Consider the following 144,179-nt stretch of genomic DNA (forward strand, 5'->3'; position numbering starts at 1 on the left):
TAACAAAAATTTTATCATTCATTATTTGTAAGTATTATTAAATTATTAAATAACATAAACCTCAGTAGGACTTACCAAAGGTCTCCATTGATCATTTTATGTGCATATATTTCTTTTAAGAACGAAATTTTTGTTCATCGTATCTATGCCTTACCTAAATCTACTATACAGGGTGTATGTTTCTAAAGCTCAACTGTGTGAATCTTTGTAACCATAAAAAATACAATGTCGGTTAAATTGGAGCAAAGTTGAACAATTTGGAGTTTTTCCTGAGCTTATTTGGTAAGGTAATTCAAAATTATTGATACTTCATCGTTGCAACTTTTTCTCTTCTATAACGTGAAGATATCATATTTTAAATCCGATATTTTATTTTTACACGATCATCATCAACTTTGTTGTTTCTTATGGGTGCCATTTTGAATTTTCACATTTTTGAATTAATTTTTTTTCTCATTACGATGATGTATTACATATTAAGGTTCAATAGTGCAACTGGTGCAAATATGAAAAATCCTGTTTTGGCAATAACATCCATACCTTTATTTAATAAGGACATTTTCGACAATTCAATTAAACTGCGCTTACCGTCAACTACAATGATAAAAATTTACCAGAAATCAACTCACACAGACCATTACTTAAACTGTAGTTCCAACCATCCAGTTCCGATAAAAAAGGGGTTTGTAAAACATTTAAGGTGGTACGAGATAAACAACATTTCAATGTCGAAAAACATCCACAGAAAATTTTTTATGTAAAAACAATTAATTTAATTTTGTAGACAAATATTTTCACAATTTTGAATAGCTTTTAATGAAGCAAAATCAAAACAAACCTTTTGGTATCATACACAACAGGTATATCAGACCAAAACAAACAATTAAAAAATAAATCCAATGTTAAAACAGTTTTTAGGACAGAAAACATATTATGATCAAAATTTACAAAGGCAAAAACCACGAAATAAAAATTAACACAAAAAATGTCACATACACTAGTACAATTCCATGCAAATTTTAGAAGTTTTATATTGGCGAAACATCTAGGCCCTTAAAAAGGAGAATTAAAGAAAACCAAAATTACATTAAAAATTGAAAATGTAATAAAATTTCAATTCAAGGTCACATAATTAAATGGAGAAATGCTTGCATCGTTATCAAGAAACCATTATTAAAAAAACAAAAATTCATACATTTCACTTAATAAAAACCAATGGGTGGTTTCTTGTTTGGTAAGCATGAATAAAATCTGGTTACCTATGCATGAACAAGAGGTTAGCCTCAGATACATAAAATGAAACTGAAGACCAACACAAAAAATTACATTTAACAGAAAGGCAAGTTTTCATTAGGTACAATAATCAAATACCAGCCACTTGTCTCAAATCAACCTTTTGAAATGACGATATGACTCATAAGAAAACTGACCTTTCTCAGCGATTGATAACAAAAATTTCGCAGTATTTCACATATTTTAAATGTTCATCTCATACATATTAGTTTATTGTCGATTTTCTACTCTTTTCCCAAAATTCTGAAAGAGGCAACAGGTTTGTCCCTGATAAATTACCACTGCTTAACAATCCCTACTATGATGTGAAGTATTATTCCCAAGAAAATAAAAGAAATAATACAATCCGCTTCTAGCGTATAGAATATATTTATTATAGAGTACCACCCCAAATTCTCACGGGGCTATCGTCGCAACAATGAGGCCGAACTCGCCATCTTAGACGTTAAATTCAGGTGGCAAAGCACTATAATTTTAGTAACCAATCGTCCTTAAATACACAGGATGTACTTTTAACTACCTACTTCACATGTCTAGATGCACGTTTCTAGAAGCAACGATAACGAATAAAAACTCAGTATTTCTCACTGTGATAATTGACACTAATAGAGTGTTTTCTACATAGTAACAACACCTAAAAAAAGTTATACGTATCTAGAGACTACTTTACGATCCGCCTGTGCCAACAAAATCGATTGCGCAATTAATTTTTTAAATTCATAACTAACAGGAACTCGTCGATGAATAAAATACGACAATAATAATTAATGTTTGCCCAAATTGCTTTGAACATTGAGTCACCTTTTTCTCTCATGCATAGCAGTATTTAAGTGAAACGAATGTGTTTTCACTTGCAGTCCGTGAAGGTGCGAACATGAAGAACTCAGTGATATTTTTTTTGTTAGCTTTGGCATCTGTGTACTGCAGTGCTCTTCCCGAAGACACTCGCTACACCACCAAATACGACAATGTGGACATCGAGGAAATTTTGAAAAGTGATAGATTGCTGAAAAATTATATGAACTGTTTGCTGGATAAGGGACGATGCACTCCAGACGCTCAAGAACTGAAAAGTGAGTAACTCATTTAGACTTTAGCCACTTAACTAACTCATTTAGCCACAGCCCATTTGTAGCCGAATAATAATCGATCAAACAGCGTTTCTGGTGTAAATCAATTAAGTACCAACGTAGACATTAGTTGTCTTATACTCAATAACAAGACAATTAATCGTGTTTTACGACTAATTGCTAATTTAAGTACCTACTTACTTAAGGAGGGTATATGTGCGATACTAACGAATTTGCAACAGTTGAATTTGGTCGAAATTCAAAGGAGAAAGATGTGTCCGGTTCTCAAGTTTTTGGTTTTGATTTGTGTGTGTTCTTCTGTTGCGAGGCCTCAATCGGGTTATACAACAAAATTCGATAACATTGATGTGGATGATATTTTGCAGAGTGATCGATTGTTTAAGAACTACATGAATTGTTTACTAGATAAAGGAACTTGCACCCCTCTGGGAAAGGAACTTAAAGGTATGAGCAAATGTCGAATGCACTGGGAAAATTTACTCACGTCCCCGTAGAACTCCCTGGGTGTTGAATCTTTTGCTTTTATCTTAGAATTTCAACATTTTTCTCGTTGATACACGCGATTTTCCTGCTATAGCTCCTGCCAAAGTTACTTGTAATTTATCGGCAAAAGAGTAGAAAAATATTAAAACGATCTCTCCCATATTTGGATTAAGTCAGTCGAACAAGAATCATCTGATAGGTCCAAAGGGCCGCCTTTGACATGTTGTAAAATCTGTGATATAATTGCAGGTAGATGAGTTGGTACCATCTTAGAGGAAGTACTAATTGAAAGATTAAAATGAAAACATCTATTATTCCTCATTTTTATTTTCAGATAATCTTCCCGATGGACTCGAAAATGGATGCAGCAAATGCAGTCCCAAACAAAAAGAAATAGGAAGAAAAGTCCTAAAGTTCCTTATTGAGGAGAAGAGGCCCTATTTCGACCAATTGGAGGCTAAGTACGACCCTAACGGCAAATACAGGGCTCGCTATGATGCTGACCTCAAGAAAGAGGGAATTCAGTTGTAATTTGCTTAAAACTTATTTATCTCCATAGAGACCAAATCGTAACTAGGTCTTATTTTACGAGTAATGTTAAATCCGAATAAGTTCTATTGTATTTAAATTAGGAAAGTTCAAACGGGTGTTATTTTATAACTCAGGACTTCAAGTGAAAATAAAAGATTATCACCGATATTTTGAGTAATAAATTCCTTTGCTGCTTCTTGAATGGTTAATGGCGAAAAATACGTGAGTAGAGTTTCTTAAATTTAATCTTCTAAATTTGTTTTCAAGGCAAATATACTAATATTCAGTAGGTATCTACAAAATCTTGTTATTTTTCAAAAAATACTTCAACGAATATTAATGTAAAACTTACCAATTTTTAAATAATAAAAATCGCTTCATAAAAACCCATTTTTCTGGAAAACAGTCTATCCTAACGGGATAAAATAAGAGAACCTTTTCTTCTTAAAAATATTTGTGATGCAATAATTTGATTTAAAAAATTAAAAAATATCACAAACAAAAAAAGTTTGTAAGACGCATTTTATATGTAACCCCTCGTATTAAAATCTGCAATTATTAACACAAAAATGATTTCCTATTCCAACTTATTAAAGTATACCACATTTCATAATTTTAACGCAACGACAATATATGCCAAAGAAAACACCTTCAGAGTTAAAGGGTCGACCCCTATAAGAAGCAATTTTTGGGGTATATTTATGAGAATTTTTTTTTATTATTTTAATCTCTAGAATCATCTCCCAAAATATTTCAATGTTATTTCTGAACACCCTGTATATAAAGAACATTATTATATATTGAACTTTAAAATTTAGTCAGAGTTTTTGTAATAAATTAATACACTGATTTGCAATTAAATAATGAACTGATTTAAATTGTTTTCGCATCAATCTTGAAATGATTTGGCCATTTGCTTAATTACAGAACTTTCAATTTAAAAGAAATCGCATGCTTTCTCAGTCTTCAGTAATAAAGAACCACTTACTTATTCCAAGGTAAAATAAAATATAATAAATATTTGTATATCTCAGTATTTATACAGGATGTTTAAAAAAGACGCGGCAATATTTAAGGAGGTGATTTCTCAGGTCATTTTATAAAAAAAGCTGCTATAAACATAAGTCTGGAAATGAATTGTTTCCAAGATACAGGGTCTTAAATAATATTTTTTAATAACGGCTTTTGAAAATCTTTTCATTATCAAATATCTTTTGACCAATTTTTTTTAAAATTTGGTAACATTGTTTGTAGTAATAAGGGACTTATTTGGCCATAACTAGATTAAAATTGTTAAGTCCAGTGGCGACAGGGGGGGATACCTTAGCCAAATTTATTGACAAAAGAATGTACGCCACTGACTTTAATTCAATTTCTATATTCTTTTTAAGATAAACCAATTAAAAATACAACTTTTTTGTCTCTTGAATTTTCGTCATATCTTGCTTCGTTTACAAAATATACCATTTTATTGCATGTCCATTTATCATACAAAAACATTTTTTCATTTTGATGGCAAGCAATTTTTTTCAATTTTATGGAAGCAAGATACAATGAAAATTCAAGAGACAAAAAAGATGTATTTTTAGTTGCTTTATCTTAAAAAAATATAGAAATTTAATTTAAGTCAGTGGCGTATATTCTTTTGTCAATAAATTTGGTTAAGATGACCTCCCCTCCTAACGCCACTGGAATTAATACTTTTAATCTAGTTAGGGCCAAATCAGTCCTTTATTACTACAAACAACGTTACCAAACTTCAAAAAAATCGATCAAAAGATATTTGAATTATTTTTCAAAAATCGTTAGTTAATAAAAAATGTTAACACACTGTATCTGGGAAACAATACATTTCCGGACCTATATTTATAGCAACTTTTTTCATAAAATGACCTGAGAAATCAACCCCTTAAATATTGTCTCGTGTTTTTTAAACACCCTGTATATTGAAAACTCATTCAAAGTGATCTATGATGTTTTAAGAATAAAATAGTATATTATGCAATTTTGCACTTACCGCACGCACGTAGGAAAATAATAGTATTAATTTATTCAGGTATCGTCCAAATAAAATGAGGACTTTTTATTCTCATATCGTTTTAAAGAAACTAGAAACTTAACAAATTACGAGCATAAATGGGATTTAAAAATTCCCGTACAAGAGTTAGAAATTTACATATTTTCAACCCCACCTCAATCACTTTGCATATATTTAATCAAACAACTTCGGATTTCTTCAAAGAGTTGTAAAATTACTTAAGAAACAAATTCTGAATTTCAACCTAAACCAACCATTTTGTCTCGAATTTTAATTTTTTTTTCAAGAAGACTATATTTTTTTAATTTAAATGCTAGTTTTCAGAATCGTAACAGTATACTTACGATTTAAAAAGTTCTGAAATTAAAAAATTAATATATGTCGTCCACATAAAAAGCGATAATTAATATAAATGTTACTTTTACCAATCGTTCGATTCCTAGAAGGCAAAGTTGCTGGTCAGTACAACCATGGTTTAACTGTTAAAAAATAAACGATTTTTTATTTGCATTGTGTATCTGATACCTCTTTAATTTAGATGTTTAATTTTTGGAAAAATTGAAAACATTATTGCCAGTAATTTTTAAAAATTTACATTAGTTCGCCATTCAAACTGCGTCAAACAAATGTACAAAAAATGATAAGACATAGTAAAGCATTTTTTATAACTCTGTTTAATGACCATAAATATTTTAACATATACACTATAAAGGTCTTCTAAATTTGTCACAATAGATATGAAAAACAAGATATCAAAAATATCAAATACAAGATGCATATACAATACAGGGAATACAAATACTTTACTTACAATCCTATAAAGAATTACAAGTTCAAGTTCTCCTTTTTAGCTGTCTCTTGATACTTTTTGTAATACTTTCCTTCTGGGTCATATTTCTTTTCCAATTCTTTCCAATAGTCCTTTCTCTTTTCGATAAGGAAAGTCACCACTTTCCTAACACCCTCTTTCTGTTTAGCAGAGCACTTGGAACATTCAGTTTCAAGGGCGTCAGGTAAATTTTCTAAAAAAACGTCTTTCATGGGAAATTCAATTGCAAAATTTTTCTTGAAATTTACTATAACTAATTAATTTTCGCTTACGAATAGCAGGGGCGCAATTCTGTAATTTGAGGAGAAGAATGTTCCCCGGGGAAGAATATCAGAATAGAGGACAGACCTCGTGGACACAACCTCCTGGGTAGTTTAGGTCTCTTAGCTTTGTTTTTTACAACATGAGTTTTCTCTTTGTTAAATGTTAAAAAACTTTGAGCTCCTCGATTAGTTCAGGATTTTATTCTAAGCTTCTGCATTCCAGTGTTCGTTCTTTAGGAGTTTAAAAATCTCAACAATTTTAATAAAAAATATCTTAAATCCTGATTATTTCAATTTTTAGTACGTTTTAATTTTTTTCTACGTTCCAATGCTGTTTGAAAGTTTCAAACAACAAACTGTTTACTCTTTGATATTTTAGGTATTAGCAGTACTACCATGACCATATTCATCAGTTACTTAATTAATAAACCGGCTGAGAAACTCATTTCAGTTAAAATATCGGAAATTTAAATAAACAACCTATTATAAATTGCCAAAAATACTCAAGAACTACTTAATCAATTACTTAATATGTGAATTTCTTGTAAAATTACTTTAACATTCTTATTCATGTTCCATAAAAGGCAATGTATTCTTGAGCAATACTACAACAATTTTCAGAAGTATCTTAAGCGTTCGTAATAGTAAATTTCCCGGTTTAATGGCACAAGAAGAGAAGTGATCGGTAGATAATCAATTCTGAATTTAAAACTTTACTTCAATTTATAGAAATGAATGTTGAAAGTACCTTAAGCTATTGAAAAAGTGGTGAAAATCGCCTAACTTAAACCTGCAATGATACCAGATCGTGGAATAGTTTAAATATGTCCAGGAAAGAAATACTGAGCAGTTACTAACAAAACGTATAATTTGTCTGAATTTTTGAAAGTATCGCATTGTTGGGAATTGATCTCTGGATATTCTGTGAAACCTATCAGATACTTGCAACAAAAACTAATTTTGAACACATCGATTTCGAATACTTCGATTTCGAACATCTCGATTTCGAATATCTTGATTTCGAATATCTTGATTTCGAACACCTCGACTTCGAATACCTCTAGTTCGAACACCACCAATCACTATGATTCTTTTGTTTCCCATTTCTTTGCGTTAACGTAAAAAATGTACTCACTTTTCAGTTCTATAGCATCTGGAGTACACTTCCCCTTATCCAATAAACAATTTATATAATTGGAAAGCAACCTATCACTCTGCAAGATCTGGTCGAAATCCACGTTATCAAATTTCGACGTGTACTGATCTGGTATAGGAGAACCAACCACCAAAAGGACCAAAAGAGACAATAACATTAGCACCTTCATTGCTCTTAACTTTAAAGTAAAGGTATGTACGATATTATTACTCTGTAATGTACTAATTAAAAATCGCAAACAACGCTTGTATTTATATTTTGTGATCGACTTTTTCTATGTGGCATTAGATTCGATGATTGTTTTAGGACGTTCCATAATAATTTAATGGCTTGTGGTGGGAGCTGATGGGCACTAATTATTATATATACAACCTATCGTATGTAGATCATAATGTCGTGTTTTACCTTAGTGGATACTATAGAGTTGACCTACATGATTGGTGTTTTACCGGGTTGTAGCAGAGGTTTTTTGTCAAATTAAGACTAATGAAATTTTCATGTTTTCGAGTAAGCTTTAAGTAATATTACTTAGATTAATTACTAAAAAAACTTGATACTATTTATTGAATGATTCGCTTCAGTAGATTTCCTGCTATATTTCTATTGAAATGAGAAAAAAGTTGATCGGCACATCGCTAATGAACAATGAATTGTGGAATCCAATTCTTAAATAAAACACAAAATGTTCCATTGTAAACGATAAAGTTTATGTCAAAACGAACACTTTTGATCCACCCTGCATATAGACTACTTATAAAAATTACAACACCTAGAAATTATGAATATATTTTAATGAAACTTTATAAATTTTGACAACACTAGATAAAGTAAATTATGTAGCTTGCAAATGAACCCAGAAAATCTTTAAAATTCTAATAAGGTGTATAACCACCTTGTGAGTTTATACCCTCAGAAACTCAACTGGGGATACTTCTAAGCAAATGGTCGATTTCCTCTTGAGCTACTGCCTCCCAGGCAACTTGAATTGCATTTTGCAATTTTGCTAAAGTACGTCATAGGTTCTCCAATGTAGTAATTCTCTTTCCTGCCATGTCCTATATATATTCTGTAGGGGAAAGATCAGGAGTGCGTGGAGGTCAAGAAAGCACATTAATATTGCAATGTTATAGATGAGTCATAGTTATACGAGCAATATGTGGCTGTGCATTGTCTTGTTGGACAACCACGTTTCCAATGCGTTGAACGTATAGTATAGCAATTGGTTCTAATACCCCCGATATATAATGCACGGCGTTATATGTAAAATCCGATCAATTATTATTAAATTAATTAAATATTTATTACTACTATTATAATGCAACTAGATACGTATACCAATTTTTGTTGAATTTGGTGCATTACTTCTAGGTGTTGCAATTTTTCTGATAAATAATATATAAACACATTCTTGATGAAAGCAGCTTTCATAATCATCAACTTTTGGCTCTACGCTATATAGTGAAGGACGTTGCAGTGACTTGATTCGTCGTTCTCGACTTAAAGTATATGTCATAGATTAATACTAACAATTTCCCCGGTTTACGTCTCTATTACCCAGGTTTGGTCGTGCTCCCACGTGCCTGGGTTTAACTTTTAGCACTTCTTCTCCTAAAAGTTAAACCGTTAGACCGGTCAAAACCCACTGTTGACCTAAACAACAGAGTAATAAAGTTGTCAAAAGATTATTGTTTTTTTTAATTATTTTCGAATTGTTAAAGCGCCTCAAATCAAATTTAATACACAGAATACTTTTACGAAGTGTCGCAAGAATAAATAATATGACATGACCAAGTTCACCAGTAGTGAAGATATAGCTGATGAGGATCAATAAATTCATAAAAAAACAATGACGCAATGAAAAAAAGAAAAATTATCATCGTTACGGAATGATGATTTAAATGAGGGTCCATTAAACAGATTGATCCTAAAGTTTTATAGAAATTGAATTATTTTATTATTTTTGTTAAGTTTTGTTGCTTGTTCGCTCAATAAAAATTTGCTAATAGTGGATATCTTTGCCGAACATTTAATCCCTAGTTTAAGTAAAGATGTAAGTATTTAAAAAAAGATAAAAGTAATAAAAACGTTCTAACTTTAAAATTTTGTGGATCTTACTGTATAATCGACCCTTGTTTTAAGCACCAATGAATTACGTATATTTATTACCATTAATCACATAGAAAATATAGGGAAAAAATAGGGAAACTGGAATTTAAATTTTTTATACTTCTGAACCCCTTCTGCAGATACCACAATTTCTAAAAATCAAACTGATTACAGTTATGACACCTTTTTAACTGTAACCTTTAATGAATCAGTTCAAACTTTTTAATAAAAATGAATTTTCGTCTACATTCAAAACACTTCTTTTTCATACTGTTTAATAAGTTTCATAAGAAAGCTCCTTTCTTGCAATTTAGATAGTGTCGCCTGTTATTCTTTAAATAGAATAACAAACCAATTTTAATTTTGAGTATATCTTCGATCCCTTATTGAATTACCTTTCATTTGATGTACTGCAATGGGTACCTTTTCACTTAAAAATAAAAAGTTAGTAAGGGTTGCTGGATAGGGGTGAAAAATTTAAGCATCGAAAATAATGCATTAAATACCTTTTTTCAAATAAAATTATACGTGTTTAACTATTTTTTAAAAATATCAGATTAATGAAAGTTATAAACGTTTTGCAATACTTTTTACAAGCCCTGTATATACATATGTATTATACCATAAATAATTATAAATAGAATAATTCAAGGAATTTCAATATGTTAATCCTTTCTTGGATGTTCTAGGTGTAAAATAAACTTCCTTGTCTCCAGCTTTGTGCTGCAATTGAATACATCTATGTTCACGTTAGCCGGAAAGGTGTTGGTTTCCTGTTGTTCCCGTTCTACCTTTGTTTCTCCAGACGATGATGGCCCATGTTCATTTTGAGATGATGAAGGACCAAAAGTAGTTTCCCGTAGATCGTCATCCAATTATCAAAATCATACAAGCAATTTCATATAGAGTGCCTTAATTTTAAAATGAGCCACCTTAAATAATCATTAACTACAAAAATTTACGGTTTTGAAAAAAAACACGTCAATTTAGATATCAGAGGGGACATTTAAATTAAAATTTTAAATAGCTTACACCCCTTCGCGCCCAGCCACCCCCTCATAAGAATTTTAAATGGTACTACCTGTCAAGTGATATCTTCTATTAAAAGGACATTAAATTATCTATTCAGAGACACCAAAAAAAATAAAATCGAATAAATGTTTTTGATGTAAATAATGAACAAATTGTAAATTGGAATTGAAATACTATCAAAAAAAACTTAAATATTTATTAAGTTTCAAGGTTATTTGCGGGTAACTGAAAGATAAGTACCAAGGCAAGTTCATACGTATTGTATGGTCGTTTAATCAGCGAACAACAACAATATTAAAGTCTGTGATTAATGCACAAAAATGGACTACATGTTAGAAGAACGGATTGAAATAATATTTATTTACGGAGCTGAAAGTCGGTGCGCTCATAGAACTGCAAGAGTTTTCAATGATTCAATGATTCAGTGAGTTCACATTCAGGCAAGAACAATAAACACACATCGCAGAACTAGTTTACAAATTAAAAAAAACAGGCTCAATGTGCAATAAGAAGACTTCAGAGCTAAGAATTTTAAATGAAAATTCTCAAATTAAAGTTCTTGGCCATTTCGCTACAGATCTAAATTTATCTATTGCAAAAGTATTTCAGTTGACCAATATTTCAACTGGATCAATGTACAAGGTTTTAAAAAATAATAATTTTTTCCCTTATAAAATGCAAGTTTTATAAAAACTTAAGGAAGGTGACTACGACAAAAGAATTAAATTCTGCGAATAAATTGTACAAAAGGCAGAGGAAAATTAAAGTTTTATTTTCAACATTTGTTTCAGTGATTAATCTACATTTTTCTTGAATGATTTTGCTAATAAACACAATTGCCGATATTGGGATAATGAAAATTCACACGTGTTTAGCGAAGATCACACCCAATACCCACAAAAACTCAATATTTGGGCAGGCATTCTTGGAAATGAAATGATAAGACCTATTTTTCTAGAAGAAAATTTAACGGGAGAATTATATAATATTTAGATCTTTTAGAAAGTGTAATAGACCCACTTATTGTTGCATCATTGGGACGTCAATTAGATTAAGCCGAAAATCGTCTAAATGGAGAACATTTACATTTTCAACAGGATGATGCACCTCCTCCTTATACTTTATCAGTGAGACAGCGGTTAGATCAGCGGTATCCAGGAAAATGGATTGGGAGGAGGGATGCAATTGAGTAGCCTGCAAGGTCCCCCGATTTAATCCCATTGGACTTTTTTCTCTGAGGTCATGTTAAAACAATAATTTTTAAAACTCAACTGAATGATATTCATGACCTTAAAGATCGAATATCTTTTTTTTTTTTTTTTTTTTTTTTTTTTTTTTTTTTTTTTGTGCGGGATGAAAAAATCTTACAAAAGACACCCAGCCTGATGGTCTGTCGGCTGGATAGTGTGGGATTCATCCTGAAGAGACTAATCTTTGTCTCAAAAGAGAGGCACAGATAAATCTCATCCAAAATGCCTACCCACTAAAAAAACACCCCGTTTACAAATCCTGGAATCCACCTAGAAAGGTATTGCTTCAGGAGGGGAAATTTGTAATTTCCTAATTTGCTCTGTCTTTTTCTCTTTTGATTTCTTCTTTTATCTTTCTTTTCATGATACGTTGGAATACTTCCATTAATCCTTTCATTTCTTCTGTTGATCCTTCTTAGGTATATGTAGGCGTATCAGTGCAGAAACTTTGACAAAAGTGAGAGATAAATTCGAACATCGCCTCTGTTATTGTTTGGCAAATAATGGTGGTCATTTTGAAAACTTAATTTAATGATGTAACACGTAAAGGTTTGATAGTAAATTTATTATTTCGAATGTAATAAACGAAAACGACTCGTTCGATTTGAGTTTTTTTGGTGTCCCTGAATAGAGAATTTAATGCCCTTTAATAGGAGGTATCACTTGACAGGTAGTTCCATTTAAAATTCTTATGGCTGAGCGCGAAGGGATGTAAGCTATTTAAAATTTTAATTTAAAGGTCCTCCCTGATATCTAAATTGACCTGCTTTTTTTCAAAATCGTAAATTTTCGCAATTAATAATTATTTAAGATGGCTCGTTTTGAAATGAAGGCTTTGTATGTATAAAGATTTTAAATACATTTGAAAATTGGTATTGACAGTTTTAAGTGAATTTTCATATGCAAAAGTTTAAATTTCTGGTTCCATAATCAACTATCAAAAAATGTTAAGTTATAAAATATTAGAAAAATATTTAAGATTAATAAATAAATTCATGATTATGAAATTTTTTTTCTACCATGGCTATTGCATTTGATTACCAGGTACTTACTTTATTCACAATTTGGACGAACGGTACTTACTTATATCTCAGTAATAATAATACTCATGCAGAGTACAGAGAACAATAGGAATAATAGGAGCGATTAGATACAGATATCTATATCATGCTGTTCCACATAAGACAAACACGGGTAAAATCTGTGAAACTTACTACTACTCAAATCATGCCCATATCTGTGCCCCCTCACACCCACGCTTGAACAAATACGCAATTAATACCATAAATAAATCAATTCAATATTGATATGTGTGAAGTGTAGACGGCGGCAATTGCGTTTCTAATAAAATACACCAATCCTTAAAAATGATCTTAGAATTACATTTTTCATTCTTTCTTTGAAGCGAAAGGATTTTCTCTGAACAAACCAAAAATTATATTCTAAAAATAATAAAATGAACCTAATTCAAAATTATAAAAATAACAAAACAATTAAAAAAAAGAAATTAAATTAAAAGTTCGAAAACCCCACCACCCTGAGCTAAGCAATAGCCCAACACAAAATGATTTTCTCTAAACAAACCAAAAATTATATTCTAAAAATAATAAAATGAACCTAATTCAAAATTATAAAAATAACAAAATAATTAATAAAAAGAAATTAAATTAAAAGTTCCAAAATCCCACCATCCTGAGCTAAGCAATAGCCCACCGGTCACAAAATGACCTAACATTTCGTAGCATGTTACAGCTAATATTTTGGAATGAGTTTCTCGATATTTAGTCGAAGTTTATTCAAATTATTAGCCATATTAAAACCATAAATACTAGATTTTACGTGTCCCCACAAAAAAAAATTGTTTGAGAGAGATCTGGAGATCTGGCTGGCCACAAAATAGTCCCTTCTTGCTTTGTAATAAGTCGTTGTGGGAATGTTTAGGACAAGTATTCCTTGATTAAACTACTATTATGCGCAGGGCATCCATCCTGTTGAAACCAGATCTCACAAAATCGATTCTCAACGACTCTCTGAATTTCGAGCACAATTTGTTGCTGAAGCAGGTTCAAGTACTTCGGCCTAGTCAAAAGTCTATCAGTGAAAAATGGACCTATCACATTTTCACCCAATATACCTCCCCAGATGTTCAATTTTTAAGGATACTAAGTGCGAAACTCAAAAAACTTATGCAACTTTTCCCGAGACCAATATCGCACATAAGCAGAATTAGGTTGATTTAATAATGAAAAGATTCATTCATCTGTAAAGAGAATGTTTTTAAGAAAATTATCGTCATTATTCGACCTTTCCATTAATATTTCCATTAGTATTTCCATTAGTATTTCGCAAAATTCCATTCTACGAAAATGATCTGCGGGAAATATCTCTCGAGTTTTTTCAGGTTTATATAATCGATAACCATTTTTTGAGGATTTTCCTGACATACGAACCACTAGTTCCAACTTGATTGGGATGTTCATTGGCTACAGCACAGATCTGGATCCATTTGAACTCTACATCTTCGTCGAGTACAACAGGATTCTGATGCGTCTTTGGTGAAACACATCCCATTGTCTCAAAATTATGTACAATTGCGTTCAAAATTAATAAGGTGGGAATTGATCTATTTCCCTCCACAAATGTTCCCGAAAAAATTTGTCTGATTTGACGGTAGGTCTGACCTTGGCAATAGCGTTTTACGATTTGGACTTTTTCGGAAACATTATAAGTGTTCGGAATTTTTACAATAAATTTTTCATGGCGATTCGGAGAAAAATAACTTATCGTCCCACTTTCTTCGATAGCTCGAAATAAAATAACAGCTTGCGGCCTATTATGGATAGATTTGAGCATTGTAGTAGGAGAAAATTTGCCGCTAGTCAATTCGACAGGTTTTACCCGTGTTCGGCTCATGCGGAACAGCACGGTATAATTTAATACTTAAGGTACATTTTTAATGAAATGAAGTTATTATCCTAATATACAGGGTGATATTTAAGTTGATTTTTTCCTTTTAACAGAAAATAAAAGTCAAAAAAATAAGCGTTTTTTTATTTACCACTTTTCCCAAATATCAAAACTAACTTCTTCTGTTAACTCTTCTATTAAAAGGAAAAAATCACCCTATATTTTCTAAATCACTGTTTGGTCCAAAGGCGCGTGCACGTGGTTGGGTCGATTCACCCCTTTCGATACGATAACCGTGAACTACGTAGATCGTGGACTGGATTGATCGATTATGAAGGACCACCCTGAGTTCGCAGTCTCAGAGACACTGTTTTCGCGTATAAAAGAAACTAAACCTTCTTAACTTAACAAAGGTTTATTGGTAACATTAACAACTATACAATATCGAGAGATACGTTATTTAAAGAATGTTGACGAGAAGAATCTAGCGCGTACGAGTCCGTGATGAAGTAACGAGAAAAGAGAGCTTCTTCAGTTTTGCACCCTCCTTAAGTACTGATACGGAGGTGTAACACCCATAGACGTACTCCCCATAAGGCCCCATTAGCGGCTTCTAGGCTACCTTGTCGCGTTAAAGCGTAGCACTTAGAGGCATGGTCGCTGGGCTTTTATTGGAGCCCAGCCATTGCATTCGTTTGGCGGTACCTTTAATTTAGATTCGCAATTTTAGTCCGACAAAGAATAGTGCTGGAAATCCCAATCATAAAATAACTTCCCTCAGCCGAAGATGGGTGTTAAGCGCTGGGAATTCCAACAGTATTACCCAATGGCTGGGGTTGTCTATGGGCGTAACATCAGTTTCTTAAACTTACTTTGAATATTTAAACTAATAAATAACATAACTATAATCAGTGATATAACGATACATCGCAAGTCCTAACAATCACAATTTTTGTACGTACCCGTGATACATAATTGTCCGTCTTCAAGAACTGATCGAGCAAGTCAAAAATCCAGTGCCTCATACCACTAACATTACTCAAAACCTTGTAATAGTTGTCAATCATATTTTCTACTTTTTTTGTCACACGTTGACGATCAATTCCAAGACTTTTAGATATCTCTTTTAACGCTTTTTCTCGCTTTTTGCTATTTCTATAATATTCATGACTTTTATCCCATATGACTGGTTTTGTTTTCAAAAAGAAAATTAAATCTTCGGTCTCCTTCTTTCTCCATCTTGGACTTTTTGACATCTTCTATTCAACCTGTAATAAATGTGCTGTAAAATCGTCAATAAGTCTTAATTTATCGGTGTTTAAACTGTTTCATTACTTACCGAGTTCTAGACCACTGGTCGTGATATTAAAAGTTTAGAAGCATTATTAATTCAGAAATTGATAATTCATATACTATTAATATCTAATCGTTAAATATCTAATCTAGAAGGGGTGCAAATAAGTTTCCGCTGTTTGATATCAAAAATTTGGAATTTATTGTGAAGGAACAGTGCATTATGTTTTATTCAAAGTATTGTCTATCGCTAGCCACTACTTTTTCCCATCTTTCTGGCAGCATTCGAATACCTCGTCGGAAGAACTCTTCATCTTTTGAGGCTATTCATGAATCGACTCAACCTTTGGTATCTTCATATGATGTAAAGCGCTGCTCAGACAGAGCATGTACCATCGACTGGAATAAGTGATAGTCAGATGGGGCAAGATCTGGTGAATATGGCGAGTGGGGTAGGACTTCCCAATTAACTGTTTCCAAATAGGTTTTGACTGGCACCGCAACATGCGAACGAGAATTATCATGGAGGAGAATAATTTTATCGTGTTTGGAGTAGTAATGGGCGTGTTTTTCCTTGAATGCTCGGTTCAATCTCGTTAATTGTGTTCGGTAGAAAGTTCCAGTAATAGTTGAATTCGGTTTGAGCAATTCATAATATATGACACCAAGCTGATCCCACCAAATACACAACATGAATTTTTTCCATTAATATTTGGTTTGGCTGTCGATGTTGAAACATAGCCAGGTAGTCCCCATGATTTTCTCTTCTTTGGGTTATCATAATGGATCTATTTTTCATCGCCAGTGATTACTCGATGCATAAAACCCTTTTTTTATGTCTGGCAAGCAGCATTTCATTCATGCAAAATCGGCGTTCGACGTCTCTCGACTTCAATTCATCAGGAACCCAATTCTCAACACTTTTAAACGATGCGAAATTGCTTGTTGAGTTACTTCTAATTAAGTGCAAGTTCTTTTTGAGTTTGGGATAAATCTTCCTCCAATAATACTTCCAATTCCGTATTTTCGTACACTTTAGGTTAGTTCAGGTTAGCTTCCACTGCGTTGTTTATGTTCCACGTCAAATTCACCGTTTTTAAATTTGTGAAACCACTCGCGACAACTTCTCTCACTTAAAGCAGCCTCACCATATGCTTCTACAAGCAATCGATGCACCTCAGCTACAGATTTCTTCAAATTAAAGAAATAAATTAAAAGTTCCCCCAAATGACGCTTATTCGTCGCAAAACTTGATATTATTGAACGAAAGAAATTATGTGATAGTGATAAGGCGTCACTAATATTTCAAGGTTAGTTCAGGTTAGTTAGTTGTTACTAGATGACCAAACTTGCGATAATATGTTTTACATCTGATAATTTCAAGATAATCTTCTGGTGGGGACATGTTTTGTCAAAGGATGGAAACTTATTTGTACACCTTATATTATTTGCAACTGCTACATTAACTTTTAAATCGCATCTACTATGTCGGTCTTCAGTTCTTTTGGAAATGCAGCTGCATGTCTGAGATGAATTCAATTCTTTGTTTATTTTCATCTACCAAAATGAGAAACTAATGAATTATCATAGTAATAAAAATTATAATTTTTTTTTTAATTGACATGTTTCTGCTTTTTTCAGGGTGATTTATGTAATATGACCAGTAAATGTACTTTCAAGGTAGGTTTTTGTTAACTTAACTGTAACCACTGCAGTTTCTGAGATCGCAATGGAGATAAATGTGGCCACCCTGTAGAGTCAAAACAATTAGTGTTAGATTGCAGGCCACTTGTTCCTTGCAGTTTTCATATACACTTACTCTTTAGATAGTGGAAAATAATAAACACGTATGGTACTTTGTCACGCTATTGAGTAACTCTGTATATTGAATGTATTTTATATTGAGTTTAACTGTGTAGCTGAGCTTTTTCGGCAAATCTCTTACATTATACTTAATAAGTTACACTATACGTGCAAACAATCTAGAGTGGATATTAGAATGTGATAAATGCAAAATTATCAAATATAATGATCATGAAATCAATTGCACGAGTGCATTATTAACAATAAAGTCCAATAATCATGGGAAAGTGCCTCATCATTATAAGCCACATGTATTATTTTGATTAATTTATTTAACTAAAGTTTAAGTAAAATCTATTTTTATAGTGAGCATAGGTTTTTCCATTTAATCTGTTTTTAAACGCTAAAAATTTCAAGTTACAAAACGCACATCCCTCCCACAGCACTTGTAAAAAGTATTGCAACACATTTATAATTTCCATAAATATGATATTTCTTAAAAATGCTTAAACACATATAATTTTATTTAAAGTTTTAATGCATTATTTTCGATATTCAAATTTTTCGCCCCTATTCAGCTACCCCTACTAACTTTTTATTTTTAAATGGAAAGGTACCTATTATATTATATCAAATGAAAGTTAATTCAATAAGGGATGCAACGATATTGTCAGAACTAAAATTAGATCTATAGTTTCCTTGAAAAATAAAATGATTAGATACAAAATAAAATAATTCACTACTACATGAAACAAAATTGAAATTCCTATAATAAATGCTTAAACTGAGCTCTAGAAACAACTTGACAATGACTCAGTCGCTCCTCGAACTCTTTCATGCAATTATTCATGCTGTTATTAATTCTAATTCTGTTTGAATTCTAAGATGTAAATCGTCTAAATTTTGTGGGCTGTTTTTGTAAACGGAAACTTTTAAGTGGCCCCACAAAAAATCAAGGGACGTAAAATCTGGAGATCGTGGCGGTCATTCCAATGAGTTTTTTTGCGGATGTTGTATATGCAGAGTTTGCATCCAATTAGGATTGTCTGTAGACTAGTAGCGACAATTATGTCGATAAATAGATCCATTTAAGCCAAACATTGCTTCATCAGAAAATAAGATTCTAGAAAAGAACCTATTATCCTGAATGCCTTTTTCTTGCATCAATTGAATTTTCAAAATGAAATACGAATGGATTGTCTGTTTAGGAAGCAAAGATTTAAACTTTTAATATTTTTAAGATATAGACTTTGTTCTATTTTTTAAGGAAACTGTAAATCCAATTTTAGTTCTGACTATACTGTTGTACCCCTTATTAAATTATTTTTTATTTGATATACTACAATAGGTATTTTTTCATTTGAAAAGAAAAAGTTAGTAGAGGTAGCTGGATAAGGGTAAAAATTTTGAACACCCAAAATAATGCATTAAATTTTTTTTTTTTAAACAAAATTATGTGTTTAAGCATTTTTTTAAAATATCGGATTTATAAAAGTTAAAAACGTGTTGCAATACTTTTTACAAGCGCTGTATATTGATTTCACGTACCCATTTAGTGACCAAATAAATCTATGCCAATTAAGATCTTTGTATTCCTATCATTAATGGCTACTTAATCGCTGCTGGTTAAACGATCCTAAGAACCATAAAATTACGAAAATTCCACTTGTCCTTTGTAGGAGTGGAACAAACAAGAAGTCCTCTAAAATGCTCCGTCCTTTTTTAGTCACTTGTAAACTCATATAAGATATAAGATCATGTCAGTGTGTATTCATTTATCACAAAGGTGTAAAACGAACCGATTTCATTAATTCGTTTTTAACGTGATAAATTCGAAAATATGAAAAATTTAGTTGCTGTCGTCCTTGTAATTCATATTGCAGTCTGCCTGTGTCAGAAATATACTTCGAGATACGATAGTTTGAATTTAGATCAAATTCTCTCTAATAAACGTGTATTGAATAATTATGTCAAGTGCGTGTTGGATGAAGGTCCATGCACAGCCGAAGGACGAGAGCTAAAAGGTAAGAAATATCCAATTGGAACATGAATTAAAGGGGTCATCTTGTGATTATCAAATTCGCAAGAACTACAGTTGTCCATAATTGAAACGGAAAGAACAAAATTTTAGGTCAAATTCGAATTAAATTTCATTGGTTAGGAAATGGACTTATCTAGAAATCCTGACAGACATAGAATTTTCTTTAGTATTTTTTGTCAATGAATAAGTTGGGAACTTAGGACCTCTAGGCCATTTTGAATTTTTTTCGATAAACTTTCCTATACCTAAATGTACATGTTTTCTTCTAAAATTAAGATTTAAAAAAAAGGAAAAAATCTTATTACTTTTTGTAACAGTTGCTATGGTTATATCCAAAATGCCAATATAAAAAGTCATATCAATGTATTTTTCTTCCCAATAAATTTTCTCAATATTATTTGCGTAACTTACATGACAAAGAATGATATTTATGTTTTCCAAGTGTTTTTGATACACTCGACTGACCTATGTTGTATTTTGAGAAATTTGAAGATTAAAAAATGAATTTGATGTACTTGGTACTGTTATCGAAAATCTTCGTACATTTAGGTATAGGAAAGTATAATAATTTTCAATTGGTAATATCTCTGTTACTCTAAGTAATCAAATATAGGGTGTTCCATTTAATTTAAGGAAGTTAATATTCTTCAAAATAAATATCTTTTTAAACTTATTTTTTGGACACACTGTATAAGATATCTAAATTTCCATGACTATAGCATGAAATATGTCTCATGTCTCAGGTTTGGTGTAAATTTCGGTTTACTCCAGATTAAACTTTTTTTAAAGCAGAGTTTTGAAATTTGCACTACATTTTCGCAAAATCAACAATTATTTCAAAATCCTTAAGCTTTAGAGTAGGTAAACCTTAATCAAACTTACATTTATCTTTCTCCAAGAATCTAAAACAGTACAGATATATTGGGTGTTCCATTAAAAAAAATTTAACTTTGATATTTTTCACTTATTTACAACCCCCCGTATAAAAGGAAAATAATTTTAGAATGCACCTCTATTTGAGTTCTATACAATGCAAAGAAAAAAATTCAAAATATAAAATATTTTAACCGTAATATTCCGCGAAGCATGACGAGAATAACCCTGTACATAGTAAAATTTTAAATAAAATATTTCGTGCATTGCTGATATAATTTCGGTATCCTTTTTGAAAATTTGGAGTGGGCAAATATTTCCCGTCATGGCTGGCCATGATCGGCCTCTGTAGATTTCCATTAATAATACCGAGTGTTGAATCAAACTTTATAATATTTTCAAATTTGCATTCCTGCACCATAGTTAAAAAAAGAACATTTTTTTCATTTTTCGATAATGTGTGGGGAACAGAAAATCCTTAGACTATTTTGAATTTTTTTCGATATCTCTAATAGCAACGGAACTAAGAGCGATTTCCTTAATTTAACTTATTTCGTACTTCGCAATTACTTAGAATCCTATGGGTGGTGAATTTTTTGGTTTTCATCCTTATCCTAACGCAAATAGTATCAGGTTTAACAAAACATGCACGAGGTAAGTTAAAGTTAAGGCAGTAATGGATGGGTCTTACTTCATTTCATAACCGCATATATTACGAGGGCCGTTTGATAAGTCAGTGACTTTTTTCATTTCTCCATTTCACCATTACCGAAATCAAGGGAAGGTTTGATAAATACTATGGGAACTCTGCACCATCAATTTCAATGGTTAAGAAGTGGTTTACTGAGTTTCGTTGTGGTCGTACCAGCACAAGTGACGCAGAACGTTCAGGTCGTCCAAAAGAGGTCCATAAATTGTCGATAAAATCCATGGCACGATATTGAACGATCGGAGAATGAAAGTGCGTGAAATGGCTGAGGCTGTAGGCATCTCAACTGAGCGGGTTGTCACATTTTACATGAATATTTGGATATGAAAAAACTATCCATGCGATGGGTGCCGCAATTGCTCAAACTTGACCATAAGCGCTCTCGTGTGACCATTTCAAAAGAGTGTTTAGCGATGTTCAGCCGCAATTCGAACGAGTTTTTCCGCCGTTTCGTAATCGTTGACGAAATGTGGATCCATCACAACATACCAGAGACCAAAGAACAATCAAAACAGTGGATTTCTCCCAGGTGAACGTGCACCAAAGAAAGCCAAGATGGATCTGTAGGCCAATAAGGTGATGGCCACAGTTTTTTAGGATGCACGCGGTATCATTCATATCTATTACCTTGAAAAAGGTAAAACGATCACTGATGAATATTATTCAGAGCTCTTGGACAAATTCGATATTGAATTTAAGCAAAAACGGTAAAAAAAAGTGCTGCTTCATCAAGACAATGCACGGATGCATACGTGTGTAGTCGCCATGGTAAAAATCCATAAATTAGGCTACAAACTGCTATCCCACCCAGCATATTTTCCTGATTTAGCCCCTTGTGATTATTTCCTGTTTCCAAACCTAAAGAAATGGCTGGGCGGTAAGACATTTGAGTCGAATAAAGAGGTCATTATTGAAACAAACGCCTATTTTGAGGGCCTTGATAGAACCTATTATTTGGAAGGGATAAAAAAATTGGAAAAATGTTGGACTAAATGTATCGAGCTAAAAAGGAAACTATGTTGATAAATAAAACGTTTTTTGGCCAAAAAAATTATCTTTCATTCAAAAAGTCACTGACTTATCAAACGGCTTTCGTATATCTTATCGTGTTTTAGCTATTGCATATACTGGCTGTTATAAATTGGAAAAATTCTAGCTATGTAATAATGTATATACTGGTATTATCTCTAGACATTTTTAGGTTTCTTCATTATCTTTAATATTAAACAAGTTGAACTTAGAACTATTTGAAACATGTAAAACAATTTTTAAAGCCAATTACTAATAACAGATTGAACAGAAATGGTTAAAATATTTTTTGAAGATAATGTAAAAGAACATTAAAAGAGTTTTACGATTCTCAAGTAGGTAAAGTTCTACAGAGTCTTACAATAGTGTGTATTAAAGTTTTGAAGCAAGTTTTTCATAATTTTGATGCAAAACTAGCATATCAACTCAAGTTTAAAGTTTGGTTTTCACAATATGGAAACTCATTTGATATCGGTATTCGATCTGATATAATTGGATCAAAACTTTATAGCATATATTTTTGTAAAACCCTGTAGATAAAAACTTAAAAATTTTATAATACCTACTAGTTTCTTTACTATTAAAGATATCGAAAAAAGGCAAAATGGCATAGAAGTATTAGGCTTCCATCCATAGACAATTTTTCTTCGCCTATTGCATTGTTACCGAGTGGAAAATAACATCGACCCTCGATACTTTTATTTCCTACGAGATGCGCGCGCAACGATGAGTAAATAAGCCCATTTCCCACGGGTTAGCACCGGTATCCACAACAACAAGAGGAAACAGAAAAACACCAGTTGCCCGGCGTCTAGTTTGGTGACAGTCGTATCAAATTTTAGAATTTTCTCAAAAATTGTTGTAGTTATGGAAAGAGTACCTTTTATAACTAGTACAAAATTATATTTCCGACTCATGACGTAATGCACAATACGGGCATCATAACTTCATGTGATTTACATGTTTATTCTGAAGAATATTATATACTACAATTCAACATTTTAGTGTCTTTGAAGGTCAAGACATTTATCCAGTATTAGATCTGAAGATCGAAGCGGAATATTAGCACATTATAGGGATTTCCTGTTCATTCCAAATCACACAAAGAAGTACCAGAATAAGTAATGCCATGCATTTCATGATTGGTAGAAATACTACTAATGGAACTAAACATTTCCTTGTAATGATGTTTAACTGTCTTACAAACCGGCATTTTCGAATGATAAAAATTTATATAAACAAGAAGCTTGATGGCCTTTGCACGGTTGTTAGTTGGTCATGGTTATACGATATAACAGATACATATTTTTTGCCTAATTAAACCAGTTATACGACTTGCTTTTACGTGTTTTAAATTAAGGAGAATACTATTGTTACTGAGAAAATTTTAGCCGAATAAAATGATTTTTAAGGCCAAATTATTAATATGCTGTTAACATCGGTTAGTTTCCATTGAAACCAGAAATCTGAACGATACTTAGTCTCCATTTCAACCTTTCCATGGATACTCACAAAAAAAACTAGAACGAACTATGCAGTTTCCATTTCCGTTTTACAGAAAAAACCATTTTGGTTCAAAATTTTCATTCATTTCTGAGATTTTTCCTTGGTGCATTCACATTGGTTTCAAAGTGTTTCCTGTTTTAAGAACCATTTTCTGAAAGTACAAAGTCGAGGAACATAAAAATGGATTTCACCCTAAAATATCGCTCTTTTGTCCATCACAAACGAAATTGCCGTAAATACTAGAAAAATAGTTTTTTTACATACATTTTTTAATTATCAGTTTGTTGCCTTTTTAGCACATATTCCTGAAGCAATCCAAACGAACTGCGTGAAATGCACAGAAACCCAGAAGAACTTTGTGAGACGAGGTGCCAAACATCTTATCAAGAATAATCCCAAGGAATGGATGAAGATTGCTAGGAAATATGACCCTAAAGGACAATACGCTAACCAATTTAACCAGTTTTTAGGCAACTAATTTTGTCAATATATATTTTTTTTGTTGAAAAGATTTATTAAAATGTGATTTTATTAAAAAGAGTATTTGAATCATTTTAAAGCAAAAAATACATAAACAATCGTCTTTTAACGTTTTCATATACCAGTGATGGAAAGAGGATCAATTTTTGTCTACGCCTGTGAAAGGACTAGTCACCTCTTGAGGTCATAATCCTAGAGATATCATGTGACGAAGAGCTCCTTGCTTTTTCATAAAAAATTATGCAAATTTAAAATCTTGATCATAACTATGTAGATAATGTCATGTTTTCCTTTTCTCTCCTTTTAATCACTTCTCACTTCTTCAAAGGCCTACTTCTTGATCAAAATTCCGCTCATTCAGGACTCATTATTAGTTATTTCGTCTTTTAGAAGCACGAAAAATAAACTTGCAATTTGTAGTTTAAATTCGTTAGCATGCTTTTATTATTTAGTTTAGAAATTTCCTTTAAAGGTCGAATTCTTGTTCTAGTTTCTTAAATCGTGTCTTTTGAGACCACTTCAGAAGTTGCAGTGTTCTTAATCAATTACGCACTTTTTCTGATCTTCAAATTATATTATTATAGATTATTTAGTAAAACTGAATAATTGAGAATTAACCCGAATTACCCTTTTCTTGTTCAGTTTTGTATTATAGGAGACACTCCTATGAAAATCTGTCTGACAACTCGAGAAATCTTTCTCAATTCATTGAAGCTTACAGAATACAGGGTATTATTCAAGTACGTTGCCAACTTCAAGGAGTGAGTCTTTGAGTGATTTTAAGACGAAAAGTTTAGATAAACATAGGTCCGGTAATGCTTCGTTTTCAACATACAGGGTGTCAAACTTTTTTTTAATCGTTTTTTCGTAAAAATCTTAATAATCTTTTAGTTTCACTAATCTTTAGCCGATTTTGTTTGTGTTGATTTACTTATTGTTAAATGTTTTTTTATTAAAAAAATCGTGTACCATTTGTTTAAGCGCAATTTTAATAAAGCGTTTTTTTTGTTTGATTTTTTTAAAATTTCCAGCGTTACCCCTGTACACACCACTAACAAAAAGAGACGAACAATTTCTAACTTAAAAGATTTTTTGTACTACATTAAAAATTATCACCAAATTTCAATGTCATATTCATTTGCGTCTTCTTGTTATTTAGAAGTTTTTTAATATATTAAAAACTTTTAAAAAAAGTTTGACACCTTGTGTCTTGAAAATAAAGCATTACCGGACCTCTGTTTATATAAACTTTTCGTCTTAAAATCACTTAAAGAATCACTCCTTGAAATTTGGCTACGTACTTAAATAACACCTTGTATAGGCCAATCTCCCTCTATTCTTGGCTTTTCAATTTCAAGATGAGGCCTACAAGATGTAGATATACACAGGATGTATCAGAAAAATTCTGCCGATACAGGATGTTAAATTGAAGTTAAAAAAAAAACTTTTATTTAACTTATTCGCAGGGTTAGCTGCATATGCATACCTGATGAAAAGTTCTGATAATTTTTGTATGAAGATGGAATGAAGAACTTACCACTTTCACATTGTGAAAAGACATGAATGTTACATGAAAATAATCCCTGTACTAATGAATAAATGCACAGTGGGATTCATTAAAATCCATTGAAGCATTCTCGAGATAGAGCAAAAGCATGTTTTTTTTCAAAAACTTTGATCGCCAATAGCATCTAAACGAAACACTTTTTTCAAATAAGTTTTGACCTAAATATTAATGTTTTACCTAAATAATCTCATGATACCATTTTTGACATTAATTTTCGGAACACCCTATATTATTGATTCATTTCTTATTATTACTTTCTTGAAAATAAATTTCGGAAACTTTTGTTACAACTAATTATGTTTCTATTACCATCAATTTTCCAAATGATATTAAAAAAATAGTGGGAATTTATAAATTTTAGCAAAAGATTAAACCCGACATTTTGATAGTAATTAAGAATCCCTTTTCCTTTAATTCAAGCTTTGATTTACTACCAATATGCTACAAAATGATGGATTTAAGTACATACATGATGAAGTTGTAACATGAGTGAGAGCATCCTATTATCTACGTACGCACGACATACCTATTAAGTGTTCAAACCGTTTTGTGTAAATCTAAATTAACTACATTAAAGGACATCCACGATCTTTATATTAGTAGTAAATATTGTTTTCATCCACGCGATGAACTCGTAAAATCAGATTGCCTTGTGGTTCTATATCAATAATAATCCGGGTCCCTTGAGTATATAACACACGTACGATTAGGTCTCGAGGTAGATCTATTTGTGGAATTTATTTAATATGAGGCTCAGATAACAATATTATAACTAAATATACAGGGTGTTTCGTAATGGATAGGAAAAAAAATGAAATGGGCGAATCATGAGCTTATTTCAAGATAAAAACTTCATGTAAAGTCATGTCCTAAATTGCTTCCATTTTGTTTTACAGGGTGTTAAAGTTAGATTTTTTTTGGATTTTCATTAATTTTTCTGCGATTTGTAAAGATTATTAACTCAAAATTCGTGCCTGCTAAGGTGATCTTATATTAAAATCCGTCCTAAAATGACCAAATTTTAATTAAGCTACGAGTAACTACGATATTTTTTTATGAAGCACTGCAAATGTCCAAAATTTCTTTTAAAACCTCATAGCTTCGAGTCACTACATCCCGGGTTAAAAAAAAGTTTAGGAGCCTCAAAAAAGGATTTTGTCACGTGAAAAAATGTAGATGGCCCCATTATAAAAAAAATCACGTTATGCGTTTTAGTGACACCCTGTGGGTTGCCACTAATTTTAAAATTCGCCTCCATTAATCCCAAATGCATCTCCATAATTAATTTTTTCAAAGAAATCGCAAATAAAATCGTAAGAGTCTAAGGGGCTGTTAAATGGTCACTCTGTACAATTAATAACACTTGATTCATTCACCTTTATCGCGTCCCTGAATGTCTTACGACCCTATTTTTCACGCGTACATTTGGTGTAATTTAAACATTGATTCTTTTTACAACAAACGATAACATCTAATCTATTCTTTTCATAATCCAACCTTACAAATGCGTCGACAATAGTTTAAACATCATTGTCCTGTTTTCATTCAGCAGTGATTTGTGAAATGCAAAATTTGAGTGAAATTCTTACTAAAAGAAGATTTTGTCAGACTGAGAGAAAGTCCTATAACCACCATGTTTATCGATCAACGAGACGAAATTGGATTTTTCATGCTTATGATGTTGGTGATTATATTGACTGTGTTGATTAGAGCGTTCATCCACAACAAGAGAAAGAAAGTGAAGAGGTTGAGGGAGGAGCAGCGCAGTCGAGGTAAGTGGCTTAACATTCAGATGACCGTTGTTGTATTTTAGAGAAAATATATAAGTATAGTAAATAAATGATGGAAAAATGTTTATAAAAGTTTATCTCTTTGTTAACGGTTATTTACGAGATCATTCAAAATATCTGATAAAATATAGGATGTTCATTACAAGAAAACACAATTTTAAATCATAACTTCAAAGCCGGTATCGAGAGAAAAATTTCAAGCATGCCATTGAATATTTAACTGAAGGAAGTAAAAAAATAAATTTATGAGTTTCATTGAACTCTTTCAGATTCTAAAGTATTATAAAGTTCGCAAAAAAATCCTCACCGAGCATACAAACATCAACGTAAAGAATATCTTTTTTTTTTCTTCACGAGATGAAAAAATAATTCATAAGACATCCAGGCTGGTATTTCGGTGACTGGGTATTGTGGGATTTATACCAGCGAGTCTCCCCCCTGCCGCATATAAGTCTTGGACCCATGTGCGTCTTGGGTGAAACTCATCCATCATGCCTACCCACTAAAAAACACCTCGAGTTTCCCCTGGCCCCGGTAATCGTCCCTCGACATTCCATAGGTGCACTTCGATCTCGCGCCCTACGCTCCCTCCCAGGTTGCCGCCTTATGCCTTTCGTTCTTCTCGCACTTCGCTCTCATAATTCTCTCGATCATGCGCTCAAACACCTTCCACTTCACCTCAGACTCAACCAACTCTCTCCCTATTGCCCTTTATTTCAGGTTGAGGCTCTTTCCCCTGACCTCCAAACGATCATTATCCCCCTCCGAATACTCCCAAAACGTGTGCTCCTGGAAGTCCGCAGTCTAGCCCTCACAGAACCAGCACTTTCCTCCACTCCTATTCTGCGCAGGAATTTACCGAACACTCCGTGCCCTGTAAATACATGCGCCAACTTGTATTTCGACCTCATCAATTCACACTCGACCCACTGCCTTATGCTCGGGACGAGGACCTTGGTCCACACATTATACCTCATCCACTCTCTCTCCCCCCTTCGCTTATCACTCACTTCCCACCTGCCCTGTCTGCTTCTCTCCCAAACCATTATCCGTTCTTCCACCCTCATCCTGACCGGCAGAATCTTGGCAAGTACCAACACCGCTATTCCTGAAGCCATCCCCTATAAGCACACGTCACCCTGATAGTGAGCAATCTATTTGCCCGTTCCAGAGCGGTGTTGTACTTCTTGAACCTGAGCTCAGCCTGCCAAACCAGCACCTCATACAGCAGCGTCGATAACGCTATCATTACCATCACTCGTCTCCTCTTAAACCCCAGCCCATGCACTCAAAGTAGGATCCCCTTAAACTTGCAGAGAATACGAGTACCCCCACTTTGTCCGCAGTCCAACGAACGTGATCGTCGAACTTAGCGTCCCTACCGAACCACATGCCCAAGTACTTCACGCACTCCTTCGTTTCGTACAGCACCTCGTCCACGACCAGTCTCATACTCCTCATTCTTCTGCATCCGACCAGGAGTACTATCTCCGTTTTGTCCGTCGCCATGGCTAACGCGTGAAACTTATCGGTGACCAGTTCCATAACCTCCCTGGTCCTCGTCTCCAAGGTTTCTCTGTCCCCGCCCGTCACCACCAACGCCAGGGCATCCGCGTACGCCACCGGAGGGACGTCCTTTGGATAACCCACCGTCTGCAGCTCGTTGTAGTACAGGTTTCACAATACAGGCCCCTGAGGAACCCCTCAGGACAACTCACAAGCCTCCCCGTTAGGTAATGTCAAAATTCGATTTTGCAGGTACAACTGCACTACGTCAGTCAGGTAACTACTCACAGGCGACAACCTCAGTATCCGGACGATTAAGTCCCGGGTCGTCGAGTTAAACGCGTTCTTGACATTTACGATTGCCATAACGCAGAAACTTGCGTGCGTGTAACTTGTCCTCCTAATTCTCTCTATGACACGCATCACGGCCACCATTGCGTCCATGGTTCTTTTGCCCTTCGCGAACCCATATTGCCTTTCGTTGATCATGCCGTGCTCTCTGACCTGCAGAAGTCTGATCTTAACCACCTTTCCGCTATCTTCCCGAAACCAACGATTAGACTAATGGGCCAATATGTGGCCTCCGCATTCAGATCTCGCTTCGATTTCTCCACTAGAACTAGTCGGGCCCTCTTCCAGATCCTTGGGAACACCCCCGTCGTCGAGATACTGCTTACGCAGTCCGCCATATCCTGGGGACTGGTTTCGAGGTACCTCTTCAAGACTTCGTTAGGTATTCCGTCCAGGCCTCGAGCCTTGCGAGCCTTAAAATTTCCGACCGCCTGCCAAATCTACGTAAAGAATACCTAATATTTGTCAAAAAAAAAACAAAGGATTATTAAATTTGAGTTAATGGTGGTGATTAGATTGTATTGTATTTTGGATACGTAAAGTTTGTGAAAACTCGTGAATAAAAGCCTTCTCATCATGAGACGCCATACTATTTGACGATTGCTAACCAAAACCAATTGTGAATTTCGGAATCGCTGTTCTGGTGCTCAAAGTAGATCTTTTTTCCACGAGGAAAGTCTTTAAAAAGACACCTGGTCGGATGTTTTGGTGACCAGAGAGTGTTGGATTCACCGAAGCGTCTATCCACTAAAAACTTCAGGATTTCTGTTGATCCAACCTGCGAAGGCCCGGGACTATCCTCAAAGAGAACTTAATAAGCTACATTTTGACATATTTTAATTTGACGAAAAGTCTTCCACAACCACCGAAAGTTGTTCTGAAGTTACATGACTTCATGTCTCAATAATTTGCTTATTTTAAATGGGACAGTCTGTCCGGAATCAATCCAGGGAACCTTAATAATCTTTGATACAGAATTATATTCTAGACTCGAAAATGCTTTAAGGTACATGGTGTCCCATTTAAAAGAAGCAAGTCATTGAGATTTGAAGTCATCCGACTTCGCAGGCATGTTTCGGGGGCTGTAGAGTTTTTTCAAATTAAAATACGACAAAACTTAGCTTATTGGGTCCTTTTTGAGCCCCAGAACACCGATTCTAAAATAATTCGTAGTTGTTAGCGTACGATATCGATTTTCGTGGGATCTTGCAACTGGCAAAATATTCAAAATTTCCAGTTTAACTCAGAAATTGCAAATTTTAAACATAAGACTCTTTACATAAGCTGGTTTCAACTTTTAATAAGAAATTCAAAACTGACAAAAAAACTAGGGGATTTCGTTTGAAATAACAAAGTTGGCAGCTACTTCCGGTGTGGCCGGAAGTGCCGCCATTTAGAAAGTATTTCACTTGGATTCAAAATGGTCGCTTCTAGTCTGAAACCAAATTTCATTGGGCTACAATAGTAGGACGTTGAAATTTTTTTAATGAACGGGCTGCGCAGCTAACCCTGTATCATAGTTACTTAAGTTTTATGAGACTTAAGCAGAAATCATTACTGGGAAAACCAAGTTTACGGAAAAATTTCCAATTGGAACCCGTGCCGATTCTAATTATTCACAGTTAAGATGAAAGTCCTAAAATTTAAAAAAGGTCTTTTCATACAATTAAGAGTTTTATCATATTTACTGTACTGTACCTTACTTCACAACGCATATTTTTATATTTTGAAGGAATATGAAGCTCAGCCTTTTATCTCTAATTTGAATATATTGCAACAGCTCTCTTCATAATATTTACTGTTAGTCTCAGGATATTTCCTAGAATACTCGGTGAAACTAGACCAAGCATAAATACCTTTAAAGTACATAAACACAAATATGTATATCTAGCATTATCAATTAGGTATTGTTTAGATCTTTACCCATTTTATGTGTACCATACCTTACTTACAACTTCGTAAAAGTGATGAGATAATCATTTAAGGAAATTATCATAATCTCTATTAAAGTTGAGCCTTTCTTCTGCGTGAGAAATACTAACAATTTCAATAGCGATGATGATTATAAAAAAATGGTAACAAGGATCAATTCTAGTCTCTCAGTTTATATTATTACCTTTACCTAATAGAGCAACTGTGTATGACGATATTGGCAAAGTATGAAAACGAAAAGCAAAATAGGTTGTATTTTGTTTTACTGTGAGTTGAATCGATCTGTTTGTGATGAATATCTTCAAGTTCTATGGGCAACAAAAAATATATTTCATCGGGCTGTGTGGGGCTGCTTTTCTAGATGTACTGATACTGGGCCGTTAATTCAAATTAAATGTATTATGGATCATTTTGTCTATAAAAACGTGTTGAAAAATAATATATTGCTTTATGCTGAAAAATAAATGCCGTTATGATGGTTTTTTTTTCAGTAAGATAATAACCCTAAGCACAAATCATATTTAGTTAAGAGTTGGTTAAATAAAAATAATGTCCCTCCAATGGATTAGCCGCCCCAGTCACCACATCTAAACCCCATGGAGAATCTCTGGAAGCATTTAGACAGACAAGTTCATCAAAACAAGGTTACCAGCGTTAATGAACTATCCAATTTATTAAATGAAGAACAGAAAAAGATTTCTACGCAATATTGTACTTCTTTAGTGGATTCTATGTCACAACGATGTGCAGCAGTCGTTAAGGCAAAAAGTTATGCAATAAAATACTGAACATTTGACAAAAGTTATTAAAAAAGAGTATAACTATTTTAGTTTCCATACTCATTTTTTCATTAAAGTGTAATAAAGTTAATGTAGATTGTTTTTTATTTCCATTTCTGATTTTACCTAATGTTATTTAATATTATCTTTTCCATTCAATACTTATGACTTTCTTTCGCTGGTGCAAAAGTGTAGTATTTCAAAATAAATAGTTTCCATACTTTTGGCCAATACTGTACATATGCACATGCTTTATATTAACTCCAATACCCTTGCAATTAAAAATTTTATTACGTCCGGTTCAGAATTACAAATTAATAAGGTAAACAACACATACATACATAAATACTCATAAGAGTCCACTCTATGAATAATCACGTTTATTATGATATTGATAAGTAGTAAATAACCGATCCGGATTTTCGATAAGACGCTTTTTTTATTTCTTATGTACGAGATTAGCTATTTTACAGAAAATAGAAAAACAGGAACCCTTTGAGGAAATAAATCAGTTCATTAAAATTCGTGGATATATCTACATTCATGGATACTGCTACAGCCGAAATGGATGTTTCACAAATCAATAACTATTTATTTCTTATTTTTGTGGGTAGCAGTATGGTTATTGGACTAATTACTATGAAAGTGTTGAACTGCCTAAGGAAGAGAAGGATCAGACTTCAGAGGTCTTGTGGTAAGTCAATAAATATGCGAGAAATTTGAATACATTATATAAGGAATATTCTCGTTAATTCTCCCTCAAAAAATAATCGAATCTGGGCATCTGAATATGAAGACATGCAAAGTTCATAATCTGCAAAAACGTAAACCAAGAGCGTGTACTGAAATACAAGACATTTTTGCAAATTTCTATCTTATTAATGATAAAAAAAAACCTTGTTGTTAGGTAAGCAACTTGTACAATCTGGAATTGTTGAAAATTAACGTAATTGTCTTCTGTCTGAGTCAATCAAGCTTAAAACAATGTTTATGTAACCTTCATCCTCACGCGAATTAATTAAATATTTGAATTAATTTATGAATGAATTCTACATAATTCAAAATATTCACCAGCACGCTACGTACTTTACCATTGAAATTAATTAAAAATAACCATTGAAAAAAAGAATAAATCTCACATAACAGTGAGCAATTTCAAAGAGCCTCTAAACAGTATGAGAACCCTTTCAACTTTTGCATTATTCTCAAAGCCATTTTTCGCCCTTTATTCTCACCCATTATGTTATTGCAAGAAAAAATAACCATTTAGACAGGGTGTATTTCTAGTGACGTTCAAGTTCTTCAGTAGGTACGTTGTCGGGCATCTTTCTATGAGCCCCAAAAAATAATTTAAAACATTAAATCGACTTCTATTCCAGCTATAGAGGTCTAAAGTTGAAGTTTAACTTTTTATTTCGCTAAGATTTTTCAAGCTCTAGAATATCCCATAATTAGATGGATAGATAAATGTCGAATCCATCAATAGCACGTTACCGTTATTTACAGAAATAAAGTCATTTAAACCACTATGCCTTATAAACAAATCAATAAAATGAACTTGGCAATTAAGTTAAAAAAGAATTTGATTTTAATGAGTTGTGCAAGGCTTAGAGTGTGATCCCATGACGTACTAAAGACCTGCATACAGGGCGATTAAGAATTCGAAGAGTAAAAACAAATTATAAATTACTCGCAATAAGCTTTTCTTATTTTACCCAGTTAAGTCACACATTCAAGAACCAAGGCAAGAATTCAAATATGTTGAGTAGAAATAACAAGAACTGTCTATTTGAACTGTAAAAAATTCTTCCTTAAATTTTCTTAATTCTCTAAGTTCTTTAAATTCTCCAAATTCTTTAAATTCTCCAAATTCTCTAAATTCTCCAAATTCTCTAAATTCTCTCTTGTAAAGTCTTAGTTGGTTGTTTTTTTCGATTTTTGAAATAATCTAGAAATAATAAGAATATTCAGTAATTTTACCAAGTCACCCAATTCTGGATGGTTTTGTGCATAGCAATTTTGTAAAGTCCTTCAAAATCCATGGAATATCTTGAAAGTTTTAAAAATTTTACTCCAGGATTTACCAATTTACCCTTTATACCCCTTTATACCCCTTTATACCCCTTATATATATAATTACCCTTTATATATATATAATATACCCTATATATATATATTACCCTTCTAGTCATTTTGCCAACAAAATATTTTAATTTCGATTGATGCTATAAATTCAGAGTAAAGCATTGGTCAATTTCTCCATTTCCTTAGAAATGATCTTCTAAGTAAAGTTGCCAGGACATAGAAAAATTGACTTTGTGGTATCATAAAATATTATAGTGTTAGAAGTAGGACTTCTTGCAAACTCACTGTATTTATCTCACCATAACTCAACATAAAAACATGATTAAAAAATAGCAATTTGAACTTAAAACTAAAAATTGCCTTTCACCTAGCTTACATCTAAGCAAAGTAATCCCTGTTTATAAATTAAAAGTGTAAAATGTGTGTACAAGAATTAAGTCATATTAATTGCAATCTAAAATTACATATACATAGATAATATCACATTAGCGTCACAGAAAAACCACTGTCATTTACACGGAGAAAACAAACTGAAAAAGATCTCCAAATTTCTACACAGAGAGACTGCATAAAAACAATAATTAGTATTGGCAGTAATTAAGTTGAAACTAAGTGAAATTGTTTTTACAGCTTTAAATATTGGTAACACGTATTAAATGAGCAGAAAATTCTGTAGCAAGGTCTATACAGAGCGTTTCAGAATAAGTCTGCCAACTGCTTGCTGTAGGTTCCTATGACCGAAATAAGAAATAAAGTTCTTACGAACATGGGTCTGTTTTTTCTTCCTTCTGAAATACAGGATGATAAACTTTTTTTTTTTGTTTTTTCTTAACAAATCCGTTCCAGCATTAAAATTTTTATGTAAGTTAGGGTACATAAAATAAGTGTAGAGACACGCCTTTTATAGGGAAAAAAATTTAATTTTACGGGTTGCGTCCCCATCGATGTGACTGAACATTAAAAAAAATTATAGAAGGTATTGCATAGAGAGTGCTAACCTGAACTAACCTAAATTTTTATAATAATAATTGTAACATATTTTTAGGTTATTTTCAATCAGAGTTTAAAACTATATCTGACCTTCAATGTATGTTGAGAAAGTTTTTCGAAAAAACAAGTCGGCGACACTTTCTATTTCATAACCATTAACATCAGCATGTAAAACAATTTAACGTATAATCATTCTTCCAAAGTTTTGAACAAATATCACCATATTCGTTTTACAACTTGAATCCAAATATTTCCTTTATACTAATAAAGTTATCTTATCGCTAAATGCCTTTTAACAAATATTTTATTTTCACCTTCTTATTCTACTATCCATCAACATACCTATCGTGTGTAACATATAACGTCACTGTAATATAAGATGTGTGCAAAGATGCTAGAAAGTGAGTCTTACGTGTCATATTTCCTAACGATCGTCTTCTATATGATGGCTCTTTGTGGCTTTCTTCTTATCGTTCGTTTGATGCTGTTCGCCTACTGTGTTTGGAACTCACCAGGAAATAACGGTAAGTTTCATTTAAATATATCATAAAAAATTAAATTCGGTATAAGTATGTGGCGATCTCGAACATGGGATTTCAGCAGTATCAGATTTGGCATTAGCTACTTTCTTCTTTTGAACCAGAAGCTGTACTGCTTTTGAGGCTATGAAAAGTTCAATAAATTAACCCTTAGGAAATTGGTCTTTAACCTCTGATTCATATTAAAGCATTTATTTTTCTTCAAATTTTCATCTTCATTTCTTTCAATACCATTCTCTTGAGTCATAAGGATCCTTCGTATAGCTTTCAATTTCCTTTTTTTTGTATCATGATAGTCAATATTGCTAAGTTTTTCTTCAGATTATTGATTTCTCTTAATAGTCCTTTAATTTTTTTTCTCTCCAATGAAGATCTTAATGAACATTCTAAACTATGCCAAGGACTGTTAGTCTTTCTCATAATACGATTATTCCAACATAGACATTCGCATAGGCTCCTCAACATATACGATATGTTGAAGAGCCTATGCGATGAAATAAGACTATGGGTTCCTTCAGCTGAAATGTCTTTCTTCTATCCTCAGGTATTGGTAATTATCGAGCCCAGGTCATAACCCAAGTTGGTTCATGGCTCTTCCATATGAATTTGTTGGATCTAATTGGTCTCAATTCTTGTCAATTAACAACAATATATTTTCTTTTCTTCTGTTGATTCCTAACCCACATTTCTCATTGGTCTGACAGAGATTCAATATTACTAAAACTCTTCCGTGACTCGGTCAGTCATTGTGATCGGCATTCACACCATCCACAAATCTCAAGATGCAGTATAAAGGCAAATAATTATCATTTTGTTGTGATCTGTAGAATGCTATACAGTCCGTCCTTATCACTTTCACATCATATTTATCATCATCAGTTCGCAACTGAAATTACCGCAGCAACCTCGACTGACTTGAATGAAATTTCTTCAGAAACCTAAAGGCAACTGAGAATCCTGAAGTGCCCCGAGAAATTTGCACTTAAATAAACGAAATTTCTGGGCCCCTTTTCTGAAGTATCTATAGAATTCTGGAATGATCTGAATGTCTTTTTAGTAAAGATCTGAAGTGACGCTAAAAATCTGGACAAATCTGAATTAATTTTTTTTTTAGAAAATCCATTAACCTGAGAAATGTTAAATGAATTGAAAATATCGATCAACTGCCGAAATTTCTATGAACACTTTTTTAACTTGAATTAGTAATAGTCACAAAAGGTCGGTTTTCAACTGGTTAATCCAGGTTTTCAATATCAGGTATGCTAAAGTTACCAGCAGCTTGTTAATGAAGTTCTGATTATTTTAATGTAATGTATTCTCAATGCCATTTATCGCATTTAAATATGAAATAAAGCGATATCAGATATTAGCCGTCTCAGTCCAAATTTAGTGACTCGATTGATTATACAGAGTGATGCGCAACGCAATGGACACAAAGCAGGTGCGTGTAGGAGATTTCAAAGCAAGTGGATTTTTCATATGATTTTTTTTCTATGGATACGATTGCTGACATATTGGCCTCAGAAAACTTTTTAAAAAATCGAAAAAATTCTGTATTTCAGTAATTCTTTAAAATACACCAATAAAATTTGAAAAATATATGTCTCTTATTAACGACTTTAGTTCATCAAAACCTAAAGCGACTGAACACTCAAGAAGACGCCTTAAAAGTGAGTTAAAATTTATGATTTTTTAAAAATGTTATAATTTTTTAAATCCTAATTAATTTACAATTAAGATCTACCATTTTTATAGCAAATTCAATCTTACATTTCTTTATTCTAGCTAATGCTTCGAGAACCTGTCCGGTTCTAAAAAATTTAGATTTTACCATAAGAGCAAAATCAATTAAATCTAACAAAACAGAAATTATATACCTTAAAGGTATTTTGAATATTGCTTTTCAAAAGTTTCACGAAAAAAAGGAAAACCAAATCGGTATTTCATAACTTATTTCATATAATTGAACACATGATTTCAATCTTCCAGAACTTATCTTCGACATGCATGAGGTAAATAAAATTTAAATCAAGGAACTTTTGACCTAAAATTTTTTGGAACCATTTTTGGCAATAAAAAACAAAATAATTGAAGAGCAGTAATAGCACAACCCACTTGCTCTTAAAAAATGTATATTTTTATTCGATTTATTCGGTTTTGTTCTCTGTTGAAAAATACCAGTTTCCTTAAAAACTGACGGTTTGTCAAAAACTATCAAGAATAAAAAAGTTTAAAGTTGTATTTGCTATCAATTTCATAAACATTTATTCTAAACTATATTAAGGTTAAAAAAATCATAAAATTTTATAGGTGACAGACCCCTAACCCACTTCATAAGACGCCAGACACTTCAAGTTTCTACCAACCTAAGCTGTTAATAAAAGAAATATATTTTCAAAATTTTGCTGTTTTTTCTAAATTATTGAAATACTGATTTTTTTTTGTTTTTTTTAAAACGTTTTTCGAAGCCATTATCTCAGTAACCATAGATAAGAGGGAAAAATTTCATGTGTAAAATCGGTTTGCTTTGAAATCTCTATACACACCAATTCAATAATCAGCACTCTGAATCAGACTGTACAACGTCTAATTTTGAATTTTGCATCCACCATATTGCCAAGAATGAATCACTTACTATTACCTAATAATCACTTACTATAAAACCGATTAACTGAATCTTATCTAAATTCTTCAAAATATAAAATGTGAGTAAAGTAAATCTATACACGATAAGCGGTTAACGCTTTGCATTAAAGTACCTATCCTTCAACTTATAGATGATAATTCAGCATTTCGTAATAAAATAAAGTAAACTAAGTACATTCGCCACGATATCACAGATATAAACCTTTAGTAACTGATAAGTCCTAGCTCTAAAAATTACATATACAGTGTGGAAAGTTTGGATGGAACAGTCCATATAATTAAGATACCGAACATATGCGGCCAAAATACTCGGACACATCGATTTTTTTATGGTAAATTCATATATACAAGGTAATCCAAAAATCAGGTACGGCCGCCAACTTTATTTTCTCAAATGGAAGGCTATAAAGAAAGAATCCGAATACGTAATGAAATAAGAACAATTACCCCAACAGTGCTTCAAAATGTCAAACAGGAGTTCATTCATCGTCTTGCTTATTGTCAAGAAGTAGGTGGAATCCAATTTGAACATTTAATTTAATTGTTGTTTGTTGCTTTATTTTGTATTAAATCGGTCCTTTTCAGGACCAAAGAAATTTTTTAAAAAATCAAAAGTTTTAGTTTTTGATATATTCAATCGTAAATTTCTCAAAACGTGTTGCATTTCGATATAGAACATGGGTACATGAAACACACTTAGAATTTTGCAAGAATTCAAAAATGAAATAAAAAAATAGGTGCTTCCCTTTGAAAACACAAAGTTGATGGTCGTACTTGATTTTTAGACTGCTCTTTACATATGAATTTATCATTAAAAAAACCGCAAGAAAAAATCAAAATCGACGTGTCCGGCGATTTTAGCCGCATATATTCGGCATCTTAGTTATATGGACTGTTCCATCCGAAACTTCCACACTGTATGTATTATATGATATTGATATTTATTCAGTGTAAATAATTGAAATCTGAAAGTCACATTCATGAATTAGATACGGTGGTATCCATCAGTACTTACGTAAAATTTGCCATTTTTTAAATTTATCTAATTTTAGACTGATATTAGGTAGTACACTTGGAGTGTCCCAAACATTTTTTTGAACCTTTAAGCTCATTGAGGTCTCATATCATGTGAATCCTTGTTTAGCATGCCTAGAATTCTTTACAAATTCGAGTTAAATATCCCAAAAACTCTTAGAGCTGTAAAGAAAAGATTGAGAAAAAGTCTTTACGACTCTCAATATCTCAGAAACTAGCACCACACACAATTATACTTAATTATTGTTTTGTTCTAATTAAGGCAGGGACTCTGTCCTGCCGTTTTCTCCTTATTTTTAAAACATCTTGTGTATTCGAATGCGTTCTTGTGTCTCTGTGACCATTCACCATACTCATTTGTATTTTTTCTTACTATTAAAACGAACGAAGAAACAGACTTTGTCAATTTTTTTAGTTTATAAAATTTGCATAAACTTAATACGGACATTCTAAGTTTGTTGATAATAAATTTTACCATATATCGATCTGTTACGTAAGCAGTTTAATTTCATTTTTTGTCGTTATCTAATCTCTGTATTGCTCTATATCTGTTTTATTCTACATTAATATAATCTAATAAAGATAATTAAAACTTATTTATACAGGGTCAATCATAAGGAACTATACACATTTCTAACATGGAACAAAATTACTAAAGAGAATATTAAATGAGCATTAAAAAGTTGCTTGCATTTTTCATTGTTATTTACAGGAAGTTTTAAACATTTTGCCGAAAAATGGTTTTGGCTATAACTTTGTAATGTCAGTTTGCTTTTTTTTATTATCTGGTAACAGAATACACTTGTGTGTAAATGAGATTACATATTCAGAATTCAAAAAATTCAGGACCGTCTTCAAAAATTTAGTAGGTTTTGACCAGACCAAAAAAATTACCCTGTGTATGATTTAAAGATGTGACAAATTTGTTGACTGGTAAAACTATTAGTTCATATAACCTTTAGCAAATGTGCGTAGCCTTTTTTCTATAATTATACCGGGTGATTGATTTTTGCTGGTCTGGAAAAAACCTATTAAATTTTTTTAAGACGGTCCTGGATTTTTGAAAATCTGAATACATTTTCTTACTCATATACAACAGCGTACTCTTTAACAATAAAATGAAAAGAAGGAAACTGATATTACGAAGTTATAGCCAACACCATTTTTCGACAAAATGTGTAAAACTCCCTGTATAATAACGATAAAAAATGCGAGCGACTTTTTAAAGCTCATTCAATATTCCTCTTAGCAATCTTGTTTCATGGGAGAAAAAAAAATTGTTTGCAACTATGAAATGACTTCTCTGAAATGATTAATAATTGTTATTTTTTATAAAATTTGGTACGTACCCATTTTAAAGAATGCTGAATTCAGTGGCGTACTTATTTAAAAAAAAAACACCATAACCCTTTTTTCCTATTTTTACCATAGAAAACAAGTCATAGTAGCCTTGATTGGGTGAGTTAAAAAACAATTTTTATAGCATAAATAGAGCTTTCTATTCTCTATCTTTTAAGCCTTGGTTCTTCGGAATCGAATTATAAATGTAAAAGTTACAGGGATGTTTTCATCTTAAATAAATCACACTGTATATAGTTTGAAGAACAGGCGAGCAAATTTACTTTAAAGGTAAACAATGATTATGATACGTGGTATAAAATATGCAAACAACGTTTTATCTTGTTCTAACAACCAAAACGCGTGATTTAAGACACCGAAGGAGAATTATACTACAGTTGTGGAAAATGGAGAACCTAGCATATTGGTCCATATTTAGCATTAGCATTTTTGCTACTGTGCTCTTCTTCTCTGTTTTGTTATGCTTAGCAATCGTGGATTGTGTCCACCGATGCACGAGCTTTTCTATCCAGAGCTTTCGACCATTTAGGAGAACTTTTGCTGCACGTAAGTCACCTTTCAGTTTGCTTTCTCCAATTTTTAACCATAAATTGAAGAATTCTATAATTTTCTTACATCCAATAGAAGTACTCGGAATATAGTAGAATTACACAGGATATCCATTTCTAAAGGTCAACCATGGAAATCTCGGTAACCATAAAAGATTTGAGATCAGTTAAATTGGGGCAACGTGGTGCATATTGGAATTAAAAAATATTAATAACTTTAAAATTCGAAAACTCTGATGACTTTCGAAGCTATTCAAAAAGAACTAGAATTTTGGAAAAACTTTTATAATTTTGCCTTAGCTTATTGGGCGAAGAAATTCAAAATGATTGAGACGTCATTATTGCAACTTTTACTCTTTTACAATGAGGCGATGCCATTTTTAAAATCCGGCGTTTAGATTTTTGGGAACTATCATCAATTTGGTTTTTTCTTATGGGCGCCATCTTGAATTTTTCATTTTCCAATTCAGCTTTTTTTTTTAATTCAGGTGATGTATCAAATGTTAAGGTTTAGACGTGCAGTTTGGCGCAAATGTTAAAAATCTTATCTCTGCAAAGAATGCCTTGGAACATTTTTTACATTCGCATCAACAGCAAAACTGAACCTTCACATATGATGCATATTCGTAATTAGAGATAACTGAATTGAAAAATAGAAAAATTGAAAATGGCGCCCATAAAAAAAAACAAATTGATGATGGTTTTATAAAATCAAAACGTCGGAATTTAAATATGATATTACCACGTTGTAGAAAAGGGAAAATTGCAATAATGAAGTCTCAATTATGTTTTATTACTATTGGGAAAATACCCAACATCTTCACCTAATAATAAATTTCTTTCATTGCCAACGTAAACCCTTTTTAATCACCCTTAAGGGCAGTGTTTACATTATCCAAATGCATACACATTCCACACTCTTCCCACGCTCATAACTCTTCTCACCCATCATATTTCTCACACCTTCATGGCACCGTATTGATAAGCAATCCTTATGATCCTATGGTATGACTATGAGGTGGTAAAAATATATATGGATAAGATGAGGTTCATATTCGGTGGGAAAATTAAGTTTTTGAGTCGGGCTCAGATAGTCTCATATAGTCTCTCACACAACACGCAACGCCTCTTCAACGCCTCTCCAACTCTTTTTTTATACTCCTACAGCCTTAGTAGGATCCCAATACTGCTCTCAGTTAAAACATAACATTTGCCCTGTTTCAAAAAACTTCCGATCGTCAAAGTTCTTGATAATCGGTGGTCGCTTGTGTTTTTCTAGTTTACCTTAATTTTATATTTTGTTATGATCTTTATCACTTGTACAGTAGTGTTGGACATTTAGTTAAATAAATACAAGTGTGTTATTATCAAGTGTGTTTGTTCTGCATCGGTTCAGCGCCAAATAAGCTGTGGTCCTTCGAACAAAAATAAGATATACACAAAAGAGATACAGTGCACCTCGGCACTGCCAACCAACTGTGCCCCCCTTGTGTCAGGGGTGAGACAGCAAGCAAAAGCAAACTTGCCCCGTTCAATTACCTCACCAAAAAGTTGAGGAAAAAATTTAACTTTTTCCCAAAATTTTAGTTTTTTCGAATGCCTTTGACACATATCGAGATTTTTCAAATTTTGGACTCGCATATTCTTGAATTTCAAATTCTATACCTTTGTTCCAATTTAACCAACCTCGTGTCTTTTATGGTTACATCCTGTATACCATTATTTTTGTTATGCTGCAAGCTTGTTATCAAGGTAATATAAATCCTTTAAAATAAGTAAGTTATGTTATTCAACAAACAAAAACGTCATCTAAGGCATCTATTGACTTTATTAGTAATGTGCAATAAAACATAATTTATAATATCCATTTCCTTAACCTTCTATCATAACCAGATCCCCTATATAAATTTTTCGGAGCCTAAGTCTCTATCTGACGGCTTATTAATCTATGGATCCCCATATTATCTTATCAATGTTAACACATACATAACCAGTTATTGGCAATAATAATTCAGTTAGTTGTCATAAAACATTACGGTCAAAGATATTGGGTACGTTGTTACACCTAAATTACATATTTTACATACTGTAAAATTGTTAAGACTAGTGCATTTGAACATGGATTTGACCGCTTTTGTGTATCTTGCCACAGTTATAGTGATCTTGCTCGGATTAGGGGTAATTTTAAGGTTCAGCTGCAAAGAAAGCAAAGAAAGTCGTAGACGAAGGAGGGAAAATGGACAGGGAAATACTGGAAATAACGTTAGAAGAACTATTGAGTTCATCGATTGCTGTAAGTACTCATATCGATTGGGAGCTACACTTATTTTAAATTGTGTTATATTTAATACTTTAAGGGGAATGCTCGGTTGTCGGTAAATTAGGAGTCACAGTGAGTGAATGAATGTGTATAGTTTAATACTACGATCGAAAAGAAACAATTTTACAAGATTTCTTCCTCATGGATATATCAGTAGTTTTCAATAAGGGAATTATTGGGAAATCCACGAGAAATTATTGTTGGAAAAATATCTGTTGTTAGAAGGACAACCAGGTACTAACCTGCGTAATAAGTAAAAACCCATGGAAAGATAAATTTAATTTTTCTGATAGTGAGAATTTCATTCATCTGACAAACTTGACACTTTAATCGATTTTTATTGTCGCTCTGAACCAATTATTAGAGAAATGCAGTGGTAATTTCCGCTAGTGCTGTTATCGCTATAGTGTCCTTGGTTCCCTAGCACCGTTGTGACAAATTGAAATATTTCAATCTATAATTTTTGTACTCGTGCAACATAAACTAAACTGGTGCTCTCTTCCAACTTAATTTACATTCGTGCAAAATTCTCAAAAATTATCGATAATTTTCGTTGTAGTTATTACATCACACCTGAAAGTTATGAAAACAGTAAGTAGGACTTTTTGATTTCTTCAATATAATAAAAGTATACCAACAACAAAAACGTCCTAGAAGACTCTTCAGCAACCTTCAAAATCTCATTTACACTATTCAAGGACACAGACGTTGATTGTTATTTACAGTAAACAAAAACATGCGAAATAAATAAAACAACTAAAGATAAAAGAAAGGAAGCACGAAAATGTTAACTGATAAGTAAATTAGAATAAGGAACAGAAACCTGGAACATTGACGTTCGAATAGACCCAACCGCTTTCTTTCCACTTATGATTTCGGATAAGAACGCGTTATGATCACGCTTCTTCGCTCTATTGGAAATTCAAATCATGAATCATATATGACAAGACTAGGATTCGGATCCGTAATCCCCCTGCCCCTACGAGTATTTGAAAGTGTTCGTTTCAGAGGGGGAAGAAGGGGATATTTTATTATAACATATTTCCTTTTTTATCCGAACAAATTATATAAACTTTTCAACGTTCTTTGGAATTATTACCAGATACTCATTGTCCTTGTCCTTCTTCAGAACTATTGATTTACATTTTGCAATATTATAGAAACATCCAAATTTCCTATCAGTGTGATAAGACTCTAATTTAAGTACACTTTTCACCACTAGAATATATTATATCAAGTACTCGAACTGTACAATTTTTAGATAAATATTAAATAAACGGCAGTGGACGTTATTGCCAATTTTATTCTTGGAATTTCGATTATTGCTCTGCTTCGAAATGATGAAATGTAGGTTGGGTTAGGGATAAATTCGTGTCGTTGTATAAATAGCACTCGTAAAGCAATTAATTTATTATCTTTTCTTTTACAATTTGTCTGTCGCTTAAATATAAAAATAATAAATATTAACTATAAACTAAATGTAGAACAAATGAGGAATTGTTAAAAACGCCTACTGTTGATTCTTTGGACGGAGAAAGTCAAAGCAAAAGTAAGAGAAAAAATTTATCTATAAAAACCAATTGATAATTGAGACAGTTTATTAAGTAGACCTGAAATTAATTTCTACTTTTCGTGTTTACCTTTTTAAGGAAAAAAATTAAAGCCTTAGTTTTTAACAAATGCTACATGTTTCTTCAGTTTGTTAGTTCTTATTAATTGTTGGTTTTAATTAATTCAGGGTGCAAATGTATTTTTTAGTTTTTCCCGTGATATTTTTCCTCAGTATACGTCCGCAGTCTAACAAAAGTCTGGATGTTTTTATCATACTTTTGCACTTATCCCTTTATCTTTACACGTCAATAATCGAAAATGTTTTATCCGCTTAGTCATTTCTTTGCTCACTTTTCGAAATGTTTAATGCGTTTCAGTTAAATGGGCATCTACCTCATACTCCATGCTGAGTGTGATGACCGTCTCTTTATCTAGAAAACAATACCATTTTCCATTAGGTCAAGTCGCATGGATGTGGGGTTTTCCTTAGTTTAGGTTTGTTGAAATTAACCTTATGAATATAGTCCAACCCAAATAGATCGCAGGCTTTTCATTGTGTTATACAGGGTGGTCCAATTGCTGTGGGTCACTATTGCCGTAAACGTTACAAGTTCGGTTAAATTAGACGAAAGTTGCCAAATTTGATGACAAGTTAAGATCTCGAGGCACTGTTGCCAAAATTTCTTCGGTTTCGGAAGTTTTGGGAAAAAACGAAATTTTGCCGAAAACATGTTTCGTTTTCTTATACTTTTGGGTTTGTCTTTTGGAAACTATAAATTTTATTTTGCTCTAATCCTAAAACTCTAATATAGAACAAAATAAATCAGATACCTCTGTTGAAATAAGAAATTAATGACGAATAATTAAATCAATATTATTTAATTAAGAGAATATGGTACTGAAATGTCAAAATTAAGGTACACATGTTACAAATAATTACAAATGTTGAAAATGTCTCCCATTACTTTGAAGACATTTTAGAGCAAATGTAAACATGTGATCCAGGTCATTGTTGAATTCAATCCAGGTCCGTATTTAAAAAATTAATGTTAGTGTCGAAATCTCAGAAACTAAAACTGCTATTTTTTAAACTTAACATTAGTGTGTACAGCTTTAAAAACCTATGAAATGTTGTAAGAAAAACTTTTTTCGAAAATCTTTAGTTTTCGGGTTATTTACAAAAAATGTTTTCAGGGAAATTTCATTTTTTCCCAATACTTCCGAAACCAAACAAATTTTGGCAACAATGCCTCGAGATCTTAACTTATCAAATTTAACAACTTTTGTCTATTTTAACCTAATTTGTAACGTTTACAGTTTAGAAGATAGCAATAGTGGCCCATAGCAATTGAACTACCCTATATTTTTACACGTGAAACAAAAAATTAGTTATTCCGAGAACTAAATTTAAATCCATTTCTCAGTAGATTCTATATATTAGTTATTTATATTATATTTCTGGAAATCCCTCTTTTAGTTTATGTTGTGTGAATTCAACTTCAGATATTGTTGGTTTTGAGATTTTCATTCACTTTCTTCAAATTTTAATGCTCGTAAAATTCCATAGACATTGAAACATCCAGTGGTTGATTTAAGTATATTTTGATGTTACAAGATTACACTTCTCGTTTTCCCCCTCAAAGATCTTATGTTATTAGATTATTTATTATGTCTTTTTGACTTACTTTAAATGTAAATTACTTCTAATTATGTTTACTTTACACAGGGTGTTTCCAAAAATGTGAATGTCCCGGAAGTGAATTTTTTTTGTCAAAAGATTATACTTATGCTTATAAATTGTTTTCCAAAAACTTACTCTTACGGAAATACAATTCTTCAAAATTTGATAGCGAAAATGGTATATATACCATTATATAATGGTATAATAACTTCTTTTTCTAATGTTGAAATTTAATGAATTAATTTCAAAGTAACAAAATTTATTTTTAACAATTTTAACACAAAAATGTTGTTTATTTTCGTTTCTAAGTGATAGAGTAAAAAATGCACACAAAATTCCACTACTTTTGTCCTAGTCTAATTTACATTACGCTAAGTCGTGCTTAATCACCGAGATTTTTAAATTATTCTCACTTAAACTTCTCTTAAAAAAACGATTTTTTCCATCTAAAATCCTCACATTGCTTAGTAACACAAACTTTTTCATTGCAAATAAGCAATACGTCATTCCCTTATAATCCAAACCGCATTACGACATTAGGTCGTAAATGTTTACCACTCATCCAATAACATTGAAATGCCTTCAGTTTGAGCTAATATTATTGCGAATAATGCTAAATGCCGTCGCTCAAACAATGCTTTATTATTTAAATTAGCATTATCTTATCGTTATACCGTCTCATGTGGGTTCCTCATTACGAGTTCTGCCGACATGTAGGTAGGTAGTTTTTCTGCCAAAATGGAAAACTTTGTGTTGTTGCCTGCGGGGATAATCACGTTCTTCCTGATGTCCTACATTCTTCATTTGTGCCAAGACAGGTCCAAGCGGTGTAAAGAAGAGAGGGAAAATGCTCGGTCTTCAAGATGTAAGTTTGTAATCGTATGTAAAAGAAAAATTACTTATAATTAATGCATATTAGAATTTCATATATCCTAGTTTCAGAATGAAACAATGTAAACGGTGTGATTGTTAAGGAAAATTAGGGGAAAATAACGTTAATTTAAAGCATTCTAGATCAAATTATTTCCATTGAGTCAATAGTAATTTTTAAAAATCCTTTGAGACGATCATTATTTCCACATGACTAATGAGCTTTCATTTTCATTACAAAACAAGTTCAGAGATTTAAAGTTTCTGCAAAAGTTTAAATTTTCCTCGGAAGAAAAAATTTTTGAATCTCGTCCAATCTATCAAAAGGTTTAATTTAAAACAGGATTTAGGGGTACTAAAACATTCTTTAGGGAGTTCCTATTAAATCCTAAGATTATGAATTACTTGTACCAAATTTCTATATAAATTAACTATTTACTGCGGAAATTACAGTTACCTTGCCTGTTCTGTTTTGTGTAATTTAGCTGCTGTCTAAAGGAATATTCGGTACATATTTAAGTAAAACATTGAGTTATATGAGTACTTATAGGTTAAGGAAAGTACTTAGATATACAAAAATCACTTGAATTGAAGTATTCTATTTCAGATTTAAAGTATCCGATTCTGTTTCATCTCTGCACCAACTTAAATTAAATTACCAATGATAGGTACTTAAGTGAGTCATAAATTTCCATAGTCATAATAAGTAACTTTTGAATAAAATAGCGTTAGATATTATTCTCAGTATTTCCAAAATTCCTGTATATTCGCGTTTGTTCTACATTGGTACTTTTGTATCTTGTTCCTTTTCTCGTAAGAGAATTATATTACTGATATGACAATATCATTCAACGCTTCGTAACAGATGTAGCTCGGGAAACCCGTTTAAAATACGACAAGTCGAAATGACAATAATAGGTAATTGTTATATCTTATTTCTGAGAAAAACAGTCAAAATTAGATACAAAACAAACAGTTATATACAATGTATAAATTAATTTTTAAAGCTCTTTAACCCATTTGTTTCGTGCCTAATTATTATTGTTAATTGTTCCTACAAGAAATTAAGTGATTTTTCATAAAACAAAAAGCCATACAGTAAACCAAATCATCACTCAGACTATATTTGAAGAATCATCAATGAATACAGTTTTGCAGTTGTCAGCCACAGTATGGGCATTTTTTGAGGTATTTGTGCCCAATTTTGAAGTAAACACAACCATTTAATGTTGCAAATACGGGGTCAAATAGTTATTAAAATTTCCAGGAAAACACTTTCAATGGAGTCAGGTAGACTTTTATCAAAAATAAAAAACGCTACTTCTGTCGTATATAGATTTTAAACTGTTATTTGATCCATCTAGTTATGTAAAATCAAATGCTTTTAATGGTATCAAATTTAAAGTAAATAGCTCAGAAACCTCCCATAGTAAAAATATGAAAAAATTATTTACCTTTACGCCCTATATCTCGCATATTAGTCATATTAGTTTACAATAATACTTTGGATTTAAACTCTGTCTGTCGTTTTTGGGCAATGTTTTCTGAAGATTTATTACCAATTCTTTTTTGCATTTTTACCTCTCTCTTTAGTTTTCTTTAATCTTCTTTAGTCTTTTTTGTTTCTTCTGTAGTCTCCTTCTTGTTCTTATCCTGTGACCACTGGTGTCCCACATGGGGCACAAATCTTATTTCTCCAATTTTCACTCTAGTGTTCACGGTTACCATACTTGTTTTTTGTCATGGTAATCATGACATTTTTCCGTAATGTGTTTGGACCATATTTTGCATTTATTGAGGCTACTTTTCCGGATTATAGCTAAAGTAATTAACTAGACCTGAACTAATATGGATGAGTAGTACATATCTGAAGAGCAAGAGAGATTTCAAGATCATTTTCGGAGAGAACAAAAATTAATTTATAAATTAAAATTACTCAAATAAACTCCTTCAAGATAAATGCCAACAGAAAGACAAAGATAAGACAGTTTTCATGGAAGCATTTAATAATAACATGAAACTCGTTCCATTAATCATGTTACAGTAGTTGCATTTAATTATTGAATTTAAGGTTTTTTGGGGGCTTTTCATCGACTTAAGAAAAATTGACTGAATGTATTTCGAAAGTACAGCTCTTTAAAAGTGATTACAGGGTGATTCGTTAATAATGGGACAACAGAAAGCTGGAGATACTACACGTCAAATGGTGACGATTGCAGAAAATATGCCTTATCCAAAAGTTGATAGTTTCGGATATACAGGGTATTGAAGGTAAAAATTTTTTTTGATTTTTTTGTAATTATTCTGAAAATATCGAAGTTGGACACTTGAAAATTTGTAAAGTTATGCTTTTTTAAGTAACGAATAAGATAACTTTTAGAATTTCCGCGTTCCTAATAGAGGGCACCATTTACGGTTAATTTTACAGAATTTACAGGTAATAGCTTTTTACTTCGTATGTCTAACATAAAATTTTATTTAAAATTTGAAAAAGCAATCATTTTTCCATTAATTGTGTATTTTTGTTTCATTTCCATATATCGTTCCTTTTTGGAGAAAAATCTATTTAACAAACACTATGTTTAAATTTAATAATACGAAAAATTAAAAGCGAAACAAACCAAGTGTATTTTCATTTTCTATTAGGTGTACAACTTTGCTTCCGCCGTTTTTTTTCCGAATTTCGCGATTTTATTGTAAAAAACTAATTATACCTTTAGGATCCAAAGTATTGTCCATCGCTGGCCACTACTTTCTCCCATCTTTCGGGCAGCATACGAATCCCGTGTTGAAAAAATTGGACATCTTTTGAAGCGATCCACGATTCTATCCAATTTCTTACTTCTTCATAAGACCGGAAGTGTTGGTCAGCTAGCCCATGTGCCATGGATCGAAACAAGTGATAATCAGAAGGAGCTAGGTCAGGAGAATATGGCGGGTGGGGTAGGACTTCCCATTTCAATGTTTCCAAGTATTTCTTGACCACTTGCGCAACATGGGGTCGAGCATTATCGTGCTGCAAAATCACTTTATCATGTCTCTCGTTGTATTGCAGCCGTTTCTTTTTCAATGCTCGGCTCAAACGCATTAATTGGGTTCGATAAAGAGCACCTGTGATTGTTTCAGTTGGTTGTAACAGCTCATAATATATTACGCCGAGTTGATCCCACCAAATACAGAGCATGATTTTGGAACCATGAATAGACGGTTTGGCCGTCGACGTGGAAGCATGGCCGGGATATCCCCAAGTCTTTTTGCGTTTGGGATTATCGTAATGAACCCATTTCTCGTCCCCAGTCACAATACGATGCAGAAATCCCTTCCGTCTTTGCCTTGCAAGCAACTGTTCACAAGCGAACAGACGCCTGTCAATATCTCTTGGTTTCAACTCGTACGGCACCCAATATCCTTGCTTCTGAATCATTCCCATGTCTTTGAGGCGTTTTGAGATTGTTTGTTGAGTCACTCCCAATGATTGTGCCAATTCTTGTTGACTTTGACACGAGTCTTCGTCAAGTAATGCTTCCAAGTTCGCATCTTGGAAAACCTTCTTTCTTCCACCGCTATGTTGGTCTTCGACGTGAAAATCACCGTTCTTGAAGCGCTGAAACCACTCACGACATGTCCTTTCACTAATAGTGGCTTCCCCATAAGTATCTGAGAGCATTCGATGAGCCTCAGCAGCAGATTTCTTCATATTGAAGCAGAAAAGTAAAACCTCCCGCAAATGACGAGAATTTGGCTCGTACACTGACATTTTCAATTGCGAATAACTTTATGATGAAGACACAAATAGACTAATATTTTTATGAGGTTATGTTAACAGGTGCCCAAGGCTCCTGCATGCCCACATGGGGTTATTTATTTCGATCATTACTTACCGCTACATACATCTATTCAAAAACGGCGGAAGCAAAGTTGTACACCTAATAGAATACACAATTAGTCATGTAAAGAAAGATATCTTTAAAAATTTTCAAATATCTAACCTAGATCCTTTCAAAATAAAGAAAAAAAATTAATTAAAATTTTAACTGTTAACACCCTGTACATATCATAAACTATCAGCTTTCAGATAAGGCATATTTTTTTCAATCACTACCATCAGACGTGTAACATTTCCAGCTTTCGATTTTCCCATTGTTAATGAAAAACCTTGCATAAAATGGCATAAACTTCATTAGTTACCAACCAAAATCAATAATTACCAACGGTTCGTTTGCAATGCTCTAATAAAAGGCGTTTCATCCCATGTGTGTACATACAGTGGCCAGCAAAAGTCTAAGCACACAATGAATTTTTTTCATTCAAGTTCAACTGTAACATTATTATATGTCAATCGAATCCAGAAATTATATATTTGAAAAGTTCAGTGATATGATCTTATAATATGGATAATCAATTAAAAAAACGTATTTTTTAAATTATTAAAAAATATAAAACATTTTTGAAATGCAAAAATCTAGGCACAGTTTAGGAAATAAAAAAAAAAGAAAAATCAATGGAATAAAATAATAACATTATGTCTTAATCAATATCTAATAGGGTAATCTTTCAAATCAATCACTGTTTTAAGACTATTTGGCATAGATTGTACTAACTTTTGAATAATATAGTTCCCTGTCTTCTGCCACTTTTACACTACAACTTATTTTAATTTTTCTTTGGTCGTTACTTCATGACATCGAATTCTTCTTTCTAACACACTCCTCAAATGTTTTATAGAGTTGATATCAGGACTCTGAGGGGGGGTTTCAAGCCTATGGGAAGTATTATACAGCAGCCATTCGCAAACAATGTAAGCCTTGTATTTTGGGTCATTGTCTTGTTGGACTTAATAGTCGCCAGTTAACCCAAATTTTTGCTCACTTTTTTGAAGATATTCTTTTAAGATATTTACATAAACGTGTCTATCCATACTTCCGTCAATTGTGACCAAATTTCCAACACTCGACGTCGCCATACATCCCCATACCATGATGCTTCCATCTTCATGCTTAATAGTTTTCATCGTATTCTTCATGTTGAATGCTTCTCGTGGTTTTCTCCACATTTTTTCTGATCCAAATGTGTTGTATTTACTTTCGTTAGTAAATATTACCTTATTCCAGAATTCCATATCACGATTCAGGAATTGTTCTGCAAACGTCACTCTTTTTTCTCTATTCACTTTACTAAAAAAAGGCTTTTTCCTTGCGGTGCAAGATTTTAGTCCAGACCTGAACTAACCTGAAGCGACCTTCGTACAGTATCAGCGTGAATTTTTTTTTGAAAAAATTTGTTTATCTCCACGGCAACTTTAGGGGCACTAATTCGCAGATTTTCTTCAGTTAGACGTTTGATTTTTCTGTCTTAACTCTCGTCTCTCTCTCTTCTTTAACTGTCAATTTTCTTGGACGTCCCAAGCGGGTTTGATTTTTAATTCTTTTTTCTGTTTCATATCTCAAAATAATAGTTCTGACTGTATACCGACTTCTGCCTATTATTTTCCCAATTTCACCATAAGATTTATCTTCGTGTGTAATTTAATAGTTAGATTTCTCTCAAGTAACGACAACCCTTTGCCACTCATTTTTTACAAGAAATAAGATGACATCTGAGACAATTACGATCTGATATGTCACTGTTCATCAATTGTTTTAAATCAAAACCTACTTTAATAATTTAGAGCTGCCTAATCCCTTAATAATTTAAGTTTAGACGGATGTGCCTAGATTTATGCAACCAAGAAAACGTGCAAATTCATTTTTTTATTTCTAATGTTCGAGTGCCTTATTATACAACAAATTAATATCAATCATACGGGGTGTAACATTTAACTCGAGACATCGCAATATCTCGAATAATAAGTGCTCTACGAAAAAATGTCTGTTATGAAAGTTTAATTATCCCGCGGGGGAAATACATTGATGCTAAAATTAGTGCCCCTCTGCCCCTCCTTCTGGAGGGATGGGGATAACTTTGATTCCTTAAATGGCGTCCCTTACTGTTTATTGCAAATACGAATTCTACGGCAAAAAAACGTAGAATTTGTCTGGAACATTTATTTTTTTCTATTCACAATAGATAGCGCTGTAATCAACAAAATTTAATTTTCCTTTCACTTATGATGTACAAGAATATTTGATGAAATCTACTTTTTTATTTTTATGTGTTTACTTTTTAACACATTTTTATTTAATCGTATAAAAAAAGAAATAACTTGAAGAAATAACTAATTGCAACAACTTGTGCGTATCAAAAATACTTATGCCGAAATTTCAATAGAGGTACTTCCTGGTTGTTTGATCGTTCCAAATGCGGATTAATAAGTGTATTGAAGTTGAAGTCCGCCATTTTGAGCACTTACTTTAAAAACTAACTGCAAAAAATGTTTGTTTACATTGATTTTAAAGCAGATTTAATCAAACATTTTGGTAAATCATAAGCGAAAGGATAATTAAATTTCGTGTTTTTTGCCGTAGAATTCAAATCTACGATAAAAAGTAGGGGATGCCATTTAGGAAATCAAAATTACTCTCATCTCCCCCACAAGAAGGGGCAGAGGGGCACTAATTTTAGCATCAATGTATTTCCCCCGCGGAATAATTAAACTTTCATAATAGATTTTTTTCATAGAGTGCTTATTATTCGAGATATTGCGATGTCTCATGTCAAATGTTAAGCCCTGTATTTTATTTAGTTGACAAATGAATAATTTAACACAGATATTTGGATGTTTCCGCTTTCCAAAACTGACATTTTTTTGCAAGCATTGGCAAGTCTGCGATGTGCCCGGACTTTTGCTGGCCCCTGTATGTACGATTAAAGATCATTCTGTTCTAGTTTCGTGCTGCGCCAACTGCCTTTTTCTTAAACCAAAAATCAACTATGAAATCTTGCCAGGGACTTAACTTTACATATGACTCATAGTGCATTGCCATATAAGGCCATTGATTTGAATTTTTTGCCAATTATACAAATTATAATCTAAAATGGAAAATCTTAGAAATTGTAATTTTAATTAATTCGATCTTTCCTAATATTGCAACTGATTTCACGCTATGTGCAACTAAACAATACCGGCAACACTCATATTTGCATGAGATCCAGTTTAATTGAAATTAGTGAAAGAAGGTTGTTGGAACTGTGTAAATTCCTTTCGAAAAGGGAAAGTATTACAAATGTCGCGACTTGTTTATGTTGCATTTGTAAATAATAATAGAATCCCGATTGTCATTTACGGAAACCGGGATTTAATTTTAAGATTGTGGGAAGGGTTATCTTCTTGACCCTAATCTACAGACAACACTAACTACAATAGGACATCAAATAATGCATGAATAACAAGCGAATAAAAGTTATAATCCGAAGAAATTGTTTCCCCACCTACTTAAATTAACATTAACAAGCACAACTGAGACCACGGGTTCATGTTATTATTATTTGTTAGTAGTACCTTACTCTCTTGGTAATGTCGGCAACAGCAGAAGCTTACATTTTATTCCTATTTTTTATGATTTTGATGTTCTTGTTGTATGGATTCTTTCAAAAGAGGCTTCACGTCGAGTCTGACATACTCAGTGGTCAAAATTTGAGTGGATTAAGTGTTTTGGTCCAGGAGAGATTGTGCAGACGATATGTCGACCTGGGTGAGTTCGTTTCTTTCGTACGTTTTCAGATTATTTTTTATCATCCAGATAGAAAATTTCAACAATTCCTTCACGTTCATTTTAGGTGAAGTCATCCGATTTAGTCATATCCTCCATCAGCTTTCTAACGTCCCACAATCTTTAACCTTTAGGTATTGTTAATTTATTCTTGTATATTAACTTAATTGCCTTCACTAACAACCAGGCTGAACGAATGTTGATAGATTGTTAAAATCATTTGATCCATGAAACCACTGGATATTTGAACTCGATAATTTCCTTCTCCACATATCATTGCATTTCGTCTGTCTGTCCTTCGTTGACTTCTTATTTATTTCGCTAAATTATTAACTATAATGCAATTAAAAGTTCGTTCAAAGCAAGGTTAGATAATGAAAGGTCATATTTAACAAACAATTTTGAATTATTCTTAAGCAGTTCCAATCCATCAATGCGATATCCATTTTCATATATGATTGAAAGTTGAAATTGTCTGCTAATTAGGGGATATTACTTCTGATAAGGTGTGATTTGATAAGACGTAGATATACGTTCTTGATCACCTTCAAAGTTTATGATTTTATGTCGATGAACCTTACTCGAAACATAAAATGTCTCGTTCAGTAAAATAACTTGTTATTTAGTTAACAGAATCTCACACGTTAAGTTGAATAGCGATTCATTTCTTCACGCCAAACTCACATGCGCGGGTTAAAAAGTTCGACAAATGAAAATGTTTCTTGTGTAATATACCCTTATGCTACGCCCCTGAACATCATCACTTTTCTAGGTAATATACCGGACGTGACTAGTTTTTACTACCAATTGTATATAATAAAGGTTGCCCTTTTCTTTGCAAGAACGTAAGTTCCGTTAAAACGATACCGCTGTAAACCAACCCCCCTCCCATTAAATACCCCAATAAAAGACCAATTTTGCTTTTCATCTAAATGTTACGCTTTCGAGATATGGATAATAAACTACCCGATAATTGCCCCTTAGCCATAGTACACCTTATATGTTATGCCTCGGTTTTAGTTAACACTTAAGAACTTTATAAAACGCTCTCTTGGTCCAATTATCGCGTTTACGTGCTCTTCGTTAACGGATTAACGGATTCTTACTTAACAATGAAATAAATTATTTCGTAAGTTGTTCCTGACTTTCCCGTTAGAATATTCATTAAACTTGAATTAAATTTCATAAATCTATTCATTCATTCAGTCGCTGAGAGGATAGAATATTTCGTTAGAGTTTCCAGATGGTGCAGTTTAATAAATATTAAGCAAAATAAAAAAGCTGCAACAAACAACATTGAACATCACCAAGTCACAAATTGCGGTAGAAAGAATGCAGCGAATAAAGATCCGGAAACTCTCAATGGATCAATCTTTATAGTAAAGTGCTGAGAGAAAGGTTAGCAGCCGTAATAGTAAATTTAATTTTTGAATTACTCGAATCATACTACATGATAATACCTTTTATCGTAAAGGATAAGCAAATCAGAATCGTTTATACGTAAAAATAAAGTGATACTTTTTCTGCAATCTCCTTAGAAGTGACTGGCAGATTTAATTTGAAATTAAGTTTGAATAGCGGAAAAAACTTGCATTTGGTAGAAAAATCACGTTCTCGAGCTTGATGCTTGCTAGTGGCAAGCATGACGGGCTGAGAACAAGCCCAAAAAAATCATTTTCGGCTGTGCTCCGTCCATGAATCTACATAAGCTTTTCTTTACTTTCTGTTACTTTTCCTATTAGGTACACAATATACTATGACTTCCAACAGTTTTAAAATATTCATTATTGTAGTAGTCTCAACTAACAATAGTTACAATAACCCTGCAGCTTTTTTAATTCGGTGGTTAATTTCGCTGTAGCGCCATGGCGCTCTAAGACCCAAATTCTTTATGAATTACAAAAAGTGATTAATAATCGGTTAGGAAATCAAGTGTTCGCGTTATTCATTAATTAAATTCAAGTGTTTTTTTAAAATTTATTTCTAATATTCAGTTGCATATTTAATATTCGTTTCCAAATATCTATATTTCTATTGTCACTATCCTTTTTATTGCATCGCATCGATTCAAATCATTCACCATATTGTCAATGATAATTACAGGTAGTACTGGTAGTACGGTAATTATTTTCTAAAATTATAAAATGAAATAGATACATACCTAGTTGAACTAGATTTACTGGATTGAATTGCATAACTTACGGCCAGTTTTACTTACGTAAAATAAAACCACAAGTTAACTTGAGCAACCAAAAAATGATTATTCCTCGTTTAACTCAAGATGTCAAACGCCTTCAATTTAATTTTAACAAAAAAACTGACGGTAAAGGGATTTCATTAGGCCGTAAAATGGGGTGTGCTTTATTAATAGTTACTTACCTAAGGAGTGCGGAAAGTGATACGTTACCGCACGCTAACACCAATTAAATGAAGCGAGTGAAGTAAAACATCTTCGCTCTTGGCAGTTACAAATATTGTTTTTACGGACGCATGTTGTGTTGCTTACATTGCCTTACATAAACTTCGACTAAATATTAACATTAGGTGTGTACAAGCGTATAATGTACAAGAATACGTGCGAGAAAACACTTTTACGCACGCATGTCAATTGATACGGCCAACCAATTGCCCAAAAAAATGTTCACACTGACAAATGCCCTTTTGTTTTGTATTCGATAATAGTTATTTACATGGGACATTATGTATAAGATTTTTATTACAAGCGTAAAGGAAATTGGCATACAAATTTGCGAATTAAAAATAGCACTTTACCGCACCTACGGGAAAAAATTATAATTTCGCGTAAATCAAAGAGGCACGTTTCTGTACCAGTACTTTTTTAGGTACTTGACACTGACATGCGAGCGATTAAACTTCTCACCTCACTCGTGCGTGTCAAAATATTACGGCACGCTAATACTTAATTGAACCTACAGAAGATAACATTAACACACGTGGGAAGAGTATTGTACCTGACACCTGCCAAAGCTTCTTTACCTCACTAGATTACGACTCCCGCTTCGCGTCGTTTGGAAAACGGTAATCAGTGTTTGGTAAAATATAACTCTCCGTACTTGTTAGGTAAATAACTATTATGGCCTTTATAAGTACTACACGGTTTCTTAGAAAAATTAAGGACGTATGTTCCACACGAACAATTAATCAGTTTCAGAAAACACATACGCACACTCACTCAAACGTTCGAGTGAGCTTTTTCACCATATCAACAGCATTTTCCTCAACATTAACCTGTCTACCACTTCAATAATCTAAAGCAGTTCACTATATCTTTCTGCTATTATCCTTATCTCGAACATCTTGCATTTCTTAAAAAAAGTCTTGAAAGTATTAAAAAGAATCCCCGTAAACTAGCCGACTATTTGTCTGCGCATAAGTTGATAGGATAAAGATGCGTAATTATCTGTTTGCACTTATCGATCAGCGATTTAGAATCAGTGAATGTGCGCACTCGTACATGTACATACGTGTACAAAATAATAGCAGTGTGCAAATTAGTATTTTAAGAAAATCCTTTAATTTTGAACTAATTTCAATGATTTATTGTTTTTTCCGAGAAACATAAAACTTCGCTAATTGCGCAAGGAAACGCAATACAACTTAGGAAAAAAAACCTTATTCAAATTTTAAAAAAATACATTCTTCTGTCAGAGATAAATATTCCAAAAAATAGCAGTCTTTCTTAAAGTTAGAGAGGATGAAAAGGAAAGTATTTCAATAATTAAAAAAAAAACAACTTATTTAAGTTAACTAATATTAATACTTTGTATTCTATGCTTTGGGCAATAACAGCCAAATATCTTCTCAGCATTGAGTCGACTAAGCGTTGACCTCTCTTAATTGGAATTACACTTAAAATATCCTGGACAATTTTCTACTGATCTTTTATTGATTAATTTTGCTACAGAAACTCCTTTTTTAACATATGTCCATAAATGTTCAATAGGGTTTAGCTCCGGAGATTACGATGGCCACTTCAAAACCTCAACCATATTGTCGGCAAACCATGCCCTTGTTCTTCTGCTCATGCGATTAGAATCATTATGCTGCATAAAGATCCATGTGGTGGGCATATTGTCTTCAGCATAAGGAAACGTTGCATTTTCTAGGATATTAGCATAGACAACTTGGTCCAGGATCCCCTCAATACAATGTATCAGACTTATCCCGTGATACGAAAAACAACCCCCCTCCCCATCCCTTTATGGAGGACGCAGGATATTTTATAGTCTTCAGGGTATACTTTGAGTTGTATCCAGATTATGACGGTCTTCTAACATATTACCTTTGTCTAGAAGAACTTAAAAAACAATTTTTGATTTGTCTAACCAACGAATATTCCTTTACCTACACGGGCGTCAAGGCCCTTTCGACGAAAATTTGGTTTTTGCTAAATATCTAGTAAGCCGTGAACTTTTTCAAGAAACCAAAACTGGCTTTAAATTGGTCCCGTAAAACTACAATTATTTCCCTATTTAACCGTCTTCGTAACTCTGCTACTTTCCGAGATCCCTTCACTAATCATCGAAAAAGACTCACCCTGTATATATTTTTACGAGACATTAGAATAATAAATTAAAATTTGGCGATATATGAATCTTGATAAAAAGGACACCGGTAAATTTGGCATTTGAAATTTGGATTGAAAATTCAGTTAAGACGAAAATGGAAAATTGAAAAAATGTTGAATAGAAGTTGGCACCTCACTCGTATTACGCCTTGAGCATTATCCTTTCAGTTTTCTTTTAAATAAACTTGAATTAGGTAAAAATTATCAGAGTATTAACTCTCAACTTTTGAAAGCTTGGCATTTGATGTGATTTTTGTATTTATACAAATAATAATCATAGTAAGAAGAACAGAACGCGTGATTCTCCTCAAATAATACTTGATTTGATAATGATATGTGATACTTGAACATAATATCATTTTTCAGCTCGAGTTGTAATAATGAAGAAATAGCAATTATTCATAATCTTTAATTAAAATTACAATATGTTTACCTGGATAAAACTTGCTCAAAACAAAAATCATACTATCCGCGACGTAACGCCAGTCATCCGCTCCACTCACCATCATATCAATGACGCTAATAAAATGGCATTAAATGTGGATACTAAGTGTTCACATGGTATAATTTTTGCGTTAAAGATATTTTGAATTCATGATAAGTGCCATGTGAGTAATCAGCTTAATAAATTGAGGCAATTTCCACTGATGAATGGCATGAGTTTGGTACGCCTTATCCTTATTTAGGCCATAGATGAAAGGAAAATAGAACATATAGAATTCCTCAAAGAGAAACTGCTCTATTGCCATTGTTCTGATGCATGAAAATTAAATATGCTGGTGGTAAAATTTTTATAAAGTATATTTGAAATTTTAAGCCCTGATTGTCCTATCTCTTTGATCGGTGGCAATTTGATCTCCTCTTAAAGCTACCACGTCCTCAATTAGAAGGAAATTAAGCAAGATTTAAAAAAATATTTATATACATTGTTCCAACAACGTTGTTCCTAGAATCCCAACATCTTGTTGGATTATCATTTCTTTATCAGAAACCAATAAATGTATTAATCTACTCTTCTTTAAAACGTCCACAACTCATTCCGTCATCTACAATGTCGGGCTATCGCCTCTTGATAAGATAGTTGAAATTTCTGAATATGTGTCTACCTACATATAAACATTTCTATATGAAATTATTTTATTATCTGTGCATCTACATCTCAGAATGAATAAAATCAATTAGATAATTCAATTGTGTTCAAAATTTTCCAATCCTGAAATTTCAGCAATATGATAGATGCTCAGAGCTTACAGATTATTATAGGGGGTATCGGAATATTAGTTATTTATTTGATAGTGTCGGTAATTATAATAGTTTCGACTTATAAGGAAGACTTGAAGAAGCTTCAAAAGCACTTATTTAGGAATGGTCGGAGGCGTGGTTCAGGTATGTGGCTATAGTATCATGTTCAGGAAAATCAACGTCGGAATTTAAATAGTCATAAAATTATGGCGAAAGATATAATCCTTGTGCCTTTCATAGCTTGAAAGGTAATATTATGGTCTTCGATAGGTAACTATAAAAAGTTGATTAAAGCCAATAATTAAAGTTTTTTGCTTCTGTATTAAACTAAGGTTTCCTTTATGCCTATTAATACGAAATCGATTTTATCTTGAGTTTACATAATAGTTGATGCTTATTCGGCAAAAACTGTATTTTTATGAATTGATGTTCAACTTTGTTATTTTTAATCAAACATGAATTCTATATTAAAAAGATCATACGATTGTTGAAAACTTTGTTATAGCTCCGAGCGGCTTAAAAATTAAGAAATTTAAGAACAAAAAATACATATTCTTAATTTTTCATAATGATTTTATAAAATATTTTTAATTTATAAAACTTTTTTTTACTTTATAGTTTCTAAACATTTATAATAATGCTTCCGTGAGTGGTATGAATGGTTTAACACAAAATTCATGTTTAATTTAAAAAAAACATAATTATACATCAGATTCACAAAAATATAATTTTTGCCTAATGGCCATAAATAAGTTCAATACAGAAACAAAAAACGAATACAATTCCATTGCTTCATAACAAAACGAAAGGAGTTTATTTTTTCACATATTTCTATACCTTTTTTGAGTCACTTTGTGGGGATTCAACCTTAATCAACTTTTTATACTCACACGGCAAAGATTATAAGATAACTTTTCAGAATATATAAAACATATGGAGATTATGTCTTTCGCAAAAATCATATAACTGTCTAAATTCAGATTCTAATTTTCAATATCTTTAACTATTCCTTGTGAGTAATTCCAATATATTACTAATTTCATTTCCTGTTTGTATTATGATCTTATAAAAATATCATGCTCTTATTAGACACTAATCATTTTTACAGGAACTGTTATTTATATAAACACTTAGAAAACGCATAATTTTGTGTACGAGTAGAATTTTGCGAGATAAAATGAGACCCCGCAATAATCCCAGAGTCACGTAAAATAACAGTTTTTAATGACTTTCATAAGTGCATGACTTTCTTAATTTTGAAATACCTCTGATGATGAAACCACGCAAAAACTGCAGAAATTTCTTCAAATGAAAAAACTATGTTACTGGTCCCTTTTTTTTAGGTATCTATCTATTTCTATTTGACTATTAATTACAACAGGAAAGTTGTCTTGTGACCCGTTTCGATTTAAAAGAAGAGCACTCTTTTTAGTAACCGTTTTTTAAATTTAGAAAAATGTGTATTTTTTGTTCATTTTTGCTACAAATTCAAAACGACAAGTATGAAATATTTATTATCTAGAATATCTTCTTGCAATATGTGTATATAAAACATGCAGAAAACAGACACCATACACAGTGATATTTGTGTAATTTTTGATAAAATTTTATATAATTTAATGCTCACAATCAATTAGAAATTGCAGAAGGATTATACAGTATTTCATCACTTTACTTAAGCTTGTATTTTCTTATCGGATTCCTGCTACTTGAAAACGCTGAGAAGTATAATCATTTAATGTTGAATGTTTTTGTTGAAAAACAAAAATGCTTTATTTTTAAGGAACTGCCGTCTTAATTCGGATTTTCACACCTTAGACGTAAAATAGACGAGATGGCCTTTTTCTATCTGGTTATATCGGTATTTTTTTATCAATATCAATAGGATACAAATTTGAATAAATGAACAAAGTTTTACACAATTAATTACTACTTCCAAAATTATGCAAAATTTTAAAATTCTTGAAATATCAAAGGAACTTGATAACGAGAAAACTTGGAATCAGGAAAGAAAGCCCTACAAAGTAGCAATACACAGAGTGTCTTATTAAAAAAAATATAATTTTGCCGTGTTTTCTTGGGAAATTCTATATATTCCAAATATGATGTATTAAAATCTTTGAATACCTGTGGCGAAATTTACACCTCTTATATAAAATACTTTTTCAAAAACAAAAAACAGAAAAGTTAAAAGGAAGAATAATAACAGGAGACACGTGCTTTAATTAGAAAAAGCGCACATATCTCTCGTATAGCTGGATGTTTTTTTTCTAACTAAAGTACTAGATGAATAAATACGATTAAAATCACCTACTGATAATTCACTACTACTTCTCAACTAAAATATTGAATCAACAACCTTTTTTTTCGAAGACGAAAATAATCTACATCACATACATTTATTGACTGAAAATGGTACGTTACCCTATGTGTACGGTAAAAAGTCTTACTGCACGCAAACTAGTGTATCTATCAGTGTATGTATCAGTGTCAATGTCAACATTGACGCGTGTAATGTGAACATTAATACGCGTGCTGTAAAAATTTTAATCGCACGTGTGCATCTACAAGTTTTATCGCACGTTCATATTTAATTGAACTTACAGACAATGAAGTTAACACTCTTATAGAAAAAACATTCTACCTAACACGTGCGAAATTGTTTTTACCGCATTCGATTGCTCATCGACCTATACTTCACGTCGTTCGGCAGCTGCAATCAGCGAGCGGCAAAATATCAGTTTATGCACTTGTTAGGTAAATAACTATTATATTATTAACGCATCACTTATATGAATATACTAACCCTAACGATAAGATTTCTTCTACATATACCAAAACCTTTTCGAACAGTTTGTTTCCTCAAATGTATATTATTGTGACACACCTACAAATTAATCTGCTTAAGATATTTTTTCGAATATCTTTCTTCATTATTAAAGCACGCCTGTATAGTGACTCTTTTTGCCAAATATAGATATGTGTTTGAATCTACGAAGTATGATGAAGTCTAGCTATTTTCTATAAAGTTGTTCTCGGCAGAAATAATTTTATGCCTATTATTACTCCTCATAAAAAGATTCTCACAACTCTCGCGGTAATTTCTAAAATTAAATTATATATTATATTTATATATTTATTATAATTACATATTATAATTATAATAAATAAAAAAAAAAATATCATCCAGAAGCAATAGAACAATAAAAAGTAGGGCTCAAAAATTAAATTAGATTATATGACTTAAAATTACTGAAAATACTTTTGTGAAATGATATAATTCCCAGCAATAAAAATTCTATTCCTATAGATTATAGAAATATATAGCAACAATTGCATTTTATGATCAGTCCATTATTTGCTTCTCTGTGTTAGACTTAATTACCTGGAAAAAGTACATACGTCAATCACGAAAATGAAATAATCTAATAGAGATGAAGATCAAATAGAGACGAGACATGAAATAGTTATTTACATACAGAGAGCTGAAAGAAGAAGATTAAGCCTGCGGCCTAATTTTGAGACGAATAAATTGAAAGAATGAACTTTCAGTAAGGTTTATTCATTCAAGGGCGTAGTCCGTCTTCCGGACCGCGATGCGTACAACGTTTGTGCGTATTATGCGTTTATTTGCGCGTAAAAGTAAGTGCATTTCGATAATGAGCTGGAATTTTCTTATCAAATTACTTAAAAAGCTCTATTGTAAGTAATAAAATCTTGACCATTCATAAACTTTAAACATGTTACCAAACAGTACATTAGCCAATGAGACGTAGGGATGTCTCAAGGGGGTCCATTTTTTAATGTTTTTCCTAACTTACTTTCCAAATGCCAGCTATTGTATGAAACTGATAATCTGGTAAGCTATATGAGGTGTTTCTGAATAGATGGTAACAATTTTAATAGGTGAATCCTGAACCAAATTTAAAACGCAAAGTTCATATCAAGACATGTCCAAAAATGCTTCGTCTTCGATCTACGGGGTGTTGAAAAACACTTCTTCTTTCGTTTTTTTTTAATTACTTGTTTATTTTTTATCGGAACTTACTAAAAATTTGTACACATCATAGTACTTCTACTACTAGTGTTTCCTATAAATGGAAATTTTCGAACTTTGATTTCATGGTAATGGTGGGTGATGCGGATTGATGGATCTTGAGGTTTCATTTTCCACATATTTTTTTTACATTAGTAGGTCGGGGTAATTTTCAGCAGCTGCTATAAAATTAAAACACTATCACATTAAATAAAGTTAAGCTTTCGTTTAAGCTTTGTTGATTGACATTGATTTAATAATTGCGTCTGCAGGAAGCAGTTGCTTATTATCGCGAATATTACCTAAACCATTGATTTAAGCAAAATTTTGCAAGAACCTGAAAAAGTCAATGTAGATTTCAGAAATTTGTCTAAAATAAATGAAATGTTAACAGAAAAAATGTGATAAATTAGAGCTCAAGACCCATCAATCCGCATCACCCCGTATATGAAATCAAAGTTCGAAAATTTCCGTCTGTAGGAATCACTCGGCGTATGATATGTACAGATTTTCAGCAAGTTTCGATAAAAAATAAACAAGTACCTAATAAAAAAAAAAAAATTTAAGTGTTTTTTAACACCCTGTAGATCGAAGAGGAAACATTTTTTGGACATGTCTTTATATGAACTTTTCGTCTTAAATTTGGCTCAGGATTCACCCATTAACTTTTTTACCACTTATTCAGAAACACTCTGTATATATCGTGTAGGCTACATGTACACGGCGTGGTAAGTTCTTAATAACATGCAAGCACAGATATTCAATTTTTCATTGTTATCTAAAACTGATCGATAATACTCGTATTTGATATCAGTACTGCTTAAAAATGATAAAAACCATATTAGTAATTTAACTGATTAGATTAGTGATTTGCGAATAACGTTTTTCGCCATTCTAAAATGTTGTCAATATTATATTTAGTTTGCTCTTGTCAGTTTTAGTTAGTTATATTCCATAAAATATGTCAGCGACGGCATATTCGGTGATAGCTGTGGTGGCATTTTTAATAATACTGTATTTATGGTGTTTTCGTCTGAAAATTGCTTGGAAAAAAACGCAAGAAGCATTGCGTCAAAGAGAGGAAAGACAAATAGAAAGACAGCGCAATATAAGGAGTGTAAATGCCAGTAGAGTTAATCCAACAGTTCGTCAAGGTATTGTAGCCCCTTTCAAATAGAAATGTTTTCTTTTGTTGAGGTATGTTGTCCATCGAACGTTATCCAGAATATTATCGACGTATTATGCTTTTTAGCATAATCTGATTAGGTTGTCTGTATATTACGGTTTCTATAATGAAGGCGATAAATCATCAGAAAATATAAATCAGCACTCTTGGGCCCAAAATGTAGACATCTGTGTTAGTGGAGGTCAATTATTTTACAATTTTCATTCTCACCATGGAACAACACGAGTATGTAAAACGTTCACTTACTGCTCAATTTTTTTTTGCCACATTATTTCTCAACGATAAAGCGATTTTGAAATGGCTTAACTTTTGAACAATAAGGGATTTATGTGTTTTTCAAAAGCGCAAAATCCACATTAACATACAAAAATTTTAGAAAAATTTAATATCATACAGAGATTATCTCTGTTTGATATTTGAGTCCACTTCAGTCACTTTTCGAGGAGCTTATGGGACGCAGATAACAGAAATAACTAAAGCCGCGAAATTAATTATTTTTGTAAACCGACTTTTAAATCAATAACATCCGCTTTCTGTTTTCGGATTTGACTCTGAATTGAAATGTAGACACTTTAGTCCACATTTCAGAGCACATAAAATCGGCACTTTTATATTGCATAAGTTAGAATTTAGTAATACAAAATTACGTACGTATACGTACTGTTTAGTATATGAACAAAATTATTCAAATGCTAATAAGAATTGCTGATAAATCCTTTTAAGGGCGATAATTATTTTGCTGGCTCTTTCTGCTATTCTTAATCCGTAAAATATTTATTCCAAGAGTGAGTTGTTCGAGGCAGTTTTACGTCCATCCCATATCAATTAATTTTGAAATGTTTTAAGAAGATTTATCACTAAACGCTTCAATCGAATGATTGTGATTAAGCAAAATTAATATTTTTTTTAAGAGAATTGTGCTATATTTAACACAAATATATCAGTTCCTTGCCATCAACTCTTAGTTCGTTATAAGGACCTCTTTATTTAATTTTGCACACTGTGTATCACAGGGCAGCAGCGTATAATCACCCAGATAAATAAATTTGTTACTTCATTTGGACCATGATATATTTTTTAATAAATTTTGACAAGAGATCAGCAATATCTGCAAACCCTCCTACCATTTTTTTTAATGAAAAATAAATTCCAATAACCTTCATAAGGTTCATGTTCACTGCGAGAGACAATCAATTTCTTCAAACACAGCCAAACAGTTTTTGATTGCAACCCACTCTATCATGCTCTATTTCTAGCTAACCAACACCCTTTTCGATTTAACTACAGATGAGCACCCAATAAATTCGAGAATGTTTTCTTCGAGTTCTCTAAACAGTGTGAATCGATTCTTTTCCACTTTTCGGAACCCGTTTTTAACATTTGGGATTTAATTGTATTCAAACTGAAAATTTTTCAAATTTACCCTGTATGAAGTGCAATGCCATTAGCTACGTACAAACCAGATTAGAGGTTAAATTATTTTTAAAATGGCAAGTTTGCCAAACAGTAAATATCAACGCATTCCTTGGTTTCCATGGAAATTATCCTCTCGATGAAGTTGCCAGAACTTTAATAATTTAATTTTAACGCCGAGTTTAACTACTTATTAAAATTACTTAATATCAAGTAATTTGAATAAGTTGACTCTTGATAACCAATTTTCCTTCTCGGTAAATTTCCCGCTTGAGTCTCAATAACTCCAGAGACGTTAGAGCAAGATATCTATAATAAATTTTCCATTAAAAAAAGGTTACCATTTTAGTGGATGAAGATGATAAAATTACATAAAAAATGTTTTGCAAAACTTGCTATAGAGTAGTTCTTTTTGAAGACTTCAAATTTGCTAAAGATGAAAACCTATTATAGAGCAATGTAGAGTATACATATATGAAACGGTGGGGTCAGATAAACGTCACGTCGTAAAGTCACGTAAAGGAAAAGTCTTTTTTTTGTGGAATGCCTCACATTTTACCTCATCATCCAATTCTCTTCAAAATTTTGGTCAAAAATCGTTTAACACACTACATTGAATAGGAAATTTATTTTCTGCGAGAAATAGTTTAAGTTTAGAATTTTTTGTTTCGTACAGCTATAGGTGCAATGAATATAAAGTAGGTAATAAAATGATAAAATGGAAATTTGCTAACAAATTTTCGAAAAACGTCTACAACATTCAGAGTCTAAAGTACAATACTACTTTACAATGTTTTCTGCCGCTCTATAAAATAATACTACGTTTTAACATTAAATGGAACAAAGCAACATTTTAATATATCTACATAAACAAACAGAATAAATACTGAGAAGCGTAAAGTGACACTCTTACGAATCAAATCGTTCAAAAATCTCTCGAGATTAGATTTATATCTATATTCAGAGATATTTTGCAAGATACATTTAGTATATGGAGACATCTACAGCTGATAGTTCAAACTTTCGCTCTTCCAGCTTATTATATTATAGATAACAACTGTGTATCAATTGGATAATGTGTATTGAAAAGTATTAGCCAATTTATTGCTTTGAGTGGTCAAATATTACAATATCTATGGTTCAAGATGATAAATACCCATTTAATTTTACCAATATGTACTATTAATTCCTTTACTCCCTTAATAATCTTGCTAAAATAAAATTATTATGTATTTATAATACTATTTTAGTGCTCCTTACTGGAAACAAAAAAAATCGTCCATGATTCTTTTTAAATAAACATTACTCAATTCTGCATGATTTTATTTCAGAATCTGTTTTTATGGCACTACTGGAATAATGAAAAAGCATTTCTCCAATGTACTAATGTATTGATGATTTATTGAAGTTCATTTGAAAAGTTAAAAAATTAGCCCTAAAGCGAGTAAAATTATCTGATTAGGTGATAGTTGAAGATAAGTATCAGCTATTTTTTTTATTAACGCAATATTAATAATCGTCTCGATGAGGAACAAATCGTAATAGATTGTATGATTACAAGGTCATTATTGTTTTTAGATTTTTTTAATTTCGAAATAGCATTACGTTAACTAAACGCGATTTTAATATAATTATATAGAGACCAAGCACTTTTGTTTTTTGTATGATAATGTCATTGTGCTATGTGCTTTTGAAATTCAAAAAGAAAAGGAAGGTTGGTGGTGGGAGAGAAAATTAGATTAATAATACTCGTCTACTTCAAGGTACGTAACTTATTTGGGACAATCAATTTCAATGAATAAAAAACAATCCTATTGATAATTGAATTTGTCAATAAGAGAGAAAATTCTGATAAACTGCAAAACTTTACTGAAATTGTATGTGCTGTGAGAAAATGCACTTGCTCTCTTGTGATTTATATGCAAATATGCAACTTGAAGAAGAAATATTCTGTGAGAGAAAAACTGCACTTCTTCTTTAAAGTTTTCTTCTTATTTCTAAATTTTCTTTTTTTTTCTTGATACAATTTGATGGGAAGTTTTCAATGAGTTTCCCTGTATTGTTGCTTTTATCAATTTTCTCATTTTATTACTTCAAATTTAAATGGCCAAAGATATTCAATTCATAACAGGGAAAGGCGTTCTCCAGATTAGGGTTACCAGACGTTTTCCAAATAGATGAAATTATCGTGTAACCACACCTAACATCTTTATAAATATCAAACATGTCCTTCCTTCATTATTTGCACTCTGAAATTCTAAAAGTATTTTTCAGCATTTACATACAAATCAGTAAATGCTATCAATAATTAATAATTGGAAAAATCTATGAAATGATGAATGAATTCTTAATTCATATTTTCTCTAAATAGTCAAAATAGAAATTTAATTAATGGTTAGTTTCTACGGCAACTAATGGTTTGAATTTTTTTTAATTTGTACTCCACTGAACTCAATATCCGGATAATATGTCCTTTGCAACTTTTGAATTTGATAATAAACTTATTCAAACATCACAGCTGCTACTTCCATCTGCAAAGATTTTAGGCGTTCTGGATATAAAGCTTCTGAAAAACTATTTGTATTAACTATTGGAAATTAACGAATTATCCAATTGCAAACAATTCTCTACCAATTGTAAAACTTAAATACTATTTCGTACACCTATTCTCCCCCTAGATTATTTTATTTTCTTTGTTTCTTCCAACTCAGAGCACTTGTATTCTCTAGCTTCGGAAATCCCAGGGGGAATATATGCTTTCTACCTTCTTATCATATATCAATATCATTAAGTACTGCTTATCTCTTCCAAAATTTTTCATTTCCAAAGATATTTAATACACTGATTTTGGAACTTTTGATTAAATTTTTTCTTTCACATATTTTAAAGAAAATTCTAGAAGGTATTCTTTACACTGTATTGCGGAACGAGAGAAATTTCCATTTCATATACGCCACGTTAATTGAAAAGAAAATTATATTTTACTTTACCTTAACGATTCTAAGTGGGATTATTTTACTTTAATTCGTCGAGGAAAATTAGGGAGCACGACACAATTTTGTTTACTTCATTTAGTTAGGAGTAAAATTTAAACAAAATAAACGCACACAAAATACTAAAACCTTAACAAATTTGAAAATTAGTAAAATAAATTAAACTTTACATCGTTTATAGGCAAATTCAAGTTTGCATATTTTTTAGTTGATCTAGATTTTATCAGAGCCCTCGTTCTATTTATTTTTATCATCTTCAGTTTTTATGGTAAAGCTGGCTGTAAAGAGAAATCCGACGACATTTAACTGAAAATTCTCTCATGTGCAGTACCAGCACACATTTATCTTCACAATAAGAAAATATCAAGAGCGGCCATTGCTCATTATTTCCGTGGAAAATTCTTCGCTCTCATCAAACACCGTCCAGAATTTAGTTCAAAATTTGGTCAGACAAGAAATTCTATAATTAAAACATTATGAACATGAAATAGAAATATTATGCGACTAGAAATCATTACGCTTTGTTTCGTTTAAAAAGTCTTTCCAAATTGGTCAGTGAGGACCTTTGTGGACCATGCAGTAATACTGCTTGAAAATATGTTTCCAGAGAAACATTTATACACATTTTATTATACGCCTATTCAGTTGATTTCATTAATAAACTTTTTATGCCTGAAATTTTAAAACATCTCTTTGGATAGGAAATCCAGAAGGACATAAGCCTCTCTGGATATTGCTGGTACTTGAACCACCTACCTTCAGTGTCAATAATATCCGGCTTGATAGATCAAAAGCATCGTTAGTTACGTGCAATTAAGCGATAATATAATATCTGTGAGTTTATCAGGCAAATTAAAAAAATTTCCATTAAATCTAATAATTACCAGTCACTCATTTACTGTTTGGACAAATCGTTCAGTATCTTCAACACAGTAGTAGTGCATAAAAGATTTTATATATCAAAAAATGAGAATCTCCTTTTCTTCTTCATTGATGTCAAAAAGGATAGCAAATGGCTATTATAAGAATATTTTCCAAGAAAAAGTGAAGAACAAATATGCTCCAATGTAACCATAAGTTTAACTATGGATTAAATCCTCCTTTATAATCCTAACGGCCAGTATTTAATTTTCAGCTCATCATCGACTTCTGTCTCATTCTATTTTGAAAAAATAATCAATTATATTAAAGAGTCAATTAAGTTTTGAAAAGCCCAATAAAAAAAGCTCAAAGTGAGGCATCGATGGCTTCAATTAACATCACGTAAATGGGAAGCTTGACCCAAACCGATCATAATGGGTTGCTAATTGTAAATTGATCCCCCTGTTCAAGATAACAACGCTTCATATGCGATTATCAAAGGAAAATCCTAAATTTAATTAATAGAACTTCCATAAGTAACATTACAAAACATTACTTCATTACTTATCTACCCCTGAACTGTAACGTATATCGAAGATTAGATAAGCTTTAAGAGTAAACTTTTAAATAAGCTTGCAATGAATAGGCGGAATTATTAGCTTCATCTCTAGTTATTGTAACAAAGTAAAAGATTAAATATAAACCAATAATTAAAAAAGAGGTCTGTTAAAATGAGTGATCCCACCACTGGAAATGATCCTGATTTTCCTGTGATCATAGCTTTCGGAATCGTGAGCTTCGCAGCCATTTTTTCCATAGTGTTTATGTGTTGTTGTAATAAAAAGAAAAATGCAGGAAATAGAAGAAGAAATTTGTCACAGAATGGAGGTAAATGAACAAGTTCACCTGATTTTATTGAAATATTTGTATAAGCGAAAATATACAGGGTGTTTCAGAATAAGTTTACCAACTGTTTACTATAGGTTCTTGCAATCGAAATAAGAAATAAAGTTCATACGAACTTGGGTCTTTTTCGTTTCCTGTCTGATATACAGAGTGATAAAAAAAATGTATTAGTTTTTTTCTAATAAGTTCGTTCCGGCATTAAATAGTTCTGTGAAAATTGGAGAGCGTAAAATAGGTGTAGAGACACGTCTTTTAAGGGGAAAGCAATGTTTCAAATTTTACCAGTAACATCCCCGTTGATGTGACCCTTAACATTTTAAACGAAAAATAAAATACACCACTGGTTAAAAAAAATGAAAATGATTTTCTGAATGCTTCATATTTCTGTGAAAAAAGTCTCTTGAATATTTTTTATAACGTTAAGCGTTTTCGTGGAAAAAAAATAAATCGAAACAATTTGAACTGAGAAATCGCATAATTCATTCATTTAATACAGCAGAAATTTTTCATAGGCAATATGCAAAAAAGGGCCGAAGCATGTACTCTTGCAAGTGGAAGACATTTTCAACACTTCATTTAATTGTTCTTTTATAAGTAACGTAATAGATCTAATTTAGTCTCGTAATTTTCATATTAATTAACGAATAAAGGTTTTTCCACGAAAACGGTAAAAACACTATGAAAAACATTCAATAGATCTTTTTTTAAAGAAATATACAACATTCGGGAAATTATTTTTACTTTTTTAAACCAGTGGCATATCATATTTTTTGTTTAAAATGTTCAAGGTCACATCAATGGGAATGTCACTGGTAAAATTTAAAACTTAATTTTCCCCTTAAAAGATATGTCCCTACCTATTTTATACTCCCCAATTTTCATAAAAATATTTAATGCCCGAACGAACATACTAGGAAAAAATGTTAAAAATAATATTTTTTTATTATCCTGTATTTTAGAAAAAAAGTGAAAAAGATTCATGTTCGTATGAGCTTTTTTTCTTATTTCGGTGACAGAAACCTTTTTGTATCAAATCCATAAAGAACAGGCCCATTAAGGATTAAATAGTGGATGCGCAGACGAAATATTGAAACAGAACTAATGCATTGATTTTTTTAATGGCTGAATTTCATACATACAGAAACCTATTTAAACCGATACCAGCTTTTTAATCTTACACAAATTCAGTTCTGACAGACCATTTTTCCCCTTACTTTTCTAATACTTTCACTTCCCCTTTTATGGATTTACTGGGTCGTTGCTTATTTTACGAAGTTTCAGCCGTTTTAATCTTTTGTGCGTCTGTTTCGATGCGTTAAAACTTAATTTCTAATCATGAAGGTATTGTTGATAATATCTGGGAAAGCCTCTGGACGATGACCTGGATTATTTCTTATCAAAATTATATTGTGATTCTTAGAGTACCACGAACTTTGATAATTGCTCAATCTTAATAACGTTCTAAACAATAGCTATCCGTTGACACTGGCTAGATCTATCGTCTTTTATGTCAAAAAATTACCTCTCCATTACACCATTGCATTTCTTTCCTCCATTTCGACATTCTTTTAAACATTTAATTTAGTAAAATTTTTCTTTAATCTGCGATGTTTTCTATTTATTTTTTTTTGTAAAAAATTCATTATTCCCAAATATAGCCCAATATGCTGCGAATGCGACCGAAACATGCTACGCATTTCATATAAGACGTGTTGAGACCACTTTGCCCCACAACCATGGGGACTGAGAAATTTGAAGAGAAATATCTAACGAAAAAGTTGTCTTAGACAACAATTACTAACTAAATTGAAGTAATAAAATGAAGTAATAAAGTTTCATATAATACAGGGTGATTCAAAATTCAGTACAAAGGATTTTGGGGTGTATTTTTAAGGTCAAAATAAGACTTTTTTTTATAAACGTGGAATCGCAAAGGCTTAATTTTCGATATACAGGGTGCTAAAGTGTGTTATTATCAAAACTTACCGTAGGCTATGACTGAATAGTTTAACAATCCTACGCGTTTTTTGTCGAATTTGTTGAAATCTAGGACTCTTAGGAACGATGCAGATAGAAAACAGGTTATAAAAAAAATAAAAACGTATAATAAACTTTGAACTCGTTGCAGATGGTACAAAGATAAGCTGATCTCATGCGAAATCAGAAGGACTGTTGTTTAAGAAACACCCAAAGTGTGCCATATTTTTCGAATGCTCACAGTAGAATTGGCATCGATTGCATCCAGAATCTGCACTTCTGGCCCTGGATTGCGGGCTTCTCGTGGTGTGCCAGCATCGTTCCTGGAAGTCTTAAAACTACCATTTTCTCGAAGATGCTGATGAGGTCGGATGGTGGTCGGATGATGGGGATTTGACGATTCGGAAATCTTATTGGCGCGTTCCCCTTAGCCAGGCCATGAAAATAATGAATGTCGGGCAAATGTACAATTGTCCGTTTTTAAAAATCCAGCAAATGTAGATTCATCAAAACGAAAAACCAGACGAAACGTATCAAATTTCAGCCTAACCAAATTCGGCAGAAAATGCGTAGAATTGTCAAACTATGCAGTCATAGCTACGATGAATTTTAATAATGACAATCTTCAACACCCCGTATATCGAAAACTAAGCATTCGCGGAGCCACGTTTACGCAAAAAAAACGCCTTATTTTGACTTCAAAAATATGCCCCTAAATTTTTTTTACTGAATTTTGAGTCGCCCTGTATGACGTTCGATAGCACTCTGGACTGTAAAATTTTTGCGTCAGCTTATACATTCACGATAATTATCATTAGTGGTACCCTAATTGACGCTCATTAAAGTTCTAACTAGACACCTGCGTCGATTCGTAGTACATCTATACAAAATTCAGGAAAATCCTTTAAGGAGGAATTTCGTTTTTAAGTGGAGGAATCTAAATTTAAACCAAAATATCATAAAAATCTAATGACGGGAAATGAATTTGAAGTGTTTATTCGATTCAAAAATATCTTTTCAAACAATGAATAGCTTACGACAGTGCTGATTAATATAATGTACAATATAATGGGCAAAACCGTCATTATGCACATGAGTGAGTTATGTTGGTTGTTAATTCAGGGTAGAAAGTCTTGCGGAGACAACCATTCCCAGAAAGAAGCGACTTTCCAAGACTCTGTTTAACGCGGAAATTTTCAATTGAACTTTTAGTTCGATTAAACTCTGAGGAATTCCTTATTCCGGCTATTTTTGGATATATCTAGACAGGATTTTCAATTAACGATAAGATAAAATCCAATTATAAATAGCGAGCCTGAATTGAGAATGATATAATCCAAACCACTTCCAAGACTTGTAATGTCGACCGTCAGTGCCGATCTAGTTGCACCATTCTTGATAGGATGTGGCTGTGGTATTTTATACCTAGTGCTTTACTTAATATGGCATGTATATCGTGACTTTGAACTGAAAAAAAGACACAGGGGTATGTAAATAACGCAACTTAGTTTTCTTCTCATCTGCTTCTCGCATGTTTAGGATGATACTCACTCCTTAAAAGAACGGCCTCCATTAGCACATAAAACAACTTCCTCTGAAACAATACGAAATCGTTTTTAGTTTCCCATTTTAATTACAGTGATAAATACATAAAAACCACAATTGCTTTTATCGCTTTTGAAGGTGATCCTAATAAACCGTTAGTCCAATAACGTTGAAATTGGTAATTTACCTTTACCAGTAGATACTACAAGATTAGTAAGATTTGAAAATTGGTGGAGTACTACTAGTACCTGTGTTGCGCGCTAATTTTACATTATTCAAATCTTTAACATTGAAGTGTAGAATGTATATGATAAACAAAACCACGTCGCTATCCTAATTTATACAATACGACTTACCGGTTTCAGAGAACTGATTTACTATTTAAAACTATTTTTATTCCTATTGAAAATATTTCCTATGTTGGTGGCGTGATGGAAGTGTTATGGGCTTTCTTCTGGGTTTTTGTGGTGCTTTTATTGTACATTTTCTTGTTATGGCGCATTAGAGTAAGAGAGCGAGGAAGTGAGTACTACAGGATACCTTGTCAAGTGCCGCAAGTGTTACTTTATCGTAAGTCCTTGTGGATTTTTTTCTTATTAAATATAAAAACGACCACTAATGGCCTTTAAGCTCTATTTATTTAAACTTCTGACCTAATGGCAGCGCTTTACATTAAATCCCCATTAACTTCACATCAATACCTACCTATATCAATAAGTCTGTTTAGAATGGCATAATCAACAATAAAATTTAAAAAGCGAGTACCATTAGTGGTATTAATCCAAGTAACAGTATCCACTATCAAATACTAGTGAGAACTTGGAACCTTGAAACGTTTTTTAATTAATACAGTTATCGGACCAATTAATGGAAAAATGGTTGTTGAAAATGCTTTTTTATCATTTTTTTGAGATAAAAAATATTTACATGCACCAATGTAAAGTTACTTTAACCCTTGTCATCACATTATCAGACGTATTCCTATCTGAGTTCAATTAATTTGGTGCAGTTTTTCTCTTTATATCTACCTTAAATTTGCGCCTTCTTTAAGGCAGATTATTCTTAAGATAAATCAGGTTAGTTGCGATACATGAATTTTCCGATATTCACATTTCTTCAACTTTACTTAAATTACTGATTCAGGTTAGTCGTGGTTCCGAATACTCAAATTGGTGATCTCAAACAATGAGTTTCATTCAAGTTAATGGCTCCAAAGATTCGGATTATATTCAATATTTTATAAAGAACCCGATTTTCTTTAAGTTAGTTGCAATTCCAAATATTACTTATAATTTCGCATTCCTGATATTATGGAATTACCTGCTTCGGTTACGTCAGGTTAATTGAAATTCCTGAAACTCAGGTTAGTCGTGATTGCCAAATATTGGTCCAGGTTCCTAATTCTGAGCTTAGTTCAGGTTATGATCTCAAGTTTCTGATTATTTTGAACATTCATACGTCATATTCGATTTGATTTAAGTTAGATGCGATTCCATTTTATAATAGATTAACCTCCGATTTCCAATACTGATGTTATTTCATAATTAATGAAATACCTGATATCAGGTTAGTTCAGGTTTCGAGACAGTTTGAATTCCCAATATTTGCAGTGCTTGAGATTCCCAATTCTGTTTTCTAATTTTATTATACAAATTATATATATATATACAGTGAAATCTCCCATAAGCGGACACCGGTGGTCGTCTTCTATTTGTCCGCTTATAGGAGGTGTCCGCTTATTAGAAAATGTGAAAATATAGATGGGTTTTTTAAAACTTATTTATTAAATAAATATTTTATTCAATTAAGAGAGTAAAATAAGAATAATCTTAACTAATCAGCCACAAAAAAAGAAATATTTTAAAATGAGAAATTAACAAGTACGTATATGTATGTACATGTATGTACTACATATATACATACATATTTAGGTAACTAAAGTTTAGAAGTAAAATACTCAGTAATTGAAGTTTGACGGGTCTTTTTCTTCATAAAATCCTCTTCAAAATGTATCTCTAACTTACTTAACATTTCGAATCCTCTCAAATCACTGTTCTTCAAAGAAAACTCTTTTAATTTATTTACATTATTAAACGCGTCACTGTAAGAATGTATTTTACTATCGCTCATATTATTGTTGTATATCATCGTATCCGATTCATCTTCAGAGTCTATCTCTTCCGTGTTTTCATTAGAAATTGAAACTTCCATTTCTTGATCTTCAACTTGAACAGCGTTATCAACATTAATAAAAGCATCTGTATCAGTTTGTTCATGTCCAGCATGTCTCATCATTTTGCACACCTCCGCAAGTTTTGATAACGGGACTTCGTCATCTGGGTCCCAACCCTCACCTGATATTGGTGTAACTTCATATCTAAACCCAGCTTTAGTAAAGCAATTCTTTATGGTCGTAGAAGATACTTGTTTCCAAGCTGAATGAATGAAAAACACCGCCTCCAGTACATTTATACATTTGGCTAACTCATTAGCGTTGTTAACACTGTCCATTTTTATTAAAATGTGTCTTAATATAATTGAGCGGTAACATATTTTAAAATTCTTTATTATTCCCTGATCCAATGGTTGACACAAAGCTGTCGTATTTGGTGGTAAGAAAATTATTTTGATATTCTGCAGATTGAGGTCTCTTGGGTGAGAAGCGGCATTGTCCATAAATAATAAAATCTTCCGTTTTTCCCTGGCCATTTTGTGATCAAACACTTGTAGCCATTCTGTCATGATATTACTTGTCATCCAAGATTTGTTATTTGAATACCACGTGACAGGTAAAGTACGTAGGTCCAACTTCTTGAAACAACGAGGCCTTGCTGATTTTCCGATAACTAAAAGCTTTTCCTTCTCACCTGCCATATTTGTACAGTGTAAAATAGTGAGGCGTTCTTTGGCCATTTTTCCACCCGCACATTTTTCACCTTTTAAAGCGAATGTTTTTTCGGGTAAGGCACGAAAGAAAAGGCCAGTCTCGTCAGCATTATAGATATTTCTTGGCTCGTAGTGTTTCAGTAACACCGAAATATTGTTCTTGAAAATGGCGACGTGCTCCGTATTGACAGTAGCAGCCTCTCCTGAAATTGAACGAAACGTAATGTTGTGTCGAATCCGAAATTTTTCAAGCCATCCAGAAGAAGCGCGAAAATCCTGGTACCCCATTTTTTCTGCAAGTTCTTTCGCCTTTGATCGAATTATAGGCCCTGATATAGGAAAATTTTTATTCCGGGCTTTAACAAACCATTCATAAGTTAGTTTGTCGATGTTAAATCCCTTAGTTTTGAAGAATGATCTCTTCTGCTCCGAGTTAAATGATGTAACACAACTGTTTAATAGTTGTTCTCTCTTCTTAATTATTTCACTTGCCTGGGTTTTTCCTATATTAAATCGGGCCGCTAAGTTACGTACACTAAGTTTTTCTCTATCGTAAACTTCCACTACTTGCAGCTTTTCTTTTAAAGTTAACAGACGTTTTGTTGGAGCCATTATTAACATATAAACACTAAAAACACACAAGGAGAAATACTACTACTACTACGACTACTCCGAACGTTGCGTTAAATACAAATGTAGTAGACAAAAATAGTGGCATGGTTATACATACATAATATGCCTTTCGGGAGTCCGGTAATTCCCCTACGAAAGACGTGCGGCCAGGCAAAACGTTGCCATTCGTTAAATATATTAAAAGGAACGGCAACGTTCATTCGAAAATTATTTCCTGGTCGCGGGCTAAATAAATGTCCGTTTATGAGAGAAAAAATGTAAAAATGGAGTTAGATTCAATGTCCGTGTCCGTTTAATAGACAGTCCGCTTAATAGAGAAATATTTATTAGAATATCTTATGGGAAAGAGTTGGTCCCCAGAAAACTGTCCGGTTATTAGAGAGGTCCGCTTATCGGAGGTGTCCGTCAAGGGAGATTTTACTGTATATATATGTAATACTCATAATACATATGCACATACTCAAATTGCTTTAAGTTGGTCGCGATCCAAAATAATTAATTTTTCTGATTAATTTGCTAATTTGTAATGCTGATTTTAAATGTATTAATTTTTCTAATTTCGAATTTTCTTTCGAATATCAATCTCAAATATTTAGATTACGCAAGTTCCTTAAAGGCAGATTTATATTACAGATTCACGTAACATAAGGTTAAAATAACGTGAAACTGTTAAATAACTAACCTGAATTAAATATTTATAATTCAAACACATTGGGAAGTTTATATATTTATTTATGTAACATTCGTGGTCTTACGTTAACTTTACGTTACGTTACCTAAATCAATAAACCTGGTTTAATAATACTCTTAATTTTACTTAATTGAGATTCGTGATACTCGAGCGAAATGGGCTTTCTGAAATTCGTGTTACTTCAGATTAGTTGTGATTTCAAACTTTTAAGATCAGAATTCCTATTATACCATTTACGTTAGTTCAAATTTAATATTTATTGCCCCGTTTGGTTTAACATGTATGAAATTCGTAGTTATCATATTGATTCATTTTCCGTATAGTTAGTGTGATTTAAATTATAATGGTTCAGATTGAGGTTCAACCAAATTCCTAATCAGTCAAACCTAATAATAGTGCCTTTTAAAGATAGTTATGGAAAATACCATGTTACGCACCAAGGTTGTAAAGTACATTATTATGACTTGTCTAAATCTCGAAGCACGCCGCATTGTACATTTTAAGAACTATCATATATCATAAGTATTTCAGAACTGCAATGTATATATGATTATTTCCACTACTAGATTTAACAAGATTTTGTAAAATTATAATAAACTTACCTAGATTAACCATAAATAAAATCTGAAACACACAAAGACGACACTTTTTGGATCATAACATCAATGATAACGTTTCACTGGACATTCACTTCCATGGCAATCATAAGTAAAAAAGCAATGGAGATGATAACGACATTGGTCGATTAGCTCGCTAGGTAAATAAAGAGGCATATACGTGTCATTATTAATTTGTTATTCATCCTTTTTAGAAAAAAAGAGGCTTCGTAGAAATTATATTCCACAGTCAGTCACCTCATCCAGTATTGGTGTTTTTTAAAACCAGTAGTGAAAAATAATTTTAAATGTACCATTTCCATTTGGTCTGGCCAAATTTTTAAATATTTCCTGATATTTTATCATATTTAGATGATCATTCCTTGAAATTAATTTGCAGATTTCGATGATTTACGTGAAAATTCGATATCTTTTTAATTAATGGTAGTAGTAAAGCTGGAAGTGCAATTAAACCCTTACGAGACCTTTCGCTCCCCAATTCACACCTTTAACTCCATTTTGGCCTCCTCTCCTTCGTAAATGAACTCTTCCGCTTCGTAAAGGAGGGAATCCTATTCCATTCAAGAGTCTCATTTCATTGCCTATTTGTAAACATTTATAATCATGGGAATATTTTTTAAATACTACTTTAAAACTGCAATTCACGATTTCTCTGCTTGGCATGTTTAATACGAGGATAGTCCCAGAAGTACCCGACCTAATACTTAAAGAAAAAAAATTGTAAAATATTACATTATTTCTCAACATAGTCTTCTTTGAGATTGATACACTTTTTCCAGCGATGTTCTATGGCCTTTATATCCTATTTACAGTAAGAAACTTGAAATGTTTCAAAATAGGCATCAACTTCAAACTAATCCTCTTCATTATTGGCAAATCTCTTTCCTCCGAGCCATTTTTTCAAGTTTAGAAAAATAATCTGAGGGCGCTAAATCTGGCGAATAGGGTGGGCGAGGAAACAGTTGGAAACCAAGTTGATTGATTTTGGCCATCGCGATGACGGAAGTGTGGACTGGTGCGTTATCTTGAAGAAACAAGACCTTTTTTCTCGCCAAAATCTGTCGTTTTTGCCTAATTTCTTCGCTCAAACACTGCAATAAATTTGTATAATATTCTCCGTTTATTGTTTTTCCTTTAGGCAGATAGACAATAAAAATTATCTCACGTGCATCATAAAGAACTGACGCCATCACCTCGTATAATTACTAAAGTTTTAAATTGACGTTGCGTGTGCAATTACTATATTATTGCTTGTACTGTGCTAAGTATCAACATAAGTTGTTAAATTTTCTTAGTATGATTTTCGTCATCTTATAAATTTCGAATCAACAATCGAATTTTAATACAGAGAAGCTAGGTGATTCAGACCTTTCTTTGGTCCACGCAACAAAGGCTAGTCTTCTACGGGGTGGTGCAATCAACACTCTTGTATATCGCCCCAATATAGGGATGGATGCGGGAAATAAAGAAATACGCCCAGATGATGGCAAGAGTGCAAAAAAAGGCCTTGATAGGGGTAATATATACGTACTACCCTGTTTACCCGAGTTTAGTACTAATCATTAGTACTCTCCACTTGCACTAATCAGTAGCCACAAATGCTCGTAAAAAAATCTAACTGGATATTTGCACGAAGTGTGCAGTAGTAATGTCTACTGTACCTATAACATTATGAACACGCAGACCTAAAAATTTCAAGTATTTCAAAAATTCACAGAAAGGAAGTTTTTGTCCTGTAGCTCGGAAGAACAAATTTAAAAAAAAAACAAAAAAGTCATAAAAATTCTCATTTTTGAATCTGCAAATACTCCCGAATGTTTTTCCTTTAATCGCTCTTTGTCCGAATTCAACCGTTGTCCTGCTCGCACAACATTGGCAAACTTGAATAGACGGTGTAATATTCAAGATTATCATAGATAAATACTATAATATCCAAGATTTTCACAATTTATAGGGTTTCTTGTACCTTTTTACTTGCTCAAGTTAAAAATGTGAGTTGAAAGAAAGTTAGGAGGGCGTATAAGTGATTGGTAAAAAGAACGAGTTTGAATTCTCTCGCACTCTCAATTTTACTAATACTTAGAGCTAATTCGGTCTGTTTACACGTGATAGTATTTACTATAGATTAGTACTAAATTATGTAACTAGGGCATACCGCACAGTATCACTCGAGGCAGTACAAGTACTGGCGGGTACTCCCCCATTGGCTTAATCATCGAGTTAAGAAGTGAATTAAGTCGACTTCCGCGAATAACGAATCAAATCAGGAGGGAAGTAAGAAAAACGACGATTCGAGAATGACAAAAACGTTGGACAAATCTGAAGGATAAGGGTCAGTGGACTAAACGATTAATCCCGAACTTGAAATTCCGGACTTCGTGCCGATATAAACACTTAAGTTATTACGTAACAAAGGCATTCAACGGTCATGGAACCTTTAAAGGAAAAATGGGACCGGATTGCAGGGACTGCGAGTCATCGGCACCAACACTGCAATTCCAATGCTCCACTTTCCAAGAACAAAGGGAAGAGCTAATCGCGTGTGAGTAAATCTTAACTCCAGAGCCGCTGCAGCAATGCCGTCTCTGGCAAAAATGGCAAAGGAGGAAGAAAGAACAGAGCGTGCCGTATAAGATGAATAACCGATTTCCATAATGGAGCGGACTAAAAAACAAGGAAGGAATTTTTTTTTAATTCTCCACCAAACAGGGCTCTATCATGTAGGAAAAAAAAGAAAAAAATTAAGAGCGAAACAAAGATGCAACTGGCAGGACAAACCATAGACGTCTCTGGATTCCGATGATGACGGGGACGGAGTTTTGGATTCAGAGTCTAATGATGAAGCGTATCGTTCATTACACGTCCGGAAATGAATTTTCCTGTGCGCGCGTTCTAAATTCCCGCGTGAAGTGAAGAGAAGAGGAAGAGTTGCAATGATAAAGCGTCAATTATGTTGACCTACCGCGTCACAAGCGCTGAAAAAATAATAACATTTTTCCTAAATTTAAAATTTTTTCGAATACCTCCAAAGGTCAACGAAATTTTACATTACTTTCAAACGACATATTTTTAACCTCCAAATTGTCTAACTTTTCCCCGATTTAACCAATCTCATATATTTTTGGTTACAAAGATTCTTATAGCTGAACTCCAGAAGCGGACATCCTGTATATATAAATGTTTATTTTCAGAAAAGGAGATTGTTAACCATTTGGTCTTTCCGCACTTATGACAAAAACACTTACATTAATACTTAAATTATAATTTATAAAATACAAAGCAAAGAAAAAAACAATTTTGGAAATGTTCTAGTAGAGTGGTTGAAGGGAAAAGGAAGAGGAAATGTCTTCTGAGGCAAAGAGGTTTCAGAATTGTCCAGATGTGACGTAAATTCCGTTTTGGATCGAAACAGGATAAGGTCGCAGGAATCCCGAGGTTTTCAGTGGGTAGGCGCTATCTGGCCGATAGAACACCAGGTCGGGCGCCCTAAGGATTTTTCTCGTGAAGAAAGACCCTTCTCTGCAACGTCCGAAAATGAAATTTTTTTCCTGCCACACTTCTTGTCCAACAATCGCATTCCTAAGGAACAATCAATTACCAGCATTCATTTGGCTACTCAAACTTGTTTTGTTTGTTGTATTTTTAACATAGGGACTCCCACATTGTTTTCAGATTCAAACCGCAAACAGCGAACTACTCACACCTGACCGAATACTACTCAGGTGTGCTTTAGACTAACGTTATTCGCACCTTGTAAGCTATTACCCAAACGAGTGCTAATATTTATGGAAAAAACATCATTATTATTAATTGTAAAATTTATCTCTGCAGAAAGCAATGTTTGTTAATAACCGTCGTGGCAACCCACTCCAAAGCTTTATCAGAAAAGGTTGCGATTTATTTGCATTCTCCCAGATATATTTAATTTTATGTAAGATTTTAAGTATGAGTGTCAAAGCTAAATGTTGATGTACGTTCCTTGAGTGATGATGTTAGAATTTGTGTTCGTTGTCGTTGTGTTTGCGCTCTTTTGCCTCTACGTGTACATTCAATGGAAGTTGAAGACGCAGCAGAGGAGTATTTGCGATTACGAGCCCATTACCGGGATTATACTGTTGGGTATGTACCAGAGGAAATTCTTTAACCTTAATCCTTCCCAATCTATTTTCCAATCTTATCACCTTGAGGGTTCAATTACACTCAACCACGACTATTTTAAACCACGTTGATGATTGGCTGCAACGCTTATTTGGCAACGGACAGTTTCCGAGTTTGCAATTTTAGTCCTTCAACGAAGTCGTTAGTTTTTATGTGCATAATTTTTGTAGATGTTTTACCACAATTTTGTAATAACTGCTAGTTTTCATGGTCGTTGCACAGGTGTTTAAATTAATGATGCGGTGTTGGCGGTTGATTTGTTAAAATGCACCTTTGTTATAAGGTAAAATCCTAGAGCTTAAGAAATTAAACTTCTAAGTAAAAAATACAGAAACTTTGAAAAAATCCCGCGACGGCTATTTTAGGCTTAGTCTTAGATATCTGGTTCAAACACTTGGTACGCGACAGTCCAACTTAAACTAAGGCATGATCGCTTTAAATTTCAATTTGAATTTATTCGTCTCTTTTCCATTACAGCACTACCGGATGACAATGGAATCTACAATATCAGTAGCAGGGTGCAAGGCCAGCAATCCCAGTACCCAGATGCCTATCTCTCGGTGGATCACATAACCATCTCCAACGAGTTGAATAAGCCTCCAAAATATGACGATGGTGAGTACCAAGGCATGTCGTCCTTTAATTTCTCTGAGTACTTTTATATACAGGGTGTTCCCAGAAATTATGATGCAAAAGAGTATTGAGTGCAAGACGGTAAAAAAATAAAGCGATTCAGCTAAACTTGCCATACGCAAAATTTATTGTTTTCATCTGTAGAGTGTTAAAGTAATTTTTTTAATTTTGCAAATTACGAATAATCCTTAAAACTCTTAATGTGCAGACTAGAAAGCACCCTTACCGGGGCCTTGGCTTCGGCTAATTTATTCTGTTTCAAGCCAATTAATAGGCTAGGTTGAAACAGATCAAAAAGGTGTCGTGCAAAAAACCCGTATCTCTAACTGTTTTCGAGATATTTTCAATAACTGTCAAGGATTTACAAATATTAGCAACTCGTTAAAAACTTGCATTACGAGGTGGGTCATGAAAATAATAAAATGCTACATCTAGCATTTTTTACATATTCGCTGACGTTTACAATATCGATAATTGTTCATAACTGTGCTAACGAACAACTTGATTCATTAATGTGATACGTAAATTGTCTCATACTCCTATGAATGTCCCACATAATGAATTCACTAATGTTGACATCAGAAATATACATTTGTATATATACTATAATAAGGGAGTTTTTAAATATGAATTTTTGACGTTGACACATTGGTCGGGGTAGCGAGAGTTTTTGGCCACCACGACGTTCCGATTTAAATCCATTAGATTTCTTTTTTCCGGGTTTTTTGAAGTCATTGTTCTACAAATCCGTAACTAACAGCAGAGAGAATTTACGGTATAATATTCAAGACCGTACAAACGGAAACAATAACCGAACTCATAATGCGTCAAAATTTTGGTTTAATCCTTGAAAAATGTATTGGTGTAGATATTTCGAAAATTTACTTTAGTTAATTTTTTGTGATTTTCAAGATGCAGGTAAGGCTCGTAGTTCAAATTAGGATATTATTAATTGAAAATTGTGACATTTATCTCCCATTCACAGAATTAAAAATATTATTCTGTCGACCTATAGAATGAAAACAAACAACTTTTATATAAGGCAAATTTTTCTGGGACATCCTGTATACTCCAATTATTCTATTCACCTTAAATTGATTTTAAATTTAGTTAATTTGTTTGAAATAACTGATTACTCCGGCCAACTCCCTACTCGAACATTTTATAGTGAACTTCTTCATTGTAATGAATTGTAATGGAGGTCATCCAACCTTATTGAAGACCCATAGGTTAAATTTTTCATATTATTTTCTTTTTCCATAAAGTAAGTCTAGGGGTTTCGAGTTCGAGACACCCTGTACCTTAATTTTCAAGTTAGTTGTTCACTTCTTCTCGTCTGTGTTTACTTAAATTCACTAAAATTCTAAAATTTATTTCCTTTTTAGCTCCACCGTCATACGAAGAAGCCGTTAAGCTAGCCATGGCTCACAGCAACTCAATCCAAACGTTCCAAGCTGAACAAGTCAACAACACACGACCACAAGCTCATTCCAGTACCACCACGACGGTAGTAGTACCGGCAGTGGCCGGCCAATCGACTGAATAGATAAACTAGTGATCAAGGAATCGTTAATGATGTGGTACTCAAGTTTCAGGAGAAGCTCAATTTTTTGAGCTTTGTACTAGAAGTTTAAGCTTGTTGGGAATGAATGAGAGCTTGGTTAGTGTGGCTGATTGACAGATGATTAGTATATTATTATTTTAAGTAAACCTGTGTGGCTGTGGTTGAAGTTAAAAGGCAGGTAATCCCATTTGTTAAAGCAGGAACAATTAACTGTCTCAAGACGTCCCCGACCGCATATAGTGTCTTATTTGCTTCTAAATAATATGTATATACTCAAAAGTATTATTGTAAAAATAGATTTAGCTAGGTATTGTAACTAAAAGATGTGATATGTCCAATACTAGTGTAGGAATTATGTGTATATTCTATGCATTGTAAATCATCCATTGATTTCAATGACAAATTGAGATGAGTGTCTACATAGTCAACTATAGAGTTTCATAGGAATTTTTTGTAATGAATAAAAAATCTCAAAATTTATTGTATTTTAAACGGATGCAATAAATCTTTCAATACCGGCATAACGCTTTCTTTAACAACTTCAATGGAATTTATTGTTATAACAAGTAGCTACTTGCAAAAATGGAAGAAAAACTGTCTCTTATGAAGCACGAAATAATCGAATATCTTATGAGTGTATGGGCTTTATGGGTGTACGTAATAGTTAAACCTAAAGAATTTTATTAGTTTGTGGTGCAAAAATATCGTGGGCATTGAAAAAGCGAATAAAGACGGGATATGTTCTTCAGTTAACCCTAAGGTGTAACCAAATGTATTAAAAACGGATCGGATTTATCGTCTTTGTTGCTCTATAAGCTAACCCCAGCTGCTACTCTAACATACTCAGTAACTCAAAGGCATTCTCTGTCTTCTAACATATCTATAGATTTCAAAAGCGTTAAAGCAAGTATGTAGGTCCTATATACATTAGGCATCTAATTTCCCCCCCCCCCCCTCCCACCCTTAAATGTCTTATTAATTATTATTAAAAAAAAATTAAAAAAACAGCTATACTAGGACACAAAATACTATCTTTTGAGATTTGGTTATTTTTTTTAATATTGCTTACGTCACGTGTAGAGCAAAATAGCCGATTTTTAAAAATTGAAACATGAATGAAGTGAAACCTCAAATTAAAGGTCTTTCTAAACCACACTTAATGGTGTATTGCAATGCCAAATCTAAGGATTAGTTTTGAAGAAAAACAGGTACAAATTCGATTTTAAAAAACTGCAATACAAACTCAATTAAATAGTACGTATAAACAACGAACAAACCTGTTTATTGATAGGAATTTAATTAACTTATTAAAACGATCAAAGTTTGTTTACGAGCACAAAATCGAAAACAAACCAATTTCCTATCAACAAGCAAGTTTTTTCTTTGTTTATGTACTATTTAACTAAGTTTGTATTGCATTTTTTACCGAATTTATAGTTATTTTTCTCAAAAACTAATGGATATATTTTGAATCGTAATACACCATTAAATGTAGTTTTGAAAGATCTTTAATTTGAGGTCACACATGACCCATATTTCAATTTAAAAAAAAAACGACCATTTTGCGCTACCGGTAACAAAAACAACACTTAAAAAACAAACTTCAAAAGATAGTATTTTTTGTCCTATTTATTACTGCTTTTAAATTTTTAAAAAATAATAATTTGGGAAAAAGTTGGCGGGGGGATACAATTTAGAGCTACACAGTAGAATCCATATGTATATCATCTAGTTATAATGGGAAACAGCAACTCAAAATTTCAAAAAGGGGGTGGTTCCTACCATTCTCAACTATTGACTATTTTTGTTAGAAATACTTAAAGATTAGCCCTAATACTAGTGTTGTCACCAGAAGACGAACACATCACATACTACATACAGTCCGATTCAGAAATCTTAATGCTTCCTACTAGGAAAAAGATTGAACGTCATATATTTTTTAATATGAAACCCGTTAGAGAATGTTTCTTACTGAGGAATTTCCTACCGTCCGTCATGAAGTGCTTGTCTAAATCATTTATAGATTGAATTGGCATGATTACGACGAATACGTCGGTTCAAAATATCCCATGCATGTTCTATTGGTTTCAAGTCTGGATTCCTCGGGGGCCATGGTAATAAAGAAATACCAATTTTATCCAAATAGGCGAGTATTTTCCTTGCAACGTGCGGACGAACATTGTCACGTATTTCACAAAAATTTTCACTGATAATTGGTACAAATGGCTCTACATGTTCTTCCAAATATTGTTCAATGTATCTTTCAGCATTTAAATTACCATCACGAGTTGTGACAAATTCTTTATGTGCCTCTAAGGAGATGCCTGCCCACACTATTACGCCACCATCACCAAATTGAACTCTAAAGAGAAAACAACATTCTGCAAAACGTTTACCGCTTTTTCTTTAAACTCTACTCTTCCTTTAGATGACCATCTGTTGAAACTGGATTCATCCATGAAAAGTATTGCACTCCATTCCTCAACCCCCCAATGAAAATGTTCACGAGAAAACTATAAGCACTTTTACCGATGATCTACAGTCAATAGAGGTCCCGTAACAAAGCTTCTGAAATTTATTTCAGATTCATTTGAGCGCCTACGAATTGTATAAACGGAAATGGCGTTTCTATGAACATCATTTAATCATTGGACAAGTCCTGGAGCTGACAATGCGCATTCTGACAAAACAACCTTCAGTTACATTTGTGGGCCTTGTCCAGGCTTTCTGGTGGAATGTTCTGTTTCCCGGAATCGATGTAATGTATCTGGTACAGTACTTCAAGGAATTCTTTTTGCGATGGAAGGAACTCAAGGAACATTTGCGATGTAACAAATACTGTGTCCATCATCTTGCAAGGCAACACCTTGCGCTATTTGATCAGGTATCGTAATTTTTTTGTTACAAGAATAAAAGACTGAAAACTGTTGTCGGATAATGCTGACTATCCTCATATCATTTCGATTTGCTCAGTGGTAAATAGGGGTTCGTGAATGACGTACGCGTGAGGAATTAACTTCTCAATTGTGATGCCTTTCAAAGTATTTATTTTAACAAGTAACGAAGATAACAACTGAGACAGTGATAACAATAAATTCCCGAAGGATATCAAGTGCGCCCGTTTCGATCACTTGCCAAAGGTGTTCTGCCTTCTTGTTGCATATCACCATTGCCTGTCTCCCTGGTCCTTGGTCAACTGCGCCCCATGTGTAGCACACATGTTTCCTAGCCATTGTCCACTTATTAACGGTACAAGTGAGCCCATGTGTCTCCTTTCCAACAAAGGGTATCCTTCCCCTTGGCAATGATTTACAACGGGAGATGGGCAATGATTTATTACATGCAAGAAGTCCGAACAACTGTATTTTCACTAGAAACAAACTTGCTGAGACTGAAAATGGGACAAGAATTTGGAATAATGCTACTTAATTTGAGATGTTTATTTTACCCTGATATTCAACAAACTCTAATGTCCTGAATCTTTCTAGACTATACAGGCAAAAGTAATCTAAACAAGTTGAAACAAGAAAAAACATTGTGGCTAATAAAACATAAATAAGATTTCGGAAAATTTTCCAAAACTTGTTTTTTAGTACAAAAATTATAAAAATTTAAGTGACCGGTTAATTTTGCACCTCAGTGTATATCATTAGATTTTTGAAGAGTATCAACCATGTGAACTTTATGTCGCCAATTCAATTCGCATCCTCACTCCCCATCGAACTCTTCATACCATATGGTTTTTAATACTCCTTATGGAGAAACTGAAGGTGACAATATGGTGAGTCCTAAATAGAATTTATAAGGACACAATTAGACTCAATCGAATGTCTTTCATCCAGGTATTGTTAAAAAATAAGGAAGATTCATACTGGTAAAAATTACTTATTTTATACAGGACGAAGCAGAAAAAATGGGCCAACATTAAACTGGGGATACTAGTCACCAAAATATTGTGATAGAGCTCAATATGGCTTATACCAATGTCACCGGTTTAAAAAATACAGTGTGTTCAAAGCTTAAATTTTGTTCTGAAATATTTCATTAACTAAGAAAGTTTTAATAGTATAAATCTGAAAATTGATAGTTTTATGCTTTTTGATGGAAGAATTACGAATTTTAAGGTTATTTTGATGTTGCTCTTAATTCCACAATATTATTTAAAACATTTGAGGCACATTTTTTGACCTGTTGAGCCATGCTTAAAACAAATCGAGAATTTAAAAGAACATTCAATTTTACAGAGAAAATGTACCCTTGTTAGGTTGTCTAAATCTATCGGTTTTTAAGTTATTTGCATTTAAAAGGTTCAATGTATTTTGCTATGGTTTTTTTATTCTTAAAAGAGGGAAAGGTGCGGAAAAGTAATCAATACAACAATGAATAACAATAACAATTATTGGTAACAGTGATAATGGCAAACTTAAAATGAAATGTTAGAAGTGTCTACTATCTACTTCAATACTTTTTAAAAGACACTTTCGTAAATGTCTCTGAATGTTAAACAAAACTTCCCTATTATTCTTCAATATATTTGTGGTTTTTGTATTCTCTGCCGCAGCTCCTGAAGAGTATGGAAATGAAATAAAAAGAAAAAAAATCGTAGCAAAATAGATGGAACCTTTTAAATTCAAATAACTTCAAAACCGGTATATTTAGACAACCTAAACAAAAGTACATTTTCTCTGTAGAATTAAACGTTCTTTTAAATTCTCGACTTGTTTTAAGCATAGCACAACAGGTAAAAAATATGCCTCAAATTATTTAAATAATACGATGGAACTAGGAGCAACGTTCAAATAACCTTAAAATTCACAGTTCTCATACCAAAAAATATAAAACTACCAATTTTCAGGTTTATGCTATCAAATCTTTCTTAATTATTGAGAAATTTCAGAATAAAATTTAAACTTTGAACATACTGGATCTGTTAAACCAGCGACATTGGTATAAGCCATGTAAAGCTTGATCACAATATTTTGGTGACTAGAATCTCCGGTTTAGTATTAGCCCTTTCTTTCTGACTCACCCTGTAAAAAATATTTGTTTTCAACTCCCTTTGTCGTCCTGGATCACATAAATATCTAATCTTGAAAATAACAATAAATTTAGCATCAGTGCTTGTATGAGCATCTTGAAACAATGATTCTAAGTTTCATTACAAACACGTTTTATACCTGCTAATTCAATTGGAGACAACTTTTAAGTCAAATATCATATCGCACACATTCAAGTTAAGACAACAAGCATATCGTTATTTAAACAACAGAGCGAAAAAATGATACAGTGCAATAGCGCAATAAAATCCCATAGACTAATTTAGCGAACCTTAACATAGATGATTGATGAGAGAGATAATTTTCCACTAAGGGTTTAATTATCATAAATGGGTTAAATATCGTAAGAGTGAGTGAAAGGTGAATTAGAAAGTGCGGTGGCTTCATGATGTAAATGTTAGTAATGTAAGTCGGATTCAATCATGCATAAGTTCGTGTTGAGTCCCTCCTTATGAATTGGCTCCGTAATTCCTTTGGGTCCTCAATCGCTTTTGAAGGTCAAATCAGAAAGATTTAAAATTCTTATCAGTAATCCCTTAATCACCAGCCTGATACCCAACCCAATATATTGTACCTAGAATAAAATAATACTTGCACGTCACCAATCGAGCTATTTGCTATCTTATCTGCAATATTTTTCGAAAATCAATGTGTTGGTGAAGTTATGAGGAACCTGCAAACGTTTTTCCAAGTACGTACAAAATGATGTGTTTATTGTGAATTTGTGAAAATCCATCTCAGGGCTTACGTTCCTTTTATATCTTTCAAATCAGTCATATCGTCTCCTGTGTCTGAAGCACAATTCGAAGCATTCGAAATGAAACGCGAAACGCGTAATTTTGATATTAAAACAATGATATAGCAGATAATAGATTGAATAGAAGTGTTTTTGAATTTCAAGTTAGTTCAGGTTAGTTCGGGATCAAGAAAGTGGTTTTCTCTCCATTGAAAGCAAATTGATGTTCGCTCAGATAAATTTTTGTAAAAGGGCTAAGTTTTCTCATATTAAAGGTATTTACCATATGTATTATGTCTTCCTATGTACATCGACCTTAGGACTCGCTGCAACATGCTTAATTAATATTTAACATAAATACAATGACTAAGGACAGATTTAAACATTGCTGAGCAGATACAACCTTGTAAGCAGCTTTACCCCCTCGACATCAAACACGCCCCAAGTAATTAATTATTCTAGACGTCTTAACAAATAAAAATGTCATCTTTTCACAGCAATAACAAGATATTATTGTCCATTTTTAAACATTGTGATAACAGCTGTAAGCTTCCAAATCTTGATATCCAATTTACAAGTGATTAAAACTCATGACTTATCATAATCATTTTTGGTTCAAATTACCAAGAGATTAGGAAGGTTTTAACAAAAAAGGATTTTCGGAACATAGGTGATCTGATATGAAAAATGTATTTCATTAATTCTACAATTACTATTAAATAGTCAAGATTTTAGACTATTTTTTCATCTAAAGCCAAGTTCCCTTTTAGGCTCTTAAGTTGTTAGGCTACATTACTTTGGAATTTAAACTGACTTGAACGTTCTTCGAAGAAGCTCATTTTCATAGTTCTACAACTTCACCTTAATTCCTGCTGTATCTACTTCGATTATTTTTTCTCTCGTAATAATGATCAAAGAGCACTTACAGTGGAGATAACCAAATCGCAATTAGAACGAGAATTAAAAAAAATCCTTTGTATGATTTCTACATTAGGCCTTCAAACAAGAAGGCATATGAAACCCGTTTTTAGCCCATAAGGGCTGGTTTTCCAATATCTTGCTAAAATTGCCTGTGAAGCAACGATCTAAAAAAAGTGGATGTAACATTGTTCTTTATGGTTTTATCCACCTTTTCGAAAAATTAGGCACTAATCCATGACGCCAAAATCAGAAAAAGTGACGTCAACATAACGTTTACGGTTGGTACGTTTACGGTTGTACTTGGTACGTTAACGGTTTGGTAATTTTATTTTTAAGGGGTGAACAAACACCTTAAAAAACGTAATTAGCGCTAAAACACCTTAATAAAAGTGAAATAATAAAAGAGCTATGATTGAATTATTTTTTTACGATTTTATTTTTAAAAATTATATAAACACTTGATTACAAAATTAATAAAACACTGCGTTACAAAAAGTGCTCAAAGTTATCGTCTTGTTGTTGAACACAAAGTTTTGCTCGACGTATCCATGAATCTGACATAACTTCCAAGCCCTAGGCCTTGCTGTGGATGTCGCAGCTACTTCATCACGGTTATGAAGGTCATAGAAGTCAAGTATTTCATTGGTGTGTACCATGGTCTTCATTAAGCCCCATAAATAAAAATTAAGTGGAGTAAGGTCGGGTTACCGAGGAGACCATGGAACCGAACCCTCCCTACCAATCCACCAACTTTGTGTTCAATAACAGGTCGATAAAATTTTAAAAAATAAAATCGTAAAAAAATGTGTTTAAATCATATCTCCCTTATTTGATTTTTATTAAGGTGTTTTAGCATTAAACACTTTTTAAGGTTCACTCCTTAAAAATAAAATCACAAGACCGTAAACACTTTGTATACGCCGGTACATGTCGGATCTCTTTCGGAAAAATGTCATAAGAGTACTAATACATGGCAGTCTTCCGTTCAACAAATAGAACCAACTTTAGTCGAAAGCCCACAACTGTTGGCTACATCCAGTTCTTCTAAACCATTGATACGAAGTGATTTACGATAAAGAGATTCGAATTCGTTTTTCGCTGATCAAAAGTAAATTCGAAATGGGCACATAATCTAAATATAAATGGAAAAACAACAAAACTAACCTGAATTAATAAAATTTATCAATTAAATATGCATAATTGAGTTTCCATGCTAATTTTCCGATTTATTCAGTTGCATTCTTCTTTAAATGATGTTAAGTATAGTTCAACACCAATTCGCTATCTTAATACTATTCTACTACTTTCATTTGGTACAAGTACTTGTTAAGACACATAAAAGAATCCTTCAGTAACCTCTAGAAGAAGTGAAAATGAACTGAAACATTATGCTTTATATTTCACAGAAAGAAAATTTCATTATTTAAATGTGCATTTTGCCTATTTGATGGGTTTTCACTTGGAACAAAATGGTATATTAAGTACCCCCAAGTTTTCAAGAAACTGATGAATTTTTCACGCTCGTTATGACTTCTTGACTTTAACTACTGACCTCCTTCCTTCCTATTTACTAACCATCTTCCAAAACATTTCAACGTTATTTACGGACACCCTGTATGTCTGAGGCGGACTTTCATTAGATTTTTATTTGTGGGAACAAGACTTCACACATCAGTAGAGATTGTTGTTCGTACGGTGGAATTGCACAATTTCCCAGATAAAACTAACTCAGAATAACATTCGCCCCTTACTAAGGACTTAGACAAACACCCTTGTGAGCGTTTCTTCTTCAACACGTAGGAAAAAGAACGTAAAAAAAAGTAAATGGTAAACTGATATGTATGAAAGGTGGATATTTAAGTTGTGTAAAACACTCCGAAATTTTTTTTCTTAGTCATTGAGTAAGAACAATTTCTTGTTTGTTTCTTAATAAAGGACGAACATTATTCTCAGTTAGTTTTAACTCAGAATGATGTTCAATTCCTCCACTAAAACAATCCCTACTGATATATGAGACGTTTTTCGCAAAAATAAAAAAAGTTAAATGCTGATTCATAAAACTATGATATGCCTGATATTTTTTATAATTTTCCTAGAACTTAAGAAACCACATTATAGAAAAATTCACTTCGTTCGGTTAAAGTTAGTTCAGATTAGTTTCCTCCTCACCGTCGCGTCTTAAGTTAGATTTAAAAATGTTCATCACAGTAACGATAAAAATTGATTTTGGTTGCTACCATTTCTCGAGGAATCTATGATCCTTTCTACCATTTGTTTTCACAAAATCTGCACCATTATCCAATTTTCTGTGCTTCTTTACCAACAATCTTTTTTGTTGATTGATCGATCTTAACTTTGTCCATTTCTTTTTTCAGAATGGCCTTTGAACTAATCCTTCTAGGGGCCTTAATATTTATCTTCATAATCTCATTTTGCGGGCTCCTTCAAAAAATCAAGCAAACTTATGATAGGGAGCGACTTCTAGCTGGTGAGTAAAATTTGAATTATGCTTCCGTTCTTGTAAACTTTCTTTCATAACCTAAATTAACCTAATTTTAGAGCGAATAGCTCGTCGCAGAGAAGACGCACAAAGAAGATCTACAGAGTCCTTTACTGAGATTTACGTAAATCCTACTTTCAATAATTCCTCAAACGGGGGAGTATTTCCGACAGCTCCTCCTCCATATTCTCGTAAGTATCATAATAGCTGAAAAAACTGTTAAAACGTGGAAATTTAATTAAATATTCAATATTTTTAGTATTTTACTCAGAGGCACCTCCTAAATATAACGAAGCAGTAAAAGTGCACCAAGCTAATGTCTCTTCTATTGAAAGTGAACTATCACCAGAGCCGGACACTGTACCTGACACCGGTCCTCCCCCATATACCATCAACCTCTCCTTAGTTGCTGAAACCACCAACAGACCACAATAAACCACTTTTATAGATACCTAAACACCATTCCTGTGCGAATGAGGCGTGGAAGACTAAATTGTTAATCTTTAAATTATTTCTTTCAACTTTGATTGATGAGATCATTTGAAGTGATCGTAAATGGCACCGTCAGACAAGAAATTATTGATTTCTTTGTTTAAAACAATGTATATTGTGTTTGTATAAATTAATAAATCTACAAGCAAGAAACTGAATGAACTTAAGGTTCGAATCTCATCAGGTCCGAATATATAGAAAAATTAATTGCATTAATTAAAAACCTAATTTTGAAAACAAATTCATAAGCAGATTTATGAATATTTGGAACATTCTTTTACATCAGTGACTTTATTCAAGGTGATATCTCAGGGATACTATTATAATTAGGAATACTGAATTATTAAATTTTTCCGTAAATGATTACTTACCTAAACCATGTTATTTACTTGTAAATGTACATAACAGCAAAGTAGTGATTCACAACAATTCCAATTCTTTTAATACATCCATCAGTGAAATATGCATAATAACATTGTAATTTACAATATTTTTCCTTTGGTTTCCCTTTAATCTAAGCTAAATAAAAAATTTGAAGAATTATGATAAACAAAGTTGGAACACAAAGAGTACAACCCCATTAAGATAGTCAAAATGCCCTTTGATCTAAATTATGAAAAAACTAAATGGACATATAAGAACATAAGTTATAACCCTCTAATACCAATCAGTTGTGCAAAATACCCTTACTCCACCCCCTACATCAAAAAAACCCTTAAGCCGCCATCGTTTCAATTATAATTTTTAACTTGAAAATTGATTTTTTGAAAAATTGGAAAAAATCGCACATACATAGAAATTCTCGCGCATTCACCGCATTTTTCCCTGCTAATTCTCACCTAAAAACGATTTTTTAAATTTCAAATTGGAATAACTTTTTTTCAGAATCGGCTGTAGGTCCAGTTTTTTCTTCTAATGATGGACATTTTTATGGCAAACCTAAGTGTATATAAAATGTGTCACTTTTTAGACTGCGCCATATTGAAAAATGCAAAAAACTCAATTTTTTTGCAAAACCGAATTAATCATTTTGGCTTTTTTGGGCATTTGATACATTTCGGTATTGAAAAATGTCAAAAAATTTTATTTTTTGCATTTTTCAATATGGCGCAGCCTAAAAAGTGACACATTTTATATACACTTAGATTTGCCATAAAAATGTCCATCATTAGAAGAAAAAACTGGACCTACAGCCCATTCTGGAAAAAAGTTATTCCAATTTGAAATTTAAAAAATCGTTTTTAGGTGAGAATTAGCAGGGAAAAATGCGGTGAATGCGCGAGAATTTCTATGTATGTGCGATTTTTTCCAATTTTTCAAAAAATCAATTTTCAAGTTAAAAATTATAATTGAGAATATGGCAGTTTAAGGGTTTTTTTGATCTAGGAGGTGGGGGTAAGGGTATTTTGCACAACTGATTACCATGAGAGGGTTATAATTTATGTCTATTCAGTTAGGTTTTCAATTTAGATCAAAGGGCATTTTGACTATCTTAATGGGGGATACTATTTCCCTTCTAAGTGCAGCAACTCCAAATGAAGCAAAATATTTTATTTAGACCGGGGTATACCTGCACATTAGTCCAAACACTACATTTCTCTACTATTTAAAAAAAATGTGGTAACTTTTGACGTGCGTAGGGGTTACCATGTTATTTATTATAGGGGAAAGGAAGGTACGCCACTGATATTTTTCAAATTGGATAAATTATAACGGTTGTTGAAAATAACCGTCATTTGCCATAATATACGTGTCTCTCTTTTTTCTCACGGTCTGTTGAACATGTTCAAAAACACCTATTATCATTATTTTATGCTATTATTTTCAGCATAAATTTTCAACGGGGCGTATTTTTTTTCTCAAAAACGACTTCGTATCAAAAAAACACAAAAGACGTTTTTGGTATATTTGGATCGGTTATTTAAAAATATATATCCAATTTGGAAAATACCAGTGACGTACCCCCCATTCCCCTATAAGAATTAACATGGTAACCCTTACGCTCGTCTAAGCTTACAGCATTTTTCTTTAAATAGAAAAGTAAGGTACGATTTGTACTACTGTGTAGGTATGCCATGTTTCAATAACATATCTTGCACCATTTTGAATATACGAAGAAAAATATTTTATTTTTCGTAATATTTAACATCCTGTATCTCGAAAACAACTCATTTTAGGACATACGTTTATATAACATTTTTACCTTAGAACAATCCAGACAATCAGCTCCTTAAATATCGGAATACTCTTAGGGACCCTGTATAACAATTGTATTGATTTATCTTTAATAAGTATGACGATTAATAAATGTCGTTTCATTTGGTGTAATGGATAATTTGGCCAGTTTTAAATTATTCAAAAAAAAATAGATTTAACAAAATTACTCTATACCTCTTTGAATGGGTCATCCTCCTATCCGGGAATCTTGATCAACTCCTCCTCCTTTTCGTCTAGGGAAATATCACGTGCCTAGGCTACTTCTGAGTACCTTGCGGACAGCTCTGAGTGCGTCATATTTCTTCTCAAGCTTCTCAGATCGCAAGTCTCAAAACAACCACAATTACAGAAATCTGAATAGAAAACAAACATTTCACACTTCTATTGTAGTTAGCTGTGTAAATTTGAATTGCTGGGATCAATTATTCTTCTATTCACTACTGAATTACTCATCAGCATTAACGGATTGCTCACAACAGTTATTACGTTTGTGAAATGTGAACAAATGTGAAAACTCCTATCTCCTCCGCCACTGATAACCAAACAGCCGTCGATAGCCAAATAATGATGGGTGACCATGTGTCTGATGGGCTACGTCGAGGTACCAGGGACTGAAAATCTGTATTGAATGGAAAAGAATGCCGACAGGGCCCTTTTTACATCCAAGTCATTGAAAAGCTCGGCAAGGTGAAAGGTTTCAAAGCAAAGCTCGTTTCAATGTCGGAAATTTTGACCACAACATAACTCATAAGCTCGCGGTGTATTAATCTGTGTTTCACGTGCTTTGTGTTTGTTTGGTTTTGCTTTGCTCTTGCGGATAGATCGCGAGTGGTTTCAGTTTCGTGTGTATGTACTTTTAATTATTACTGATTTGTTAGTGTTAAATAAAAACGAATTTATTTTGGTGACGATTTATTGAGGTAACATACTGCACTTGGCACTTGGATTTAATTAGCAGTAAGCTGAAAGACTAGAGGTACCACCGGTGAGGATAATTTGCGGATGTTTTGCCGGTATTTAACTGATTTTTAAATATCACCGTTTAGTCAGTTTAAAATTTAATCCATTTAGTGTTAATTGCTTTCGCGAATTGGGAAAGAGCACTTCCAGAAATTGCCCAGGCATGGGAAAAGATTAAAAGGGCAAGTTATAACGTTTTTACGTTGGTTTTTACTGAATACTTCTTGAATAACATTACAACTTTGATCCATTTACATCAATTACACGACAGCGAAAATAATTATTTCTCGCTCAGTTAGCTGTATCGGAACTGCTCTAACCTTTTTTGAAAGGGCACCGAAAGATCCCTACACCTTTCCTGTAAGTAACTTAATTCCAGGTATTATTCATCGCTTCCAGAGTCTAATAATGAAAAATATTATTCAGTACACGCTCGAAACGCATTTTTCCGTTCTCACAGGACATTTCGCCTATTTATCCCTGCGCCCGGGAAAAATGCTATTTTCCGGACGGAGAATGAAATGTACCAGTGAAGCAAGTTTGTAATGTTCACACTACTATTTAAATACAGCATACCCATATGAAAAAGCATACCTAGGTATGCCTACTATCTTTAAAAATCTTTAATAAAAATATGCTAGAATCTATTGAATACAATGACGTTTTAAGATTTCCATATTTGTATTGATATTAGCTTTAATAATTAAATTTTCCGACTGCTAGGATGAGGTTATTATTTATTATCACCAATTTATAATATACGTAGGTCCTTGCAAAAGATATGTATATTAAGCATATTGTCAGTTCTCAGACGAAAACAGAAATTTAACATCCAATTAAGTAGTCTTAATCCAAACAAATTTTGTCCTCATTTACGCATGTAATCCAGTATTAGGAAGTTTATATTACGGCTAAATGGCTCATTAAACTCATAATAAAGTTTAGCAAAAACTTGTAATAAAACGCACCTTAGTGCAGCGAACTTGCATTTTCAATTTTGGAATAACGTCATCACAACATTTCTGGTAAAAATTTGGTAATTTCTTAAAGGAGACTTAGAAGATTGTACTAAATAGCTTTATATAGGGTGACCCAAATACCATGTGGTTTGAAACGATAACATAAGTGGTTGATAAAAGTATTTTCGTTTTTGAGATATTAAAGAGAATTTCTATAAGAGGAACGTGAACAAGTTTTCATGATAATCTTTAACATCTGAGATATCTACATCAACTCACTTTTTTTTAAATACGAACCTGCATTCGACTGCACTTAGTTTGAGGCCACTTTTATAACTACCAGTAAAACTTTAGTTTAAACTTATCTTCAACGTTGACATTGAGTTTAAACCAAAGATATTGAGCAAACATTTCTAATTTAATAATATTCATCGAAATTACATCATAGGCGATGGCAATATGCATGCGATGAGTGTGCATGCAATGCGTTTGATACCCAAATTGGTACATTTAATCTCAGTCAGGTTAAAACTTCCGATTAAGGTTTTTCAAATTGAGATAAACCTCAATTTCAAAGGTTAAGCCTCAAATTGAAGTATAAACTAAGGTTCTTAAAGTGGACCGTAAACAGAGACAAATCCAGGTTCGTATTAAAAAAAATTTAATTTTATCAATCTAAGCTTATTTAAATAATTTAACCATATATCACGAAAAGTGTAGGTACATTTTACGGCTTTCCGTTACTGTTAATTCCATCATCAGAATTTTTTGAAAATTTTTAAACGAACATTTTAAGTAATTAAAGAATGTGAGTTGGAGCTATTCATTTAACTAATCTGTGTGCTGCTCAAAAACGCTCTTTTTAATCCATGGCAAAATGACCGGAACCTTTAGGTCTTTCCTATATATGAGCATGTACTTCGCACTCACACATTCATATCTCATAAATCATGACTGTAGAAGGGGTACAAAATTTACATACAAAATCATGATAATGGAATTTTCAGTCATAAAACGTCAGAAAATCGCATGTTATTTACCTAGTTGGGTTGCAAATTAGATGCTTTCCTGTATAAGAAACTAACTTAAGAAAAATCTGGTATAAAGAAAAGATAGACATCAGTCTAGACGTAAAACCATTGTGCAATATATTGAGAGACATCGAATGGAAATTTATGAAATCGTCATGGAAATCCAGGAAGTTATCGGAGTTCGGAAAAAAATGTATGAATGTTTCACAAAGCTATATTAAAGTCTGAGCAAATACGAGGCAAAATACTTGTATAAAGGACAAAAAATCCCACTCAAATTGTTCTTCGTTCATTGGCTAGATTAATGAAATTCACAATTCACTACAAGATCTCTGAACTAAAAATAAAGGATGAAAAATCAAATAGGTAATAACTAACTATTAGATAGCGATCAATAAATAATAAATTAATAAAGAACATTGAGTAATTATACGATAAAACAATGAAAAGATTAGTTTTAAACGTTTCGCATTGAAATATGTACATATTAAATTGTGATGGAGGTATTCCCTGACTATGGTTCGATTCGAAATAAAAATCAGGATCGTAATTGAAAAAATGAAACTGATGATGGACGTTCAAACAAGTCAACAAAACGTTCGAATTAATTTTTAACAAATGTAGAAATAAAATAATAAAATAAATAAATAATTAATTTTTGAGACAGTGTATGCCTTAATAATCTTAACAGAATGTAAAACTAGAAGTTATCTCATCAAAACTTGAGGAAATTATAACATCAAGTTTGGAACATAATTTATACTCTTTTATTATCGTGTCATTTCTTATTTTGCTTTTTGTGACTGTCTCGTGGCTAGATATGACCGAAATGTAATAATTATTATGGGTAATGTTATTATCTGGAATTATTGTTATAATTATTATTTAATTATTATTGTTTGAAATAGCAAAAAAATAGTCTTAAAAAATTCTTAGCCGACTATAAATTACTATTTATTCGTGCTCATAGATACTTCATACCCCCTCTGTATACTGGCAAATTAATTTACAACAACTAATTACCCACTTACTTATCGCTGGCGTGTGTTTTACTTGTTTGCAGTATATTGCTGGAAAATTTAGACAAAACAGTCCTTTAATTTTTAATTCAAGTGAACATTTATTAGGAAAGGCGCAGTGTCCTTCGGAATTTGAAGAATAAAACTCGAGTGAAACTTGCAGAAATTGGGAAAGAAATTCGTACTTAATGTTGCTTGCCAAAGTGCAAGAACAACACTGTGAATAACTCCTAGAACGTCCATTTTTATAGAATATGTAGATTAGTAATTTTCTCTGTTACTCTAGGAAATAAAAATCTTCAATTTGATATCACACAGCGGTCTTCTGGTAGCACCCAGTCCTCTGGGTGCCCTGATTTACTCCTACGAGGATCCTCCGCTGTGTCTCTGCTTCGACTTGGCAAAAACTTTTTAAACTGACCTTGATCTTGACGAAAAAAACCGCATTATTTGTATCATTGTTTTGAAGGCTATTGGGCTTAACTGGTTCTTTAAAGGCCATTCATCGACTTAACCATTTGCGGAAGTGGAGTTAGTGGTCAAGTCAAAAGAATATCCAAGGCAGACTCGTAGGTAATTTTTGTGAATATTCAATCTATATGGATTTATAATATCTTTATGTGCTAATGGCACCTCCTTCACATATTCACCTTAAAAATGTTTCATTTAATAATCGCGTGACTAAAATGATTTCGTCTTAAAAATAGAATTTGCTTTATAAGCCTATTATTCATGAAAAATTCGAATCACGTTATTTATTCACAATTACAGCTTTTTACAGTATAAGTCTGTGCCTAATGATTGAGTAACCTATTTCCTGCAATTTCGCGGATGATTATTGTTTATACAGCTCATATCTAATAACATGTGGTTCTTACCCACCACAAGAGTGGAAGGTCGCTGAAAGAAGTCAAGTACGAAAAAGGTCTTTTGATTGACGCGAACATGGTATTCTGAATACCTCTTGTGGGAATAACTCAATTTAAACACTCACATTACTAGGAATAATCAACGGCAGCATTGAAATCTTTTAAAATGTAAAAATAAGACTTATGCACCAAGGATTTCTTAAAAATCATCACTCGTACTTGTCAATTAGCATAAACTTTTCATGTGCTATAAATACGAGCCAAATTCTCTTAGTATTAAAAGATATACGGCAATGATATATCTGCAAACATTGTAATGTTATGATTTATCCCATTCGCCCCTCGTTGAGTCTACTTAATCAGATTCAACCTTAAGCTTGAAAATAACCACTCGTAATCTATTTTCTTGGGAATTTCCGAGGGGACTTCACGGTGATAATTTTATCTGCCGGTGCAAACAACGACCTTATTCTTGAAGGAAAATGCACCCGAGTGCAGAATGGAATAAAAAATTTGCAAGGTTGACCTAGTTAATGTATCAGCAATTGCAAATAATTCTCAAGAGAGTCATGGCCTCTCGATATCTTATAACATGATTATTCTAGTTATTAAGATAAAATCGTTGTACATATGTATACCGTGTATTGATCTATTAGCGGTAAAATGAAACTTAAAATCGGAATATTACAGCTACGGCCTTTTTATTTGGAAATAAATTTTCCATATACCTATATGAGATATAAAGTTTTTCGGATATGCCTTATACCGGGTGTTTGACTTCTTGTAATTTTATTTTTAAAAGGTGATTAACCTCCCAAAAAGACACCCATAGCCAAAAAACATAATAAAAGTCACACAATAATGGAGGTATGGTTTTTAAATAATTTATCAACTAGCAACTTTCAATAATCTATTTTTAAGCAAATGATAATTATCTAATTTAATTAGTAGTTGCCGGAAGTTGTCACTCTGTCTCTGAGCACAGTCTCGACAGAGTTAGAAAAGCCTCCGACATCAAGTATTCCGTTGGTATATACAATGTTTTTCATAACCTCTCTAAATAAAAATCGAGAGATGTCGGATCCGATGCCCGGGGAGGCCATAAAATACGACCACCAAACGTATGGAATAATCTTCAGATTGTAACTTCTCGTAGAGTGTTTTACAGACACTCTGAATCGAGACATTTATTTGGCGACATATTTCTTAAGTACTGGTAAAAAGATCCTCCTCAACAAAGTTTAGCACTCCTTCCGCATCCAAAACGCGTTGTTGTTCGCCCAATTCATCACCAGATTTTAGTGTATTAACAATACTAGGACGGTAAATTATTGTAAAATAGGTGTGCTTTCCCATAAATTAACATGCCAACGTGCATTGAATTAGTACGATGAACCATTAGTTTATACTTTCGTTAATAATGTTAATAAAATTAAATTACAAAATCTAAGCAATGTAGAGACTAACAACACATGACATAGCATGATAAATATGAAAAACTACTGGCAGTAACCATGAATCTAATGAATAATTCGTGAATACCTGAAGATGAAAAATGAACGAAAGAAATTAATTGATAAATTATTATTATACCTCTTTTCCTAAACAAGTTTTATTGTGGTGTTTTGGGTTTAGTAGACTTCTTTTAAAATAGTTAATCACCCCTTAAAAGTAAAACCACAAGACGTCAAACACCCTGTACATTTGTACCTAGTTTCAGGCAGAAATTTTAAGCAGAACTTCGCAAGAATTCAGAAAAAATAATACCTATTAATAACAATTGAAAGAATTAATCTGCAATTATTATATCAGGATTCTCATGTATTAATGATTTAAAACTTTCTATATTCAAAATGTCCACCGTATGTACCACAGATGATTTGAAACGATGCAGAATAGAGAAATTATACATTACAGTTGATTACTACCTTAATTGCCAACTTTTTGTTCTCCTTTAAATATCTAAATCTTATGTCTTTCCTCTCTTAATGAATCAAGTTTTTCTAATTAAAAATGTCCTTATGTGCATGTTCGTGAAAACCGGACGACATTCCGAAGGAAAAACCCACTTAATCCATATCAAGAAGGAAATTTACTTTGCTTGGATTTTACAATACTTCAAGGAATAAATGTGTTCCATTATATGTATAATTACTTAACAGTTAATATGTGTTATGTAATAAGTACTTCTATACATTCGTTTTTTTTAGTTGAATGCATAATCAGTTAAATTTAGCCTAAGTCAAATTATGACCATATTATAGAGCACGTTCAGCAACTCATAAAGATCGTACTTTAGATGTTATAAAATAAACTGGACGTTTTGAAAATTTGGACCCGTCAATCTAAATTATTTTCATTATTGGTACGTTTGTTGCTTATATAAAAAAGAAGCTATAAATTTGTTATTTCAAATTCACACCCTGCATTTTTTAAATCTCATATCAATAAGACGGTTCCTATATAGCAATTTTGACTCTTACAAATATAAAATTTTGGATGCAGTTTAATAACAAAGATCAGTAATTTACTTCGTCAACGACAAATTCTACATTATACAGTGTTTTTGAAGCTAATGATTTTGTTGCTAGATGCAAAAATCTGAAAAATTATTTTTTTCAAATGGAACACCCTACCCTATACAAGATGCGTTTTTTTCGATGATTAGTAAAGGGATCTCGGAAACCAGCGGAATTACTAAATCTGTTAAATAGGGAAAAAAATTGCAGTTTTGTGGGACCAATTTAAAACCACTTTTAGTTTTTTTAAAAGTCCATAACTTGCTAGATATTTAGCAAAAATCAAATTTTGTCGATTTCTTTTAATCGATCTTGCCGTCTAATTATTGATTCTAGAGAAATTATATAAATACGAATATTGTAGAACATTTTTCCCGGAAAAAATACACTAATCAGATTTTTTCTGACAGCTGTCATTTTTGAAATATGGCATATACTTACTTTTTTTAATGGACAACATAGTAAGTTATAAGTTATATAAAGAGGTATTTTTTCATATATTAAAATGATACCAATAAGTAGACAGTCATTTCTCAAAATGGCGGACTTACAACCTTTTTTTAATACAATATTGCATTTTTAAAATAGCCATGAAATATTTCACATTGATTTATTATTTGCTTGACAGTGACAGTTCACATCATTTAAGTCAGATATAAATTTAAGTTTTTAAATTGCTTTGATAAGAATTTTCCAAAACGAGGAATTATCAAATGTGCATAAGTTTTAATGAATTTTTCAAAATTATAATGAAAAAACATTTAAACATGAAAAAGTCTTTGCTTCCAAGCATGCTGTAAAGTGGCTTTACCACACTAAATTGCTGATTCGATTTCAAAATCTCTAGATTTTAGGTATTCGAATGTGATGCACCATTTGACAGCAATTCTAATGGCCTGATACTTTTTATAATAATATACCAGTTCAGAAGCAGACAAACAGAAGCAACTATTCCAAGGGCTAATTTTGTATCAGCATTAATTTATCCCCAACCACTTATTGAAAAAATACTTGAAAAAATGCTTTTATTTTATTAGGTGTATAAATTAATTCTCGGCCCTTAGATAAAATTGGTTAAAACACCTATCTGAATTTACAAATTTTTCTAATTATATAGTCAGTTTTGAAGTGCCATATGTGAGCTATCAAATCACTTAATTTGATTAATCTAACCGCGAAGAACATTACAAAATAAAATGTCGTCTGACAAGCAGCACTTGAGGCACTGTCTTCTTTTCACTTTTCAACTTGCTGCAAAAATACCGCAGAAGCGCAAGACATGATTTGTTTAGCCTTGGGAGAGAATGCTGTATCTTATAGTACGTGTAAAAAATGGTTTCGAAAGTTTCGAAATGGAAATTTTGATCTCGAAGATGAAATACGCCCCGGTCAACCAAAAAAGGATAACGATGAAGAGTTGGAGAACTTACTCAATGAAAATTCCTGCAAAACACAAAAAGAGCTTGCTGATGCACTCGGACTGACTAAACCAGCTGTTTCGATACGTTTGAAAAAATTAGGAAGGATACAAAAGGAAAGTCGCTGGATACCCCATAATCTTAGCCCAGAAAACAAAAATCGGCGCTGCGAAATTGCAATGTATCTACTGACGCGATTCAGAAAAAGACTTTTTAAGTAAAATTGTTACTGGAGATGAAAGATGGATATTGTATGACAATCCTAAGAGAAAAAAATCGTGGGTTTATCCGGGAGAACCATCAGCAAGTACTGCAAATCCAAACATCCACGGAAAAAAATTGTTATTGAGTATTTGGTGAGATTCCAAAGGTGTAATTTATTATGAGACACTTAAACTAAGAGAAACTGTTACTGCTAACCGTTATCAAGACCAATTAATAAAATTGAGGGATGCTATTGAGGGAAAAAATACCTTTTAATGGTAGTGGAACAAGGCAAGTCATTTTGTTGTATGACAACGCGCGACCGCATAGGGCAAAAGACACCATTGACATTATCTCCGCGTTGAGCTAGGAAGTTGTCCCTCATGCGGCATATTCACCAGACCTTGCACCTTCTGATTATTACCTTTTTCGAGCATTACAACATCACCTGGCCGATATACACTTTCAATCTCTCGAAGAAGTCCATCAAACAATGGAAGATTTTATCCAATCAAAATCACCATCTTTCTTCCGAGATGGGATTCGAAAATTACCTGATAAATGGCAGAAATGCATCGAAAGTAAGGGCAATTACTTTGATGATTAAATTGTTATTCTTTTTTTTATAAATAAAAGTCTAAAGTGTTAAAAAAGGGCCGTGAATTAATTTATACACCTGATAAAAAATGTTCCACACATTAGACACAAAATTCCAGGGCAAACCATTATGGGTCTCGTGCTATATGGCACGAAACCGGTAACAATAGTAAATCATCCACCAACCAAAACGAATGTATGTTCGGTGTTAATGTTTTATTAAAGAACATTTAGCTACTTATTGAGGCTATGAGAACGGTTGTTATTTTTGGCACACAATTTTTGGAAATTAATATAGTAAATTCAAAGGTTATTTTCCTTTCAGATTGAAGTAAGAAGATAAAGTATTCTTACGGACTCTTAGGCCTAGTTCTACTCAAAAGGGATTATAAATAGATCAGAGTGTATCCTGAACTAACTTAAGCAGAAGCATCAATTAAACTGAGCTATACAGTGTTGTGGTTTATTATGGAATACGTAAAAATCTTCCAAATAAAGCGATTGCAGTGAAGTGGCGTGGACACATCGATAGGTTTTCATTTTCTGTATATTTAAAAACAATTTCAAATTATGCAAGGCGCGTCAAAAACTTATTTAACTGTCATTTTTTCTTTCTAATTGAATACTTCGATCAATTCTATAAATATTTTATATAGCACTCCCTATAAGTAAATTTGATTTTTTTTTAAATATTCAAGTACAAAATTACTTATTTAGATAAAACTATTTCATCATCTGTAAGCAAATTAGCAATTTCTTTTGTGTTGTAATTACTTTTGTACTGTATTTAGTTTTGATTACGGAAGACGTGGTACCACAGAGTGTCCAGCGGTGTCGCCAGACTTGAACCCCTTTGGTTTTTTCTGGATATTCTATTTAAAAAATCACAACTGACAGTTGCATAATGTTTAATTCACGCTGCAGAATTGGACTTAGTTTTAAAATGTAGAAGAAACAAAAACTAAATCCGCTAGTTCGAGTGGTTATACTAAAGTCACTTCTGTTCGAACATTTTTGATACACAGGGTATCTTTAGCCGAGTGCCCATTAGAAGTATTTAGAGAACCGCGAAAGCTAGAAAATCACAACTTAGTATACAGTCATTTGAGACCAAAATCTGTTGATTGAAGATATTTCCAAAAACACCACCATTTTAAAAATATTTTCAATCAATAAATCTGGGGCTCAAATCGCTGCATACCAAGATGTGTTTGTCTACCTTTCGCGGACCTCTAAATACTTCTATTCCATGGATCTACATATGTGTTTAAATTTGGCTATCTTTTCATTGAAAATAGCCTTGACCAAGACTAAAATACTCATACGGGTATAAGTATGGTGTATATTTATTGAACGGCTATATGGACAACAATGTTTTTACACACAGACTTGACGTTCTTATTTATAAATAATAATTATTTATAAACAGGCCCATCAAGTCCTTCCGCATGCGACTGAGGCCGAACATGTGTATGTGTATTGTCAGGGGCGACAGTAAGAGCAAGTGCAGATCACGACGATTTTTTGAAAGCTTTGCACGAGTGCAAATTAAATTTAAAAAAATTAAGAGTACAATTTAAGATGAATAAGTGCAATGTTGTCAAAAACTAAATATTAATATAATGCATTTTCAGTAGACAAATTATATTTAACTAGCCCATTTCATGAATCAAATACATCATGTGCATTTGCAAGATTTCAGTTTTGTTCTAAGTTGCTGGGTGAGTAATAATCCAAGCTGCCCCATTTCCAATTGTAACTCAAAAAGAGCCAAAAATGGTAATTTGGAATAGTCAATTGTAGTTTAAAAAGTATTAATTGTAATTAAGAATAGTCAGCTGTAATTCAGAAAGCATCAATGGTAATTCAAATCAGGCCGCTGTAATGCAGAAGACTTTATTCAGAAATTTGTTATAAATATTGTTTATGTTATACTATTCAGAAATCAACACTAATTCAGATTAAGAACTTAAATTAATTTTCCCTTTTCACCACTTTCCGTGAAGGTATTTTTTAAATCTGGCTAATTGACGATAAAATTGACGATAAAAATGAAAATGATGAAAAAGTTTCCATGTATGAAGTCTTGTTCAACAAAGAAATGTAGATATATTTCCATAAATAATTAAAAACTTCACATATGGAAACTCAAACTTTAATTTTCATCATCAGCATCGACCAGGTTTCAATGAGCTTCATGGAACTGGCGATAGAAAGAGAAAATTCATTTAAGTATTTAATTCGAATATATGATGTTTTATGAATTGAAACTCACATCTTCTAAATTACGGTGGACTATCCTGAGTTATCCTTGACGTTTTTCAAATTGCACTTGACAATTCCGAAACTATTAAATAAAAGCTGTAAAAAATAATTGTTTCTGACAACGTTCAGGCCTGTTCACGTTTCCTTATACAGGATGTTCGAAAATAACGTTGAAATATTTTGAGAAGTGATTCTAGAGATTAAAATAATAAAAAAAGTTCTTATAAATATACCCCAAAAATTGCTTCTTTAAAGAAGCTATAACCCCTTAAAGGAGAAACTCTGAAGATGGTTTTTCGGAATATTTTCTAAACGGTTTGCGCTAAAATTATCAAATTTGGCTTACTTTAATACGTTGGAATGGAAAAACTGTTTTTGTGTTAATAATTGCAGATTTTAGTCAGGGGCGTCTCCTACGTAAATGTTGCCTTAATATTTTTGTTTATAATATTTCCTAATTTTTTAAATCAAATGACTGAATCGCAAATATTTTTAAGTAAAAGAGGTCCTGTTATTTCATTTCGCTAGGATAGATCGTTTTTAAGAAAAATGAGTTTCTATAAACTGATTCATGATTAAAAAGTTTCTAAAATTTCATTTTTGCTTTCAAAATTTTAAATGTCAACGAAGATAGTCTTAAAACAAGATGTGGTTTAAAATCATTTTGTACTTAAGCTATTCGAATTTTTTTTCAAGTTTTCGAGAATACTTAGCGCTGTAATCCACCACAAATGATTAAGTTTTTCATTCAATTTCAGGCGCCAAAAATTTCAAAAATTCGACATACAAATTTTTCCAAATACTTAATATTAAAATTTATGTTGTAGACGAAGCTATTGTGTTTTAATAAAACTTCGTTGTCAAAAAATGAAAGAAAACACAATAATGAAGTAAGTGCTTATAGAGAATTAAAAAAAAACTTGTATTTTAAGCAGATTTTGTGTTTATCCACTAATACGTTTCTAAAGAATTATGTATTATTTTTGATTATAAAGTACACGGTGTGCAGTATAAAGTAGCGAGGATACGGGCAAAAACCCCTCTAGGATATTCCAACGGTAAATCTATGCGGATGTTATTGGACTTGTATGTTTTACACCTCAAACTTAGCTAATCTGAGAAAAAACCAAAGAAATGTTTATACACTCGAAGGTTACAGTATTTTCTACAACAAAAGAAGTTAATATACGTGTAAGTTCTTAAATAAGACTTGAGGGTTAATGTCCTCATATCCGCATTTCAAATTCCTTTTCATACAGCTTATTTGTGGCTTTATAACCGTTCGTAACCGTAACACAGGCTCCTTTACTCGGTTTACACGGCCTGTATCCATTAAAGATTGTTAACGGCCGCCATACATTAAGGAGCATTTATCATGTTTATTTTGAGGAATGTTGAATGTAAATAACTAGGTCTTTATAGCTTTATTGGATATAGCAATATCAGCACACTCGGTTCTAAAATCGCGGATCTTTAACAGGTTATTTAAGTCCACACTTAAATCAAGAGCCATCAATCTGCCAATCTGTCCAGCCCAATACTTGAATTGCACAAAGACAATAAAAATAATTTCTTAAAATACCCTTAGTAAAAGTCTATGCTGACGCAATGGTGATATTTTTAAATCAAGACTGGATGTCCGCGAAATACGACACTCGGTACCAACAGTCTTATCGTGCAAAATCATAAATCAATCCTATTATTTCGAAAAAGTATTATTGTTTGAAAATTCGCGTGCCAGCAAGTACCATTATAAAATGATTAGGAGGTAGAGAAAATTTTAAACTTGTGTTTCCAGCAAATTAAAATTATATCTTATCTCAGATAATAGATTGTCGTCACATTTGAAAAAGTCAACCTGCGCAGGTGGATATGTGACAATCAAACTCAGACAAGTTTGTGGCAAAATGTGCAGATGTTGTCAAGAGTAAGTACCTTAGTTTATGGTTCTCGCACGCCTTAAGTACCTTCTTACTATTTCCAAAATCGATATAATTAAACAATATAGATCTTAACAACTATGATTACCAAAGATTCCCATCGTGGTACCCCGATCTACACAAATTATTTAAAAGACCCTTGTGACAGTAATTAAATTCTGAATATGACTGAATGAGTCTTGACTGGCCCAAATGTGAATGTACCATGTGGCTACTTATGGAATGTAGACCACTATAATTTAAATTAGTTGCAGTAATCCATAATAATTAATAACTAATACCGAACAGATATATCAAAACCTGAGAAAAATATGAGTATTGAATTGCGTTAAGGCTTGTGTGTACTGGTTGTTCTTTCAAAAGCTCTTTAATGGTTCATTTTAATTATCTCAACTCTTAATTTCCGCCTGAGTTAATAGCTAGATATAGTGTTTTGAATGTATACATTAAATACTGCTTTGGCTTAGTGTTAAAATCAGCCGAAAAGAAGTAGAGTGCAGGAATGCAAGAATTAAATATACATATATGTATGTACCCAAGGCTCTAAAGATCAATTTTATCGCTTGAGATTCATCCCACTCTAACAAGGAATGTTATAACTTGAAAGTTCAGCATTTATAGATATTTGTGTAATTCCATGTGATGATGGTTATGATGATAAACGTAACCAAATAAAGACACTGTAAATTTCAACATCAATCAATATGGTTTGTTCGAGGTTATTAACATTAAGAGATCAATAATGAGTAAATTATGTACGGGGTTGAAGTTTGTCAATTAAAGCGTAGCCGAGGTTTATAACAAGATGCGTAACAGTTTTGGAAGCCCAGGCGTAGTGCGGAGTTTATACGGCCTGCGTCCGTTAAGGTTAACGGCCGACGTGCGTTGAGAACCATTTATCATATCTACTTTGAAGTATGTTAAATGTAAACAACAATATTGCTTTTTGTAGGTGGTATTACTGTTGATTAATTTCGAAATATTCTCTCATTTTCGGTGGAGAGTAGCCAATTTATAAACAAATAGACCTCCCATGACAAATAAGAGCATTTCAAAGTAAAAGGGTAAAGATCTTGGTAAACCGCAGAAAGGGCAAACATTTTTTATTATTTAAATACCCTTAACTAACTTTATCTTTGATTAATTTAATTACAGAGTTGCTACAGAATTTCTCCCAAAGCTCTTTTCGCAGCCTTCCACTTTTGTGGTTTTAGAGGAAAGTACTTTTGTTACTTTTAGTAACTTCATTGTTCGAATATTCAGGGGTAAGAATTATCAATATAATTTCTGAATTTTGGCGTAGGAACTTTTTGACTGAGAAAGTTGTCATTAAACTTGAGAAAAAATATATTGTGGAAGCATTGCTAACTTGCTAGATATCTAATGTCTTGAAATTGAAGTTGTATTGCTTTTATTACTATATAAAATAGGTACATATTAACTTTTTCTTCAAATTTTGGTTAGATACTCACTCAGTCACACAACAGTTGTGCCCTCAGGATTTTCGGATTCCTGAATCTTATTTCTTATCTGGTAGAATAAACTAACGATTTCCTGCTATGTAAATACTCCTTTAAAAGATGCCTGCACCAAAAAACTTATAAAATGTGTTCGAAAAATAGAAAAATTATTTTCTTAGCGCATGTTTTATTGTCCTGAACAACGCACGCAAGTATATTTGTTAAATTATGCAAGAAAAGCTTGTGTTGTGTGTATTTTTATATTACAAAACGAAAGTTTAATCCAAGTGATGATTTATACACAGCTAATCACGCAACTCGTTTATTAAAAAAATTTTGACTTCCTACTATCGTAGCCCAATCAAATTTGATTACAGGCTAAAATCGACCATTTTGATCCAAGTAAATTATTTTCTAAATGGCGGCACATCCGGTTATACCGGAAGTAGCTACCAACTTTCTTATTTTATATAAAATTCTTGAATTTTTTCGTTATTTTCGGATTTCTCGTTTCATTTTTAATCCAGTTTAGGTAAAGTGTCTTATGTCTAAAATTTACCGTTTGTGAATTATATCGGAAAATTTCAAAATGTTCATAGCTGCATGGTCCCACGGAAATTGGTGTTGTGCGTGAACCGCTCAGAATTTTTGAATCGGTGTTCTGGGGCTTAAAGAGGACATAGTGTACCTTAAAGCATTTTCGAGTCTAGAATTTAATTCAGTATCAAATATTATTAAGAGAGAGCGTCCATTTCCGAAACCCAACTATAGAGATTTAGGTAACCATAAAAAATACTAAGTCGGATAAATTGGGATAATGCTGTTCAATTTAGAGTTCGAGTATATTTAGTTTCAAAATTTCGAAAATCCCAATGAATTTCAGAAGAATTCGGAAAAAACTGAAATTTCGGGAAATTGGTTATTTTCTTTAGCTTATTTGGCGAAGTGATTCAAAATTATTAATTTTTCAACACTGCAACTTCTTCTCTTATAAACGTGGCGATATCCTAATTCACATCCAACATTTCGATTTTTGAAAACCATCCTCAACTTTGTTTTAATTATGGGCGCCATCTTGGATTTTCAAATTTTCGAATTCAGTGTTTTTCTTATTACAGTTTAGTCAATATAAAAATATCACACATTAAGCTTCAGTCTTGCAGTTTGGTGAAAATATCAAAAATCCTGTTACTGCAAAGAGTGCCTCGAATATTTAGTTAATAATTTATTAAATCGTCCTTTTTCGTTGCACATCCCTGACATTTAAATGTTTAGTTTAAAATAATATGGGTGAGCAGCAAATTATTATTATGCTGATCTTAAACGCCACTTACGAGGTTAAATCACAATTTCCAACAAACCGTAAAGCTCGACCATTGCCCCAATAAATACGCAACACCACAGAATCAATAAATCAACTGAATCCACTTTCATCACTCTGAACGGATTTTTCAGATTATTGACCATTTTCTATCAAGAGCTAAATAAAATTCATTGTTTGCGTATACCATTTACAAGTGTTAGCGCAAAACTTCCGTCATAACTATAATCATTTCTCTCTGAGGATTCATCTCGCAGATGTCGTAAATTCAGTTTAACAGTTTCACCATATTCTTAAAGATTCGATTTATAGGCAGTTAATTTGTTTATGTGCTTAGAATAAATGTGATTTGTAATGTTTTTTCGGTAAAAAATGTATTTGTGCCATTGGTAAGATTATAATTTCTGGGACGGAAAAAAGCCTTGTGACCATGCTCCATAATTTCAGCATTATGCATTCATCCAGGAGTATACGTGATTTATTTTTATGTTTATTTGATGTTCTATTCTGTTTTTTTTATTCGCACAGAAGGATTTGTTGCAGCGGTGAAATTGCACACTATCCTCAGTTTTAACTCAGAATAGCGTGTAATTCTACCGCTGCAACAACCCCCACTGGTGTCTGAGTAGTAATTTCCAAAAAATAAAAGAAATAATGAAGTAACCTGAACTAACCTGAACAATCCACCTCAAACATATAGAACATATTTATGATAATTCTAGTTGCTCAATTACGTGTTTTCCTTCCAGTTGTTGGGAAACATGTTACTGGAACCTTATAGAAGAAAAATTCTGCTTCGACGAAAGCATTGCAATGTACGAAGAACCCGCAAAAAAATCAGGCGAAAAAAATAACAACATGTTCGATAACATGGCGTTTTATGATAGTGTAGCTGTGATAGGTAAAATCACCACAACTGAAATCCCTCGTAAATGATATAAACGCTGTAAATCGTCTGTTTCAGCTGGAAGATCAATTGTCACAATCGATCCTCTGGAACCTAAGAAACATAAAGAACAACAACAACAACCTGTGATGGAACAACCAAGAAAAAGACTGAAGTGGCCTGAGAAGAATTCAAAGGATCTCGAGACCAATTTTTTGACCAATATGCCTTTTATTAAGGAGGAAAGGGTGGCTGAAAAAGTGACCACCGATACTGACGGCACCGAAAGTGAGACTCAAGAAAATCTTATAAAGAAAAAAGTAAGTTTTTCTGATTAAAAGGTAAATTACCAAATTGGCAACGGTTTAAATTGCGAAATAAAAGAACTATTTTCGAGCAATTCATGCTAATAGATGAATTCGCGGCGCTATCAAAGTTCTCGTAACTTTAACAATGAGATAATTTCCACAGAAATGATGAAATTCAAGCAGAAAATTAGCCAATTTCTTCGTTTACATGATTACATAGGTTACATTCTTTTTGGTAAGTTACCAGGACTTTGGTATTTTAGACCTTAATAAACCTCGATCGATAAACACTATCTTTAGCGTCATTATTGGTGGTTTGGATCATGATGTGCTTTAAATGACCTGAATTTTGAAAAGTATTATTCTTCCAACAGTAATTATTACAATAATATGGTTGTTTATGTGTGATGTGTATGTTAAGTTAAACTAATAGAACAATCTTTAAAAAACTGATTGAACTATTATATATTCTTGTATACACCTTTGTTGTACTTTTATGTTATAACGACATATATAAATAATACATAGGATATAGTATATCAAATATATGAGAAGTTAATGGATAACTACAAATATCTAATTACTCGTAAATTTAATCTTCATTACTATCTATATTTTGTAACTATATTATTTAACCAATTTCCGAGAGCAATAAAGTTCTCCCATGAATAATTATTTGTTCTGGAAAAGCTTAGAATTAGACATTTCCTTTCAATACTGTGTAGTTTTCTATTTTACTCAAATACGAGCATCTATCTATAACAGATTCAGTAACATAATCAAGGGTTTAATTCATTTTTAGCCTAGGTGGTAGGGCCAACTTCATTATTCCTAACTAATTTTTAAAGCTATAAATAGCCACTCGAAACAGGTAGTTCTTACTTTGATGCTCGTATTTATTATTATTTTAGCTTTATACAACTTTATTTCTTTTTTTGGATACCTCTATTATGGAACTCATGCATACTATAAATAAGATTAGTAACATTCCTATGGTGAGTTATTTACCCAGAGTCGAATTAATAAGAGAACCTCTTGTTTTCCAAAATCCAAAATTATTTCAAGTATGAATTTTCATTCAAAATTATGTCAGAGTAGAAGAGTATTCCTATAAGGACAAGTTATTGCTAACCGATTAAGCTGAATTCCTCAATGGGTATTTGATAAGGTCTTAATTAAGTACCGTAAAAAAAAATGAAACACTTGGTGAAATTTTTTGAAAACTTTCCCCTCCCAGCATTTCTTTATATTCCTTTTTAGTTCTGGATAGCTCAGGTTGGGTCATTTTTAAATTGTACTATGTTTGGGGTTTGTTGAAAACTTGTCCTTAAAAGCTTTCATTTTCAAATTTACCGTCGTATAATCTGAGTGAAAATATAGGAGACTCCTACATTATATCCAAATAAGCAGGGTCAGCTCCTAAATCGAAGGGCTAGCAAAATAACACCTTGTATATTTTTTATTTTGTTAATTATTTTGAATTTAATTTTAATACTATAGTTAATATTGAGATTTTCTTAAATCAACCGAAAACTACTTAATCAAATGTAGCTTTGTAGGATATCATCAAAAAGCATTTTTGGAGAGCTTTAAAATAAGATATCACAAGTAGGAGCTTGCCATTTAATATTATTTAATTGGGGATGAGGGGATAATTGAGAACTGGTTGGTTAATACATCATTTTGGTCCCCCTACAATATTATATAAATTAATTCGAAGCATTTGTGATACTTTTTTTGTTTCCCAGGTATAGTCATTGTAAATTTTTAAATTGTCACCCTGTATATAAAATTCCTTCGCGAGCCTGCATTTAGTTCTTATTTAAAATAGTGAGTGCACAATTTAAATGTTCCTGCAAAGTATTTTTTTGTGTGTTCGTTATTAGGTAATGTACCTGGAGCCTATTGCTAAATTAATTTTGTATCTAGTTTTTCACACGACCCTTCCTAAAGCTTTACAGATCGTAACCCCCATCAAGCATAGCAATCCTCATCGATGCGCTACTGCTCAATATTGATTAATTGGATAACAATTTTTTCTTAAAACTAAATCAGAAAATCATTGAATTATTATTATCGAAATCAATTATGTAAATCCTGCAATAATTTTACAATATCCATCGAAGTTTATAATTACCTACTAGATAGGGGACATGCACAATTCAACAAAGATTTCGAAACTTTGCTAACTTTTTGCTAAGTCTGTTTTGAGCAAATAAAATAAATCACAAGTATTCCATTGATATTGGACAATTAATTAATAGAACTTAAAAATATATATGTACACATAACAAAAAAAGGCAAATCGCGATGGGTCAAATCCAATTATTTTTGAGGGAATAAAAGTAATATCAAACTGCAACATCTTTCATGTATCTATTTACACATATTCTCGTGCAATCATTAATATTAATAAAATGATAATCTCTTGTTGATTTCTGATTAAGTTTGTTAAGATACACATCACGCGAATCCAATTAGTGCATAGCCCATTTAAATGTGTAAACATGATTCTAAAGGTATAATGACCTACTCCGATGAGATGAAATCTAAAGCCTGATAAAAACACGTAAACCAGCTTGCATGTTACGAAAAACAAAGATAAAAATACACATACTATTATGACTTCTAATGTGCTCTAATAATGTGTCCAAGTTGTACAGATTAGGAAGATTAAGAAAAATTTATCGTCAATTTACTTTTCAACTGAAGCAGGCTCCGTTAACTTTTGCACGTAGGAATTCATTTTTTTTAATAAATAAACTTTTAGAAAAAACAAATATGTACGTGTAAAATTCCATGAGAGTATAGAATTTCACAATGGATATTCAATATTTGGTCTTTTGATTATTTAAAAACACTTTAGATGTTTCGTTGAATCTCAAATTATTTGTAAGTTTTATTCATTTCCTTATTTAACTTCTTCAAGATTAACAGGGTAACTAGTTCAGGCGAATAGTAGTTGAAAGGGGAATATTCGCAAATAGGTACGGAAAAAAATAAGTAAGGATTCTCCTTGCTTCGTCTTTAAAAAAATCGCAATTCTAAATATGAGTTTCTCTAATGTAAGCTAGAAACGTCATAAAAAAGAATTTCTATTTCAAAATTGACGAAAAAAATCACCTTACCGAAACTCCGGGTAAAAAACACACTGTTAAAAAAATCAGTAGAAACTGGGAAACGTTCATCACTTGCATACTGAAGATACCTGGGGTTGTCTTAGTGATGTGGTAATCACTATCCCGCAAGGGTAGGGTAGGGTAGTTCATACGAAATTTCTATCAAAATAAGTTTTCTGAAAAGGCGAATGAAATAATTAAAGAGCTCTTGAATTTGAATTCTGAAATTAATACTATGCAAGTGTTGGGAAGGTTTTGATGGCAATTTCGCTAAAAATCTTGAGAGATCAAATAAAAGTTAGATTGATCAGCTCGCAATCACTTCTTTTCTTCAATCATTTTCAGAAATCTTCATTTCCTGCAAATTTGAAACGTTGGTTATCTATTTGCTCAAATTCGAATGATTTGAACTTTTATTATATGCCACCGACCTTTCATTCCTTGAAATGTTCATCTCTTGTTCAATTTGTCATAACTCCCTTAGTTTTTAAAAGACATGGCTTTTTAATAGGATTTATTTCGGGATCCCCCTTGTACTTTTGTTATTTTCAAACCTATTAAAATAGATAGCTAAAAGCATATGGATAGCTTTTCGTGACGTAAAATCCAGTGGCGTCGTCCAATTTTGCCCAGTTTTGTCCCAGTCCTTGATTAAAAAAATTAAAAATAAAATTAAAAGAATAAATGAATAAATAAAAGTAACCAAAGACTGTTTGTGAGTACAAAATCGAAAACAAATTAAATTCTTATCAACGAACAAGTTTTTTCATTGTTTACCTACTATTTAACTGAGTTTATATTGCGTTTTTCACGAAGTTTATAGCTATTTTTCTCGAAAACTAAAACCATTAAATGTAATTTTGAAAAACCTTGAATTTGAGTTGTCACATAACCCCTTGAGCCATATAAAATTTTTAAGAGGGTTGTTGTGATGCGCATAAGGGTGAAGTTTGAGGGTTGAATTTTATAACAACATTCGTTCCCCTCAAAAACTGTTTTGGCGTATTTTAAGTATGTCCCGAAAAGTCCTTATTTTTCAAAATTAGAGGAGTCAAGTTTTCGTTGGATGATATACTTTTATCATTTTAGGCCCACAGTTCCATAGCGCCCTAGGACTTAAAATTTTTGTTTTGTTTTGTTACAATTGACCTTTACAAATGATCTACCTTTAAAATGAGATATTACTCGACACCCCTTTGCATTAAAAATTTTGGGGGTAACTATCACTCCTGTTCAGGGATTGAAGTTGAATGGCTGAAAATACAATAAAAAATTGTCCCCCTCGAGTCAAAAATCGACGGGTCCGAGCGTTTTTACACATTTTCATTTCAAATATTGAAAATCGAAGTACAAAGTTTTCTTTGGACCGCCCTGTATATGTGTACTATTATTGCATGAAAATATCCCTTAAGTGTAAGATAGACCACATCATTTTTTTTTTCCGATACAACCTGCTATTGATGAAATGAAATAATGATGAATGACTGAAAAACCTCAGAAATCGTTTGATTTCACCCTGAAGAACCCGGAACAAGAATTCGGGTTAAATTTGGAAATGGCATAAGATATAATTTTAGGTCCAAAATGTTTTATCTGGCAAAGTAATCATACCACATACAAGTTAAAAGTATTTCTTAATTATGCTTAAGCTCATAACAATACTATATTAGCATGTTTTAGCGCCAAACGAATCTTCCCCTAATCACCGTTGTAAAATTAAATGATTAAATATGCAGGTCTCTCACAATATGAAATCTTCAGATGCACTTACCTTCGAAAGAAAAGTCTTCGACTAAAATATGAGATGAACTCAAAATCTGTGAAAATCACTCAGGAAAACAGCAGTATTAACAACTTCTTATCATAAACATCTGAACTAAACCGCAGCATAGTGGTACTTGTAAAATCGTGAAGTTGATTAGATTAAATTCCTATTTTTACCTCTTAACAAACACATCTACAGAGCGGCTTTTGAAGTGACGTGATTGCACTTGGATTTGAAAAAATATAATTACCGGATGATGCAAATACATCGTATATTTTCCGCAATCCTATTTAAACGATTATTTAAACAAAGACATTAATTATGAGGCAAATAGTTTGCAATCATAATAAATGAACACCTAATCATCGTAAAGCAATTCTCGTGTTTCAGATCCCTCCTCGACTAAATGAAAAATTCCCCATTAAGAAGTCAGTGAGTTTCCACAACATTCCAGACAAAACATCCTCAAGTTCAGGAGATGAAAACGACTTCAAATCGAAGACTAGAAGTCTCGTTGTTCATGAAGAAGAGGAAGTCACTCTCAGAGGCAAATCATTAAGGGAAAGACGAATGTCCAAGAGTTTATCATTAAAAATTGGCGGTTAGCTGAATTGAATTTTTCAATATTTGTTTTACAACATTCCTCATTCTAGACTTTCCCAAAGAGCTTCCCATCATCAGGCAAAACTCAATGCCCAAATTCTATTTGGATACTCCGGATGAAAATCAAATGAAGGATTCTGCATTGGTGAAATCGTCAGTACTTACGCTTCAAAGTCCCATGCCCAGTGAATTTTCTTTCGATCTACAATCCGTAGTTCAGATAGAGAAGGAAAGGCAGACCTCGCAAGCAAAGAATCCTCCGGTGCCGATTCATAGAGAAACGTCCAAGTTGAATCTATTTAAGGATAAGATCTTGTTGAAGAAAAGCAAAAGTACTCTTAGCGCTAGTAGTTTGCCACATACTAATCATATGTAAGTGTTATTAATTGAAATTTATTATGTAGTTTAAGAATGATTGTAGCCATATACTTTGCCATAGTTTGTAGTTAGAGGTAGGTAATTCTTCTATGCGCTTTATTTTACTCTTGACCATCCCATAATAAGGGAATACTATGTAGTTTTGTCCTCACCCAATTTGGTCTGCAGTGAAATGTTATATTATTAAAATGTGTTTTAGCTCCATTTTTAGCTTGTAATGCTGAGTATTATTTAGGTTAAAACTATTACATGAATAAATAAATAAAATTTTTAAAATATTCTTGTCGTTGCCATTTGTAGATTTGTAAAAAAAATTAATTAATCCTTTATGTCTCTACCCATTTTCCAGCTATTTGCGAACATAGAAAGCAATGTGCAATTTTTTCAATGACCACTCTATTAATTCCCGAGATATTGGGTCAACTGTATATCTTTTGTTTTTTTAATTTTTGAAACTACTTAATGTTAAATTTTCTAAAATTGGTTATCTAAAGCAAATCCTTTCCAAGGCTCCCGAGCTTCAATTCAGATCTCCAGAATCCATGTAATATTCATATCAATCGGGTTAAGTCAAAAACAGTAAGGCGAAAACTTCAAAACATTTTTTAAATTTCCCAATGGAGATATCTTTCAACTTTTCCTCAATCTTCAAATTTTGAATCTTCATGTCTTCTACCTTTACAAAAAAAAATTAATTAATTTCTCATTAAAAAAAATAAAAATCGCACTTGGAAACCTATACCGGTTTTTTAATAGTCACAGGAAATTATTTTCTATATTGAAAACGGCTACTTGAGCTACAAAACACGAAGATGCCTTTTTTACTAAGAACTAATCGAATATTAAAAAAAATATTTGTATTAAAAAGATCAGTGGCGTACTATTTTTTCATTAAAACATCCCATTGAACAGCCGCACGGACACCACTGGCGTAGATGGAAACATTCTACCTACTCCAGAACATGCACATTTATTCCACCATAGCGTGTTCCTAACGTCATATCCATATTCCAAACCGTTTTTGAAATATTTAAAAAATATGAAAAAATAAATTAATTAAATACTTTGTATTTTAGAAATGAAACGATTTCGGATCTAACTTTATTGGATTTTAATATTTGATTTTATGAGTTCTTCATCCCCTGAAAGTTTTTCCATATATATTCACCGACACTCTACATATGAAAATTTAAGCCAACATGATCTTCGCAAGAAATGTTTAGGTTTCAACACGCAAAACAATAACGAGAATTTCAGCCCTTGCCTTAAGCATCTAAACACGCATATTGCGGCGAAAAAATCTTGGAAATTACCACTCGTACTGCTGCCTCTGTATTTAACGAAGGTCACATACCCATGTTGAAAATTTTTGAGATAATGGGTAACGTACTTAGCCCAGAAAAGTTACGGTTTGACCATGAACACGAGTGCGTTGACCGAGCGCACCAATGTAGCTCCGATACCTCAAAAGAAGCTCGCGTCGCCAGAAGAGAAGTCAAAGCAGCTGAAAATGATTTTTTATGATGAAGAAGGACTTACGAGTACGTATGGTCCTGACATTGCTAATTAGTCGTAAAAGTTTTTTATGTGTTTTTCATTTCAAAATACTTTGACCGCGCTTTTCTCAAAACGACATTTTCCCACCTGGCGCAGGTGATTACTGAAAAACGGCTGAACATATGAACTACAAAATTTAATCAATATTCAGCATATTTATGACTATCACCCGTACCTCAATACGTCACAATTTTGATTCTAATGCATAATTTTACCTCATATACAGTGAGTCCCAAAAATATTCGGACGCGCCCTTTTTAAAGATTTCACGAATCTTAATTAAACACATTAGTTATTATTTTATTTTTTTACATTAGAAATGTCTTTATCAATCATTTATTTAGGGGTCTGTATAAAAAAAGAACAGGAAATCATAATAGTTTATATTGCAATTTCAAGAAAAAGTCTAGAGAACCATTAAACGCGTCACAAAAATATTCGGATGGTAATAACTAATACATAACTACTATATCTATATAATGGATTTAAAGATAAATAATTAACATAGTTTATTAAATTAGCATATTGTATGACCACCTTTTGCTTCAACTACACTTTTCAAACGTTTAGGCATAAAAGATACAATTTTTCTTAAATAATTTAAATAAATTTTATTCCATTCTTCCTGCAACCTGGTTTTTAATACTGTTTTTGGTGTTATTTCATGTTTTGTAAGTTGTTTTTCCAAATAATGCCATACATTTTCTATTGGATTTAAGTCTGGAGATTGGAGAAGAGTTTTAAAAACTTTAGGACAAATGTACAACAGCCATTCACGAACAATATGGGCACTATATTTTGGATCATTGTCTTGGTATAGCTTGAACGAATTTAATGTGCCCATGTTTTCCGCACTTTTCCGTAAATTTTGTCTTCGAATATTTAAATATGCATTTTTGTCCATAATACCATCAATGAAAACGAATTCACCAATTCACCTAGTAATGATATACACCCCCAAACCAAAATTCAACCTCCTCGATGTTTTACCGTTGGACAAAGATGTTTCTGCAATTCTTCACTTGCTTTCCTCCATACCATTTGACGTTCGTCTGAACCAAAAATATTAAATTTTAACTTATCACAGAAAATTACATCACTCCAATAATTATCTGGCTTGGAAATGAATTCTTTAGCAAAATTTAATCGCACTTTTAACATTTTTACTACTAAGCCATGACTTTTTCCTACATATCCTGCCGTGATATCCATGGTTTCTATTACACCGATGAATAGTTTTAGTACTCACTATTTTATTAGAATGATTTCCCAATAGGATTTTCAATTTTGGAGTATTCACTTTGAGTGGTTTCTTAATGGTTCTCATTATGAAGCGGTTACATTTAATAATTTTGGTCGACCTGTTTGTTTCTTTGGAAGTCTTCTATCTTCATTTTTGTAACGTTGGACTATGTCTCCAACTGTGATCTTACTTAATTGGAGCATTTCCCCAAAATGTTTATAGGAATTACATTTTTCGTAATGAAATATTACTAATCGCCTTTTATCGAAACTAACATTACTTTTGTTTGGTACCCGACCCATGATGGATATTATTTCTAACTGTACTCTGTGATATCTGCACTCAGCAAGCAATAAATGCATGCCAAATACGTAAGAATTCATTTTTTCTGCTATGAATCATTTTGTGGTGCGTGCCGTCCGAATATTTTTGGTATTCACTGTATAGCACAAGAAAACGTATCTTTCTTTTGGCTTTTGCAAAAATAGCCGCCATTTTGTTAATTTCCAGTGAAATTTGAAAAATTTGGCATGAACGATGGCGATGATTGAAAGAGATTGAGAATCTCTTTCAATTTTCTATTTCAAATATCTAAGAGGACTGGAATCAACTGCATCAGCAGAACTAATGTTTTTTGATCGACGCAAAAGTAGCTTTATAAATAAATAAATACATATTTTTAAATTATAAAAAAAATTACTGTCTTAACTCATACCTTTCCAGGAAAAAGGTTGCCCGATTGTATGCAATACTTTTTCAAAAAAAAACGTTGAAAACAAGCTTATTTTTAGACGTTCACGGTAGACTACCTCCCAAAGGCCGTTTCCAATACAATGGTGATGTTATTGCACTGCTTTGCTGAAATTCGAAGGAAACATGTACTTCGCACAGCATGTTATGGATCGTTGCCAAAGTAGCTTAAAAAAACTAGGCCAACTTCCGAGGATAATGCCAACGATAGACGGACCGACTTCCTTGAAACGACAAATGCTCTACGGAATAATCTAATCGACCATTCTCTATAGCGCTCCCACTTGAGGAGGTATAGCGACAGTTAAAAAATATGTGCAGATGCTCTCGAGCACCTAAAGAAAAGCCCTGATGCAGGTCATCTGTGTGTACCGTACAATATCCCTAGAGCCAATCCAAATCTCGGCAGGAACTCCACCGATTGATCTCCTTCTGGAGGAGCGCACCATGCTCAGTACTCTCCCTCGGATTACAGAGGCAAATACACGGAAGGCTAAGCGAACGACCATCCAGAAGTGGCAAACGCGATGGACACCACTGATGGACAAAGGGCAGTGGGCCAAGCGACTGATTCCTGACCCAAACATATGGACATCATGCAAACATAAACGCCTGAACTCTTATCTAATTAAAGCACTCAGTGAACGCGGTAGCTTCAAAAACTGCATCTATAAAATAGGGAAAACGGGCTTGGATTAAGGGAATTGCAGAGTCATCAATACCATAAAATACTGCATTTTCCAATGCTTATTATTCGAAACCAGCGAGACGCGCTAAAAGAATGAGTGAGTAACTTCAACATTTCTCATCAATGAAATGTTGGAAGAAAATATAAAATAAAACCATTGTAGCAATGCCATTTCTGTGAATGTTAAGGAAATGTTCCAGATGGAGCAGGCTATTCAAAAGAGACAATAACCCCAAGCATAGGAGCAGGAGACAGCCGAATCCCCAAGCCCTTCGACACTAACGTTTTATCCCCCAAGGACAGTTGCAGGTCGTTGTAGGCTGTAGAAAAAAGAAATCCAAAGTTTTTAGTGAATACGAGAATCCCACATTATCTGGTCACTAGAACATCAGACCGGACGTCTTTAGATGTTCCTCACAAAATTTAAAAAAAGACCAACTTGACAGAAATTTTAATGATTCTACTCTCCAAGTATCAAAATATGCGAATCGAATTCTCAGCTCTTGGGGTCTCAACTTTGATGTCCATGTTACGTTTTTGATAATGCTGCAAAATACACAGGTAAGAACATATTGACGACTAAAGTTGAAAAAGTCTGAATTACTATAAAAATCATTCTGCGATATTTTAAATCAGGAACAATATGTCTTTCTAACTTTGGGACGATTTTCGTGCAAGCTAGATTTTCATACCGTTAACCCCAATATTTTTTATGGGAAGAGGTGTTGAGTGATACCTTAATTTAAAAGTAGTTGTACCCTGATTATAACCTCCAAGATTGAAGTCACTGCCATTATCCCTGTTGATATAACAGCGTGTCAAAATCTGTGGGGAAAAAACTTTCAGTTAATAATTAATTTATCACAATAAGAGCTGCGACTTCAAAATGAAGATAGGAAGACTTTTAAAAGTGAGATATCACATAACAAACTTTCCATGTTAATTGAATTTCGGAACATATCCAAGACCACTTTTAAGACTTTCTTGACAAATTCTATCCAATACTTGAAAAGCTCGGAATTTCACATTCAAATTTTACATTTGCTTAAAACATTGTGTAATTTCCTGTGATACGCATTATTTTTTTTTTGTTTAGCACCAGCATCTCTGAAATATCTTAAGTTTTTCTTCAAGGCATTTAAAGGTGTTCTGAGGGGTTTGGAAAACTCATTGCTGATGCACGTTCGTTTAAAATATCTGATATTTTATTGAAAAAAACATTTTTTTTATAATTCGTAGATATTTGAAGCCTCTCAAAAATTATATCAAGTTCGTAATTAAAACACAAACTGCTGAACTTACGGAATATCAGCAAACAGGGGGCGTAAAAGTCACATTCAGTTATTTACTATTTTACGACCTACCATTTTTCTGTTACGTACCCGCATGCGACTCTTCCTTTACTAATCAGAAGTAATATTCATTTTCCAACCGGTAATTGTAAAACCTGCAAAAACCAAAAGTATATGCATCCATATAATGATTTTAAATCACTTTAATACACTTCATGATTTATTTTACACGCAAAAATTTACCATAGGTATAATAAATACACATTATGTCGAATACAAAACAACTAGAATCGAAAATTGTGCTTATTGTACAACACCACAGTCACGTAATAAAAAAATTACTATAGATAATAATTGAGCTTCATACATTCAATGTGCATAATTTAAATATGTGCCAATATTTTACTACGTATTATGTATATTAGACAGCACCTCTGTATTACGACGAACAAGTTCAAAATTTTAATATTGACCTCTTCCGCTTCTGACTTATGTCCTATTACTGAAATAAAAGGATTTTAAACTAAAACGTCCTGCGTAAGACTAATTAAAAAGTTGTAGAAACATTATGGAAATGAAGTAATCAGGTATTACTATATGTACCGGCTGTCTAACTGAGTTATTTATGAAAGAATTTTGATGAATTAAAAACCAAGTAAAATGATATTTTCTAGACTACTAAATAACTTCAAAGTTGATTTTTTTGAACTCAATCTTTCCTTCTTCAGATGTCAACTGTGAAATTTTAAATTCAACTTCATGTTTTTTTCAAAATGTTTAATTATAATAAGTGGGTGAAACGACGACGGGCCATTAATGTCCCACATTTATAGGCGGGAGGTACCAAAAAAACGTTTACAAACGAAGGGTTAATATTAAAACAATTTTTAACTGAAAAAAATTGAAAACATTTCAACGATATCTCACAATAAATATTCAAAATGGATGTTATTATTATCAATGTTATCATCAAAATGACCGGTCAAAAGTCTTATAATAGTTTCATCAGCTTTTGAAAATCCATAGGGTTATAAGTTATCTTTTAAACGTTTAAATTTATTACGATTAGGTATTTCTCTATTAGAAAAACGGGTAGAATAAAGATGGACTGCTTTAACGGAGTTCTTACTGCTTTGGAAATGTGTGTGATGAATATATGCATATGTGTAAATTCACTGTTCATTTTTAAACATTTTCAACTGAAATTGGCACTTGATAATTGTCATCAATAACAACATTAACAACAATAAATTGTTAAAAATTTTCAATTTTTTTCAATTAAAAATCGTTTTAACGTAAACTTGTCAAACATCACCAAATTCAGAAAAATACTTTTTATCAAAATATAAAAAGAAAATGTAGTTCTATTTAAAATTCTAAAGTTGACACCTGAAGCAGAAGTTAAGTTTTAAAAAAATCTACTTTGACATTATTTAGTAGTCTGAATAATCTCATTTCACTTGATTTTTAGTTCATCAAAATCCGTTCATAAATAATCGGGTTATAGTTTCGCCCGTTTCTTATGAGGCAGTCGGCATATGCCATGATTGCTAAGTGTTTTTTTAACTGTTCAATTGATATTTTACGTGAATATAATCAATATAATACAATGACAATTACCTGAAATATTTACGTATTTCGCAAATTGTTCGTGAATAAGTTAAAGAAGGAACTAATAATGCAATGAATACGCCTACTTACACACAACCCGAAACTGAAAGATTTTTTTGCAAGAGCTTACGGTTATTTCAACAGACAAAAGCTTAGAATAATTTTTACAAGTCTTTTAGTAATAAAATGAATCACGAAAAATAACAGACAATATTCCTATACATTTATACTAAAAAGCCCAACACTCCCATAAATCTAAATTACGATTTAAAAGTCTGGTAGCACACTGAAGTACACTCAATAGTTACCGTTACTAATATTCTAGCTTGCTTAAAATGTGACAAATGAATGTACTAAAATGTGAACGCCACCTATGTATTTAGCCCATTCATCCTAACTACTTAATCACATCACGTTTTCCAGTTATGGCGTTGTCCCGGGGATGGAGGAATCATGTCTGGAAACAAAAAAAAAAGATTAATTTAAAATTTTAAAAATATAATTTTAGTGATTTATTTTTGCATTAAAATCTAACATCGGCAAAGAATCATCTAAGAGGAGCAAAACATTTTTTTAAGATAATTTACACCCACAAGAAAAACACGATTTAGATTCCAATAATTCCAAATTACCTATAAAAAATAACAGATATAATACAACAACCGCGACGTTACAATTTCTAACTGTACATTAGCAATTACCTTCTATTCAGAACAGATTGCTAAGCGCATTCCTTAAATTACACCGACCTTTAAAATTCTGTGGAAGATTTCTATCTCATGCTTCGCGCAAAAATAAAAATACAAACAATAATAAATAAAAAGTTACATCAAATAATTAAAAATGGGCTTAATATCGTTTTATACCATAACAATTTTATGTACTCTTTGGCAACACCGTAGCCAACTCGGTGAAACGAGCATGTTATGGTTTTATTTTAAGTGTTGTTTCTACTACACAATATCCCAAAAGTGTAACTAACCTGAACTAACTATTGGAACAATTTTGATTAAATATAAGAACCAGACGTTCAAGTACGTGTTACACCCGCTTAAAATATGACTATAACTTCTGAAAAGCCACCATAACACAACCTCTGAGAAATCACAGTCCCCTTTTAAATGGTATTTCTGGTTGCAAACAAAATCAATTCAAAAGTAAAATAACACATTTTCTCTCCCAGTATTGAAAAATCTAAAAACTGACTAAGATTTCTCTGCAATGCAATATTTGGCAACGTCACCGATATTTTCAGCAGCAGATGCGAAATGGTCGTTTACCGTGGATTTTCACATTTTCTTTAAATTGCTACAGTTAGATTCCTAAAGCGCGTAAAAGACAATTTCTGCAAAACTAACAATTAGTATTCTTCCTACAAGCATATTATAACCTTAAATACTATAATCAGTGCATGAAAGTAACTGTCAACGTCTTTTCATACTTCCAAATTCCCACTATTCGATCCACTTTCCCACGCTACTGTAGCAAAGTACAACCTCATTCCTTTCTCTTTTCGTGTTTTCGAGACACCTGTTAATGCTAAACGTCGACATACAATTTCTTTATCCAGTTAAATCCAGTGCAGCGTACGTGCACTGATGAAGATGGACATATTTAAAACTCACCTAACAGGTACTGGCGCTGCAAATCCGCTGCCGCTCTCTGCATCTGCTCCGCAACATTTGGAGCCACTGATCCACTTTTCCCGCTAGCCGCAGCAGCCTGAGCCTGCGCCATTGCCAATTGGTACGGGTAAAAAAACGGCAGATGCATGAGATGGGCAGCAGAAGGTCCGCCTTGTGTAATACCTGAAACAGAAGGCAAAATATGTTACGAACGTCAATAACGTCAATTCGAAGGAGTGATAGTGATGCGTGAACGCAGTGAGCCATTTATGGAAGTATTACTGGATAATGCGCGCTGCCTATTTCAAAAAGTCATAACCTGTGACAGTAACTAGACCATGACAAAAAGCAGAAAGTCATGTGACGAAAAACTTAATGTTTTATAACCGATCACTGGCTGTTGAATAGGCGTCATGTAGGGCAACATGTTTCTTGATTTTGTATATACATATGTACTTGACTGTCTATAATAAAATCGTATGTTAATATGAACTGACCGAGAAATTTAGTTTTAAAGTGAATCATTAACGGCCGACTTTCTAGACGTTAAACAAATATATTAATCATCAAGTAGCGAATTTTATTTACATTCCGTGTAATTCCTTAGCGCACAACTAATCAGGCCATCCGACAGAAAATCTGTTGATCGCCTTGATAATGATCAGTCTGCCGACTGCAACCAATGATTCCAGTAGTCCGAAGATGACAGAACTCGAGTTACATCAAGAGCGAAAAACAGAATTAATTAAGTAGAATTATCATTTCTTGTTAACTATTAATACCAAGGATATCACTTAAGCTTCAAATGAGCGCATATTTAATAGCAATTAAAAAATAAACTTACTTCTCAATAACTGCTGTTGCAATACCTGCATCTGCGCACTATACTTATCCTGAGCGGACTGCGCTGAACTCTGATGACCGGACCTCGACGGTGGCGGTGGCGTTGGTTGGGCAGGAGGCGGCGGAGCGGGCGGCGTTGGAGTAGCCGCCAAACGAGGAGCGGGTGTTGGAGTTACAGGCTTCGGAGCAGCCGATTCTGACGACGAGGGAGAGGGCGCCGGACTGCTTGTAGAAAAGGAACCATTCTGGAAATTTTTTAAAATATATCCACATCGAAAACACGGAAAGTTGGAAATAAACATGGATCGAGTTTATTTCTAGGATTCTTTTGGCAAATTAAGTTTTAATACCGTGAAAAAATCTTCAGTAAGTACTCAGTTTTAAGTATGATGGTACGTATGAAGATATCAAAATGAAATATATGACTGCTGAAGTCTACTACAATAATAACTACAAGGTAGCCAGTCCTCCGTGCGATAAAATAATCAATTTGGCATTACACCACCACACCGCCAGTGGTGAATTCATGAAACTACTGTTGCTCCTAGCCTTAAAGTAGCACTTCGTATGCGTGTTCAGGCGTCAACAATGCGGCATTTTAAAGCCGGTTCGAAGAAATGTAACATATTTCCTAACGAATGTCCTACATAACCTTATCTTTACAATAATGATGAATTGCAAGATATTGCAAATAATGTTTTTGTAGAAAAACTGTATGACTGGGAAAAATTCTACAACAGACAAAAAATTATTAAAGTCGTTCGTGCAGGGGGTAACAAAAATACAAACTTTAATTTACGAACCATGCGTGATTTTTAATATTTCCAAGCATTAAAAAAATACTCCGTTCCCGTCAAAACACGCCAATTTATGTAGTAACTCTTAATTCCAAATTTGGTGAAAATCGATAATGCGTTTAGCAATTATTTTGAAAAAACTTTGAACCATGTAGCAACAAACCAAAGCAACATTGGATATAGGTACGTTTGCCTAGAACGCCTTATTTTTAGATTTAGGTATTTTTGGTCAAGCGTTGTACAATCATTTCAGGGACACATTACATTACAAGAATTTCATTAAAAAACATAGTTTAAGAATACCACACATTTTTGGGACACCCTCCAAGTACAATTCTCCTAAAATTTTAAACCATACACAGCAATTCCTTCTATAACTCTCGTATTTAACTATACTAATGGTATAAGGCATATCGACTGATTATACAATGCTGGGACACCTTGTATAAATTATGTATTTAAAAAGTATAAGCTTACAAAGCTATATTAATTTTTTTTTCAACCCAAGTAACCATTGATGATTTCACTTTTGGTAGAAATTTAATACACGAGAAAAATATTTGTTTTCGCGATACTTTTTTTTATATCTGAAACATAGTATTAATAACCAAGATAGTATAGAAGAAATAAAAAAAACTTGTAATTTACTCGCTTGTAACGTAGAATCATGCCAAAATCTTCTCTTGGGCTTAAATTCGGATATCAAAATTATCGATATCCGTACCGCTCCTCTTGTTTATCTCTTGCAATTCTTTGCCACTTGATACCTGTTATTTAAAAACATATTAGTACCCTACTAACGTTATATGGAAAACTTGGAAACTAAAAAAACAAGATGTTTTACAGTATATAACACATTAAATTTTTGACATGAGAAAAATGATAAATTACGCCCCAACTTACTTGTGCTAGTCTCTGTTCTATTTCCTGCTCTTGCTGAAGTGCTTTAACGAAAGCAGTTTTCAGTCGATTAGTATGCTCAGCCTTTAGTGCTTTTTTCACGTTATTCGTGACGCACTGTTCACAGATTACTTTGGGAGCTGAAAATCGGAAAAAGTACCAACCTAGTTACTTCATTAACCATAAGTAAATATTTCAGCTCACATAAACATATTTCAACATATTTGAAAACAAACCGAAGCAAGAAGAAACAAAAAATATACATATACATATAAAATACACATACAGGGTGTTTCATAAACATACCGACAAACTCTCAGGGGATGTAGAACTTATAGCAACAAATATTTAGATCGAATAAAGTTAAGTCCGAAATGGCTTCGTTTCCAAAATACAGTGTTTAATTTCTTTTTTTTTTATATTTCAAAAACGGTTTGGGATTCGAACATGAAATTAGGGACACACTATGATGGTATACATGTACATGTTCTGGAGTAAGCAAAATATTTCCACCTACAGCAGTGACGCCGGTGCAATCTTTCAATTGGATGTTTTTAATGAAAAAAAATGGTACGTCAGACTTTTTTAATAAGAATATATTTTTTTAATATTCCATCAATTCTTAATAAAAAAAAAGCCTCTTAGTATTTTGTTGCTCAAGTAGCCCTTTTCAAGATAAAAAAATCATTTCTCATTCCTGTACCTACCAAAAAACCGGTATAGGTTTCCAAGTGTTATTTATTATATTTATTGTTATCAAACTTTTACTCAAAGGCCCAGTTGGTGAATTATGGCTTAAACCTGGTATACCTACACCTGATACCGGAAAATTTTGCCGCCCTAGCATCATGAGGAAAACACTCTAAACCCAATAAAACTGATGAATATAAAATTTGTTGGTTTCTAACATATGTATATCGGTAATTTTATTGATGGGTTTATAAGACATAATAGTTCCAATAAATGTATTTCTGCAATATTATAACATTAACATGCCATTTGTGGATTGGGAATAATATAAACACTTTTCTAGTTATAGAATATTCTGCTACTTTGAAAAAACACACGGCAAAATAAAATATATTTTCAACTTTTAACTTCTCCAACAAAAGTCTAACTATTTTTTCTTTCGTAGAACTCACAGAATAATTACCATTCAATCATTTTCAATACACCCTGTATATGATGGGTCGGGTTTAGCAGAATCAACCTTAAGCTATGATTCAACAACTCGGCCTTAAACGATCCAAATAATCCCTATTTCTGCACAAGTCGTAATCTAAACAAACTATTAATGTGCTATTTAATTTATATCTCAAAAATTAGCACATACCTTTGCTTTTACCCTTACTTTCCCACTTCCAAACAGGGGTAAAGTCCATACTGCATTGGCTGCAACTATATGGTTGCGGAGGCAACGGCATTTTGGTCTCCTTCGTAAGGAAATCTACGACATGCTCTAACCCTACCAGATATATAAAATCTGTATTACTTGGGTTTGGGATGAAGTGCATTTCCGGGGGTGGAGGTTTTGGTGGAGGTATCTATAAAATAGGAAATCATAAGGACAATATTAAAAGCAGAAAATTAACGTTAATGATAATAATTCAAAATATATTTATATTTGGGTAATAATATGATAAAATATATCGCACTTATTTTGCATAACATGAAAAAAAATATATGAAAGTAGCAAGGAAACAAGATTATATAATTAAAAAATATTTTTGACCCTATAGGTTGTTGAACAAAAGCAGAGCACAGTTTTTATTTTTGTCTCAAATGAAACCCCTTGTATATTATTGTATATTTGTCTTCTAATATTTACCACAACTTTTAAACTACTTCAAGTACATTAACAAAAGCTGACGCAGTAGAAGCTAAAAGTATGCTAAAGAGTCAAATGGGACACATATTAAGTTTTATAAGGTAGTATCTGTAGACTGTTCAAGATGAAAAATTCAAAACATTTTTTTTCTTTAAAATAATACATCTAAATTAATCTAACTTCAACTTCTATTAAGGCATGTTTATGTCCCTTCCCTCTAGTTTTGACAGAATACTTTTTTTTATTAATTTTTTACTCAAGAACGGAAGAAATCTATTAATGACATAAATATCCAGTTAACCTTCAAGACCCAAACAAGAAATTTAAACATTAACATAATTTTATCAAGATATTTGTCTATTTTAATAACGTTGTAAGACACTTAATTATTATTAGCTCTTGAATAAAAAATTGAAATTCATATGTGTTTAATTTCAATAATATTAATCTATGATTTTATCACAACTAACAGATGTCTAAATAAAATTATTGCGACATTTAAAGTTTATCATTTTAGCTTTCAAGGCTACCTACAAAATTAACTTTTGCTACTTCAGTTTTTGTTAATATAGTTGATATAATTTGACAATTAGAACAGGTATTAGAAAACCTTGAATATGCAATAATATTTAAGGAGTTCCATAAAAAAATTAAATGTATCTCGGCTTTAAGCAACGCCCTATATAGTCAAAAATATTTTTAAATTGTAGGCCTCTTTGTGCCTCGCAATTTTCACATAAAAACTTTTTCAAGTAATGCAAAATAAGGGAAATATTAATAAAGTAATGCAAAATTAAAAAATATTGTCACACTGTTACCCCACCTGTGTACACTAGCGGGCAAAAAATTTAAGTAATATGAGAATTCAAGTCTATGTCTAAATACTTTATATTCGCAATTACTGTAGATAATTGCAGATAATTGAATTAGAATACACAAATGCATGTAAAACGATGTCCAAAGAAATGCTATTAATAATTAAGAATCATATAATGGCGTAGAGTCCCTCTTATGTTAATAATTATTTGAATTCGAGAAGGCACACTTTACCTTAATCGATGTGTTTTCACTTCTACAGTCTTAGTTACTTAAATTTTATCACCATTGTATTTATGTATTGTTAGTACTCCTTTATGTCAGGGAAAACAGATTTAGTTGTATACCTGAAGTAGAGTTTTCTCCAATTGTTTCCTTAGAGCCAGCTTAGCAGCAGCTTGTCGTTGAGCGGGTGTTTGATTGTCCTCTCTGGACCTATCCTATAATGCAAAGAAATATATTACTTTTACCATTTTTACTGATAAAAGTCAATACGGGAATTCATTGAAGGCAGCGAAGGTTAGAGAAATATTGATAAGTAGAAAAATAACTAAAGGACTTAAAAACGATACTTAATGAAATTGTAGTTTTTTTTTCCTAAAAAAATGTAAAAACCAAAATGTTTAATGTCTGTGACATGTAGTATCGTGCCGGATAAAATAAATAACAAAGGTTGTTCAGTTTTTCGATTTTTTTTTAACTTTTACTCATGTGAAAGGTCCATGTTACATTATTGATCCTTATATTGTTGAAATCTACAGGATTTTTTTATGGCTCAACAGCAATATAAAATTACGGTAATTTATAATTTCTGTAAATTTATAAGTTAATTACGAATTTTTTCTACCAGCGCGATGTTCGGATTATATTTACTGGTAAGCTTCAAAATAAATTAAGTTTTTAAAATTGTTAACAATTCTGAAGCACAGTTTAAGCTTAAAAACGAATCGTAAAAATACTTTCATAAAATAAAACACTTTTATGTTTTTAACATAGGAATTTTCAATTTCAGGCTGAAATGCAAATTCTCATACAATAAGTAGAGTGGCTTTTTAAGATAGTAAGTAAATAAATATTGCACTTTTTAGTTTTTTGTAATACTATTGGTAGAAAAATATTGTAACTAAAACATATATCTCAACTTCGAGTTCGCTACGTTACTACGCTACGCGTTAAACAGTCTTGATTATTAATGGCCATCATTAACAGACTTGTTAAATAACTATTAAAGGAGTTAGAAATTATGACCCCTCTTCTGACCTGGTAATGAATAACTCATAATTTTATTTTACCTCTCCATTTATTTAAATGGGAGGTAGGTCAATTCAGTAGTATAATATAAGAGGAAAAAAGATATTAAAATAATCAGTGTATTATGATAAATACAAAAATGCAGGAATTTTTGCATTTGCGTTATCTTGACTGAAAGAAAACATAAATTTAAAATTATCAGCTTTCTAGAAAAAATATTAATTAATTTTGAAATTTTTCCTAAACCAGGCTTATACGGTTTTGCATCTCAGGTAAAGTTATTGTACTTATCAAAAATTGAAAAATTGACACTTCCAAACGTCACAAAATAAAATAAATATTATACCAAACTATTAAACATTTCTATTGTACATTTTGTAAGTCCTTCAACTATAGAAATTCTCCATTTGACTTAATATTATCGCCGCCAATACTGACAAATTCCTGTACTTACCATGCATATTTGAAACGCTTAAGTGAGGTTTGGAAGGGGAACTAATTCTAGGTACTTAAAAAAGCTACAGTCGCTAATTAACTATGGTACATATTTTTAGGTGAAGTCATATTATTATCACCTCGTCCGTCACTTTTTATGGAGTTAAAATGTCCCCCTTCCGACCCCTGCTTGAGTATTCAAAGCAAAAGTCATAAATTCTTAAAAATAATAAATTATTCAAAAACCTGAAGCATTGAATACATTTTAGTTACCTCTGGAATAACGTTATGTTGAGCTGATGTTGTCATTCCCAGCGGTTTGTTATCTAGTCCCGATAAATTCTTCGGCAGCAATAAAAATGCATAATATAATCATAGTGAAAAATGACGTATTATACTGAGTGTCCCATTTTCGATGTCTTTACGAAGTATCTAGCTTACTAATAAAAATAGGAGGATGCGATTTTTGCGAAGGTTGACCATTTTTATGTAAAACAAACGAAAGTATAAACATGTTTTGGCTCTTTTAATTTTTAATGTATAGAGAGATTGTTAAAAACTGCCATTTTGGATCTCCCCTCATAAGTAGGTTGCCTTTTCAGATTTCAAAAACCTATAAATGATGTCCCAACGATTTTTTCACCTAAAATCTAGTGTAGTTTGTTTTTCTGCAACTGCTTTTGATTTAAGCCTACAGAACTATTCTTATTACTTTTATAATAAGATGCCCTATTTGTTATTAAATATTTTGTATGGGCTTGTCAACAACTTAAAAAAAATGCAAACAATTTTTTTAATGCTTTTTTCCATTAGTTTTTTTTTATGTAACAAAATCATGCAATATAGAAGAAAATGTGAAGCTGTTATATTCTACATCACAAAATCTTCTGAATAGAGCTTTTACTTTTCAGAAAACTAAACAGGCAATAGGATTTTGATAATGTTAAATTTAAAAATCATCCTGTGCAAAGAAAATCAAAAAAGCAATGAAAAATCTATTTCTACATTAGTTCGTTTTACAAAAAAGTAGGCAACGTTCGCGAAAACGGCATCGTTCTACCTTCATTAATAGGAAAGATACTTTACAAAGATATTAAAATGTGACACTGTGCTATAAGAAATCATGAGTGTGCTTTGGATGTCACTGCAACGATTGCGGTAAGAACAACTTTTAATCAATGCGACTACTTCTTGAATTTCCAGAATTTACACAACTTCGGGGAAGAGGGCATATTTCTGATACATACTATTCAAATAAATTATTACAATGCTTATAATATTAATAATGCTACAAAAAAATAAATGTCTAGAGACCGTTCTTCATTATTCTAGCAAAACTCCTGGGGAGACCATCAGCCTAAATGTTTCTATTAATTCCACAGAGATAATTCAGATAGTTATCCTTACTTCAACTGTAGATTAAATTTTAACTTCAAATTGAAAAAAACTTTATCCACCAAATAATTCAGATAATTGTTAAATGATAGCTGTCGATCCAATGAAAGTATGAATTTAGAAAACATTTTAACTGATGATAATTTTTCCTAGAACAGTTTGATTTGATAATTTTGAAATGATAATAGAGACAGAAGTCAAAAAAAAGAAAAAAAACATAGTTTTCATGATTCTCACTCTTTGGATTCAAATATGCATCAGATTCATTTCGTGTATTAATTCATGTGTCACATGAATCGGGAAAAAAAGAAAGCAGAACCGGAAAACCCTATCATATTCTGTTTTGATTTATTTAAATTGAACCACTTTCGGTTACCCTGTAGATTCAATAATAAATACCTATTAAAAATTAATTTTTATAGCGAATCATCTTAATTTTATTGATAACTCTTAAATTTTTTACAATAAGAAATTGTCTTCAATTATTAAATTACACAGTTACAATTCTAAGAAATCTGGACGTTGTTAACGTTTGGGCAATCTTTCACAAACATTGTGAATTATCAAACTTCAAAACTCAAAAAGTTATTATATATCTTTTTAAATTAATCCTCAAATGACCTCGTTTTCCTTGTGAACCCATAATACTTGCTTTACTTACCTTAACAGATTGAGGAGGAGCAGGCGTTATAGTAACAGAAGGCGACAGATCTTTGACTCCCGGTGGAAATCCAGGTGGCGGTCGTGAAACACTTCCAGGTCGTTGTGAAGATTGGTGTACTGATAAGTTCGTAGCACGACCGCTCGGTAGTGGGGTGGCCGTAATTTGAGGGCTGTGAATGTTGCCTCGAATTGCCGATGTGGTTTGCTGAAAATTAAGATGTGATAGAAAACATTATAATAGTCCGCAGTCCAAAATCGATTGGATTTTAAAGCGGGTTTGAACCGATAACAGAGAGGAAAAACAATTCCGGACGGTCCGACACAATAATAAATATGTAAAATATTCTGGTACTCTTTTCACATATATCTAACTGTTTATGATAATCCAGAATTGTTTTTCTTTCATTTTCTTCGAATCTAAATAGTTTTTTATGGGACAACCCTCCTGTCCAAATTGGTGTCAAATAGAGTTATGAATTTATTTATATTTGGTTTTAACAATACTGCATATTTAACTTTATCATCATATCTTTATGAAATACTTCTTCCAAGAGTATTGGGTGCTATGGGACTTTATAAAAAGCTGTAAGAGTAACCATAAGTGTGGACTCTCTCAATCGTAATAGAGCTTTTTCAATGTTTTAAAGATGTTATTAAAACAAAGTGGTTTTTACCAAAAGTGGGTTTAACACACTATTTAAAATTTAGCTGTAACAACGTCGGGTAAACCACTCAACTTAAACATAAACTTAAAATGTGACTTAGCATTGTAGTTTTGACCCTTTAAACAAATTTCCCAAGAATTTCTTATTTCCCCTAGTTCAAAGAAAAAAAACAAGGCCCTTATTGAGATTCCAGTCTAGTCTATTTATTTCTGAAATTCTCGTTAATTGTCCTTAATTAAATTATTGAAGACTTTGTTTTAATACAGACTTTCCACCGCGCAATCTTCCAGTAAGTGATTTTGCTAGCAAAGAATGAAAATAATAATCAACCTGCGTTGTGGTTTCCAAATTGATTAATATTTTTGGGAAAAACTGTCCCCAGCACTGAATCATCTAAGTCCTGTGGGTTTACTTGTACATAAGAGATTGAATATTCACACTGAAGATACCAGAAATCAATCGGTTTTGTTAAATATTAAATTCAATAAGTAATTTCGATTCCAATATTTTAGAAAATTACCAAACCTAAAAAAAGAACCTGCCTGAATATCGTATGTTTTCCGTTTTTACCACCTCTGACTCATTATCTGATATCCGTATTATTCTGTCCTGTTAATTTTTGAATGGGAATAAGAATGACAATTGTTAAAAAAATTTCAACAGTTACCATTTTGGATTTCATTATTTTTAATTAAACTAATTATTTAATCTTTATATTGTCGCAGAGGGCGAGCTTTAACCTTCACTTTCCTTTTACATTGTCGACATTTTGATATGGTGAATCTTTCTTATCTTTCTCATTACCTTGTTTTTTTATTGCACTATTCTTTGAAAATTATAACATGTTTGCATATTAGATTTTCATGAATTAGTTAATTATTTAATAAAGATATTTTAGGAAAAATTAAGACTTGAGAATGTTTTAGAAGCAATTGATATGACAAATTATCAAACATAAATAAATTAAACGTATCATATTTTATACTTTAATGAGAGCAGTTATTTAGTAAAGACAGCTTGATAAACAAACACAACATATAATTCATGACGCCAAAACTCATAACAATTAAACATACGTAATCGCTCTAATCTTGTATTTATTCTGCCAAATATGATTCATGTTACACTAGTCAGGAAAATACCTAACAACTTCTAGTACCACTATCGCTTATAATCCCTTTCCCATGTTATCAAATGGGCTATAAACACCAAGGTTATTTAAAAAACTAAGCATAAATCAATGAGATAACTACACAATATAACGTACTACCAAGTGGACGTATGCTTTTTTTAATAATGCATTTTAAATTTCATACCACAAACAATGCATTTTCTACCGGTTAGGTAATCTTTTTCGTTAGGAAAACAAGGTTTATAATGTGAGTGAACTAGTTTAATACAATTGCAAACAATTAATTCTTGGGTTGGCTTATCATTAAACCTATAAACCAATCATGCAAGTCCAAAATTTGTCACCACCTAATTCGATTTTCTCTGATTTAATAGGCTCGACTTAGCAATATTTTATACGTCTGAATTTTACGTAATTTGTAAGAAGTTAATCTATCATCTTCAGAAATATTTTCTTGAATTATAACAAATAAGGTTATAATTAAGACATAAAAAGTCACAAGAAAATTGTGATATTATGATACGCATTAAAGATTAAAAAGTTTATATCACAGACTTTGTTAATTTGTCATATCAACAGGAATAATGGCAGTGACTTCAAACTTGGAAGTTATAATCAGGGTATAACTACCTTTAAATTGAGGTATCACCATCCCATAAAAAACATTGGGGGTAACTGCCACCTCTGTTCAGAAGTTGAAGGTAAAGGGTTGAAAATAAAATAAAAAATTGCCCTATTCAAATAAAAAATCAACAGGTCCGAGTGTATTTACACGTTTTCACATTAAATTCTGAAAGTCGAGGTGCAAAGTGTTCATTGCGCCACTCTATATAACATATGGGATCGACCTAACTGCATTATTTCATTGACAGTTGATCATGATTTAATTATTTTATTGACAGTTGAAGAGTCTAATAAATTGGACCTTTAAGATTTTGAAAAACCAAATTTAAAAAATTCAATATTACTTACTCCTCTCAAAACAGAAGGAACTCCTGATGTAATATTCTTCGAATTTGGAGCGGTCGGATGCCTTATATGAGCAGTCTGTGGCGTTTGACCTTTTCCAGCGTTTGTAGGAACCTTCAAAGAGAAATAAGCCCCTGAATTAATTACTTTTGTTTCACAGTAATGTTACCATTATTACATTAAGCAATTTTTGCCGAAATAATATTATTACCTTAACAATAGTAGGAGTAATAATCAAACCACTGGGTAAACCAGCTGGCGGCAATGCTGAGGGTGGAACCCCTGGAGGCAACTGTACAGCCACATTTTCTTTCAACTGCTGCGACTGCTTCAAC

At 32.4% G+C, this 144,179-nt stretch overlaps 8 protein-coding genes across 33 annotated transcripts in view; 5 read left to right on the forward strand and 3 right to left on the reverse strand.

The window, feature by feature from the left end:
- Positions 1-2,124: 2,124 nt before the first annotated feature.
- On the forward strand, positions 2,125-3,566 carry LOC136417653 (ejaculatory bulb-specific protein 3-like). 2 transcript variants are annotated; one of them, XM_066403451.1, is made up of 2 exons: positions 2,125-2,366; positions 3,202-3,566. In XM_066403451.1, the coding sequence occupies exons 1-2, from the start codon at positions 2,168-2,170 to the stop codon at positions 3,396-3,398; spliced, it is 396 nt and encodes a 131-aa protein (XP_066259548.1). In that variant the 5' UTR covers positions 2,125-2,167; the 3' UTR covers positions 3,399-3,566. The 2 variants fall into 2 exon arrangements, with proteins under 2 accessions (XP_066259548.1, XP_066259549.1); XM_066403452.1 differs by lacking the exon at positions 2,125-2,366 and adding an exon at positions 2,571-2,828.
- Positions 3,567-6,117: 2,551 nt separating this feature from the next.
- On the reverse strand, positions 6,118-7,919 carry LOC136417654 (ejaculatory bulb-specific protein 3-like). Its single transcript, XM_066403453.1, has 2 exons — positions 7,664-7,919; positions 6,118-6,458 (listed from the first exon to the last, which is right to left on the reverse strand). Exons 1-2 carry the CDS (start codon positions 7,851-7,853, stop codon positions 6,262-6,264), a joined length of 387 nt encoding a protein of 128 aa, XP_066259550.1. The 5' UTR covers positions 7,854-7,919; the 3' UTR covers positions 6,118-6,261.
- A 7,439-nt stretch (positions 7,920-15,358) lies between these two features.
- Positions 15,359-16,361, reverse strand: LOC136417658 (transcription factor Adf-1-like). Of its 2 annotated transcripts, none has more exons than XM_066403457.1 (3): positions 16,319-16,361; positions 15,942-16,261; positions 15,359-15,684 (listed from the first exon to the last, which is right to left on the reverse strand). In XM_066403457.1, exons 2-3 carry the CDS (start codon positions 16,233-16,235, stop codon positions 15,625-15,627), a joined length of 354 nt encoding a protein of 117 aa, XP_066259554.1. In that variant the 5' UTR covers positions 16,236-16,261; positions 16,319-16,361; the 3' UTR covers positions 15,359-15,624. The 2 variants fall into 2 exon arrangements, with proteins under 2 accessions (XP_066259554.1, XP_066259553.1); XM_066403456.1 differs by having other exon boundaries at positions 15,942-16,247; positions 16,319-16,354.
- Positions 16,362-19,889: 3,528 nt separating this feature from the next.
- Positions 19,890-24,739, forward strand: LOC136417657 (ejaculatory bulb-specific protein 3-like). Its single transcript, XM_066403455.1, has 2 exons — positions 19,890-20,099; positions 24,530-24,739. Exons 1-2 carry the CDS (start codon positions 19,916-19,918, stop codon positions 24,709-24,711), a joined length of 366 nt encoding a protein of 121 aa, XP_066259552.1. The 5' UTR covers positions 19,890-19,915; the 3' UTR covers positions 24,712-24,739.
- A 3,068-nt stretch (positions 24,740-27,807) lies between these two features.
- LOC136417650 (uncharacterized) lies at positions 27,808-88,356 on the forward strand. 12 transcript variants are annotated; one of them, XM_066403443.1, is made up of 3 exons: positions 27,808-28,052; positions 86,121-86,258; positions 87,662-88,356. In XM_066403443.1, exons 1-3 carry the CDS (start codon positions 27,914-27,916, stop codon positions 87,820-87,822), a joined length of 438 nt encoding a protein of 145 aa, XP_066259540.1. In that variant the 5' UTR covers positions 27,808-27,913; the 3' UTR covers positions 87,823-88,356. The 12 variants fall into 12 exon arrangements, with proteins under 12 accessions (XP_066259540.1, XP_066259539.1, XP_066259533.1 ...); XM_066403442.1 differs by lacking the exon at positions 27,808-28,052 and adding an exon at positions 36,075-36,237; XM_066403436.1 differs by lacking the exon at positions 27,808-28,052 and adding an exon at positions 41,580-41,838.
- A 4,800-nt stretch (positions 88,357-93,156) lies between these two features.
- On the forward strand, positions 93,157-97,887 carry LOC136417604 (uncharacterized). Of its 4 annotated transcripts, none has more exons than XM_066403369.1 (4): positions 93,157-93,302; positions 96,930-97,042; positions 97,114-97,245; positions 97,314-97,887. In XM_066403369.1, exons 1-4 carry the CDS (start codon positions 93,292-93,294, stop codon positions 97,487-97,489), a joined length of 432 nt encoding a protein of 143 aa, XP_066259466.1. In that variant the 5' UTR covers positions 93,157-93,291; the 3' UTR covers positions 97,490-97,887. The 4 variants fall into 4 exon arrangements, with proteins under 4 accessions (XP_066259466.1, XP_066259468.1, XP_066259469.1 ...); XM_066403371.1 differs by lacking the exon at positions 93,157-93,302 and adding an exon at positions 93,445-93,588 and having other exon boundaries at positions 97,314-97,886; XM_066403372.1 differs by lacking the exon at positions 93,157-93,302 and adding an exon at positions 93,667-93,807.
- Positions 97,888-100,319: 2,432 nt separating this feature from the next.
- On the forward strand, positions 100,320-123,557 carry LOC136417684 (uncharacterized). Of its 7 annotated transcripts, none has more exons than XM_066403499.1 (6): positions 100,322-100,748; positions 113,429-113,531; positions 117,075-117,226; positions 117,290-117,531; positions 122,794-123,004; positions 123,057-123,544. In XM_066403499.1, the coding sequence occupies exons 2-6, from the start codon at positions 113,512-113,514 to the stop codon at positions 123,380-123,382; spliced, it is 951 nt and encodes a 316-aa protein (XP_066259596.1). In that variant the 5' UTR covers positions 100,322-100,748; positions 113,429-113,511; the 3' UTR covers positions 123,383-123,544. The 7 variants fall into 7 exon arrangements, with proteins under 7 accessions (XP_066259600.1, XP_066259596.1, XP_066259601.1 ...); XM_066403500.1 differs by lacking the exon at positions 100,322-100,748 and adding an exon at positions 100,758-100,776; XM_066403498.1 differs by lacking the exon at positions 100,322-100,748 and adding an exon at positions 112,801-113,372.
- Positions 123,558-129,104: 5,547 nt separating this feature from the next.
- The window catches only part of simj (simjang), an 18,102-nt gene continuing 3,027 nt past the window's right edge, over positions 129,105-144,179 (reverse strand). For 3 of the 4 annotated variants that reach the window (XM_066403365.1, XM_066403361.1, XM_066403362.1), the window contains 10 exons: positions 144,056-144,179; positions 143,848-143,958; positions 141,077-141,283; positions 139,294-139,362; positions 137,682-137,774; positions 136,024-136,234; positions 134,694-134,830; positions 132,995-133,238; positions 132,151-132,333; positions 129,105-130,982 (listed from right to left, as the gene is read on the reverse strand). The exon at positions 144,056-144,179 is cut by the window's right edge and continues 69 nt beyond it. In XM_066403365.1, coding sequence (XP_066259462.1) covers positions 130,936-130,982; positions 132,151-132,333; positions 132,995-133,238; positions 134,694-134,830; positions 136,024-136,234; positions 137,682-137,774; positions 139,294-139,362; positions 141,077-141,283; positions 143,848-143,958; positions 144,056-144,179 — 1,426 coding nt within the window. In that variant the 3' untranslated portion in view covers positions 129,105-130,935. The remainder of the gene's footprint in view (positions 130,983-132,150; positions 132,334-132,994; positions 133,239-134,693; positions 134,831-136,023; positions 136,235-137,681; positions 137,775-139,293; positions 139,363-141,076; positions 141,284-143,847; positions 143,959-144,055) is intronic. The other variant, XM_066403363.1, reaches the window with a different exon arrangement.

Source organism: Euwallacea similis, chromosome 29 (genome assembly GCF_039881205.1).
Source record: "Euwallacea similis isolate ESF13 chromosome 29, ESF131.1, whole genome shotgun sequence".
NCBI classification, from domain to species: Eukaryota; Metazoa; Arthropoda; class Insecta; order Coleoptera; family Curculionidae; genus Euwallacea; species Euwallacea similis.

Excerpts from the sequence above, each read along its gene's own strand:
- LOC136417653 (XM_066403451.1), top strand. The coding sequence starts at position 2,168 with ATGAAGAACTCAGTGATATTTTTTTTGTTAGCTTTGGCATCTGTGTAC. Across the intron at positions 2,367-3,201 it reads AGACGCTCAAGAACTGAAAA|ATAATCTTCCCGATGGACTC; the intron begins GTGAGTAACTCA and ends TTTTATTTTCAG.
- LOC136417654 (XM_066403453.1), bottom strand. The coding sequence starts at position 7,853 with ATGAAGGTGCTAATGTTATTGTCTCTTTTGGTCCTTTTGGTGGTTGGT. Across the intron at positions 6,459-7,663 it reads AGATGCTATAGAACTGAAAA|AAAATTTACCTGACGCCCTT; the intron begins GTGAGTACATTT and ends ACGTTTTTTTAG.
- LOC136417658 (XM_066403457.1), bottom strand. The coding sequence starts at position 16,235 with ATGTCAAAAAGTCCAAGATGGAGAAAGAAGGAGACCGAAGATTTAATT. Across the intron at positions 15,685-15,941 it reads CGGACAATTATGTATCACGG|GTACCGCCAAACGAATGCAA; the intron begins GTACGTACAAAA and ends TCTAAATTAAAG.
- LOC136417657 (XM_066403455.1), top strand. The coding sequence starts at position 19,916 with ATGAAAAATTTAGTTGCTGTCGTCCTTGTAATTCATATTGCAGTCTGC. Across the intron at positions 20,100-24,529 it reads CGAAGGACGAGAGCTAAAAG|CACATATTCCTGAAGCAATC; the intron begins GTAAGAAATATC and ends TTGCCTTTTTAG.
- LOC136417650 (XM_066403436.1), top strand. The coding sequence starts at position 41,595 with ATGCAAACAACGTTTTATCTTGTTCTAACAACCAAAACGCGTGATTTA. Across the intron at positions 41,839-86,120 it reads TAGGAGAACTTTTGCTGCAC|CACTACCGGATGACAATGGA; the intron begins GTAAGTCACCTT and ends TTTCCATTACAG. Across the intron at positions 86,259-87,661 it reads GCCTCCAAAATATGACGATG|CTCCACCGTCATACGAAGAA; the intron begins GTGAGTACCAAG and ends TTTCCTTTTTAG.
- LOC136417604 (XM_066403369.1), top strand. Across the intron at positions 97,043-97,113 it reads TAGGGAGCGACTTCTAGCTG|AGCGAATAGCTCGTCGCAGA; the intron begins GTGAGTAAAATT and ends ACCTAATTTTAG. Across the intron at positions 97,246-97,313 it reads AGCTCCTCCTCCATATTCTC|TATTTTACTCAGAGGCACCT; the intron begins GTAAGTATCATA and ends CAATATTTTTAG.
- LOC136417684 (XM_066403499.1), top strand. The coding sequence starts at position 113,512 with ATGTGCAGATGTTGTCAAGA. Across the intron at positions 117,227-117,289 it reads TGATAGTGTAGCTGTGATAG|CTGGAAGATCAATTGTCACA; the intron begins GTAAAATCACCA and ends CGTCTGTTTCAG. Across the intron at positions 123,005-123,056 it reads TTTATCATTAAAAATTGGCG|ACTTTCCCAAAGAGCTTCCC; the intron begins GTTAGCTGAATT and ends TCCTCATTCTAG.